Source organism: Equus przewalskii, chromosome 17 (assembly GCF_037783145.1).
Source record: "Equus przewalskii isolate Varuska chromosome 17, EquPr2, whole genome shotgun sequence".
In the NCBI taxonomy this organism is placed as follows: domain Eukaryota; kingdom Metazoa; phylum Chordata; class Mammalia; order Perissodactyla; family Equidae; genus Equus; species Equus przewalskii.
The window spans coordinates 67,435,892-67,580,070 of NC_091847.1; the positions used below are offsets into that span (position 1 = coordinate 67,435,892).

The 144,179-nt window shown below is 40.7% G+C and overlaps 1 protein-coding gene and 4 long non-coding RNA genes across 7 annotated transcripts; 3 read left to right on the forward strand and 2 right to left on the reverse strand.

Annotated features, from left to right (window-relative positions):
• Window positions 1-3,231: 3,231 nt before the first annotated feature.
• On the reverse strand, window positions 3,232-14,535 carry LOC103552822 (uncharacterized). The gene is made up of 4 exons (XR_545333.2): window positions 14,429-14,535; window positions 7,748-7,895; window positions 7,038-7,094; window positions 3,232-4,177 (listed from the first exon to the last, which is right to left on the reverse strand). It is a non-coding gene; the product is annotated as an uncharacterized lncRNA (long non-coding RNA).
• Window positions 14,536-14,602: 67 nt separating this feature from the next.
• Window positions 14,603-21,054, forward strand: LOC139076836 (uncharacterized). Of its 2 annotated transcripts, XR_011528831.1 has the most exons (4): window positions 14,644-14,690; window positions 15,335-15,450; window positions 17,062-17,200; window positions 19,683-21,054. It is a non-coding gene; the product is annotated as an uncharacterized lncRNA (long non-coding RNA). The 2 variants fall into 2 exon arrangements; XR_011528832.1 differs by lacking the exon at window positions 15,335-15,450 and having other exon boundaries at window positions 14,603-14,690.
• Window positions 21,055-38,774: 17,720 nt separating this feature from the next.
• LOC103552824 (uncharacterized) lies at window positions 38,775-83,360 on the reverse strand. 2 transcript variants are annotated; one of them, XR_011528830.1, is made up of 5 exons: window positions 83,129-83,360; window positions 80,377-80,470; window positions 44,569-44,860; window positions 40,983-41,216; window positions 38,775-40,937 (listed from the first exon to the last, which is right to left on the reverse strand). It is a non-coding gene; the product is annotated as an uncharacterized lncRNA (long non-coding RNA). The 2 variants fall into 2 exon arrangements; XR_011528829.1 differs by lacking the exon at window positions 83,129-83,360 and adding an exon at window positions 82,000-82,275.
• NABP1 (nucleic acid binding protein 1) lies at window positions 82,233-90,930 on the forward strand. The gene is made up of 6 exons (XM_070581694.1): window positions 82,233-82,978; window positions 83,266-83,404; window positions 86,098-86,169; window positions 87,892-87,967; window positions 88,419-88,485; window positions 89,570-90,930. Exons 1-6 carry the CDS (start codon window positions 82,888-82,890, stop codon window positions 89,737-89,739), a joined length of 615 nt encoding a protein of 204 aa, XP_070437795.1. The 5' UTR covers window positions 82,233-82,887; the 3' UTR covers window positions 89,740-90,930.
• Window positions 90,931-116,048: 25,118 nt separating this feature from the next.
• LOC103552825 (uncharacterized) lies at window positions 116,049-128,629 on the forward strand. The gene is made up of 2 exons (XR_011528833.1): window positions 116,049-116,365; window positions 128,344-128,629. It is a non-coding gene; the product is annotated as an uncharacterized lncRNA (long non-coding RNA).
• The last annotated feature ends 15,550 nt before the right edge of the window (window positions 128,630-144,179 follow it).

Consider the following 144,179-nt stretch of genomic DNA (forward strand, 5'->3'; position numbering starts at 1 on the left):
CATCATGTGAAGTACGCCCATTATGAATGCTTTTCCCGATTCTTCCTCTGAATTGAGGATTTTTAGACTTATCGGCCACCTGGGAGTAGACTCCAGGGAAAATGATGTCACTAGCTGTGCACAGGGGATGGCCTTCTGTATCTTCTGATAAGACTGAGTCTGAAAAGGAAATCATACTGCTGTCAAGCAACTGAGGTTTTTTTTAAGGTTCTGGCATCATTTGCTATGATCACTGTAGTTATAGGTCTAATTAAAGCCTCTAGTCAGAGAAGTTGTTTAATAAGTATAAATTCCAAGAGAACACTAAATATGCCATCTCCTACGTGGTAAAATCTCCAAAGGAGGTAAGTTTCTTTGGTAATAGCACTGTTTGTCTCTAAATTATTTTCCTTTCTGTATCCTTTCCATATTCTATGAGCTTCCTATTGCTGTTATAACAAATGACCACAAATCTGGGTTAGAGACTCGAGATGGGTTTAAGCTGGGCTGAAATCGAAGTGTCGGTTGGTGGGGCTGCATTCCTTCACTAGCCTCTGGAGGAGAATCTGTCTCCTTGCCTTTTTTTAGCTTCTAGAGACTGCCTGCATGCCTTGGCTCGTGGTCCCTTCCTTCATCTTCAAAGCCAGTAGTGTAGTATCTTTTAAAGCTCTCTCTGACTGATCCTGTCTTTTCATTGTCACATCTTTTTTTCTGGTCCATGAGCCTCCCTCTTCTAAGGATCTTCATGATTATACTGAGCTCACCCAGATAACCCAGGATAATCACTCATCTCAAGATCCTTGACTTAGGGGCTGGCCCTGAGGCTGAGTGGTTAAGTTTGCACACTCTGCTTTGGTGGCCCGGGGTTCACTGGTTGGGGTCCTGGTCAGGCACCTATACACCACTTATCGAGCCATGCTGTGGTGGCATCCCACAGAGAAGAGCTAGAATGACTTACAACTAGGATATACAACTATGTACTGGGGCTTTGGGGAGAAAAAATAAAAAATAAAAAAAGAGGCAGATTGGCAACAGATGTTAGCTCAGGGCCGATCTTCCTCACCAAAAAAAAAAAAAGAAAAAGAAAAAGAAAAGAAAAGAAAAAAAAGAGCATACCTTAAAAAAAAGAAAAAAGGATCCTTAACTTAATCGTATGTGTAAAGTCCTTTTTGCCAGGTAAGATTTGCAGATTCTGGGGATTAGGATGTGAACATCTTTGGGAGGCTGTTACTTATCCACCACACATATCAAGACAGGAAAGGAGACAGGGAACATTTTCTATGGGAGACCCTTGGAGACTAGACTATAGTAGAAAGCTGAAAAGTAGCTGCTTGAGGAAATCGATAAGGCAGTACATTTCAAATCATTGTGAGCTTAAATATTACCCAGGGTTTTGTAAAAAATGCCTATTGCTGAGCTCTGTCCCCAAAGATTCTGATTCAGTGGGACTGTAGTTCAGCCTGGGATCTGTATTTTACACGCCAGCACACATTCTCCCCTGACCAGCAGTGTTCCTGGAGATGATTCAGTGCAGGTCACCCACGGACCACACCTGGAGAAGCTGACGAGGGGGAGGTGGTGAACAGCACAGAACCTGAGAGCACCGTGCAGCAGCATCATTATTAACTGCAGGTAAACAGCGGAATTACTGGAGGAACTTTTAAAAATACGGTTTTCCTGAGCCCCACTCGAGGAGATTGGGATTCCAGAGGTCTGTGGAGGGCCAAGGCCTGTGGTTTTGAAAATCCTTCCAGGTGATTCTGACAGAGGACCATTGCTTCAACCTCCATAGAACTTCTCAGTGTCCTGGTGGTCCTACCTGACCTCGCTGTGGCCAGGGGAGTCTCCTATTTCCTGTCTTCAAAAAACGATTCTACCAGCTAATATTTTTTTCTTCGTGATTAAGCTATGGATCATGATAATTTTTTATTTTTGTGTCCCCAGTGCGTTTCTCAGAGCCTGGCACACAGCAAGCACCCAATAAATGTTTCTGGAATAAATCAGTGGTTCTCAGACTTTACTCTGCGACAGAATCACCTGGAGGACTTGTTCAAACAGATGACCAGGCCCCGCCCCCAGAGTTTCCAGCTCAGCAGGCCTGGCGGGGGCCCAAGGATGTGCATTTCGAACACGTTCCCAGGTGCTGCTGGTGCTGCTGATCTGGGGACCAGATTTTGAGATCACCAGAACAAACACAGTTTGAATTGTTAAAGCTCTAATTCTTTTATTACGAAATGAAAATTTTTATATGTGGTTGAAGGATTTAAACTTTTCCCAGTTTTTGAATTGTCCTTACTTTTTCATCATTTTTATTTTTTCCCTTTAAAAATCTTATCCTCTAGAAATTGAAAAAGAAAATCGTATTTCTCCAGTGATAGCTGTCCTAAAATGTTTTATTCTTTATTTCTTCTCTATTGGTGAATTCTGTAGAGACAAAACAATGGAAAATATTTGGAGAGCTCCTGTCGATAACGGATGCTTTCAAGTGCATATCTTCAACATTGTGGATGCATAATCTCACAGGAAATTATCTTTTAATCCGAAGATTTGATTTGCATTTTTGCTTGTTTGCTTAGTTGGGGTTTTTTGGTCATACTCCTCAAAGTGGGTGGAAATGTAAAGGAAGAGAGTCACACACATATCACGAGGCCAGTTACCGCTAGAAACAGAGCACAATTAAGAAAGATAAGTACTAAGGAGGGATTTGTCCCGTTTGCCTGGGATGCGGTAGTATATCCTTTTTATTATAGAAATAAATATAAAAATCATCCTGTATATATTTTCAGGAAACTATTTCTTTGAAAAAAATAGTTGACTTTTTTCCCTGTATTTATCCAGCTAGAGCTCATACAGAGGGGACTGATACTCCTGATTTGTGCTTTTTCAACCTGCAAAGTCCTTCTTAGGATTTAAGGATAGCCTTCCTTCTTCACACCAAATTATAACAGTGCACTTTCCTCATAAAATACTCCCTGAAGGAGGGATCAGCTTGCAGACAGCCTTACATCTTTGAATTTGGCTATAGTAACAGTTTCTGGTGGTGAAGTAATAAAAGGTATTGATTTTATTTATTGTACTCCCATGAAAAGGCTGAATAACTGGATTGATGGGATGGAGGATTGCTAAAAATATTTTTATAGGGTTTGGAAATTTTAATCTCCTATACAGTGCTGAATTTGACTATGTTGCTGGACTGCCAGGAGGCATCTTATAAACAGACTGTTGCAATGAACTACTCTTGCGTGACCGTCAGTCGTGAATACATTTTTATTGAGTGCGCACCATGTTTGCAATACTTTGTTAGATCACTTTCTATCTCAACAGGTTTTGTTTTGCCTTTTGCATGCTTTTAAAGGATACAAATTGATAAAAAAAAAATTGGTAAAAATAATTTTATCGTTACCCAAAACGGGTATAGTCAAGTTAAAACATTTAAGATAGTTTGTATACAATGAAAAGCACAGATCGTAAACGTACAGTTGGATAGATTTTGACAAAGGCATATACTCCTGTAATGCACACCCTTGTCAATCAAGACACAGACATTTGTATCACCAGAGTTGCCTCAAATCCCCTCCCAGTCAATCCCCCTCGCTCCCACAAATAACCGCTGATCCCGTTTCTATCGTCTGCACTCTTATGTGTGACTTCTTTCACTCGGTCGAGTTCTTCTGAGATTCATCCCTGTTCTGGGTATCAGCAGTCAGTCCCTTTTTATTGCTGAGTAGTATTCCATCCATTGTACAAGGCATGGGCAAACTTCCTACATTCCACTGAGGCTTCCCCAACAGAGCAAGAGAGCAGGCAGGACTGAGGGCTATCCTTCATTACCTCCACCCCTCATACATGTAAGCCATTTTTCCCCGAAGTGCAACCCTTGGACTTCCTTCATCAGTATCACTAGCACTCTACTATTCGATCTGATCTTATTAGATCAGAATCTAAAGACAGAGAAGAGGGCCTGGTATTTCTAGCAAGCTCACTGTGGAATACTTAGGAACATTAATGATTGACACTATTGCTTTAAGCAAATATTTTGCGAATAGAAAGTGTTAAGGAAAGGGCTGGAAAAATAAGAAACAAAGTGGCCAAATTGCTCCCAGAAATTCACATCAATGGACTGAACTAAGCGGGTTTCCAGGATCACAACAGGCAGCCGACTGTGTGACGCGACAGGAGCAGGAGTCCTGGGGGCCGCCTAAGTAGAGGAGAGAGAGAGAGACTGGGATGAGCAAGTCACCGCACCTGTCTGCGCTGGAAAAGAGGGGTCTGGGCAAAACAGCGGAGGAACAGGTGAGAAGGGAAGAAAGTCAGACTGTGAGTGTGTGGCGTCTCACAGGGAGAGAAACAGATTTCGGTTTACCTAAAGAACCAAAGCCGTTCCTCGTTTTGTTTCCCCCCTTTCCTCTCCGGCCCCTGCTGCCTCCCTGGGGGCTGCCAACCTCACCTGTTTTTCTTTGTCGTTGCCTCCCAGCAGAAATGTGAGTACAGCTCGAAATTAAAAGAGCAAAGCCTATCAGTGCTGCTGAATCACTGGTTGAAAAACGCAGCTCAAAGAAACGGGATCTTTTCTCACATGTATGGTGATAAGGTGCTTAAATGCCAACATGATAAGAACAAGATAAATAAGAGCCAAAAGCCCTGTGATGCACCCAAAAATGTCAGGCTGGCGCCACATGCTGTCCAATGCAATGTTTGGGATGATCTAGGGGCTGGAAGAAGAGTATGTGCTTTTCATTTACACAATTTATTCTTTTAAAGCATCAAACTGCTATGAAACACTTCCCCCACTGCAGCGGTGAAGTGTCTGGCCACGCCATCCCTGCAGTGGTGCACGGACCCCGTGCACAGATACACACATGGCTCGTATTTCATCTCTTTGTTTGGGGCTGCTGGAGGCATAGCTCCTCGAGGGGCTGCCACCTTCGCCCAACAGCCCTGGAAGCGGGGCTCGGAGCAGCTCAGGCCACTCTGTATCACCAGGCTGATGCATCTCCACCCTCCAGGCACCTGGGGCCCAGCCCTCCTCTCTTCTAAGGGCTCAGTGGGGACAAGGGAACTGAAGCCATTCTGACCATTATCCCAGCCAGCCCTTTCCCCTTTTCAAGGGAAAAGCTTTTACCCATACTTAGGTCCATTGGGTACTTTAGAACACAGGATGTATCACACATCGTTAGTGGAATATAGTCTAACAAAACTGCGAAGAAATCTTCACCTGCAGTGGTCTCATCGTTAGAAGTAATATTCATATATTCCATTATTCTATGTTATTTTGAAATTATTACATACATTATACTTTAAATAAGTAATTATGTTACTGTTATGTTAGTGATAACGTTGTTAAGAACCATAATTTTCATTGGAAGATAGAGGAGATGAAGCGTAACGTTAAAAATAAACTTAGATCACTTTTGATTAAACTTGAATTTGAACTATTTGGATATTTGAAATTTGAACTTGGTATCTCAAAGATTCAAATATATTTGAATTTGTGATGTGAATATAAATTCATGTTTTTAAACGTTTAAAAATTTTAAACGTTTAAAAAATTCAAAATGTTAAAATACCCTAGCTCTGCCCACTGAAAAGACCCCGTAGCAATGACAACCCAGTAACAATGAGCATGTTAGCTCCCAAACTGTGGTCTCTAAACATGATTCCCTGCTAAAAGGAACTGGCGATTCTCGGAGAGGTCACTGGTTCCAGATGCAGAGTGGCAAATGACACACTGAGACTAGATCATCTTGTTATGCTAGAAAGCAAGGAGGCTGTCCACAGGCCGAAGGTGGACAAGTTTACCATCAAAAAGAAAAATGGGGGCTGGCCCCCTGGCCGAGTGGTTAAGTTCGCGCGCTCCTTTTTGGTGGCCTGTGGTTTCTCCAGTTCGGATCCGGGGCGTGGACATGGCACGTCCAGAAGGACCTACAACTAGAATATACAACTACGTACCGGAGGTCTTTGGGAGAAGAAGGAAGAACAAAAAAAAGAAGACTGGCAACAGATGTTGCCAATCTTTAAAAAAAAGAAAAATGACAATTGATTGAAACACACTAATTAAATAAATATCCCTGAATTTATAATGATACTCAAAAAAGAAAGCCAAAGCAACTAACACAACTCATGTGCCGCTACTGGAGGTAGTCTAGCGACTCTGTACTCTGAAAATTAGCAACTACAGGTAAAGAATTAAGTCTTGATCTGCCTTTCCTGCCAAAACTCTATTTGCAAGTCACAGAATAGCTCTAGCTGATGAAGGAAGACTCTTCTTACAGAAGTATTCTAGATAGTAAATGTAGAAAGAATAATGGAATTAGAAAAATCACCTTTTTACAACACCTAATAAAATAATTCATTCAAGCAATAAACATCTACGAATGCTAAAACTAAGAAACAAAATATTATTGAGGAAACTGGATATTCCGAGGGAGCCAAAAGGTCACACTACAACTCCACAACTAGGAATCAACCAGTCATGGCCTAGACCTACTCATCAATCAGCGTTGTTAAAAGCAGGGCAAATTGATATTTTGCATTTCCTGGTGTGAGGTAATATGAGGTACATAGGGCCACCTGGGAAGCGTCTGTGCCAAAAGTGTTAGTCCTGAATCTAATCAACACTTTATATCTAATTCTGGGTTACAGAGACATAGGAGATGGAAACAGGTCAAAAAAATCAGCAAAATCTAGAATGTCGTGGGACAACTGATACAGGCTCTTTGAGAAGTTACTGTCTGAGAAACAGGTGACTGGGGAGATGAACATGCCAGACAAAAAAGAGACTTGAGACATCTCAACCTCAAAACGGCAGCAACAGAATCGTGTTCGTTAAATCTGTATCTTGAATTTGCATATGTATTTTAGCAAAGGATTGTGGTTGGCTTGTTGACTAATGTAGTTGCTTCTACCAACCTCTTGTGAAGGAAGGAGCTGGCTGTCGATTCCTGCACCCCTTCCCAAGTTCTCTGCCCTCCCCTTCCCGCCTCCACTGAGGTCCAGAGGGGACAAACTGATGAAACTGATAGCAAGCAGAGGGGCATAAACAGAGAAACAGTTCTTACTCAAAATGGAGCTTGTGTGAGGCAGTCACAGATTCTGGCGGGTCACAGAGTCAAGTGCTGTAATAAAAACCAGATAATTTTGTGACCAATAATAACAGTTATAGTCACATTTCCTGAGATGAAAGTAATCAAATCTCCTGCTCTGTCTGTGATGGCGATCATTGTGCACTGTGCAGGACTGTGCTGCAGGGGTCTAAAAAGAAATTTCCCCCTAACTGTGTGTAGAATATTAATAGTCGATTAGCGCTCTCTCTCGAAGTATCAGATAGAGGTGGCTCTAATGGGAACAGTGGTCCAAAACACAAACCCCATTTAGTCAAGCCTCTTGTTTAAAATTCAGAACATGTTTATATACATGTACATATGTGTGTGTATATGTGTGTATCCAGTTTCATTTGACTTATACTCACACTGTCAGAATTATTCTGATTTCTTTTTAAAAATTTTAACTGGATGAGTTTCTTATTGAATCATAGTTAGAAGCTGAAAAATTCCAAGTTAGTAGCAGAGATTAAGTATCCCTAAAAGGAATATCAGAGTATAAAATAAATTTAATTATGTAATAGGCCATAATCTACCTAGATCAATGATTGTTTCTACTTTTTTTTTTTTTTGGTCACAGATTCCTTTGAAGATCTTATGAATATTCAGGTTTCTCTTCAGAGAAAGATGTAAATATGTGAAAAATTAGTCACAGTTTCAGAGGGTACCTGCCAACTCCCCACTGTGGCAGATTGCATCCTCCAAAGACAGCCACAATAATAGCTTCCGTCCCACAGATTCTTCTGCAGTGTGACTTGCTGCTTTCCCATCAAGAGGTGGAGTCTAATTCTCCCCTTGCTTCTGGGAAATGATTTGCTGAAACAAAAGAAAATGCAGTAGAAGAAATATTCTGGGACTTCCAAGCTTAGATCACAAGAAGCATTGGCACTTTTGGAAGACTCACTCTCAGGACACGAGCTCTCATGACACTCTATCTCTGAGCATCGTCACATGTGGCCTCTCAGGTTGGCACGTTCAGCTGAGCTCATAGCCAACAACTAGCACCAATTGCCGGCCCTGTGAGGGAGCCATCAGATGATTCACCCCAGCCAAGAGCCAACTGAGGCAAGTGCACACCTGAGCCCAGCTGGCCCACAGAGCCATGAGTGATAACAACAAACTGTGGTTTTCAGCCCCTGAGTTTTGGGGTGATTTGTTACACAGCAGTAGATAACCGTAACACCCACTTACCCCTGTTGAGAACCACTGCTCTTAATGATTTATGGAGTAAAGGAAATAAAGTTACTGGATTGCAGTTAAAATTCTTAGCTCTAACAATTTACTAGCTGCATATTTGTGTATCTTATAAAAATTACTACCTAAGTTTTTACAACATTTAGATATGTTCTGATTTGAGTATTTTGGCTTTTTATTTCATTTGCAAATCAATGAGTACACCTGGCTATTTAGAAATCAAGACCACCTTGATTTCAATACCAGAAAACAGAAGAAAAACCTTTCGAAAAAAATTGTTTCTTAAGCTTTGACCCAGAACTTCCACTTTTAGATATTTTTCCCTTAAAAATAAATGGTTAATGTAGATAAAGATTTAGTTACAAACACGTTTATCACAGCATTGCATCTAATAGGGGGAAACTGGAAACAACCTAAATGCAGATCAAAAAGAGATTTAATCAATGATGGTATTCCCATGCTATAGAATACTATGCAACTGTTAAAAAGAGATAAAACTATTCTTATTGGCATGGAAAGATGTTCAAGGTATACAACTAAGTGGAAAAAAAGCAAGCTGCTAAACACTAGGTATAATGAAACACTTTAAGAAACAACAGTAAAACACATAAGTGTATGTATAGAAAAAAACTCTAGACTTACATACCATGCTGTTAACAGAGGACATCTCTGTGTGGTGGGACCATAGCCTAACTTTCAATTTCTGTTTTCAACATTTTTGTATTATATGAATTACAGAATTTTAAGAATAGTAAGTTTTATTTAAATGTTATATGAAAGGAAAAATTGATAAAATAAAATAGACTGCAGACTGGAAGCCCTTACTAAAAGTTTTCTTTTTCTCTCTGTATGAAGAACGGATGGACAGCGAATCCATGTTCTCATCTATAAAACTTACCTTTTCAAGGAATTCTGTCCTACTTATTATACCTGAATAACTTCTCCTTGGCACCATGCCTCCTATCATTCGTGGTTTTGGACTTGTGCTATGTATATATATTACGTATATTATTTTTCAGAGCTTCCTGAATAGTTTTACATGTATGTGTTCTAAATCTTGAGCTATCTTCTGAACTCCCTGGTTACTGCCTCTTCTTTGTACTGTATAGTCTTCTAAGATCAATGAATGAATAATACAGAGGTCATCAAACTGTAGCCTGGTGGTCAAATTTGACCAACTCCCTGTTTTTGTGCAGCCCTTGAGCTAAGAATAGATACTAAATTTTTAAATGATTGAAAAGAATCAAAAGAAGAATAAGATTTTGTGACACGTGAAAATTATGTGAAATTAGAATTTCAGTGTCCACAGACAAAGTTTTATTGGAATACAGATACACTCATTTGTTTTCCTACTGTCTGTAGCTGCTTTCATGCGACATCAGAGTTGTCACAAAGACTGTATGGCCCACAAAGCCCAAAACATTTACTAGCTTGTTCTTTACAGAAAAAGTTTGCCAGTTTCCTGAGTTAATATAATGTGTGTAAGTAGCATCAGAAAGTTTCTTCCAAAACATCTGATATTGTAGAGTGCGTTTAGTAGTATGGTAGATTGCATTATTGTTCTCAAATCTTCTCTGCTGCTTGTGTAATATGATTATACACCCAATAACCTTAGAATAATGTGCATGTGACATTGCAGTGTTTCCCAGGAAAGCAGACACAGTATGCACCCCTGCCCCGGTGTCTTCAGGCTCGGTCATATGTTTTGGCCAACGGAATATTAGCAGGTGTGACATGAGTGAGGCTTTAAATGTTCTTGCAGAGTTTGACCCGGGTTCTTGAGTGTCTGTGATGTGCCATGAGGTAGCAGCCATCTGTCTGAGTAACCACCGGATGCAGAGTGAGAGACATGCAGACCGGACCTGAACTTGAAGCGGAGTCAGCTCAGCCAGGGCACAGATCCATGACTGAGAAATGAGTGTTTGCAGCTGAGAGTCACGGAGGCATGCAAATTACTCGTTACGTGAAAAATCCAACTAACGCCATGGGATTCTTCACTCATTAGTCATGGTCATGTTTGTGTAGCTCTCCTATGCTAAAAATATAGAAACCGGAATTTAGATTTAAGAAGAAGTGCTATGGATGATCCCAGGTAACCAGTAAATGTAATATATTCATACTGCTCTATGAGTATAGTCATAAGTTTGAGAAAGTCTTTTCACCAAGCTGTCCTAATGCCTTGAAATCACATTTTCAGCAGACATATGGTCCAATATCATGAAAGCCACTTGGCTGATTTAAAATGAATGAGCTGAAGAACTTCCATGCATCTCCATCCCTCCACTATTCCTGTCTGATGTATGGAGTGACGTGATTGTATGCATTTCTGTATGTGATTTCCAAGTCTTTAAATGCAAATATATTTTTACCTGTAAAATGGGAATCTTTGATAATTTTCCTCTAGTGAGTATTCTAAACCTATCCAAATTTGGTGCTATTTCTCATAAGGATTTAGAATCTGGTTATGTTAGTTAAGGTGTATAACTCCCTTAAAGCAAGGTTTTCTTTTTTGAGGAAGGTCAGCCCTGAGCCCATCTGCTTCCAATCCTCCCCTTTTTGCTGAGGAAGACTGGCCCTGAGCTAACACCCGTGCCCATCTTCCTCTACTTTATATGTGGGATGCCTACCACAGCATGGCTTGCCAAGTGGTGCCATGCCCGCACCCGGGATCCGAATGGCGAACCCCAGGCCACCAAAGCAGAACGTGTGCACTTAACCGCTGCGCCACCGGAACACCCTCCAAAAAAGCAAGGTTTCTTAACAGTGGCACTATTGACATTTTGGGCTAGAAAATTACTTGTTGTGGGTGGCTTTGCCGTGCATATTACCGTTCTAGCAGCATCCCTGGCCTCTATACACATTAGATGCCAGTAGCACTTCTCCAGACGCCCCATCCCCCGCAGTCATTGACCATCAAAAATGTCTTCAGACATTTCTATATGTTTTCTTGGGGCAAAATCACCCAAGTGAGAATTGCTGCCTTATCAAGTGAGTTTTATTGCAGTGGTTTTCATCCTGGGTTACAAATTATAATAATCTAGTAAGCTTTTTTTTTAACATCTTACTTTGAAATAATTTCATGTACATTTGATAATACTTGCCAGATGTACTTTTTCCATCTTTTTCTCCATATATGCATAGATACTTTTTCTGGATCATTTGGGAATATGTTGCAGACAGGATATTCCCTCACCCCCTAATATTCAGTGTGCATTTCCTAGGAACACGGATATTCTCTTACATATTCACAGTATGAGTAACAAAAACAGGGACTTTCAGAGTAATACAATATTACTATTCAATCCAGGGTCCCTATTCAAGTTTTGCCAATTAAATATCCCCAGAAATGACAGTTTTTTCACAGTCCAGGCTCCAGTGAAGGACACACACTGTATTTTGTCCCATATTCCTTTCGTCTATAGAGCAGTTCCTCAGCCTTTCATTGGGTTTTATAACCTCAATATTTTTCAAGAGTACAGCCTCCTTTTTCGGTAGAATGGCTCTCAGTTTGGATGTGTGCGATATCTCCTCATGATTAGATTCAGCGTGTGCAATTTGGGCAGGAACATTGAGTAAAAACGCTGTGAGCTTCTCCTCAGGAACCACAGGACATAATCCCTTTATTGGTGATATCGACACTCATCATTTGGTTAAGGTGGTTATTAGTTGCCTAGGGCTGCCATAACAAATTACCAGAAACTAGGCGGCGTGAAACAACAGAAAAGCCTTCTCTCACAGTGTGGAGGCCAGAGTCCAAAATCAAGGCGCTGTCAGGGCCGTACACCCTCTGGAGGGTCTGGGGTACGATCCTTCCTTGCATCTTCCTGCTTCTGGGGACTGTCGGCGTTTCTCATGGCTGCCTCACACCAGTCTCTGCTTCTATCTTCGCATGCATGGCCTTCTCTTCCTGCTTTTTGTCCATGCCTTCTCCTCTTCTGTCTCTTATAAGGACACTTGTCATTGGATTTAGGGCCTCAGTAATCCAGGATGATTTCATCTTGAGATCTTTAAACTAATTATATCTTCAAAGACTCTTGTTCCAAATAAGGTCACATTCACAGATCCTGGGGTTAGGACGTGGATGTATCTTTTGGGGGCTACCATTCAAGCTAGTACAGTGGGGCCTGCCAGCCTTTTTCACTGTAAAGTTACTATTTTCCCTTTGTCATTAAGAAGTAATTTATGGGGAGATACTTGAGACGATGTAAATAATGTATTCCTCACAAACTCTCACCCATTGGTTTTAACATCTATTCATGATTCTTGCTCAACTGGTGATTTTTAAATTCCATTATTCCTTCTACATTTATTAGTTGGCATTCTATTGTAAGAGCTTTTCTCTCCTTCCTTCCTCCTTCTCTCCCTCCCTTCCTTCTTTCCTTCCTCCTTTCTTTATATCAATATAGACTTATTTTATTCAATGGGTTATAATTTACTATTGTTATTTTATTTTCACATTCAAGTTTTCCCAGATGTGGCCAGCAAGAGCCCCATCAATCAGGCTTCTGTGTTCTTTGACATGATTCAGATCATTCTTTGAGCAATTTTCTACTTTCTGGCACCAGAAAATGTTCTAAGTTCATCTTACAAGTTTTCCCCATCCCAACTCTAGAATGAGCCATTCGGCAAGGATCCTTTCTTTCTTTTAGTGGAGAATGATATTTAGAAACCAAGATATGGGTGTCTAAGAAGCTTTTTAAATAAAAAATTTTAAGCCTCACTTTCAGAAATTGTAATTCACAAGTCCTGGGGTGGGGCCCAGAAGTGTGTGTGTGTGTAACATTTCAGGTAGTTCTGTTGCACAGCAGTGTGTGGGAACTACTGCTCCATTGCATTTAAACCAGGATTTAGTTTACATTTTTCAGAGCACATTTTTTATCTAAAGGGACAAATAATTGCCTCATATCTTAATTACTAGATACCAGAAAACTAAGCAAGATAAAACCTACAATATCTGAAAAAACGTACTAGATATCAGATGTCAGTGATGAATATCTAAGGTAGAAAATGTCTTCCAGAATGTAAAATAATTATTGATTACAAAATCAACTTAGATTCAAGTCTAGATACAATTATAATCTCAATCGAAAAAGAAAGTAGAAATTTTACTTCTAAATTGCATTCCTCTGACTATAATCTCTCTCTCTCTCATACGCACACACAAAAGAATACATCACTTTTTAGGAAGGGGTGCAGGGAACACAAGAGTTTTCACAATGGAATAGAAAAGTCATCTATTTCAATATCCGTTGCTTGACTATCTTCAATAATAGATAACTCAGAGGAGGAACAAAATTACTTCAGTGAAGCCAACTGTGCTGTTGAATAGCTATATTACATTTTGGTATTGAATGTGAAAAAGCATTTTTTCCCCATATGAAATTTGGGTTAATCTTTTTTTATTTCTTAAAAAAATAAGAGCATTCCAGGGAACTAACATTTATATCTTGAGGACGAATTTCTCGTTCTGTCTACAGATGATCAGGATGTATACCGAAACTTTGGGTCTGTAACTTCCCCTTAGTAAAAAGGAATACAGTATAGCTCCTCTTTCAGATAGCAGCACTTTTTTTCCCCCCTGATAATCACTGAGATAAATTAGAAGAAAATGCCCCATGGGAGTAAGAATTGTAATTCTTATTATTAACAAATAATAGCAGTTGTCATTTTTAAGTACGTACCAGGAATTTTACGTATCATCTCTGTTTTACAAATAAAGAAAATAAGTGCAGAGCAATGAAATAATTTGTCCAAGGTCACATAGCTAGGAAGAGGCCAAGCCAGGACTCAAGCCTAGTCAGGATGGGCGAGCATATGCTCGGTAACAAACAACCATCAGATCTCAGCAGCTTATAATAACAAAGGCACAGCTCGTGCTAGAGGAGCACGGTTGGTTGGCTGTGGCTCTACTCAGTTTCATCTTCAACCTTGAACCCAGGCTGACAGTGACGCCTCTGTTTGGAACCCTGCTTGCAGTTGTATGGGAAAAGAGAGCATGGCGAACCACATACTGGCTTTGAACACTTCTACCTGACAGGAGGAACAAAATGGCTTCAGTGCAGCTAACCATAGTGTTAAACAACTATGTCCCATTTTGGTACTGAACATTGTTTGGTATTTTGCATTTCAAAAGCCAGAGCAAGTTATGGCCAAACCTGAAGTCAGTGAGGTGGGGAAGAAAAATCCTCGCCCAAGGAGGGGCAACAAACACTCGCGAACAGTAACCAGCCTACCACAGACTGGTGTTCGCACGGCGTGATTTAACCCGTAGCCAGGGCAGCAGTCTGCTGGGCTCAGTGATTGGTCCATGTTGGTCCAATCAGAGTGAAGCAAAGACGGTTGTTTGATGGTTGGGGGAGGAGTTGACCTTGCTCTTTCGCTCCGAGGGAGCTGCTGCAGCCATTTTTCTGCCACAAGGTAAGAAGTGTGACCAGAAGGTTGATACGTGCAGCAAGGCAAAGTCGAGAGAAATGGAGCCCCAGCACTCAGGACCCCATGAATCTCTGGAATAGCTCGCCCTGAAGGTGGTCCAGCCTCTGAACTTTCCAATGATAGATCTCAATCAATTCGCTTAGGTTAAACTAGTTTAAGTAAGAGCTTTTATTACTTCTAATTCGAACTGATAATCTTAAAATTCAAGGCCCAGCAAAGTCCTAAACTGCCTTAGAAGAGGCACGTATGTATGTATGTATGTATAATATGCTTAATTTTCTGTAAAAATAATGTAGCAACATTATGAAAATTTTGAAAAATAAGGAAATGATCCATAATCATACTATCCTGAAATAGCAACTCCTTAATCAGGTCTGCATATGTCCTTCTAGTCCCCCCGCCGTGTGCATTTATTTTTACATAGGTTGTATCAAAGCACACAAATAATTTTGTGTCCTGACCTTTTCACTTACATGTACATTTGAATTCTTTCCCCACATTGCTACATAATATTCTAAGGATCACTGGCATAGCAGCAAAATATTCTAGCAATCAGCTATAATACAGTGTAGGTGAAAATTTTCCCTAATTTTGGACAATTAGTTTGCTTCCAGTTTTTTACTTTATAGGTAACAGTGCCATCTATGTATAAATAGATGTGCATGAAGAAAACTGGAAGGGCATACACAAAACGTGATACCAGTGGATGCTTTTGTTCAGGCCTCTCTGCCCTGTGGACCATAAGGTGATGAAACTCACAGAATTAGGCAGGGGTTGGGCTCTGCCTACTGTAAGTCATTGTTCGAGATACCCATGTATGCAAATCTGGCAGTATTTATTGTGCTAGGTTAAAAAAATGGCACAAACCCCTTGAAATTTTTGTTGGAATAAAGAATTCTGATGTGGAATGATATTTGGAATAATTGGTTAAAATTCCAAAGACAATAACTTCTAGGTGGAAGCTAGTAGGCTAGGGAGACTTGCCAACACATTGGGAATAACAAGTCAGAAGGAAATGCTGCTGAGATGTATCAATAAAGATTATAGGGAAAAATAATCTTTTCGTACTGAGGTCCTCCACTGGCATGAACTGCTCATGCAACTCTGTTTGGCCACTGTCCTCTGGGGAGCTTATGCCGAAGGGAGGCAGCTCTTTACTGTCCCCTGAGAGTCTGTTTACTGCCCTGCATGAGTCAGATGGCTCTGCTGTCCTGACCTGCTCACTGGCCTCTGATGGCTGTCTATCGCTGGTCCAGCATCTCCCAGGAGCTCCACAGCTTGAGCACTTTCCAGTGAACTTGGGATAATATTTCCCTTGCTAGCTTGAGATTCACTTAGATTTATATATTTTTGTTATAAATAATTAAAAGGGCTGCTGTGGTTACTCAAGAGTAGTGTCCAGGCAGTTCTCCAAATCTATTTATCTTTCTCAGACTCATTTAGAACCTGGAAGACCTGCAGACCCTCGACTGGATGTTGAACTTTTTCGCCCTGCTAATCTTGGTCTGGAGGTACAGGGCTACAGCTATAGATCTTGACACCTGTTTCTCAGTCCAGGTCCCCAACACAATTTCTTGACAACTATATTAGCAAAAGCATTTAACCTGTGCCCATAGGGGCACTAAAAGCAGAGCCAGGTAATTTGTTGAGTGGATCTGATTTCCTAAATTAGGAAATCCTTCTTTGGCAGAGTGTGGGCTGGCTTGGGACAAAGCGGTTTTATGTAGTGGAGCCAAAGAAGTGCATATTATAACTTCTGAACAGAGAGCAAAAAATGGGCCTAGATCTTCAAAGGAAACCTAGTAAGAAAGTATCTGCTAATAGCAAAGTTGGTCAAGCAGGGGCTCACAGGGAGAGGCTGCGGCATCTTCTCAGAGCCGATGTGAGTGTGGTTGACCCAGAAGTGAGAGGATCTGTAGCTCCCAGGAACTGGGGGAAAGGATGAGGACTACCAACAACAATCAGGCTGGGAGACCGTCAGACAAATGCCATCCCTACTTGCAACCTGTACATAATCACTGCACAAATGAGCAACTGGTGCAGTTTCTTTGACTGAAATGACTAATAACATATATCTTTGGCTAAACTCCATTCAAAGAATACAGAGAAATAGCAACTATCTTTTATTATGAACTTTAAAATGTTTTAATTTTCAACTAGTGGTTTTTAGTATTACACAATGCCTTAGAGTCTCCTTTTATAGTACTTTTTCCGCCCAAAAACTCCAGTATAATGCCAAGATCATTTATCTCCCATAATTCAAATTCGGGTTATGCCAAAGCCTAATATGGGATTTTGTTTTGATACTTGACCCTGAATAACGAATGTAGACCAACATATCCTTATTCTTTTCCAGCAAATGCTAAACCTTCGAAGCAGCACCACACAGTTCCTGGGTTATAAAGGCTTTGTTCCTCAGATGCTCAGGTCCCCAGAAGGTCAGCTCTCTGGGGCAGGCCAAGCCTGTAGCGTTCACTGGCTTCTCCACAAGCTTAGTAAGTATCCTGCTGGCTCAATGGATAATAAGGGCTAATGGATTTCCTGTATCCTTAGAGCAATATTTACTGAAAAAAAAGAGAGAAAAAGGTTAAGTGGAAGCAGAATAATAAATAAACATTATAGGATGAAAGACCTCAAATGAAGTTCCCATTTAGTGAAATAGGTGCTTAGCACAGAAACAAGGTGTGTAGCTGTTTAAAAAGAAAGAGAAGAAGTAGAAAAGTCTGCAGCAAGTTTTCTCTTTTCAGAATTCCCCAACTACAGTATAATTATTTCAGATTTTCTTAAGGGTTTTTCTCTGGACTCTCCAATTCCCCTTTGAGGACCATCACTAAAGGGTGGATCTGGCACTTCTGCTTTATGAAGTAGCCCTGGTACCTCACCTCATGGAGATGAAATTCTCTGGCTTTAAGTTCCCATTTGGTCATAGCCCCACGCACATCAAGTCTGACAGGCCATTTATTGCTTTTGGCAGCAGAGTGAGGTCTGTGCACAAGAATGGCTGATGAGGGAAACTCTGCAGAAGGATTCAGGAGTAAGAGCAGCCTGGACTGGTTGGGAAAGGGCAGCTCAGGGAGCTGGTGCCCTGGATGCCTGCTAACAGGGATAGCAACTCAGAGAGCTACTGCTAACCCACGAGGGGCCCCAATGGCACGTCCTCCTCCCCCACTTTCTGAGGGAGCCATTACTCTCATGCATTCTTTAGGTCCTCAACCCCACCCATTGCTTACCCAAGAAATACTCTGTAAAGACGAAGGGCAGACCTTGAGAATCATCAAGAATAACTTGGTACACAGAGAAAAGCAGTCACATTACACTGCAATTACTCAGGGAGCACAGAGTCTGAGGTCTTTGGTTTCATTTCTGGATGAAAAATTTACTTTAAGGTAGAAATATACTTGACATCTTTAATCAGTCCCGTGTAAAATGGGCATACTTGCATTCATTTATGCCACACAGATGTTATAAGGATTAGTTAATGCTTTTAAAGTGTGGCCTTCAAATCAAAATTATTTCAACTTGAACCGAATGGAGGCTTTTTAAAATAACAGGCACATATTCCTGTATATGTTAAATACTAAGGAATTTCCTGTTTTTCTCTGCTAAAAGTTAAAAACACTAAGCAGTAAGTTTTCAACCCTACTGTGTAACTGCAGTTATTTATTGCTGAAACAGCATATCATGTAAATACTGTAAGACTTAGTAATTCCTTGCAGAATCTGATTCATCAGGGAAAAGTACTCTTGGGCTATTTTAAGCACCTAGGTACATGTTCTCTGCGCCAGTCGACTGTCATAGCAACTGATCTACCACAGAGAAGCAGGGAAGTGCCTTAAGTCAGAAGTGCTTTTCCTTCCCTTTCGTTTGGGAATCTTTCCTCGGCTCTTAGAATGGAATTTCATGACTCAGAGACCGATCATGGAAAATTTCACTTAATGAACGATAATTCTGTAGCAGCTTTAAATTTCTGAAGTGCTAGATTTAATGGATGCTCACATGCTACGGTTTAGCTCCTTAGTTTGGGAGAACGTGCAGAACACTAGAAAACCATGACAGATGAATGGGAACAATGAACCCTGTGAGTTTGCGTAAATGTACCCAGAAAATTCAGATTGAAAGAATCCAGTTCAATCAGAAATTTAAGGCTCATCTAGATCACCTTAATTTTCATCATTTAGTTAATCTGTTCCACATGGGATTATAACAGCTTTACATATTCCAAAACAGTTCAGCAGACAACCAACCAGTGGCCTGAGAGAGCAGTGTCCCACATTTAGACACCGTCGGAGGGGGAAACAAAAGTTAATTCTTTGGGGGAAAGTTAATTCTTTCAGTGGCTTACCATCAATGAACAATGAAATAATCTGCCAGGTGGAGACTGTGTAATGACTTTTGATTAAGAAAAGTTTAAAAAGGGCTCCACTTCAACACTTGAATTTTCTAAAGTCACAAAGTATTTGTATAACTTGGCCATAGATGTTCACCAAATCAAAGCACTAGACTTGGGAAAATATTCAACACTTCACTTTAACTCCTTAAAAAAATGTGGGGAGGGGGTAAAAGAAAGAAAATAACACATCTGATATCACTTATCTGAAACCCTTGAGGTCCAGATGTGATCTGTAAGTTGGGACTTTTTCCATCTTGGATGGATAACAAGGTAAATACACCATATCATACACAAAACTCTGAGTGAGGTCTGGGCAGCACCCCGTAATCAAACAAACTGATTTTTCAGCAGTGCAATGTGTGAACGTTCACACTGATTCTGACCAATGAAGATTAAAAATAGCCTCAAGTCAGTTCAGGGCAGGTGTTGTTGCCAGATGACTTCAGGTCTGGTCAGGCTTTGATGCCAAATGAGTTATGAAAAGTCTTTCATTTATCAGACCTCTTTGGATTTCAAACTTAGTGGATAAGGGATTGTGAGCCTATACTGCTTGATGCAATGACTAACATACTTCTCTCCCTCTGTAGTGAATAAAGCTGAAACTGTGAACTGTTCAAAAAAGAAAATAGGTGATTTGAGAAGTAGGGGAGCTACAACAAGTTAGTAAAGGAAAACAGTAAGATTCGGGAACATCTGCCTTCCAGCAGAATATTCTTTGTGTTTCTAATAAAACCAGGAAGCCAAGTGGATGGAAGAACTGATTTGAGATGTGTGATGCTGATCCTTGTGTTATGTTGGCACAAATATGGGCAATTAGGACACAACTTCACACAACAGTGGGGCAAGAAAGTGAAATAAGGAATAGAGGGATATCTAGCGATAATAGGGTTGATTATGTGACAGGCACATTTATGGTGAAGCAAAGAGGAAGGGATTTGGCATCAATTAACAGACTTCCTGAGTTCAAACCTGACTCCCTTACTTGCTTAACTTATCTAAGCGTCAGTTTCCCCATCTGTGAAATGAAGAGAGTAATATCATAGGGTCTTTTTGGAGGCACCAATAAAATAAAACCTGTAAGACAGCACAGTCCTTGGTGCATGGTTAGGAGTTAAAGTAAAATTAAAAATAAAAAAGTTAACAGTTGTAACTGATGGCAGAGACACAAATATCCCATTCATCTAGCGTGTTTAGTTTGCGTCAGTGGTGTCATGGGATTGTGTATAAACGCCCAATTTTCTCTACCTGCCATACATCTCTGACAGGGCCACTCTTATGAGGAAAAACACCTTTGAGAGATGTCTCTTGAATAGGAATTTGCTTTAGTTATATCTTAACATAAGCAAGAGGCTTTTTTGTTAAAATAACTTACTTCACTGCTCTGGCCCACTGCCCTGAACATTCCACTTTGTTTTGTGTGACAGTGGGTTTTAAGTCAGCCAGTGTACAAGGCCCCAGAATTCTGTTACATCTGGGTTCAGAAAACTATTTACTTTCTTCTATAGTTTTCTGAACTAATCTTATTTCTTGGTTGTCACATCTCATAACTCACAACTGCTATGTATTGAATTTTGGCCTTTCTCTTTCCCCTTCACCATAAAGCTACATCCTTGAAAGACAGGCAGCCCTTTCTTTCTTTTTTTTTCCCCTTAATTTTTCACTGCAAAACTAATTCGCATACTTTGTTGATTTTTTTTTCATCCAAAGGCAAATAACACAGGTGTGTGTGTGTGTGTGTGTGTATATGTGTGTGTATATAGTTCCCCAACTAAAAAGGGGAAATCCGCCATTAACTTCCATAATTTCCTCACCTCCATGCCACTTTACAGAGATAATTGATGTTAACCATAGGCCTGTGTTCTTCCAAACAGCTTTCCATGTATCTACAAACATTCCTATCCTATATGTTAGGGAGAAATTTGTTGTTGATTTGACAAAAATAAAATCATTGTATACACACTGTTCTGCAGCTTGCTTTTTTTCCTGTTTAACCACGTACCACGGACATCTTCTCATAGTGTTGTTGTTCCCATTTTTTTGTAACGAGTTGTGTTCTGTAAGCATAACTGTGTATAGTTATTAACTTATCCCTTCATTCACTGAGTTAATATTTATTGATCATCAAAATGAGGAAAATATGCTAGTTGCTGTGGAAAATGCAAGGATGTAAGAGAGAGTTTTTGCCCTCTGGATTCTTATTATAATCTGGAAAGAGAAATAATACAGGGACGCATATAAGTCCCATATTAAGTAGTACAGAATATGTCAACTTAGATTTTAGTACCACTGTAGGTCAGAGAAAAGTAAAATGACTTTTGGAAGGGCTGACCAGGAAGGTTTTTTTTAGGGGATTTTGGATATAAATTGGGTCTGGAAAGATTGGCTGTATTTCAACTGATGTAAAAAAGGAAGAAAAAAATACTTTTAGCCAAATCTCTGAAAGAAGAAATAATGAGGCATGTTTAAAGGAGCACCACAATCCAAATGCTTTGATGGTAAAACACTTCTTGATTTCAGAAATATTAAAAGCTGGGGGGAAATGTACAAATTAAATCAAGAAAATACAGTATTTGGTCAATTTGACTGGAATGGCAGATTTCCAGAACGTAGAACTGATAGAGAAATCTGGAAAAGTAAGTAGAAACCAAATCATGGAGAATCTCGAATGGCAGGGGAAATCTGAAATTTGTCTGTTTTGATTCTTGCATATAATTCTCTTCCAGATCTTTCTTTTCTTCTTATCACAAGCTGTTAGAATTTAGGAAGAGACCTGATAAGCTAGTCTTGAAATATAAAAGTTTATATTCTGGAGTCCTTATTAAAGTGATGTCTTTAAAGCTATTGGTCCATTTTGTCAGGCCCTCCCATTACAGACTGTTTTTTTCCATAAAGAGATAAACATTTCATATTAATTTACTCAGGTGCCCAGCACTGTGCCAGACACCAAGATGTCAGTGGTGAACAAGACAGTCTCAGCCTCCCATGCTCATGGCCTGATTGATAGAATTTCTAGTGCCTTCGCCCCACTTCCCAGACACCATCAGTGTCAAATTCTGCTGGCCTGTCACCCATTAAAAATACACATCACCTTGACGTCACCTTCTGCTGCTTTGCCCTTGTTTTTCGTCTGTGGTTATGATTTCCTGCTTGCCCTGCTGAATTCTGATTTCTTGAAAACCCCGTGCCCTTTCTTAACACCTAGGTGACTTTTCCCCACTGTGCTTTTATGTAAAGCAGAACTATTTACAAGGGAAATTTTAGTTGTTACAGCATCTCCGTAATTATTTGCTAAAATAAAAAAAAATTGGTTTTTGGATTTCCTTTATGTTGATGAGGACAACTACAATGAAGATGATGATGAAGCATGGGTGGACTTAGAAATATGCTAAATATCTCCTACAGAAAAGGTCCTATTATAAACACAAATGGAGAAAACTTCTATTTGGGTCTTAGCCTTAGGCATGAAGCTCAGTATACACATTTAGGATTTTTCGTTTTCTTGAGGAGTTAACCCCTTTACTGTTATGAAATGTCCTTCTTCATCCCTGATAATATTCCTTCTGGAAGCTACCTTGTCTGACATTAATATAGCTATTCTAGTAGCCTCCAAGATGGTCCCCAATGATCCCCATCTGGTGTACGCTCTTGTGTAGTCCTCTCTCACATTGTACCAAAATTGGTCCGTGTAACCAATGAAATACGGCAAAAGTGAAGTTATTTCACATCTCAGATTAGGTTATAAAAGACTGTGGCTTCTGTCATAGGCCTTCTTTCTCTCTCTCTCTTTCTCCGATCACTTCCTCTGGGGGACACCATGTCATGAGCAGCCTATAAAGAATTCATATGGTGAGCCATCCCTGATGGCCTAGTAGTTAAAGTTTGGTGTACTCACTTCGGCAGCCCAGGTTCAGGTCCCGGGTGCAGAACCACACCACTCATCTGTCAGTAGCCATGCTGTGGCGGCGGCTCACAGAGAAGAACAAGAAGAATTTACAACTAGAATATACAACTACATACTGGGGCTTTGGGGAGGGGAAAAAAAAAGAGGAAGATTGGCAACAGATATTAGCTCAGGGCAAATCCTAAAAACAAAATCCACATGTTGAGGATCTTCTGAAGCCCCTTGCCACCCACCACATAAGTGGGCCTGGATGCAGACCCTTCAGACCTATCCAAGCCGCATACTTAGACTATGAGAGACTCTGAACAAGAACTCCCAGCTAAGCCACCCCAGATTCCTGGCTCACAGAAACTATGCAACGATAAATGTTTGCTGTTTTTAACTGCTAAATTCAGAGTAATTTGTTATACAACAGTGAATAATTTATACATCTAGCTTTCTTTTGATTGGTATTTTCATGGTGTTTTGAGGGTCCCAAAACCACTCCAAGCTCAGTGATTGGCCAGAAGGACTCACAAGAGTCAAGAGAAGATTATATTCACAGCTAAAGTTTATTATCCTGAAAGATACAGAGTAAAGCAACAGGAAAGATATTTTCTTTGGGCAGAGTCCAGAGAGGTCCAGTACAGGCTTCAGAGTCCTCCTTCATCAGAGGCCACACAGGATGTGCTTTTTCTCTGATAGCAAACTACAGGAACGTGTCTGAAATGTCTCTACCCAGGGAAACCTGTTGGAGTCTCATGTTCAAGGCTTTTTTGGTGTGCTGGTCACATAAGCATATCTTGCTATGCAACCAGCTATGGCAATTAAAACTCAGGACTCCAACAATGGAACCAGGTGCACATCATTAATCTTGATTTTTGTGCAAATCAATGTGATAAGCTGGTATAGCACAACCCACTGCTCCACATCTCCACCTCAAAATCATCAGTCCCTGACATTGGAGGGCATATTCTCAGCGGTTAGCCAAAGGCCAGTCACGGTTCCAGGTTCTTTTAGAGATATTCAAGGAATAAGCAACCAGACCTGCTCTGTTAACTCTTTCCTCATAAAAGGTAGCCAACAGTTAGCATCAGTTGCCAAATATGTGGACGAGCCATCAGAAAATTTCAGCCTCCAAACTTCAAGTCTTCCAGCTTGGGCCCCAAACATTATGAGGCAGAAATAACCATTTCCCTGTCATTACTCTGCAAATAAGCATTACTCTTTCAGAACTCCTGACTCACAGAAACCATAAGAAATAAGAAATGATTATTTTTTTAAGTCACCAAGTTTTTGGGGTAGTTTGTTATACAGCAATAGAAGAATAATATAGGGTAATGTTTTCTTATTTCTTTCCAAGTCTGGCAGTTTTTTGTTGGATGCCTGACATGAGTTTTATGTTTAGGGGCACTAGATTTTGTTGTATTTCATTAAATAGTGTTAGATTTTGTTCGCTGCTAGCTAAATCACCAGGAATTAGGATCCTTTGTAGGATTCTTTTCAGGATTGCTTTTAAGTTTGTTAGGGTAAGTCCAGAGCAACCTTTAGCTTAGGGCTAATTTATCTCCACTATTAAGCTGATAACTATCTCAATGCTATTTCAGGGATTGGCAAACATTTTTGGTAAGAGTCCGTATAGTAAATAGTTTAGGCTTTGCAGGCCACATATAGTCTCTGTTGCATATTTTTCTTTAGTTTTACAATTCTTTAAAAATATAAAAATCATTCTCAGTTTGAAAACCCAAATTCAAACCCAAATCTGTGGGCTGAATTTGGCCTGTGGGCTGTAGTTGGCCAAGCCCTCCCCTATCCAGTGTCTTTATCATGAAGAGGTGTTTCCACTCTGGCTGACATGAACATGAACTATTCCCACCCCTGCATGAATTCCAAACACTTTTCTGCCTATTCATTCTCATGCTTCTGTTCCAGCCCTGGCTGGTTTCCTCTTAGGCGTGTCATATTAGCACTCAATCAAAGACATGAAATTCTCTTTAAATTTCCAGGACCCCATCTCTCTCTGTGTAGCTCCCTCCTCTCTGGCACTCGGTTCTACAAATCCTGGCCACTGTGCCCTCTCTGAACTCTGATCTCTCTCCTTTCCACTCAGCAAGACTGTAGGTTCTGTGTGGTTTCCCCATTCCTGTGTTGCAGCCTGGAAATGGCCTCTAGGAAATAAACTGGTTCAAGCCCATGAGTCATCTCCTCTCAGGGGTCACAGTCCTATGCTGCTTGTTTTTCAATTTTTGGAAAACCATTGTTTCATATGCCTTGTTTTGTTTTCTACCTGTTTCAGGCAGGAGGTTAAATTCAGTCCCTTTTACTCCATCTTGGAAAGAATCTCTATTCATTCTTTTCTTTTTTTTTTTTTCCTGCTTTATCTCCCCAAATCCCCCGCAGTACATAGTTGTATATGTTAGTTGCAGGTCCTTCTAGTTGTGGCATGTGGGACGCCACCTCAATGTGGCCTGACGAGCGGCGCCATGTCTGTGCCCAGGGTCCGAACCCGGCGAAACCCTGGGCCGCCTGAGCGGAGCACGCGATCTTAACCACTCGCCCACGGGGCCGGCCCCTCTATTCATTCCTGAATTTAGTTATTATCAGTGGTCATGCTTTTATTTGCTTATATATACTTACTCCTATGTGTTGGTTTCTATTTATATTGAACATACATTTCTAATAGAAACTATTTAGTTCTATTTAATGTTTTCCTTGTGAAACATCGCACCATTTCCACACTCATGCAGATCGTCATAAATTCCACTAATAAAAGCTGTACGTCAGTGACCATAGCCTTATAGGATTTCTAGTTGAGATAAACCTTACATGATCTAGTTGATCTCAGTCCAACTCTACCTTTACAGAATTCCCTTTATGGAATTTTCCTCTTCAACGTCCTTAGTAGTAAACATGTAATTTTGAGGAACATACTCTACTTTTTAAGATAGCCTGTTTCATTGTTGGACAGCAAATAATTGTCAGAAAATATACATTATAATGAGCTAAAATGTAATGCCTTATAACGTTGACTTTTTAGTTCTTATTGAATTTATGTTTAACCTAAATCCAGAGAACCTTTCTTACCCAAACCTTTTAACCTTGTCGTGCATTATTGATTCAGTCTACAAATACATATCGTGCTAGGCTCTGTGCTGAGCTTGGGGTTTTGGACATGATAAAAAGAAGGCAGTGTCCAGGCCTCATGCGTCTTCCAGTTGGGTGGGGGAGTTAGAGAGTAATCAAAGAAATTAACATGCAAATGTGAGTAAAATTATGTGTGACATGTGCCATGAAGAAGCATGGTATGATGCCACTATATAAGGCAGGATTTGACCTGATCAAGGAAATTAGGGAGGACATTCTTGGGGACGTATGAGTTGAGATCCGCAAAGCAGGAGATAATCAGACAAGAAAGACAAGAGCTTCCAGAAAGAGGGAACAGCCCAGGTAAAGTTACTGGGGCAAGAAAAGAGCAATTGATTTTAAATTGAAATGTAGGACTTTCAGAAAACCCTCTCTCTCTTTTTTTTTTTGGTGAGGAAGATTGGCCCTGAGCTAACATCTGTTGCCAGTCTGCCTCTTTTTTTTTTGCTCTCCAAAGCCCCAGTACATAGTTGTATATCTTAGTTGTAGGTCATTCTAAGAGTCTTCTATGTGGGATGCTGCCACAGCGTGGCTTGATGAGCAGTGTGTAGGTCTGTGCCCAGAATCTGAACAGGCGAACCCTGGGCTGTTGAAGCAGAACGCATGAACTTAACCACTCAGCCATGGGACCAACCCCTAGAAAATCCTCTCGTATACTCTACTCACTCATTAAATACACCCAATCTCAGAAATATCACTATATTACCAAAAATACATTTCTGACATTTTGGGCATACTTGTAGGGAGGCAGATTTTATTTCAGTGTAGGGTAGTACTGTGGATGGCCCTTGGAGTATTATTGTCCCCATGTGTGGCTTTTTGGGGCCTGAAGCTTATATATTTTGGAGGCCCTCTTTAAGACAAGAAATACAAATGATGGATACAAAGTTAAGCAGAGGGCTTGGGAGAGGCCCTTGCAAGTGAGAGGCCCTCACTCTGATGCTTTGTTAGTTTCAGGGTCAATCTCAGTCCTCCTTTGGGGTATTCAGACAAAGAGTGCATGACCATTTATTGGTAATGTTATCACAGGAGTTCAGATGTGGTGTAGAAATCTGGACTTGATAGACATCTAAGTTTCCTCCAAATGCAAAGATGTTCTGTTTACCAGGCTTAAGTTTGAGAATTGAATAGGTCAAAGTTTGACTCTTTAATCTTCACTCCCAAGCTGGTATAGAGAATGAGTTGTCTGATGGTTTAACAATGGTGTGGTGTTTGGGACTCAGTGGGCGGGGGTGGGTGTGGGTGTGTATCTTTTTCTTTTTTTTTGAGGAAGATTAGCCCTGAGCTAACATCTGTGCACATCTTCCTCCACTTTATATGTGGGACGCCTGCCATAGTATGGCTTGACAAGCAGTGAGTAGGTCTGTACCTGGGATCTGAACCGAGAGACCCTAGGCTGCCAAAGCGGAATGTGTGAACCCAACCTGCTGCGTGCGCCACCAGGCCGGCTCTGGGTGTGTATCTTTCAGGTTCTGAATTAAATGATTCTGAAAGTTAAATGTCTAGCTTCAACCCCTAGCCAGTTGTTTTCTTCTAGCCCTCCAATCTCAAGCCATAGAATCTGAGCTAAAAAGTCTTCTGAATCAAAGCCTGGGTTTGATTCATGTGCTAACCAGTGCTTGTCCATGGACAATATGTCAGGAACGGCTCCGAGGCAGATCTCCACCCTCCACCCCCACTGTTCACCTCATACCCGATTCTGCCGGCCAGAGGAGTCTTGAGGAGAGGGGAGGGATGCTTCGGTGCATGTCCGTCATCCCTGCTGCATGCACCTCCTGCACCATTGTCAGAAGGGAAGGAGGGCACATTACAAACAAAGACTGCCACCCGCTCTCGTACAAACAGAGGCAAGAACAGAACCCTCAGAGTCAATTATGCTCTGAATCATTATTGTAAAACAGGAATAAAACTAACAACAACAAAATAATAACAGCAGCGCTGTGACTGAGTGCTTTTGCATCCCCAGGTAGTTGTCTGGGCAGATCATAAAGCTCCTAGCAAACTTTAATTAGAGCTCAGAGGCGGGTGAGTTACATGGCTAAAGTTCCTGCCATTCTGGTCGCCAGAGAAATAAAATCATGTGGGGTTAAGTGGTCAATTTATGGACACCTGGTCATGCTCATCTACAATTGCTCATCCAGTCTGTCAGGTTTTCTGGAATCCGACTTGCTAGCAGCTCTGCCAGGCCCTGTGTCCTTGCTTGCACGTGCTCAGGTTTGGAGCTAATATGTTAATAATGTCAGCTTGTTGCCCCAGGGCTTGGCCAGCAAAGTCTGGACCTGTTGCTTTTTTTGGAGTAAGTCTGCAAAGGACATCTCTGAGCCCAGGAATAAGAGTCCTGGAGCCAGGTACAATCTGTCTGAGCACCTGCCAGGCATGAAGTGGAAAGAAGGACAGTGTTTTTCAATAGAAGATAATTGACTGGGAATGGATCTATGTTGGTTTAAGTTTTTCTACTTTAGTGACTAGGAACAGTTATAAAACATATTTTTGTTGTTTATGTATTCTTAGAAACTGCCACCACTTCTAAGAAGACAGGAACATTTTAGGGTTAGTAGGGAAATAAAAAATACAGTTCCCTTGAAGATATTCCAAGACTTGGAAGTTTCCGTTCTGTATGTCCGATACCCCACAAGACTTCTGGGGTGTCTTTGTTTTGTGCCCTATGAGGATAGAGCAGTTCTGTCTCAGCAGGGACTCCGGGACCAATGGTGGGGGAGTGGGTTTGCTCACCCTGGATTCAGTCTCGGCTGATAAGGAATTTCTCAAACATCCACAGTTTCCATTAATATTATCCAATCACCCCATGTTGATACAAATCTGCTTCAAATCTGTGTCCTTTTTCCTTGTGTATGTACCAACAACTGGGAGAAGGGAGAATATTGTCTTTTATTTATTAGGCTAAGAGTGATTGCCTTTTATTTATCCTAAAACCATACTTTTCAAACTTTAGCACCTTTCATTAGGTCTGGCTCTCTGGGGTTTGAAGAGGCAGCCCCTGTGCACCCAGACTTCATGGTCATAATTTCAAAATCCCTGATTCTATTCCTTCTTGCTCCCTTTTTCCTGGTCCCATCTGTCCTTATTTTTAAGACCCTGCTTTCCCTTTGAATTGTCAATGTCTTTCTCTGGGCCTTTTCTGTTTCTTTGATGTCTTCCTTAAGTCACTGAAATCAGAATTTCACACACTCATCATCTTTCACTGTGGTTTTTGTCCAAGGATACCCTAATGGTTTACTTTTATGTTTTTTTCTTAATGTTTTGTGTATAAAAATTGCCAGCTTATGACTTTTTTTGGTCTCAGTACTAATTGGACTAATGTATTTATTTAGGAAAGAGTTGACAATGACTCCTGGCAATTTTCTTAGATTTTAACTGATAGCTCAGAATCCATCTTCCTGCAGGTGAAACATTTTTCTCCCTTAAATTCTTCATTATTCTTGCACACATGGAAGGTCATTTCTCTTTCTGCCTGCAGGGTCCCGTCATCTCTTCCGTTCTCCTCAATGAGTTGACACTGCACTACCTGGAAAATCTTAATATTAGCAATAATTTACCAACAGCTTAAATAAAAGAGTCAGCCTGAGACGTGGGCTGGGTGAGGGAAGCCTTCAGGAGAGCGTGTGCTGTTCTCTGTTGCAGGTGTCATATTAGGACATGGCACCACAGGGGCAAAAGCTGCTGGGTTAGTGTGTTAGTCTGCTAAGGCTGCCAAACAAAGGACCACTGACTGGGTGGCTTACACAACAGAAATTTGTTTTCCAACAATTCTGGAGGCTAGAAGTCTGAGATCAAGGTGTCAGCAGGGTTGGTTTCCTTTGAGGCCTCTTTCCTTAGCTTGTAGATGGCCCATCTCTCCCTGTCTCTTCACAGTCTCCTCTCTGTGTGTCTGTGTCCTAATTTCTTTTTGTAAAGACATCAGTCACTGCATTAGGGCCCCCTCTAATGACTCATTTTAAATTAACTATCTCTTTAACGACCCTATCTCCAAATACAATCACGTTCTGAGGTACTTGGGGTTAGGATTTCAATATGTAAATTGGGGAGAGGGGAACACAATTCGGCCCATAACAGTAAATCAACAACTCCTCATAGGATGCCAGATTGCCAGCAACCACAGTTAGCTTCAGGACACAGCCCAAACCCTTGAAGTCTGTGCAAAAGCCGGATGATGGAGCCCCATTAGGGTCAGATGTCGCAGACCCCCTCTCACTGTACAACAAACGTAAACAAGCTGCTTATCCTATTGCCCAACTGCAGCAGCCCACGTGTGGAGTAAGTGCCAACCAGAAAACAGCCACACTGCCAGGACAGCTGTGCAGACCACAGCAGGAAGGAAGTCCAGCGCCGAGACGGCAGCAGCAGAACCTTAAAAGGGCAAAGCCGTATTGTCACTTGCCATGTGGTGTCAGCAGAGCAGACGATAACAATACTCCTGACTCGAGAGTAGGGGATGTTACTTTCAACAACCCGTAGTAGAAGGCTGTGGACATTTTCCCATTAAATATAGTGAAAGTTGCTTGGGCATTTGAAGGAGATAAACTTCAGTTATTAGAGTAATTCACCTCTGCAAAATTAAAATTTCCCAGTTCTGCTGGATAAATGCTTCATTCTGTAGATGACAGACAAGGTCCTGCTTGGAATTCATGAAGATTTGCCATAATCTTGAACATGAGCATATGAAAAAGGGCTCTGGGAGCCAGGCTTTTCTGTCCCCACAGTCCTCAGGTTTAGACTTAACGTCCCAGTGAGGCTTACCAAGCAGTCACTGAGATTTGACAACAGTTCGCAAAGATGTTTATCAGACAACTTTTAATTTAAGCCATACCCCCTGTAGTGTGCAGGGAATTACTATTTTAATAACTTCTATAATGCTTTTGTTAATAGTGCAATTGTATGGCCTTGTATTTTGTGTGTTCATGTGTTAAGCATAGTAATATGTTTAGTGGAAACATTTAAAATAGACCATAATTTTTATAACCTTGTTCTGGTGTTTCTTCATGTTTTAGTACACCAGGAACTTCAAAAAGGGAGCGACCCAGGCATTTCTCACTCGGAGAGGCCCTGCAGTGGAATGTGCTGTGTGCTCAGCCTCACCCTCCTCTGAATCATCGCCTCCAGTTGGCACTTTACGCCTCTGGCCACCTTCTGTCTCCTAGCATCGTTCTTTATGCAGCTGTCTTATCTGTCTCACAGGACTGTGAGCTTAATTCCCAATGGTCATCCCCGCCATCGTAAAGTACCTAGTCTGTTTTCTACGTGTGAAACCATTTGAGTCTTTCGTACTATTTGTTGCAGATGCCTTCCAAGGTAACCCTCAGAACCCTTCCTTACGCTCAAAGGAAGATCACCCTGAATGCTTTGCTACAGAGTTTGTATAGCTCGCTGCAGTAGGGTGCTGGTAAATGTTTAACGACCAGTCCTGGGGTGGGTGGTGAGAGGCAAGGCCTGATTCATCATGTTTGCTGGTTCTAGAGCTCACTGAATGTGGAGCTGGGATACACACAATGGCTCTTGCTGGCCAATCAGACTTCAGAAGTTTCCGGTTGATCTTGGCTCAGGGCTCCAGGAAGATCAGAAGTGCTATTCTGTAAGGAATGGGGAAGCCCATTGAATCCCTTCTCCACCTGCACAGGCAAGACTGTAGGACATATTCATAGGACTGTCTCACTTTCCTGGTGTGCTCCTCTCAGCCCTCCCCAACTAACTGCACAAGATCTTGACAAACCCTGAAATAGCTTTAAAGTCATGAGCAATGAGTCATAAGATGGATCAGAAGTTTCTTACGGGTCACTAATATGAAGGCAATTCGAAACTCTCAGAATTAGTAATGTATACATACAGGCTGACTTTGGGGCTATAGTTCTTAACACTCCAAATTATTTTTTTTCAAGCATTTGCTCAACTCCCTACCCCTTTGCATACACACATACTCACTTTCTTAGACACATGCTAAGGTGTCTGTGACTCTGCAATTTTTATCAGTGAGGGGCAATGGGACCACCCCCTCCCCACCCTACCTCCTCTCCCCCACCTCCATATATCAGAGTGAGCAGATTTTAAAATTCTTTCATCAGGGACTTTGGTTTACTCTTCTGTCTCCCAATGTGATGTGTTTTTCTCCACAGATAGTCAAAAATATTTAAGTTAAATTAACTCTCATTTCATGTAACATATGAGAATTACTTTTTTTCTCTCACTACAGGTGCTCGTAAATGTTCACTAATTCTTGCATGAATAAGTTGAGATCATTTTCAATCTAAAGGAAACTTTTTATCCTTAGAAGAACTAGTTTTCCTGCTTTAGACAATAAAGGTTGGACAACGGAGGTGTCTGGCTTGCTCTCCTCCTTCTTTGTTATAATAACAAGCATGTAGTTGTCTGTCTCCCATAAAAAAAACTCTCCCCTGAATTGCCACAGTCTCAAAAGTCTTAGCGAGTTATGACCCAGCTTATGCTTACCCCATGCTGGTTTCTGGGACTTGAGGGGTGAGAAAAATCTGAGTCTTAAAAACAAATAAACCCACTAAGAAGACTATAGTCAAAAAGACAGTAACAATTGTTACTGAGGAAGCTGGATGCCTGATAAATTGCTGCTGGGGATGTGAAATGGTACAGCCATTTTGGAAAATAGTTTGGCAGTTTCTAAAAAGTTAAACATACACATGCCATGTGACTCAGCAATCCTACTCCTAGATATCTACCCAAGAGAAATGGAAACTATATCCATACGAAGACATGTATGGGAATGCTCATAGCACGTTTATTCATAATAGCCCCAACAGAAAAAAATCCAAAGGTCTATCAACTGGTGAATGAAAAAACAAAATGTGGTACATCTGTATAACAAAATATTCTGCAGCAATAAAGAGTAAAGAAGTACTAATACATGCTGCAACATGAAGAAGCTCAATAACACTATGCTAAGTGAAGAAAGCCAGAAATAACAAACTACACGTTGCCTGATTCCATTTACGTGAAATTTCCAGGAAAGGCCAATCTGTAAGAGAGAGAAAGCAGAATAGTGGTTGGTTGGGGACAGGGAATAAGAACAAGGACTGACTACAAATGGACACAAGAGGTCTTTTTGGGGTGATAGAAAGTTTGCACATTTTGCACTACTGTAAATTTACTAAAAATCATTAAATTCTATGCTTAACAATGGGTGAATTTTGTGGTATGTAAGTTACACCTCATTAAAGATTTTTAAAAACAACACAACAAATTAAGGCCTTTGTTAATTCTATTTAGCTGTTGGTTTTCCTTGTCTGTTTACAAATCCAATGTGGCTACGTGTCACCCAGACCATCTTTTCTTTTATTAGTAGATGAGGAGAGTGGCTAAATATGTTGCTGGAGGAGGCAGGGGCTAGATCAGGCCCAGCAAATCCGTAGTTGCATTGACAGATTTTTCTTCAGCTCTGGGCATACTAGTCACATAGTGTGCGAAGGACATGGCCTATTCATTGGGTTAGCACCCTTCCTTTCACGTGGTTGGCCCTGGGAGGGAATAATCTTCCTATGGAGGAGTGTGTGCTCTGTGGTCACCTGCATGCTGCGGGAACTGTATTGGATACAAGGTATTGCACCATCTTGATCCCAGGGAACAAAGACTCTCCTTGTTAAACTGAGCTAGTCTTAACTTAGCCAGCCCTGGTGGTCTAGTGGTTAAGATTTTACGCTCTCCCTGCTGGGCCTGGGTTCGTTTCTGCTCAGGGAACCACACCGCCTGTGTGTGCAGGTTGTCACACTGTGGTGGCTGCGTGTTGCCGTGGTGCTGAAAGTTACGCCACTCGTATTTCAAATACCAGCAGAGTCACCCATGGTGGACAGGGTTCAGTGGAGCTTCCAGATTAGACAGACTAAGGAGGAGGACGTGGCCACCCACTTTCAAAAAAACTGGCCATGGAAACCCTAAGAAGAGCAGCGGAGCACTGTCTGAGACAGCGTCGGAAGGTGAGAGGATGGTGCAAAAAGACGGGGCAGGGTTCCACTCTGCTGAACGCAGTGTCAGTAGGACGTAGAATCAACTCCAAGGCACTAACAAGAAGTCATACCTTAATGCATGAGATCATCTCTTTCTTACCAAATGTCCTCTCTTCGGGCCACAGCAGAATAGGAAGCCCATAGGGAATCTTCTAGTATTAACTTGGTCTTTTGACGTTGCCTTCTTTTTGCTGTTGTTTCTCCACAACAGCCAAATATAAGATGGCACTTCCCATAAACGGACCAGCCAGGAGTTGGGAGAGCAGGAACTTTGCTAAGGAGTCTGTGATATTGTTCCAGCCCCAGGGGGAAAACAATACGCTATTTTTTGCCTATCAAACTGGCAAACCGGAAAATTAAAAAGTACGTACTGTTCTAATTTGGAGTACTTAGAAAATAGTGGGCCTAAGAGTATAGCCTGGGTGGCTTAATCTGCTTGCAGAAATATCTCTAAGGAATGCTTCACCCTGCTGGTCTGGTTCCTCTGCCCTGTGGTCTCATCTACCTTTTGGTTTTTGTGTCCTCTGATTCTCTAGCGTGCACCTGATTTTTTAAAGGTGTATTCACCTTTAAAAAAAAATTTTTTTTTTTATTATGGTAAGAACACTTAACATGAGATTAACCCTCTTGACAAGTTTTTAAGTACACAATACAGTATTGTGAACTATAGGCATGATGTTGTAGGGCAGATCTCTAGAACTTTTTCATCTTGCATAACTGAAATTCTACACCTGTTGAACAGCAACTTCCCGTTTCCCCCCTCCCCCAAGACCCTGGCAACCACCATTCTAGTCTCTGTTTCTACGAATTTGATTATTTTAGAGACCTCATACAAATGCAATCATGCAGTCTCTGTCCGTCTGTGTCTGGCTTATTTCACTTAGCATAATGTCCTCCAAGTTCATCCATGTTGTCACATGTAGCAGGATTTCCTTCTTTTTTAAGGCAGAATAATATTCCAGGGTATGTATATACCACATTTTCTTTATCCATTCATCTGTCATGGACACTTAATTTGTTTCCACTGTGAAACAATTAGCTTCCATTGTGAAGCTAATTCCACTTTGGTTATTGTGAATAATGCTGCAATGAACATGGGAGGATGGATATCTCTTTGAGATCCTGATTTGAATTAGTTTGGACAAATACCCAGAAGTGGGATTGCTGGATCATGTGGTAATTCTATTTTTAATTTTTTGAGAAACCTCCCTATTGTTTTCTATAGTAGCTGCATCATTTTACGTTACCACCAAAAGCGCACAAGGGTTCCCTTTTCTCCACATCCTCACCAACAGTTGTTATCTTTTGTTTTCTTGACCATCCTAACAGGTGTGAGGTGATCGCTCACTGTGGTTTTGATTTGCATTTCCCTATAATTTGCATTTACCCTTCTATTACTAGCGCCTGGCAATGCCTGGAACACAGCAGATGTTCAATAAATATTTGTCGAATGAGTGAATTAAGTTATAAGCAATGCCATCCTCAGTGCAAGCACAAATGAAGACTCAATATGAGCTATGGGAATGGGGAGGAGGGAGGAAGTAGCATCTATAACACAAAAGCAAAAGGTCCCCAGGCTGGTAGGACGCCTCTGGTCTCACACAAGAAGGCTGCCCAAAATGGCTGGGATCGGGGGACCTGGATAAGTTCACCACAGTGGAAAGAGGTAAGTGTTTTTAGAAGGAGCAAATTAAAATATTTCACACAATCTTTTAAAAATCATCTTAAATATTTGCATTTTCTGCATGTTTGTGCTCTGGAGCAAAGCCCAGGGATGTTTTTTTCAATCCCTCCCATCCTTCAAGGCACGTCTCAAGCATCTACCTCCACAGCTGCTTCTCCTGAATCTCTCATTTATTCCAGTACAAAGTTCTTTTCAACAAATATTTGTGTTCCCTCCTTCCTTTGAATCCCCATAGCTCTTTGCACCCTTCTTGCTCACTCACCCTACCTGAAGTTCACCTCATATGACAGCTGTCTGTCCTTATCTAATCCACCCCTCTGATGGCAAGCTCTGTGACAGCAGTATCTCTTTGTGTCCCATACCGAAAACCATCACTTAGGTACTAAATATCTGTTTAATTGGACTGAATACTCCAATCATTTGATTAGCATCAGATTACTTTCTTAGGCAAGGGAGGCAATGCTGAATAAACGGTTTATAGACCCTCGTGGCCATTTTAAAATAGCTCCTCTTCCAGAAACCGTCGTCTCTACATAGAAGTTGTGATTCAATTCTAAAATAGAAAAACAATATTTGTTTCCTAAAAAACTTTTACCAACTCGACAGATACAGAGAGATTATTTTTAGTTGACCAAGTTTATCAAAACCATTCCTAATTTCAGGAAGGAAGGCAGAACTAATTTTGAAATTCCATCTCTTTGATTATTGCTATGAAAATACATGTAATCGATATTTCACACTAGTGAATATTTATAAAAGATATTTTGCCCTGTGTGGATATGCCCCAAATTAATATTATTTTATATGGACAACGCAAGCTTTTTTAAAAAAAATCAATTTAGACTTTTCTTTGTTAGTTTCATAGTACCTGTTTCAATAGTTTCAGTGTAAAGCTTTCCAGTATTTTTCTCAATCTCCTATTAGTATGGGTATTTCAGGAAAGATCATGGTTTTCCTTCTGTTTCTACGTGGCATGGCAGAAGCAGCCATGTCAATTGTATGGTATCTGTGTGAGCTGGATTCTAATTTTGACTTTGGCAATAAATAAATGAGTGATCTGGAACAAGTCACATTCGGTCTCAACTTCCTTATCTGAATCTGCATTATGGGGGAATTAGGCATCAGGATTTGCCATCAGCAGTTCAGGATTTCCTGTCCCCTCCTCACTTGCAAAGGCCCATGGCTGAGGCTCCTTGGTTCATTTCCTTTCTCCCCCTGTGCAGCTGCACCCAACCACTCTCAAAAGAACCAGGCCCAGGTGTCTGGAGGCTGAGTGATGATCCATCCAGGACAGGAAGCCTGTGTTGCCATGCTTGGGGTGAGCATGTGGGGAGAGGGTGTGAGGTGAAGAGACTTAAGCATGGGCAGAGGCAAAGGCTGGAGAAGAAGTTGCAGGAAGAATGGATCCTGCCTGCCCAGCATCCTGGGGCAGAGGGGAAGAGAAGACAAGGGAGTAAGGACAGAAGGAACTCCCTGGCCTAGGAGACCAGTGCTCAGGTTGGCAGGGTTCCAAGTCCTGGGGTTGTCACTAGGAAGTTTGGGTCTGTAGACAATGCTCCCTCCCTCGCAATCCCCACAAACTCCAGGATAGACTTCTAGCAGCCTCATTAAGGGCCTCCTTCACACTATAGGGTTAGTCAATTTCATGAGAGGATTAGATCTCCGGCGATGAAAAAGCATGACACCTTGTGAGTCTAAAGTGGGAACAGGCCCCCTCTCCACCCTTTGCCCACCAGGGGAAGGTCCTGTGAATAAAGGAAACCCTTGGGATCTTCCTTCTCTTTCCCAGTTGGAATTCATGTAAGCCCACCTGTATTCCATTGGATTCTGTCCCTTGAGGGTTTACCTCTGCTTCTGGGCTCCACGCTTCCCAGTACCCTCTCTCTTCTTCAAGATTGCATCCTAAGAATCCTTCCTCTAATCAAGACTGGACCTCAGGAATGCAGAGCTAAATGCTTCCACTCCTTTCTTTCAGCCTTGTTGCAACATTCTTTTAAGTTGAAGGAGGAGAGAGTTATAGGGAGGAAGCCAATAGTAGATACAGCTTATGCTTCTTTCTGATTTTGCTTGGGACAGGCTGTGCCTCCCAACAGACAGACTTTTTTTTAACAGACTGAAATAAAGAAGCCAACAAATAAACAGTGCAGGTGGCACTTGGCGGCATGGAATTTGTCACGTATTTTAAGGGAACACTGTGCTGCTCCATTTCTTCTTAAAACTCAGCTGCCTCAAGTCTTGCTTTTCAGCTTTGGCCAATAGCTATGTGATCTGGACCTGTATATCACGTCTGCTTGTCTTGTCTAGTATTTATTTTTAAACCTTCCTGACAAGGCAGGTATGCTAATATTTCCTGAAATATTCTTACCCCACTGCTGCCCATAATTAGGCTTTTTTTTCTTTTAAAGAGAAAATTGTTTAAAGTATATTTCTAGTATCTCAAATGACTATTAAAGAAATCTAACTTCTTTGCCCTCTCTGCCTATCAATGCAGATCCTACTCCTGCTTCTACAGGACATTATTTTATTTAGAGCTGGGGTGTTGTTGAGGATGTTAACCCCTATATCACTTTATCCCCACTTTGCAAAAACCTGCAGAAAAATGTCTCAGACCTAAGTGCAGGAAATCTTTTGCTTCTCCTCTTTAAGCAGTGCGTTTTCACAGATGAGAATGTGATTCTTGTAATGACAATGCTTGGCCCAGCTCAACTACAGATATTGTGTAAACCCCCCACAGCATGCCTCCTGGGTACCAATTTTCATACTGGTCTCATCTGATCACTCTGTGTGTGTGTGCGTGTGTACGGGGGTGGGAGGTCGATTTCTCCTAATTTTCAGGAAAGATTTTTCTCCAATTTGTTTATATTTCAGGCTATTTTTTTAACTCTTTATTTTGAATGAATTTTAGGTTTGCAGAAAAGTTGCCAACATAGAACAGAGAGTTTCTGTGCACCCTTCATCCAATCTCCCTTTACTTTTACTTCTATTCTCTTGAATATATTTGTGAAGGTCACCCGAAATTCTTGTTGGCACAAGGCCCACAGGTGTGTCACTAATTTGGCCACCCAGAGGTTGTGTGCCGCAGAGCAGATGGGTTGGAAATGACTGATGCAGACATCTCTGGCAGCTTTGACATGGAAGGATGCCGAGCTTAAAAATGAACTGCACCTCCTAATAACTTGCTCAAAACTGATCTGGCCACAAGCAACTAGGAACTGAAAAAGATGATCCAAAGAAAACTGGCCGATAGAACAATCTGGTTAAAATTCTGAATTTGTAGAAACTGCTGTTAAAATATTAATAATTAGTATTAATCACAGGGTAGTTTCATAACCCTTTATGTGGCTTTAAGCATTTGTGTCCACATATCACTTTTTTCCCACTATCTGGATGTAAAATAATTCTTAATTTGTTTTTGGCCAATAGAATACTAGTTAAAACAGCGTCGAGGTCCAACAGTTTGTGGCCTTCTTATACAGAGGTTACATCAGAGGTTATAAAACATTGTTATAGCACGATCCTATTTTCAGGGGTTAGATGTGTGTGTGTGTATCCTGGAAGGAAATAACTCAAGGTTTCAAGGTGTCAACTGGATAGGTAAATTTATGAGTGTTCATAATATCCCATTTTTGCATGGCTATATTTTCTAATTTTTTTCTATTGAGTAACATTGCTTTTACACTAAGAGAAAATTAACAAAAGAAGTTAAATAATAAAATAAAGCATAAAAGAAAATATATGAAAATTCTGTTTTAATGAATCCCTTTATTAATGGATATTTATGCTGTTTTAACCAATCTACTTTTCTTGGTCTTTTAGGTTGTTCCATTTGAAGCAAAGAGTATAAGTAATCAGGAAAAAAAAAAAAAGGAACCAATTTTAACAAGCAGACAAAAATGCTTAAGATACATAGCTACAAAGCCACCTCATGGTATATATACCAAAATTACCAACACTAAAAGAAGCAGTGATTGTGGTTACTCATTTTCATGTAGGTATTATTTTACCAATTTTCCTATTGACCAAATTACTTTTAAACTAAATACCTATAAACACTTCATATTTGGTCAAATTATATTTGGCAAAATTTCATTTTGCCAAATTGTTTTCAGTCAAATTACCTGCTGTAGTTCGTGAAATTTGAAAGATCTTGCATTTCTAGTTAGGGCTTGATGTGCTGATAATTCACAAGAGTCCCGAAATGTGAAGCAAAAAGGATGCTTTCACCAGTTCTGGAGCCAGTTCAGTCCACCTTCTGGAATGGGTTCACCATTCAATATAACGGGTCACTCAAGTTTTTCAGGGATGAGCAAGAGTTACATTCCATAGTGAGGAATAAACGCTCACAGATAGGTGACTCTGGTAGGATTTTGGTCAAATGGCAACTGGAACAAGAATAAGCTGTTCCCCCTTTCATTACTTTAGGTGACCAGTTAGGCCATAATGAGCCTGGGGACTGTGCTGGCTGTAAGTGAGTGAGACTTTCTGCCTGGTTCTAGTGCAAGAAAAGAGTGTTCTATGATCTCACTAAAGTGACACTGAAACTTTGCAGTAAAAATATTTCATCCTAAGGGGCCGAGTGGTTAAGTTTGTACGCTCCTCTTCGGTGACCCAGGGTTTCGCCGGTTCGGATCCTGGGCGCGGACATGGCACTGCTCATCAGGCCACGTTGAGGTGATGTCCCACATGCCACAACTAGAAGGACCCACAACTAAAATATACAACTATATACTGAGGGGATTCGGGGAGAAAAAAGCAGGAAACAAAAAAGATTGGCAACAGTTGTTAGCTCAGGTGCCAATCTTTAAAAAAAAACAAACAAAAACCAACTTCACCCCTCAAGATGTTGAGTTTCCAGGGAAGTTGTCACAAAGCCAAAATGAATGATAGAGGCTTCTAGTGGATATTATCCTCATGTTCACAGCATCTTGTCTTTTGTACACAGTGGGGTCGGCGGGGTGGGGGGAAAGGCTTAGGGCTCAGTCTCCTAAATGGTTGGTAACCAAAGGTGCCTTGAAGAAGAGAATTGGGAGTCTTTTTGTTTCTCATAAGAAGTCTTTTTGAGCCACACTGCCATTCCTAAAACCCCGCACATCCTGATGCCAGGATTTCAGGATCCTTTCACTTCTGGTGTCATCACATTCTACTTGCCCTAGCATAGTCTTTTTTTTTTTTTTTTTTTTTTTAAATTTAACACCTAGCATAGTCTTAAGAGAATTTACTTAAAAACAAAATCCCCAACAAAAACTCACCTGCATAGACGTAGCAGATTTGTGAATTGGAAAACAGCCCTGGAAACTAGGTTTCTACCCTGACTGAGCAGCCCTCTTCCGGAGTGGGCTGGAACAAATCACTGATTGCTTTGCTCCTTAGTTTCTCCATCGATCTATTCATCCATCCTTCTGACAGATAATCATTAAGCACTAGGACCCTGTGGACACAAAAATAAGTAGAACCTGGTTTCTTTGTCAAGATACTTGGAATTTAGGGGAAAAGACAAACAAAAATCAAAGACTATAATCCAGTGTGGTAAATATTATGTTGGAAGTATGCAGAGATGCTAAGGGAGCAAAGAGAAGGAACATGAAATCACAATTTGAGATGGGGAGGAGAGTCAGGGACCACTTCAAAGAAGAGCTGATGTCTTCTTGGAAGCTTGAACTCTATGAAATAAGAGGGGTGCATTAATTGATCTAAAAGAACAGTCCTATATCTATATTCTTGTGTTAATTGAAGAAATGCTCACTTGAGCTCCCCATATAGGGAGATTTCCAGAGCTGCAAGAAAGAAGCAAAAGATATGGGCAAATCTGCCCAATTTATCCATGATTGCTTATACCCTAAAGAGTAGTCTAGGTCTTAAGACCTCCTACCTAATGTGCTCCAAGAACTGAATCTTGGTTGCTGGGATCTTCCTGTCACTTAATGCGTTTACCGCTAGTCATTTGAAGGGTATCTGGCCTTCATGAAAAGGCTCACCCCTCTACAGCTCTTCCCTCTCAACAGCTCCTTCCTCTGAACATTTCCTTGTAATAAACTGTGTAGTCTTTTTACTTTAGGTTGAATCATTCAAGTGTTATAATATTCACAGAGAAGCAACCACCAAAATTTGTCTCCATTTATGGTACATGTAACCCAAAGTTAGTTTTTCATTAAATATCTCTAGTTACCATTTGATTGTATTTTAAAACAATATCTCATTTTTCTAAAAGCGACTTGCTCCAAATCTGAAATAACTATAGACACAGTTGCAAATCTATAAAAATTGTTTAAAAAATCATAAGCAGACAATTTCAATTTCTAGCATATATTGTTGGTTCCCTTCCAAATGTCTACTTTTTACTCTTCTTATTCTTAAGAGGATTCCAGTTTGGTCCAGGATGCTAATTAGTCCAAGTCAATCATGAGAATTCTATCCCCAGTCAGTGGTTGGTTTAGGAAATGGCAATTCTGGGCCCTGAGGACAAGTCAGCTGGGGAACCCCTGGGAAAGGTTTCTTTCTCCTTATCTGATAAGGGGTTAATATCCAAAATATGTAAAGAACTCATACATCTCAACAACAACAAAACTAACAACCCAACTAAAAAATGGGCAAAAGATCTGAAAAGACTTTCTCTAAAGAAGATATACAGATGGCTAACAGGCACATGAAAAGATGTTCACCATCACTAATTATTAGGGAAATGCAATCAAACTACAATGAGATATCACCTCACTCCCGTCAGAATGGCTATAATTAACAAGACAGGAAACAATAAATGTTGGAGCAGATGTGGAGAAAAGGGAACCCTCATACACTGCTGGTGGGAGTGCAAACTGGTACAGCGCTATGGAAAACAGTATGGAGATTCTTCAAAAAATTAAGAATAGATCTACCATATGATCCAGCTATTCCACCGCTGGGTATTTATCCAAAGAACATGAAAACACAAATGCATAAAGATATATGCACCCCTATGTTCACTGCATTATTCACAATAGCCAAGACTTGGAAGCTACCTACGTGCCCATCAAGGGACAAATGGATAAAGAAGATGTGGTATATATACACAATGGAATACTACTCAGCTATAAAAAAGGATGAAATTTGGCCATTTGTGACAACATGGATGGACCTTGAGGGCATCATGCTAAGTGAAATAAGCCAAAGGGAGAAAGTCAAATACCAAATCATCTCACTCATAAATAGAAGATAAAAACAGCAACAAACACACACACGGAGACAGAAATTGGATTGGTGGTTACCAGAGGGAAAGGGAGAAGGGAGGACAGTAAAAGGGGTGATTAGGCACTTGTGTATGGTGATGGGTTGTAATTAGTCTTTGGGTGGTGAATGTGCTGTAATTTACACAGAAATCGGAATATAACAATGTACACCTGAAATTTGTATAATGTTACTACAATAAAAAAATAAAAGGTTTCCGTCTCCTAAAAGAGACACAGAAGGAGATGTTCTCCCTCCTTGCTGGGAACATTGCTTGTCAGCATGTGCTTCTGGAACCACTGCAGACATATTGTCACCAGTTGGAGGATGAAGCCAAGCATGAAAGGCAGAGGTGGTAGAATTACCAGGAGTAAAATGGGGCCTGAAGTATGGTACCTGGACTCCATCCTCCTTGGAGCCTCTTTGTTCCATGAGACAATAAATTGCCTTGTTGTTTAAGCCATGATGAGTCAGGATTTTCAATTATTTGCAGCCAAAAGCATCCTAACTAACAGCCAAGTACACACTGAAGTTTATGCACTCCATTCATAGAACATGACGTCAGGAATTTAGTTCTAGGAAATAGGGTTATCTGATTTCCCCAGTTCTAGGAACAGGCTCAGCTGATTTCCCAGTTCATGGCAGATTAGAAACAGCACATTAGAAGTGGAGAAAGGGACTGTTAGAGATAGACAGCCAGACAGGGAAGGAAGAGACCTCAAGGCAGAAACAAGAATTCGGACATATCAGTGTGGGATTATTTAACGTTGAGACAAACAAGTCCTCCCACTTCCGTCGCCCTTGTGGGTATCAGAGTACATCTCAATGACTAATCCACAGTGACAGCCACGTGGCATCAAGGGAAGTTTGCTTTCTGTTTAGCGTATTCTGTTTTAGAAGGGGAATGAGTCCGACTGATATTTAAAAATATTTCTTGGTAAATAAGGAAAAGGTTAAATGATTAAAGGGATAAGCTATTTCAAAAGGCACATAGAGAACAAACTCACTCCCTTGCAATGCTCAATAAATGAGAGCTGTACATATACGCAAATAGAATCTGGTAGAAGGTTGCTTCATCCAGAGAAAAGGAAGCCGGAAAAAATGAGGCAGTATTTTGATTGCTACATAGAGCAGCTTATTTCAGTTTTGGTTCCCCTGAGAAGCCCCAGCAGAGGAGAAGCAGAGCTGGCGGATAAGGACTTGGTGCAAGTTACTTTAGTTTGGTTCAATAGCTCAGCAAGCCTGGCTAAGCTGTTTCCTCAGAAGCCTGCCTGTAGGAAGTAAATAAGCTGCTTGCCTCGCTTCCTAAAGGGGGTTGAGCACTTGTAATTAAAATGTAAATAATTCTCAGGGCCAACAGCTTGTAGACAAAAATGACTGGAAAGATCGCAGACACTAAAATTGCACCACGGAAAACAGGTTCTAAGTCTTTGTCCAAACAAACGCTAAACCCACCAGTTGATTTAGTCACCTGGGTGAGAAATCACTCAAACGAAGTTATTTGCAACCATGCACAGGAAATCAGCTGGTTACAATACTCTGCTGACGACAGGGACTAACACTGAGGGTGGTTTGTTTACCAGGTTCCCAGGGCTTGGACAACTCAGAACACAGGTGTTGAGATGAAGACAGGTGTTGAGATGAACTCAGGGCTTTTCTGCAGTCAGCTGGTGAAATCTGTGGTCCCACAGACCTCCCACTCTTGGATTGGGAGAGCTGCTCCAGGCTGCACAGTTGCAGGCTCAGCTCAGTACTCCAGAAGCCCAGCTAAGTCCTGCTGAGGCTCAGAAGTGAAGATGAGCTGTCTGTACAGGCATCCATCCATCAGGCTGTTACTTTGGTTTTAAAATAACTCTTCATTTGAAGAGTACCCTGAAAAATAAATAAATAAATAGCTAAATAAAATGAGAGAAAACCAAATACCTTTACTGTCTAATTACCATCAAATGTGAATGTGCCTTATACATAGTAGGTACTTGTAATATTTTAAATAATAATAAGTAATTTATTAACCTGAATACTATATGAAGGAAATATATAAAGAATAAAAGAATTTTATTAAGAATGAAACTTAAGACTATTTAGATTACTGGTTTTCAACGGCACTTTTTCCCCTTCACACTAGTGTATTGTCATCCATACAGAGATTGTTACTGGTTAAGTTTATAATTATTATTAATAGCCAACATTTTGGCATTGTGCTAAATATTCTACATTCATTATTTCATTTTATTATCACAACAGCCTGTGTAGAATTATTAAGCCCATTTTACATATGGAGAAAATGAAACTTTGAGATGTAAAGTACTTTGCCTGAGAACGTAGATTGGGGAAATGGTCAGATTACCAGCCAAACGTGGGTTCATGCCAACGCCAAAGCCCTCACCACCTCATCGTTACTGACAAGAGTTGTCCTGAAGTTTTCCAAGGTTTCCTCTAGTTCTTTAAATAAAGGGGACTCAAGAATCTCTCACTTGCATTCTAACATGTTTCTAGGGAGAGAGGATCAGCTAACATGTGGGAAATGGTGAGCATTATGTACGCAGGAAGTCTCTCATGTGTGTGTTACAGTAGAGAAGAGATTGAGACCTGATTTTAGACTTACTTCTTCAGCTGACTCTATTTATTGAAACTGAGTTTAGCCCAACACTGCAGTATTCTCCAATTCAAAGTTCTAAATAATCTTTACTCTAGTTTTTTCATTCTCCTGAAATGCTTACTTGATTTTTAAGGTTCATTAAAAAAAAAAACAAAACTGATTTAAAGTTTTCTCATACTCTACATTCATTCATATTTTAGACTTATGCATTCGGCTAGTTACCATTCATTGCCCTCATAATGTCTAAACAATAGCAAGTCTACAGCAGAAGGCGGTGGCACCAGTGGCTTGTTAGCACAGTCTGTCTTGGAAGGCCCCACTTTCCTTCTTGATTACTCGGTTTGGATTAATTTAGCTGATCTCAGGGTGGGTCCTATCTTTGTGGGTACTGCCTTTCGGATATATCAGCTAGTTCAGGCACCTATATTTTAGAGTACTATCTTTCAATATTAATTTAAATATGTATTATAATTTAAATATATATGGCTTTTGTAAAATATGCATGTTACAAAATACATGCTCACTATTTCAGCTATACAAGCTCACTGGAAAAAAAGTATTAAATGACAAGAAATATACGAAAATTTTAAGAAATTTTACTGCCTAAGATAATTATTTTTTAAAATTTAGTGTGTTACCTTTCACATTTTGGAGTTGACTCTCTTTTGTGAAAGTTCCCGACTCTGTTCCACTCCCTGACTTTGGAGGGGTCCCCTCTTTCCTTCACTTTTTATTGGCCCTGTTGTGCTCAATTTGATTCCACTTCTAGCAGTTTCTCCTCTGGGTGGGGCCTTGTCTTGGAAGGCAGCTGCTGTCCCCTGTTCTGTGGATCTCCTGGTCTCGCACCCTTCAGACACCCAGCTGCCTCTCCTCTGCATCCATTAACAGAAACTGTGGTTTGCCATCACCTGCTGTCACTTCACGGTCTGTGGGCATATCCTGTACCCAGTTTGGCTGCATACGTCGTTCACGGGTTTTGGTTTTTGTATTTAGTTTTTCTGTCTGTTTTTACATAGAAATATAGAAAGATTCAAAAGCCATGTGACTATTACTTCTGTCTTCCCAGAATCTCCCTCTACGCTCAGGCTTCCTATTTTGAATGAGTTAAAGCTAGCTAGAGAACAAGATCAATGTCAACCTTAATTGGCCCCAGATAAGAAATAATGTTTTTGGGGGGTTGGCCCAGTGGCACAGCGGTTAAGTTCGCACGTTCCACTTTGGCAGCCCTGGGGGTTTGGTGGCCCTGGGGGTTAGCTGGTCCAGATCCCTGGTGCGGACATGGCACCGCTTGGCAAGCCCTGCTGTGGTAGGCGTCCCACATATAAAGTAGAGGAAGATGGGCACAGCTGTTAGCTCAGGGCCAGTCTTCCTCAGCAAAAAGAAGAGGAGGCTTGGCAGCAGATGTTAGCTCAGGGCTAATCTTCCTCAAAAAAAAAAGAAAAGAAAAGAAATAATGTTCTACATACACTGTTTTTCAATCCTGGCTTCACATCAGCAGCACCTCAGGAGCTGTAAAAATGCTGATGCCAGGGTCCCATCCCCAGGAGACTCTGAGTTAATTAGTCTGGGCTGGTGTGCTCCCTAGGTGGTTCCAATGTATAGCCAAGGTGACAACTAGTAACAAGAAGAAAAAAAATGATAAAGCATTCTGAAGTCCTTAGCAATCTGCTGAGACTAAACTAGTTACTCTCTGCTCAGTTTCCTCATGAGTGTAGTCCCCTCCTCATTCATTATCTTGTACGGCTCAGGTGAGGCTGACCCAGTCCCAGAGACTGGAGTGGTCAAGTGACACAGGTGTGGCCAATCAAGGTGCTCCATTCCTGTCCAGGGATAAAGACAAGACCCAGGCCAAACCAATGACAAATTTCCCCATGATATTTGCTAGAGTTATCATGAAAGTCACTCTCTTCTCACAGAAATTGTAAGCTGCAAGATCAAGGTAAACTTTGAACTTTCTTTTGCCGTCTTTACTCCAAAATGAGAAAAATCTGCCTGAGAATGAAGCACAGAAAGAAAAGCATTGTTGAGAGATGGAAAGAGTAGAAAGTATCCTGATAACACTATTGATGGAGTTTTTCGGGGTCTGAAATATAATACCCTCTTTGTCTAAATTCAGAATAAATTGAGAGGTAGATGCAGAGGTTGGGTAAATGGAGATGAAATAGTTTTATTACTGATAAGCTGACTGAGCTCATGGCTTTGGATTGCTGCCCGAAAGAACTTTCTAACCTTCTACTCCTTAGTTAATTTGATTTACAACCAGCCACTGGCATGGCTGGAATCTTTAGACTTTGCCTTCCTTTGCAGAGTGCTTAGCACAAGGTAGGAGGGCGGACTGGAAGACAGATGATCTGATCAGACAAAACGAAGGGCCCTGGAGGAGCTGAACCATGCCCACATGCCCAATCGTTTTCCCAGTTCACCAGCTGGATAACTCTCTCCCAGGCCATGGCTCATGGTTTGGTGACCTGAGTTTCTGCTAGAGTTTAGCCCCCACTGTCCTCCTCTGCACCCATGTACCTACAGACCCAGATCACGCCTCCTACCCTTGGGAGGAATGAATGAGGACAGGGACGGTGCTAGAGTTCTTCTCATGCTTGTTCACCCCGAGAGATTTACAATTAGCTGAGCCCCTGGGTCTAGCTACATATGAAGCCACTTGCACTCCTGAATTTCCCAATTGTGACCAAATAAATTCTCTTTCTTTGTTTTGGCCAGTTGACTTAGGTTTTTGTCATTTACAAACCCAAAGTTTTGATTATCACATTAGCTGATTTTCTTATGCTTAATAAAATTAATTTCAAGAAACACGTGTTGAGTGGCTTTAGGGAAATACCACCTTTTCTAGTGCTGTAACTGGGCCTCCTTTGAGTGCACATTATGCTTATTATTGGATCTGGATATGATCGTCCTTTTGGGATCTTCAGAATGTGGCCTTACCTTCAGGCTCTCCGAGTTCCCGTCACCGCTCCTTCACTCTCTCCCTTTTGGTCCGAGGTGGTAACAGTTTCACTATTACTGGCCCTCGCATACTGAACCATTCCTTGTTGTTCCTCTGTCCGCCCACACCTTTTGTAAACAGTCCTTTCATTAATCCTCCTTGAGTTATTCTCCTTGTTCTTTGACTAGCATCTTTTCCCATTGGCCTCTTGACTGGCAGCAGATCTGTCATTGTTACATTGACACAGGCATAGCTTCACAGGCGCTAAAATGTTCTCAGGACAGCTGACACAGTCACTTTTAAATGTATCTACTATACAAAGGTCAAAACCTCTTAATCTTTTGCCCAAGAGGAACGTTCTTCTCCCCCTGTCCCCAACAAGTATGTTTGGCTATCTATTTAAGAGAAATCAATTTTTCCAAAAAAACGTTACCCCTCCTTTTTTTCCCCCCGATCAGATGAACAAGAACAATAAAATATACAAACATGCAGTAGGAAGAAGTGTTTGCTCATCTCAGAATCCTCCAAGCGGTGGGAAGACATTAGAAAATTTACTTAGTCAATTGAAACTGTAAACATTGCTTTAAAGTATAACATTAAAAAGGAGCTTGAGAATAAAGTGTTATTTTGGGGGAGAGGTAACATGCTCTGGTTTTTCATGCACTAGTCTCAGATGAGTGTACTGTTTCTTCCTACTCTTTCCCCTCTTTTTTCCCTTTAACCAAGGGAGAAAGAATCTAAAATGCTATTTCTTATTTCCATTTTTTCCTCATTACTATCTACTAACTTCATCTGATATTAAAAGAGCACTAGACATAATTAAAGTTGCTTTTTGGAGGGGTGTTTTAAATGGTACTGATGTGCTGCTGAGGGTCTTTTAGCTCCATGGTATAAACAATGAGTCAATAGCTTTCACTATGCTCCAAAATAAACAATGAGAAAACAGTGGGAAAAAAAGACATCTTGTGCACAATATTTATGAGGAGCCTTAACAAGAAATGTACATGACCTATATAAGGACAATTATGTAACTTTATTCAGTATATAAAGAAGACAAATGATAAAGATGAAAGTTAGTTTTTCTGGGGCCGGTACAGTGGCGTAGTGGTTAAGTTTGTGCACTCTGCTTTGGCAGCGTGGGGTTCACAGCTTTGGATGCTGGGCACGGACCTATACAACACTCGTCAGGCCATGCTGTGGCAGTGTCTTTCATATAAAATGGAGGAAGACTGGCACACATGTTAGCTCAGGGCCAATCTTCCTCAGTGACAAAAAAAAAAAAAAATTAGCATTTCTGTGTCCTTCGTGCTAGGCACTGTACTCCAGGCTTTCCCTTTGTCATCTCCTTATCTATGAAGTGGAGAAGTGCTGCAGTGGCCAGCACACAGCTCTTGAGCCTGACTCAGTTGACTTAAATTCTCTGTGCTTCAGTTTATCCATCTATAAAACTGGGAGAGGGACAATACGTACCTCACAGGACTGTTGTAATGTTTAAATAAGTTACTACTGGGGGCCAGCCCGGTGACGCAGCAGTTAAGTGCATGAGTTCTGCTTTGGCAGCCCAGGATTCGCCGGTTTGGATCCCAGGTGCGGACATGGCACCACTTGGCACGCCATGCTGTGGTAGACATCCCACATATAAAGTAGAGGAAGATGGGCATGGATGTTAGCTCAGGGCCAGTCTTCCTCAGCAAAAAGAGGAGGATTGGTGGCAGATGTTAGCTCAGGGCTAATCTTCCTCAAAAAAAAAAATTAAATAAGTTACTACCTATAAAGTGCTTAGAACAGTGCCTGGTAAATAGCATGCTCTTGCTATATGTTCATTATTTTCACCACTTCTTACAACAAACTCATGGCAAAGGCACTGTTACTATAATCACATTACAGAAGAAGAAACTGATATCAGAGAGGCTAGGAGCTTGCCTAATGTCATCCAGCAAGTAAGTGACTGGGATTCCTATGCTGACCTGTCCAGCTCAAGAGCCAGGACTCTGTATTTATTACATGTTTGTGTTTCCAGATAAGAAGGCAATGAAATTTGTTTTGACACTTTGTAGAGTAATTCTAGACTTCAACTGGAGGAATTAACAGGTAAAGAATTTTTAAAATAGAGAAATAATAGGCAATACATCATACAAGATGGCATCAAAAATTTAAATATTTCTATGTTCAAATAGAAGATAATTAGGGTGATGGAAATGTTCTCTGTCTTGATTGTGGTAGTGGTTATCCTACTGTAATCCTAGCCAAATTCTTAAAACTTTACACTTAAAAAAGGTGAGTTTTATGTGTGAAAATTATACTGCAATAAAACTTGGGAAAAAAGAAGACAAGTAAAATTTAAAAGGCAAGCAATCAACTAGGGGGAAATTTACCCAAACAGGACAAAGAGTTAAAATTTTTGCTATAGCACCAACTAAAGCTAGTCAGTCACATAACATATGACCCAGCAATTCCAGTCCTGGGTATACACCCAGAAATGATTGCTCATATCTGCCAAAAGACATGTGAAGAATGTTCATAGCAGCCTTATTCACAATAGCTCCAAACTGCAAACAACCCAAATTTCCATCAACAATAGAATAAATAAATAAATTGTGGTATAGCTACACAATGGAAAACAACACAGCAATGAAAAAGAATGAATGACACATGCAACATGGATAAATTTCCCAAGTGTAATGTTGAATGAAAGAAGCCTGACACAAAAGAGTACATAAAGGATGTTTCCATTTATAAGAAGTACAAAACCAATTAAACTTATCCATGATGATAGAAATTAGAAGAGTGGTGATTTGGGAGTGGTAACTGCAGATGGGAAGAGATATGGGGGAGCCGCTGGATGCTGGAAATGTTCTATATCTTGACTCGGGTGGTGGTTACACGGGTGTGTACATGTGCAAAAATTTGTTGAGCTGTACACTTAAGATTTGTTTACTTTCCTGTATGTAAATTATGCCTCAAACAAAAAAAGACCTAATCTGAATTAATAAGACGGGCAAAGACGAGATCACAAAAGAAGAAACCAACTGACTTAACTATTATGGACACATGGATGCACACTCCATCTTTGTAATCAGACAAATGCAAATGGAAAGCTACTTTTAGGTTATAATATCTAAGCTGAGCAACATGAGGAAGTTATGAGGAAGATCTTGAGATGAAGCCTTGTGCGCAAATGACTATTAAGGACTCTTAAATAAAAAACCAGTAAGGGAGTGGGTGAAATGGAGTAGTGGAGAGGAAGAAGCCATGCAAACGTGTCATTTCTGGTGAGGTCTCATTCTCAGCCTAGACCCACGGGAGCTCTGGAGTGTAAATGACACTGCATAGTTTATTCTGCCCCAAGGCAAGTCACTTGGGCTTTCCTACACCTCTGCTGGTCAGGAGCTGGCTACTGAGGGAGGGAGTCTGACATTCCCACCTCCAACCCCCCCCCCCCCCCCCCACTTTCTGCCTGTCAGTGCACCCTGCCTAAAGGGCTCCTGTAGCCCAAGGGTAGTTCTGAAGAAGGCTGCCAGTGAGTTATGTTAGAACTAAGTGTGCAGAAGCTGGGGGATGTGCACACAGAAACAATAACTGGGATCTGGGGACTCTGGGGGAGCACTGATGGCGTCTGCAACAGTGGTGTTGACACTAGGGTGGGGGATTAGTAGCCTGAAGACATCACCTTGCATGAGATTCAAATGACGAATTATGACCAGTTGAACAAGTGGAGAATTAAAGCCAGGAATGAATGAATGAATGAATGGTCTTCCCCTAATCTACTCTGTCTAATAACCTTCATTATTTTTTATATAAAACAGGTGCTTTGTCTCTAAGTTTAGCAGAAGGGAAATGTAGGAGATCTATAGACAAAGAGGTGAGGAGTTGATTTGTTTAGAAAACATGCAGATCCTGTTCAAATCTTAGAATTTGATGAGTCACGTATGTGCCACAGAGAAGCACCTGGGTTGTGAAATTGTGTGTTTGTTCTCCCTGGCAGGTCTATTGGGTTGCCCTCCATTCTTGTCCTACCGTACACAGGCATGCACAGTCCCTTCTGTGCTAGAGTACTTTGCAGTTTATCGCTTTTGATTTTAATGACATTCTGTGACGCAGCAGGACCAGTTGTTTTCCAGATGAGGAAAGTGAGGCCAGATAGATTAAATCCTAGCTTCTCAAACCCAGATGAGGAAAGTGAGGCCAGATAGATTAAATCCTAGCTTCTCAAACCTATGAGCTCATCATAGCCACTTGTGGGAGTTTTGCAAACTACTATTTGGAGCCTAGAGATGAGGAACAATCCCTGCTTTTAAAAAGCTCCCAGGGTAATCCTGAAGTACAGCCAGGTTTGGGAACACGGGATTAAGTGATCTTCCCAGGGTCCTGAGGACAGTAAGAAAATACACCCAAGCCATTAATTTACTTTTTCATTCATCCACCCACTTACTTATTGAGCATTTACTTTGTGACAAGGATTCTGCTAAATACTAGAAATGCAACAGAGAAAAGACAGTCATAAAAGATGACGGTGTGGGAAGGGATTAGGATATAAAGTAGGAGCAGCAAGGTATTGCATCACACAGTTTCTTAGGGCACCATCCAGCACTACTGGGCAGACAAAGCCTGCAGTGAACTTGAAGATGAGACAGACATTGAACTAATAGTTCCAAATGTGACAAACCTTATAAAACTAGAGCTTTAGAGCATTTGGGGAATGATAATGTCAATCATCTTCACATACATAAGAGTTGCTGGTCATTGTGGGCCACTGGCACTGTCCTAGGAAGACAATCAAAACTGCTAAGAGGTTTTAGTGCTCTTTCATTAAAACATTACAGCATTACAGAAGCCCACGGGTAGGTTGATGCACAGACGTGCCCCTGACTTTTTGATCTCTAATTCCACAAACCAGATTAAACTCCCTATGTGGGATTTTTTTTAAAAAAATAGTTATCTAAGTCAAATAGAACAGTGCAGAGAACTTGCCTAGAGTCCAAACAGATATACAATTCATCCTTTATTTCCCATTTTCTTCTAATGATTCAACAGAGCAGTGGGGGAAGTGTTTTTTTAGATATGACAGGCAGACATATGGCATTTGGTGAAGTTGAGCATATAGATTTTAAGGTTTTAAGGCCTTTAGACAAGTATTCCCCAAAAGCAGGTGTGAACCATTTGTCTGAGTCTTGCAGCCCAATACACAGTGAGGGCAATGGGACTTCCCTTGCATGGGGATTGGACAGTAGCAGCTTCCCTGGAACAGGGCAGATCCATGGAGAGTTCCAGGAAGAGATGTGGAGACCGCAATTCCACTGTGCTTTCCTCTACACAGCAGCTGCCACCACGTACAACATTTGCCCCAGAAAGCTGGGTTCTCTGTGTGTTTAAAAATATATCTCTTTTTCCAAAGTATCCTTAGCATATTTTTAGCAAGCCTCAAGATAATTCTAAAGAAGGATTTAGTCTTCCTAACACTACTTTTCTGTTTTTTGAGGAAGATTAGCCCTGAGCTAACATCTGCTGCCAATCCTCCTCTTTTTGCTGAGGAAGACTGGCCCGGAGCTAACGCCCATGTGCATCTTCCTCTACTTTATATGTGGGATGCCTGCCACAGCATGGCTTGACAAGTGGTGCATAGGTCCACGCCCGGGATCCAAACTGGTGAACTCCAGGCCACCGAACTGGAACGTGTGGACCTAACCACTGTGCCACCAGGTTGGCCTCCTAACACTATTCTTATAAACCCTGCCATTCTGATTTATTGTCACACTGTCTTCTTTCATCTTTTTTTCATGTTCTTTGAGTTCATCAAAATCGTCCTGTCAATCATGTCAATTTCTTTAAATTCTTCTCCTTTTTCTTCCTCTTTAGTATAATTTATGATCCCATACTTTTTTGGGGGGGGGTGGGGGAGACCGTGGTACTACAGGAGTTGGTTAAGTTTTGGGTTTCAAAGTGTTTCCCTGAAGACAGTATAATATCAACAAAGCAAGTAATTAAACTGAGTTGGTGCTGACTGTGGATGAAGTGTATGCCAAGCTGTTAACACAGCAAGTCATTAAGCAGAGTGACTACTAAACTCAGTAAAGCAAGATTTGTCCTGGGTAAGCTACCCTGGGATAATACAAAGTTGACTACATTAGGCAAACTTTCAACCAAGGAGAAGGCTGAGGACACAAGATAACTCAGCACTAAGCGATCTTTCAGAGTTGGAGAACCGGAGGGGACCTCAAAAGATCATCGGGTCTAAGCCCTGACCTCAAACACATGATTAATTGACCCTTCTGGGCTACATGCCAGTCCATTCTGGTTTTCAGAGTCAATCAGAATAGACATGCAACTTACTTTTTAAAAGCAGCTAATTCCAACGTTGAGTACTTCTAGATGGTTCTTCCTTGTGTCCAAATGAAGGTTCTCCCAAATTTAAGATCAGTTTTCCTTGGTCAAATTCCTGGCCTCTTGAAAAGAATTGCTCATCACCTTTCTCATTAAAGGAATTAAACTCACAGGCTCTAGAGCCAGATTGCCTGGGGTGAACACTGACTCAACCGCTTGGACCCATAGCTTCTTAACCTCTTCCTTAACTTGCCTGGGTTTTCTCATTGATAAAATGGAAATACTGCCAGTTAGCTACCTCAGAGGGTTGCTGTGAGAATTAAACGGGATAATGTATTTAAAGGTCTTGCCTACTACTGGTACATGATAAGTATTCAATAATGATAATAATAATTGTCATTATTTAATGCTTCCTATATTTGAATGTGGTAATTGAACCAATCTCTTAGTCTTCTGTTGAGCATTACAAAATTCAAATTCCCCCTTTTTCTTTTGAGGAAGATTAGAGCCCTGAGCTAACATCTGCCGCCAACCCTTCTCTTTTTGCTGAGGAAGATTGGTCCTGAGCTAACATCCGTGCCCATTTTCCTCTACTTTATATGTGGGATGCCTGCCACAGCATGGCTTGACAAGTGGTGTGTAGGTCCACACCTGGGATCTGAACTGGCAAACCCAGGGCTGATGACCCGGAATGTGCAAACTTAACTGCTGCGCCAGCAGGCTGGCCCCTCAAATTCCCTTTTAAACACGCCAAAATTGTCTCACCTTTTTTCTGAAAAATCAGTCCGAGCCTATTTAATATCATGGTTAATATCCTTATACACTCAAAAGACTAAGAAATCTACTATAGCACATCATGTCTTTTATTATAATGACTTTGAATCTTTAAAGGAATGATTGCATGATACTCAGTATACTGAAATTCTTCTGAATTTGAGGAAGATGTCAGCCAAGATACATATTACCTTTTCTTTTTAAATCAACCCTTAAAGGGACAATCAGCAATTAGCCAGGTCCTGAGAATATAGTGTTGAAAAGTAATAGACATGCTGTTTGCTTTCATGGTGCTTACAATCTGGTGGGGGAGGCAGATGTTAATAAAATAGTCATAAAAACCGAGGGCCTAATTAACAAGTGAGATAAGAGTTATAAAGAAATGAAGCGCGCTTCAGTGTGAGTATATTAAAAAGGAGGCTGACGTCACCAGATTTCCCTGAAGAAGTGACTCTAGAACCTAGACTTAAGCAATGAGTGAGTGATAACCCTGGCCAAGTGAAGAGGGAAGTTGGGCTGTTGAGAGCAGCTGTGGGAGGCAGCTGTTCTGCCTGAAGGGGTCTGTGCTGGGGGAAGGAGCCTCAGAACAAAGAGGATCAGAAAGAAAGGCAGCATGGGTGGGGAGCTGACAGCAAGGGGAGGAGTACCACTAGATAAGGCCAGAGAAGGAAACAGGCCAGGCTCTGCAGATGCTTACAGGTCTTGCTAAGGATCGTCTTCTTTATCTAAAGAGTAATGGGAAGTCATTGAAGATTTTAAGCAGATTGTGTAGGACCAGATCTGACTTGCATTTTGCAAAGGGAAATGGACAAGCAAGGGGCTGGAACGGTTGCAGGCAGACCAGTTACGAGACAACTGCAGAAGGCTAAGCGAGATGCGTTGCTAACTTGAACTGAGGTCTTCACAGCAGAGATGGAAAGAAAGACTCACGTCACAAATATTTATAGGCAGGACTTGGTGACGGGGAGATGTGGAGGCTGAGGAGGAAGAACGCGTTAGAATTACTCCTAAGTTTCTGACATGAGGAAATGAAAGGATGAGGTACCACTTACTAAGACGGTGAACACTGTAAAAGAACCTAGTTTAGGGATTAGATTACGAATTTTCCCTGGGACATGTTGAGTTTCACATAATTAGAAGATTTCTGGTGAGCATGGAATCACAACAAAAAAAGATGGAGTCACGATGGACATTTTGTCCAACTATGGTTATCACGTTTCTTGAGTGACTGTGTTTGTGTTTGCTAGATTTAGTGTCCATCTTTCTAGAATAGTTAGAATAAACTTTGTGGGGGCGGGGGGTGGGCAGCCCCGTGGTGGAGTGGTTAAGTTCGTGCACTCCACTTTGACGGCCCAGGGTTCAGATCCTGGGGGCGGACATGGCACTGCACATTAGCCCATGCTGAGGCAGCGTCACACATGCCACAACTAGAATGACCCACAACTAAAAACAATATACAACTATGTACTGGGAGGATTTGGGGAGAAAAAATCAACGGAAAAAAAAAGAAGATTGGCAACAGTCGTTAGCTCAGGTGCCAATCTTTAAAAAAAAAAAGAAGAAGAAACCTTGCAGACTTCTCTATAACATATTGATACTAGTTTAAGATCTGGCAATCCAGTTAAAGATGCCAGATTGAACATAAGCGTTCAAATCCCTTCCTTCCTTCACCCAGGTAAGAGAAAATGAAATGATTTTGTGGGGTTTTTTTTTTTGAGGAAGATTAGCCCTGAGCTAACATCTGCTGCCAATCCTCCTCTTTTTGCTGAGGAAGACTGGCCCTGAGCTAATGTCCATGCCCATCTTCCTCTACTTTATATGTGGGATGGCTGCCACAGCATGGCTTGACAAGGGGTGCGTAGGTCCGCACCCAGGATCTGAACTGGCAAACTCCAGGCCACTGAAGTGGAAAGTGCGAACTGAACCACTATACCACCAGGCCGGCCCCTAAAATGATTTTTAACAAAACATAAATGCACAAGGACAAAGGGAGTGGGATGGGAGACAAAAGAGTAATCTTTTAGAAACTAGAAAGCAGACAGACAAGTAGTAACTGAATTAGGTCACTCAAGAAAGCTGAATGGTAAACTTGATGATAGCCAAGACAATTTACAATATAGAGCCCTAAAAAACTGGAGTAACAGGTACTTTAGGAAGAGGGAATGAGGGTGGCGATTGCACAGGAGATTTGGTGGAAGAAGGGGTGTTTGTAAGAAGCTGGTAGTTCCCTAATCCCCCGCTCCTATCCCTTGCAGGTGGGAGATGGCCTCTCCCTCATTCAGTATGAAACTGATGGTTTATTCTCATGCCAAAAACAGAGATAATCTGGATTGAGATTATGGGGAAAGGATGAGGGCTACAATACTGAAGGCTGAGGATTAAGTTCATAAATTGTGTGCCGAGACTTCCTCAATCTTCTTCCTCCACTTGGCTCCTAGAACAGTGTTAGCCAGGCTTATGTTTTCTTGGCAGAAGGCTGGAAGAATTCTCTGGGTAATCTAATCAGCGAAGACAAAAGATACTGACACGGGTCCAGAACGTTGGCCTATGTCACACCATCCTGTAGCAAGCTCAATGAAGATCCCCTTATGCACACAGAGCATCCTCTTTTCAGTGCCCCTTTCTTAAAATAAAACTGAACAGCCAGCAATTACCAGATGTTTGAGGAATGCCTATTAATGAAAGCTAGAGACCAAAACTAACAGAAGAAAGCAACTCGAAGAAAACAAACTCTGCCAATAGAAAACTTCAAAAACAAACTGTCTTGTCCTCAGAGAGAGAAGACATGAAAAAATAACAGGGTTATCTATAAAAGGAATATTCAGCAAGCTCAAAAGAAACTTGGATATTGAAAATATGACATTAGAAATAAGAAATTCAATATAAGGGCTAAATGATAAAGCTAAGGCAATCTTCCATGAAGTACAGTAAAAAGATCAGCAAACAGACAGTAGGAGAGAAAAGATATAAAAATTAGAGGAGCAGTCCAGGAGGCCCCACATTTAATAATAGGGTTACTGAAAGCAGAGAACAGAGGATAGGAAATTATCACAGAAACAATTAATGAGAAAATCCTCCACTTTCCAGAGTGAAGGGCCCACCAACTGCCCAGAAAAATGGGTAAAACCAGATACCCACCTGAGTATATCATCATAAAACTTTCACTGACATAATCCCAGCACCTATAATAGTGCCTGGCACATAGTAGGCACTCAATAAATTTATACTGAAGAATAAACAAAAAATGCAGAACAAGAGGGACAAAGAGGTAAAACTACCAACTTCCAAGAAAAAAAAAAGTTTAATATAAGAAATCAACCACCAGAATGTCATCTGTCTTCTCAATAGCAGCACCTGAATCTAGAAGACAAGGAAAAAAGGCTTTCAAAATTCAGAGGAAAAACAGATTTCTATGCTGTGAAAACCATTAAGTGTAGAATGAAGATATTTTCAGATGTGCAAGGTCTCAAAAAATTTACCTCCTTTGTACTCTTTCTCAGGAAACTCCTGAGTTGTGTCTTTCATTAAAATGAGGGAACAAACCAAGAAAGAGGCAGACATAGGAATCAGGAAAAAGGATCCAAGACCGGAGAGAGGTGAAGAGAATCCCCAGAATAAGGATAAAGGGGTCTCAATCTCCCAAGTGGAGCTAATGCTAGAGGGCATCTGACCTGGGCTAGAGCTAGTGTGATTTCCTCCAGAAGATGAAATGGTTAGAGTCCCCAGTGCATTCAAATACACTGAAAGGAGATTTATACAACTGAGGGAGAGTGAGTTTGTAATAAGTACAAAGAAAACTGAGTAAACAACAGTAAAATAATCATGACAATAATTCCAGGGAAAATAGGAGATTGTGTAGGAAAGGAGAAGTGGTCACGGTGGTCTACAGGTATCGGCTGTGAATAGCATTTGCCTGCTTATAATACTGTCAGCACTGAATATTAGATATAATGAAAATCACAGTATGACTATCGTAGTCCATTCAGACTGCTATAACAAAATACCACAGAATGGATAGCTTATAAACAAGAGAAATTTATTTCTCACAGTTCTGGAGGCTGGGAAGTCCAAGATGAAGCAAGGCGCTGGCAGATTAGAGTCTGATGAGAGTCCGCTGCCCGGTTCATAGACGATGCCTTCTGGTTGTAATCTCACACCGTGGAAGGGGCAATGGATCTCTCTGGAGTCTCTTTTATAAGGGCACTAATCCGATTCATGAGGGCTCCACTCTCATGACCTAATCACCTCCTAAAGGCCCCACCTCCAAATACCACCACATTGGGGATTAGGTTTCAACATAGGAATTTCAGGGGACAAAATCATTCAGACCACAGCAGACTATACTGAGAGAATGGGCAGAGGGGACACAAGCTCATGAAGACGTTGAGGAATGAGGGAGACAGAGGGCTAAATCCTCCCCTTCTAGAATGAGATGACAATAGAGAATGCTTAAAACAGAAAACCCGCAAAGTAATAATTCAAACACATTATTTAACAACACAGAGGTAAACACCTTACCAATCAGCCGTTGGTGGGTGGAGGGAAGGAAAATAGTTGCCTCTAGGTTGTGAGAATGGGGTAGGCAGGTAGAGACTAGGGACTGCTGTTTTCAAATAAACCTTGAATAACTATTTGATCCTTTAAATTATGTATATGTGTAATTTTAGTAAAAATAAAATATAAATTAAAAAAATCAGCCTCTGGAAATGTACTGCTTGGGTGTAGATCCAATTCCTAACACTTACTAATTGCATGATGTTGAGTAACTTATTTAATTTCTTTGACCATCAGTTTCTTCATGTGAAAAATGAGAACAGTAGTGGAACCTATGGTGTAGGGGAGTTGAGAGGAGTAAATTACGCAAAGACTGCAACACCTTAGCACCGTACCTGGTCTCCATTCTGGGGTTTGGGGGCTTCCTTTTGCTTTGCTTCTTGCCAATCATTCTCACTTTATTCACTCAGTCTCTTCCTGTATTATCAAATTACCATCATGTTTCACATCGGATTGGCTTCCCAGATTTTGTACCCAATTCATTTTGCTTGGAATTCTGAGTGCTCTCAAATACAGTGAAAAAGTACACCAATATCTTAAGTGTCAAAAGCAGATGTGGCAAGATCCTATATACATGGATATGAGGAATTCTTCCAGAATACATTTGGAAATACTTTCACCAGGAATTAAGAATAATCCTCATTTTCTTCTTTATTGTGTGGATTTTTTTTTCTTGCTGAGGAAGACTGTCCCTGAGCTAACATCTGTGCCAATCTTCCTCTGTTTTGCCTGTGGGTCACAACCACAGCATGGTTGATGAGTGGTGTAGGTCCATGCCCAGGACCCAAACCTGCAAACCCAGGCCACTGAAGCAGAGCACACTGAACTTAACCACTATGCTATGGGGCCAGCCCCTGGATTTTTTTTTAATACAATGGACATGTAGTACTCTACAAAATCAGGGAAAAAATAGACTTTTCTGTCATCAATTTACAATTTCATGTGACTTTCTTATCTATTATGTGTGAATTTTACTAGTATGACTCTGTAAGAGCCAAAGTATTTCTAAGCTCCTAATGGCATCTCATTGTTCCCACACAACAGAGCAACATTCATAGCCTGTTTGGGGTATAAATTACTCCAATTTGCCAATATAGAAATTGATGCTCACTGGCTCATCTGAAAACCACTATCAGAAAGGGGCAGGGTTAAGACTCAGGTTCAAGTTTTCTCATTTTAACCCTAGTGTTCTTTCTACCATATGAACTGACTGCACATCAACAAGTAACTTCATCTCTCTGGTCTCAAATTCACGATATGAAGGTATGAAGTACATGATTTTTAAATTTCTACCAGCCCTAACATTCCATAAATTATTGAGGTATATGACAAGAGTAAGCTTGTATCGTTAACAATATTTATTTCTTCCATACAGGGACCGTGAATTTCACTAAGTTCCCAAAAGTCCTTATGATTGTGAAGTCCAGGTTACTTGCATGCAATTTTCACTTCCTGTCTTATTCATAAATACCAAAGTACAAATGGCTTTGGGTTTTATTTTCACTTTTGCAATCACTTGGAAATCCTCTTAAGGCTAAGCAAGAGATCTGGAAACTCATAATGCATTTCCCAAGAAGCTGCAAAGGTTGTGAAATTCACACGGCTCTAACCTTCCTGAGAGAATGGGAGCTGACTGGACAAGACAGCTCATTTCCAGTAATGTTCCCGGGTAATTCTCTGGGAATGAAGGAGAGAGCATGGTAGTTGCAGCCTAATTGTATGCTTCCAGTTAGGGTTTATATCCAGTGGGATAGCCACAGGGCTTTCTTCTCCCACTGCCCCAGACATTCACTGAGCAAGCTGCTCCCAGCCAGCCAGGAGAGGTCATAAATGATACAGCCCAGCCCAGGCCCTTCCAGAGCTCAGAAGATAACAAAAACCAAGTTGCTGCCAGCGACAGTTTCAAATTGGATACAGATCAAAGAGATAGAGTGAGATTGCCTTTTGCTTAACTCTTGGCTAAACTGTGTGTAATTAACTGTGTGACCCACTTTTTTAGGCATTTCACTCCACTTGCCCACCGCCCCCCCACCCCCCAGCAGTTAGGCAGAGGTCTTCTTCAGCCTGAGTGATTTTAGACCTTGATAAACTATGTCTCTGTGAGAGATAACCTTTAGTTTATGCTTAAAGACCCAGGATCACCTCTTGAGAAAATTCTTTTGAAAAACAAACTGCTATGAAACTGTTCTTAGAGCTGACTGTATTAAAAAAATGGTATAATCCCAAACACCCTTCATAGGTACCCATAAGTAATTTTGGAAGACTATCTAATGCATTGATTAGAGTTATTGATCCTAGAGCATGCCGATACTTAAAGAGTCATTAAGTAAAGTTAATTATTATAACACTGCAGAGTCAAAAACTCCATCCTGACCTTTGTTCTTCCACATGTTCAGAAGCGGATTTAAAATGGGAGGGGCGATGGTGGGGATGATATTCCAGGGACGACTCTGAGGCAAACTAACCTTTTCTGTGTATCAATCATCTTTTAGAGCCCCCCTCTCAGTGGCACTCTGTTCCAACCCTATGACACATCTACAGAGTTCTTTCTCCTCCTCCCCATTAAAGTGTTATCCTGTACAGAATATGATAAAATCAGCCAAAACGGTGTGTAAAGACTGGTTCAGTCTACAGTGTTCCCTCTTGGAGGGCTATTTTCATTTGAGTAGCTCTTAGGACAAAGGGGAGAGTCTGGGATCAGGGTTTACTTTGGAGGAGGCAGTAGCATGGAAGCTCAGTGGTATGGATCCCATCACTGGGCTCCTGAGGGCAGTGACTGAACAGTCATTGATAAGGCCCACGGGGTGGTCTAACCCACATTAAATTAACTGTTTGGAACTAGCTCAGAGCATACTGGCTTCTGCTCTGGACTGGTAAGTGGAAAACAATGCATGTAACTTTCCTGACCCTTGCTAATGGGAGCCTGTGAAATATCCTAGGGATTACAATTTTAAGAACTCTGACAGGAAATGTTTAGAGAGTTTTGGACATAGACAAGCTTCTCCAGAAGGGCCACAGACCTAGAGACTTTGCTGAGATGTCAACTTGAATTGAAAGGCTTCTGAGGCCAGTGAGTAGTTGCTATGCTCATGAGCCAGGCCAAAACACTGCCTGGTATTGCTCTCAACTTGTTTCGCAGGCAGTCAATGGTATTATTACTTTTTTTGTGGGTCTCCCAATTGTTAGTTCTGGCAATACAGGTGAAGGTCTAAGAAATGATTGTTCTTAGTGAGGCAACCGTCTTGGTGTAAATTAGTGTGTGGAACACATAATTTGGATGTAGTCTCAGTCTATGACATGAATGAGTCTTTTGTATCGAACAAAGAAAAGACTAAAGTGTTTTAGCAAGTATTCCTACCCAGTGCAAAAATTGTTCATCGAGTGAAAATGAAATTTTGGTGAAAGGTGAAAAGGCAGTAATTTATTTTATGGATACCCTCCCACATGTGTGAAATGACATATGTCTTGGCTTATATACAGTATTGTTTGTAATATCAAACAATTGGAAATAACTCAAATGTCCATCAATAGGGGATTAACCAAATAAATTACAGTACATCCATCAATGGAATACTGCGAAGATCTATAAAAGAATGAGCAGGCTATGTATCACTATGGAAAGATCACTAGGACGTATTAAAAAGGAAAAAAGCAAGGTGCAGGATATTGTAAAAAGAGGCAGGGGAAAGAATATATATACATATTTGCTTATAAAGGCACAGACTATCTACGGAATGATGCACAATTGGTAACTTTGGTGGTCGAAGGGAATGGGGAACTGGGGGATTGGGGAACAGACATGGGAAAGAGACGTCAAACTAGAAACACTTTGTTACCTTTTGAATTATTAATCATGCAAATGTGTTATCTTCCCAAAAATAGATTAGATTAATTTTTTATTTAAAACAGGGAAATAAAGAAAGGCAGTAATTTGTAGGGTATGTTTATGCACAGGGGTGTTGTAAGATTAAGTGAAAGTGTATGTTAAGTGCCTAACACAAAGACAATGCTCAAAAAATATTAGTTTCCTTCTGCAACCCCTCAACCATATCCTCCTCTCCTGCACACACAAGAATTGGGCAACACCCCAATCTCATCCACACATGATTAGATGATTAGATGGCTAATCTTGGAAATTCAAAATTAATTCTAATTAGCTTCCATTTCAGATGATGCTATTTTTTAAAAATCTGTCCTCAGTTTCTGGGAATCTATTGTGTTTAGTTCTTGCAACCTCTTGTATGTTAACAACAGCCAACTACAGCATGTCATCAAAGCATTTAACCAAAGGCCTTGATTCTAATAACTTTCAAGGAAATAAAGGAAAGCTATAAAATATACTATCAGATTTTAAAGGGCCACTACTTAAAAGAGATCTTGTGGAAAGGGAACATATTTAGATTCTATTTGATGTTTGCTATGACCATGACTAGGCTTTTTAGAATTGGTTTTATTGTGAAATTTCTTAGGGAATTCACTTTCAGTGCCATAAGTGGTAGATTATGAAAACAATACTACTTGAAAGTATTCCCTTTTGAAAAGTTTAATTACAAATATGCATACATATATGAGGCACTAGTGACAGGAAGGACTTTCATGGCAGGAGAGCGATTCTGCGTTTACTCACTTGTATACATACTTGGATACTACAAAATGGAGTGTACTTAGCACATATTTTTTTGGTTGGGGAATATTTAAGTCCTCTCATAAGTCAAAAATAAAAAAGAATCTGATTCCTCACTAGGGAAATTATTAGAATCAACTAACATGGCTATCTAACATCTGCTAAAAAAATTTTCTTTGAAGATTCAAAGAAATAATATAATGCATAAGCAATATAATTCGTAAAATAATAAGTACCCCAATAGGTGAGAGATACTATTGTTTCAGGCATGAGAATTGAGAATTGGGTGTCTTGGTCGAAGAGCTTTGGCCTTGACTCCTGGGATCAGAACTCTTCAATAGGTGACTCATTTCCTTTGTTTCTTGGTTCATTCATTCACTCATTCATTCACTTATCAAGTACACATTTATTAAAGAATTACCATTTGTGAAGCACTATGCTAAGTACTAGGAACATAATTTATTTCATATTTGTTTATGCAAACAACATTTGAGGTATCTTCTGAGGATGAAAAGATGAGGAATTCGAGGTGGAGTGAACTACATGGTCAAAATTTAAAAAGCATAAAAGTGCACTTTGCATCTGAGTACAGTTGTGAGTAGTTTGATGTGGCTCGATCATGCTTCCTGGTGGTGGGTGGAGGCAGGTTTCAGGCCAAACTAGGAATCTTGGTCCTTGATCCAGCTGGTCAGCGATCCCTTGGAGACCACACTAATTTTCTCTATAAAGTCTATGTTTTGAATGGCTGAAAACCTGGGTGTATTGGTGAGGTGCTTTCAGCTTTCATGGAGCACAGACATGCCTCTGATCTTGCGTGATCAGAATTGTTTTTTCTTTTTTGAGAAGATTGGCCCTGAGCTAACATCTGTGCCAATCTTCCTCTTTTTTGCTTGGGGAAGATTGTCACTGAGCTAACATCCATGCCAGTCTTCTTCTATTTTATGTGAGACGCCCCCACAGCATAGCTTGAATAGCAGTGCTAGGTCCGTGCCCAGGATCCGAACCTACAAACCCTGGGCCACTGAAGTGGAGCCGACCACTGGGCCAGCCCCTTGGAATTTAGTATAAGGCTACAAGAGGAAATTAGGAGGCAAGTATGGGAAACCATTTTAATGGAAAAATCAGGCCTCAGGAAGAACCAGATCATTGTTCATTGGTCTCCAGGATCATACAGCAATTCTAATGTCCCAAAAGGGATACTGGGCTTGTTGTCACATAGAAGGGTATTCGTTCTTCCTGCACAAGATGCCCTTCCATTCACTTGATTTGGCTTCTCTCTTCTCTGTTTCTTCCTCCTGCCGTTATTACTGCCCTCTGGCTCCTCCTCAATTTATTTATTTCACGGATTCTATTTACTCATTGCTTCTACTAACTCATGGAGTTGCTTAGTTTCTGTTCAGTTTCCTGGCTCATATTCCACTTTACTTCATGCATCTCTCTCTGTGTTTTTGTGCAGAAAAGAGTTAACAACAGGCCCAAGACTGCTATTCTTAGAAACTCCTGCTTGGAAGGTTGGCCCTTAACTGGTATCTGAGAACTTAGGTTTCAGAAGGGTTCTGACCATTTGCTAAACAAGCATGCCTCATGCTGCCTAACGATATGATTTGGACAAACAATACGGCTTATGGTAAACACTAGCTTTCCTTTGGGGGGTTAGGAATTTGGTGCGCGCCAGGAAGAGGGTACCCATGTGATCAGTACTCAATAAAAACCTTGGGCACTGAGTCTGTAATGAGCTTTCCTGGTAGACAGCATTTCATAGTGGTTGGTTGTCACATCCTGTGGCTAAAGGAATTAAGCACCTCCTGAGTGACTCCACTGGGAGGGCACTCTTGGAAGCTTGTACCTGGGTTCCTCTAGACTTTGCCCTATGCACCTTTTCCCTTTGCTGATTTTGCTCTGTATCCCGTCACTGTCATAGCCCTAAGTATGACTAAATGCTGAGTTCTGTGAGTCCCCCAGCAAATCACGGAACCTGGGGATGATCTTAAGCACCCCTGACACAACTTTGCTTTCAGATTCCTGAAGAAAGAACATCTTACTCACAGTCCACTTTCTGGTCCTTATCAGGACCTGAACTCTGGCTATCTTTTCATCCTCATCTCCTATCTCTCCCCAGCCCCTGCTCTAGTTATGCCAGATTCCTTGCTGTTCCTCAAACATTCTAAGTATGCTCCTGCTTCAAGGCTTTTGTACTTACTGTTCCCTCTGCCTGTGCCTTTTCTCCCAGATATCTGGGTGGCTGTTCCTCACCTCATTCCTGTCCCTGCTCATATGACACTTATCTGAAATAACTATCCCCTCCCACCCACATGCCTTAGCTGTCTATCCCTTTATCTAGATGAATTATTCATGAAACTTATCACTATTCTGCATTATATTGTTTATTTGTTTATTGCCTATCTTTCCCAATTAGAGTATAACTGAATGAAGGCAGGAAATTTGTCTGTTTTGTTTACTGCTCTATTTTTAGTAGCTGGAACAGTGCTCAGCACATAGAAAGGACTCAGTAAATACTGTGTTTGCAGAAGGAGGAAATTAATAATAATACGCCTCTGTTGGACATACTTCCCATACCAGGCCACATTATATGTCCATGGACAGCGCACTCATGTCTACCTTTAGGTCAAGCCCTGTGGCAGAATGCTGATTGTCCATCAATATCGGCTCTCTCCTTCTTCTGTAGTAATAGAACTCCTGATTTTTGGCTGGGCATGTGGCAACCAGAAACATTTTCCAATCCCTTGTGCTGATAGGCGTGGCTATGTGACTAAATGCAGGCCAATGGGATATAAGTGGAAGTTGAGCATGCAACATCTAGGAAGTATTTTTAATTAAAGTGGGTTCTATTTTCCGCTCCTTTTTTTTCCTTCCTGCTGTGTGAAATTGGCTGTAATACTTGGAGCTTTGGCAGCCATCTTGGATCATGAGGCAACCTTGGGAATGGCAGGTACAGTCAATGGAGCAGTAAGACAGAAGAGGCCAGATAATGTGGAGGCCAATACCAATCCTGAAGAACCTACCTCTGGACTTTCACAAGAGCCAGAAATAAACTTCCATCTTTTTATTTTGTTGTTGTTGTTACTGGAAAGTGAATTACATTTGAAATGCACTAGAGAACTTGGATATTAAAAGAAACCTACAGTGAATCCTTTTATAAACTTCCATCTTGTTTAAGCCCAGCCAAGTGGGGTTTTCTCTTATCTGAAGGTGGCCTTAATCCTAACTAATACACACATTAATCTCCAGTCCGACTTCTCGAAGCCAGGTGGCAGAGTTACAAAGTACAAAGCATGATACCATATGAACTATTCACTTTGTTGAAAGGAAGCTGTGGGCATGGCTGGAAGGTTGGCAAGCAGAATGTTATCCTGTAGGAAATTTCAGCTGTGGAAATGCACTATACTAATGCCCTCAATGAATCACATCTTCTTGTATTCACATGCTTCTTTGTATGTGATGTTGCCACACCTCCCATCAAGAGGCAGAGGCTCTCTCTCCACTCCTTGAGTCTGGTTTGGCCTTGTGACTGGCTTTGCCCAGTAGAATGTGACAAAAGTAACGTTGTGCTAGTCCCAGAGTCTAAGCCACAAGAGACCTTGCAGCTTCCACTCTTGCTCTCTTGGAACCCTGAGATCACCAAGCTCTGAAACCCAGCATCGCTTACCAGAAGATGGGAACACATGTGGAGGGCAACAGAAGCACCCCAGTGCAGAGCCAGCACCAACTGTCAGACATATGATCTTAGATTTCTAGACTCTACAACTGCGAGAAAATAAATTTCTGTTGTATAAGCCACCCAGTGTGCAGTACTTTGTTGGAGCAGTCCTAGCAACGTGATACAGATGTTTTCATATTGAAAAGAACAATATCTTCAGTGAGCACATGGTCCTTATTCTTGAGGTGCTCATGTTCAAGTAGGAGGAGGGAGACATTAACTTTTTTTTTTAAACTTTTTATTAAGATTATGATAGTTTACAACCTTGTGAAATTTCAGTTGTACATTATTGTCAGTCATGTTGTAGGTGCACCACTTCACCCTTTGTGCCCTCCTCCCATCCCCCTTTCCCCTGGTAACCACCAATCAGTTCTCTTTGTCTATATGTTAACTTCCACCTACGAGTGGAGTCATACAGAGTTTGTCTTTCTCTATCTGGATATTTCACTTAAGATAATACCCTCAAGGTCCATCCATGTTGTTGTGAATGGGAGACATTAACTTTTAATACAATGCAATATGTTAAATGCTATGGTGGAACCATGTGAAGAATACTATGGGAATCCAGAGGAGAGGGACCTAACTGGCTACGGAGAGAGAGAAGATGGTGGGTCCATCGGGAGAGTTTAGGAAACCCATCCTGGGGGTGAGATGCCACCTTCAGTGTGGAGGGAGGAGTAGGGATAATAACAAAACTAATTACTGTCCTCTCTGCTGACCTTCTGTGCTTGACTGTCATATGGAGCATTGGTCCCAGATAAGGATTTCAAGAATGAGTAAAATCTCAAAAAACATACACACAAACTGGGGAGTGGGTATACTGATGCAGTGTTGCCAATATCCTATTTTAATTTAAAAAAGAAAAAAAGGACATTTAAAATGCTATCTATCATCATCACAACATCAAAGATATCTTAACGTAAAAAGTAGGAAGCACATTATCTCATAATAAAGGATGATTCCTTAAATTGAATACATTGAGCTTTAAATTCCCCCCATTGTCCTTGGTTTTTGCACTGTACAAGCATTAGTGGTCTTTTTTTTTTTAAGATTTTTTTTTTCCTTTTTCTCCCCAAAGCCCCCCAGTACATAGTTGTACATTCTTCGTTGTGGGTCTTTCTAGTTGTGGCATGTGGGACGCTGCCCCAGCATGGCCCGATGAGCGATGCCATGTCCGCACCCAGGATTCGAGCCAACGAAACACTGGGCCGCCTGCAGCGGAGCGCGTGAACCCAACCACTCGGCCACGGGGCCAGCCTCAAGCATTAGCAGTCTTAGACCAGCAGTGACAGCCTAAGAGTTTCAAGGCAACTTTTATCAGTCAGGTTATGAACCAATATTTGATTTCTTTATATGGCAAAACCCTCTAGTTTTTCTCCATACTTTCCTTCTTCCACAGAAACAGAGATTATACTAAGCAGATGGCTACTCAGCCAGAGACTAGATCTTCAACCTCTTTTCACAGCTAGATGCGATTATGTGGCTAAGTTTTAGCTGATGGGAGGTAAACTGAAGTAATGTGTAAGTTGAAGTTATATGTAATTTCTGGGTCACCTCTACCTTAAAAGATAAGCCACTTGCCTTGGAGTTCCTCCCTTTTCGCTTTCCACAGATTGCAACACTGTGCCCACAACCTAACTTTGACCACGAGCATGAAGATATCATTTTGGGGAATAATGAAGCAACAACTGGAAGGACTCTGGATCCTTGAGCAACTTTGTGAGGTAGAGACTCCTTGCCAAGCTGGACCACTCACCTTGGGATGGTAACATGAGAAAGAAATGAACTTCCACGTTATTTAAGCCTCTGCACATAGATGTATACTTTTTGGTGTTTCTTTTTTGGGGCAGCTTAGTCTTTACCCTGGTAAGCAAGTCCCACTTTCTCTTGCTTTTACAGTCACATCTGCCTTCCAGCCTCCCCTTCAGAAGTTCCATGCTACTCCTGTTATCCCACCCACGTGGGATATGTGAATTACTAGGTCACCAGAGGAAGACATTTACATCATAGGCTCCTACCTAAAGTGGAATTCCCCCATAGAGACGGCCAGTTACCTTCTTACTGCTCTTGTATAGTTTCTCCCACAAGTCTCTGCCTTGTTCCCTTGGGCCTTACTTACACCGCAGGTAAGAGAACCATTCCCATGGTGGTTTGGCTGCTCAACCAGTGGACACAGCTCATCCTCAGGACTTTCCACTCCACCTGTATGACTTCTCTTTTCTACCTGCTGAACATTATCTCTTTTACTTTCCAGACAACTAGATAACACACATTCCCTTTCAAATGAAACAGACACTTTCAACTAATAGCTATTGAACTGATACTTTGTAAGGCATAACATAAAATGATGAAATACAGGAAGGACCTGACTTTTCAGTCTACTTGGAAAAAAAAAGACAAATGGGCAATTATATATTAAAGTAAAAAGTTCTATAAGTGGAATAAGTACAGTGCGTCATGGGAATACTTAGAAGAGGCACCTAACCCAGTATTTGTACATGAAGAAGTATGAAAAGTGAAATAAAGGCGCCGATAAAGGGGAAGTAAATGTGTACCTTAGCTGCATAAAATTGTACACCTGTTAATTAGTAATATGGCATAATTTTAAAACTGTGAAAGTTCTTCCATACACATTAATCTTAATACCTATAGTGATTTGTTAATATTTGATACATGTTCTTCCTGATATATAGATACAAAAATAGATAGACCAATATATATCCATGTAGGTTTTATTTTTCAAAAATCTAATCATAGTATACATACTGTTATGCAGCCTCCTGTTTTCACATAGATTTGTTTCCTTATCATGCATGTATATTTACCTTATTAAAAAAATAGTTTATAGACTTCCCTACTAATGGTATGCTAACTTATTTAATAAATCTCTTCTTTTTTGACATTTAGGTTGTTTTCCATTTATTTCTTCTAACAGTAGTGTTTCCAGGAAAATTCTATCCATTGGACTTAGCAATAAATATTAAGAGAAAAAGATTACAATCTTAAGATCCTATACCTGCTCAAAATATCATGTGTACATGAGAAAAAAGATTAGACATTTTTGGATATGTAAAGTATCAGAAATTTACCTTCTGATTTTCTTTCTGGGGAATTCACTTGAGGAATAACTCTAGCAAAACCAAAATAAAAGCAAAACTCTATGTCTAAGGGGAATTTAAAGGGTATAAAAACATGAATGAGTAATCAATCCCATAAAATTTAAAAGACCAGAATAGAAGATCATAGCATGGTTACTGAATGGGGAACTTGAATGTTACAAAGAAATTGATTTTTCCCAAATTAATGTTTAAGCTTCTTTCAATTCCAAACAAACTTTGAGAGGGGTCTTTTTTTGAATCATGACAAAATTTTCTAGAAAAATAAGTAAGCAAGAATGATTAAAGAAAGTTTATAAAAAGGGGGCTGGAAGTTGGTATGTGCCTCAGAAGCTGAAGAATTATAAATATATAGTAGTTAAAGCATGTTAAGTACTGAGAATAGACAGATAAATCAGTGACCCAGGAATAATAACTTGGAGTTAGAGCTTATAAAATATGAAAAGATAATAATATATTTTAAAGAAATTGTAAATCTAAGGGTAAGGAATTGTTTCTTTAACAATTAACGTGGGAGAAAAAGAATTTTTTGATGAATATTTTATTAGAACTTTGCATAACAGCATACATGCAAATAGATTAAAGAGTTAAAAATTCAACCACAAAAAATTGGAGAAGGTATAGAAGAAAGTTTTATCATCCCTTATTGAGGAAGGACTCCCTCAAGCAAAAAAGCAATGCAAGAAACCATGGGAAAAGATAATAGATTTGACCGAGTAAAAATACAAAGTTTGTATAGTTAAAAAAAAATACAGATAAAAGGAAAAGGCAAACTATAAACTGGGAAAGATTTGTACAACATACGTTGCAAAAATAGGGTTACTATCACTTGTCAAAACTCCAATACTGGTTAAATCCGATTCTCAGCCTTGTCTGTGCCGAAACCTTCACAGATGAGTGTGTCTGAAGATAAACACAAAACCACGTGTGCTGGTCTAACCTTATTTACTGTAAAGGGCCTTCAAGTGAGACTTTAGTCTTATTCTAAAATTGTAATACATTTCCCTAGTTCATTCACTCTCCCACGTTCCCTGGTTCCCTGACAACTATTTTGTACCCTCTTCACACTTCTTTTTTTTTTTGAGGAAGATTAGCCCTGAGCTAACTACTGCCAACCCTCCTCTTTTGGCTGAGGAAGACTGGCCCTGAGCTGACATCCGTGCCCATCTTCCTGTACTTTATACATGGGACGCCTACCACAGCATGGCTTTTGCCAAGTGGTGCCATGTCCACACCCGGGATCCGAACCGGTATATCCCGGGTGGCTGAGAAGCAGAATGTGTGACCTTAACCACTGTGCCACCAGGCTCCTCTTCACACTTCAAACTTCCATCTCCTCCCCATCCTCACTGTAAATGGATAATCTTGCTTATTTCATTCAGGAAATAGTAGCGATCAGAAGAGAATTTCCATATACTTACACCGCCATATCATCCCACTCACTAGCATCTCCCCTCCTGTTCCAGAAGAACCTTCTAGGCTCCTAAGAACCCCTTCACAGGGGACTAACTCCCACTCCCTCTCACCTGTTCAAGGACAAGGATATCTCTAGAAATTGCCATTCCCCCCTCTCTCTACTGAACCGTTCCCTTCAGCCTACAGTCATGATATTAATTTTCACATCTTAAAAAGAAATCTTCTTGGGGCCGGCCCAGTGGCGCAGTGGTTAAGTGTGCATGTTCTGCTTCAGCAGCCCAGAGTTTGCTGGTTCAGATCCTGGATGCAGACATGGCACCACTTGGCAAGCCATATTGTGGTAGGCATCCCACATATACAATAGAGGAAGATGGGCACAGATGTTAGCTCAGGGCCAGTCTTCCTCAGCAAAAAAAAGAAAGAAATCTTTTTGTCCCACTTTCCCCTCAAGTTATTGCCACATTTCTCTGCTCCCCTTTGCAGCAATCCCCCTAGAAGGAGCTATATATATTTTCTTTGTCATTTCCAATAGTTTGATGTCCATTCTCTCTTGAACTCAGTCCATTCAGGCTTTTACCCTCCCCAACTGCACTGCAGCTACACTTGTCAAGGTCACCAGTGACCTTCATTTATGCTAAACCCAACCATCAACCCTCCATTTCATCTCACCTGATCTATCAGCACGTGATCTACCAGCAGCATTTGACACAACAATCACCCCTTCTTCCCAGAAACATTCGATTCACCTGACATCCAGCCCACCACTCTCCTTACTGTGTTCTTCCTGCCTCACTGTTTTTCATGTCTAAAATCTCCCTCCGGATCTTTCCACATCCCCAAAACTGTTCCACTTGCGGTCATCCCCATTTCAGTGAATGACAACTCCATCTTTCCAGTTGCTCAAACCAAAAGTCTGAAAGTCCTGTTTGACTCATCTCATTTTCTCATACTCCACTTCCAACCAGACGGTGAACCTGTTGGCTCTATCTTCAAAACAGATCCAGATGCCGATCACATCTTACCCTCACCACGGCTACCACCCTGGTGCAAGCCACCACAATCTCAAACGGCTTAACGCAGTAACCTCCTCACTGATTGTCCTGCTTCCTCCCTGGCTCCTTTTGTTCCCCACTCAGCAGTCAGTGATCCTGTTAAGGCAGATTAGCATGTGGCGTCTTGGCTGAAAACATTCCAACAGATTCCTGTCTCAAAGTAAAAGCCAAAGTCCTCATAGATGATATGCTTCCTCCCCATCCTCATCTTTGTTCTCTCCTTGCTCACTCTGCTTGAGTCACAGCAGCCTTCTTACTGTGCCTGGAAAGAGCCAGTCAGCTTGGGCCTTTTCAATGGCTCCCTCCTCTCCTGTGTCTCTTCACTCAGATATCACCTTCCCTGACTTTCTGCCACCATTCCTGCTAAATCCCTATCCCCTCCCTTGATTCATTTTTCACCTTAGAACTCATCACCCTCTAATATACTATATACTTTTACTTATTTATTTTGTCCGTTGTCTGTCTACTCACATTAGAATGTAAGCTCTATGAACTCAGAGATTTTTGTCTGTATTACTTTTCACTGATGCATCCTGGTGCTGGTACATAGCAGTTGTTCCATAAAGATTTGTTGACTAAATTAATGGATTATGTTTAAGAACTATACAAAGGGCAAGTGGGAATGTAAATCTCTTCAAAATTCCTAAAATGTAATTTGACAATACATATCAGAAGTCTTAACTATATACTCAGTAATTTCACATCCAGAAATTTATCTCAATGCAGGATTTCCCAAGTTATTACAAAGGAAATACTGTTCCAGAGTATTAATAGGCATGCGGAAAACAAAGAAAATACTCTGAAAAAAAAAAACCTCTCCTAACCTGCTGTGGTTCTCAGACTTGACTGCATGTTGTAATTACTGGAGGGGTTTTTTAATATATTGATGCCTGAGTCCCACCTTAAAAGATTCTGATTTAATTGGTTTGGACTGGTTGTTCTTCTTGTCATGCTATTAGTAGCCTATGATGATTATTACTGAGATCCATTAATTCGTTAGGGGCTGTAGGTGGTAATCTTATTCACATCTGTGGGCCTGTTTTTTTCCATATACAAGATGAAGGGGTGAGGGCACTTTTTTTTTTTTTTTTGGAGGAAGATTACCCTGAGCTAACTGCTGCCAATCCCGCTCTTTTTGCTGAGGAAGACTGGCCCTGAGGTAACATCCATGCCCATCTTCCTCTACTTTATATGTGGGATGCCTACCACAGCATAGCGTGCCAGGTGGTGCCATGTCTGCACCCGGGATCCGAACCGGGGAACCCTGGGCCGCCAAAGCAGAACATGCACACTTAACTGCTGCGCCACAGGGCCGGCCCCTAGGGGTGAGAGCACTTTAAGTGGAAGCATGCTTCCAACTGGGACCCTCTATGTTCACATGGGAAATGCTCTCATTTAGGGGTTTGTAGGAAGAATTTGCTGTTTCTTCCTGGTGATTTATTAGTGTATGTATGTGTGTGAAAGTGATGCGGGGTTGGTGAGCCGAGAAGTCGAAAGAAAGATTTCTTAGACTCTTAAGATCTGGCAGTAGTGCTCTTTTATTTAGAGAATAGAATAGCATGGGGACAGGACCCATGGGCAGTCAGAGCTTCTGCTGCCGCTGCTTCTGCTGCCCTCGCTGGCATGGGGACAGGGCCCATGGGCAGGCAGAGCCGCTGCTGCTGCCCCCGCTGGCATGGGGACAGGACCCATGGGCAGGCAGAGCTGGTACGTGGGGACAGGACCCACGGGCAGTCAGAGCTCCTGCTGCTGCCCCGAGTTGAGGGTTAGGGCTAATTTTATAAGGCATGGGTATGTGAGTCATTTCTTTACAAGACAAAGGAAAGAACATGAAAAAAAGTTAAAATGGTATCAGTGCAGGTGGGGTCTGGTCGTTGGGTGATCCCATGACTTTTGGACAAGAATCAAATCGGATTAAGTAAAGGTCAGAAGCCACCACCCTAAATCAGTTACATGAGATTGCCAGACAGCAACCAACTTAAGTTCTTGCCTTCCCCATTAAGAGTTTCTAGGGATAAGGTCATCTCTCTTCTTCTTCCTGGTACAGAGAGGGAGGCACCTCTTACAGATAGAGATTTACGTTACAAATGTAAATGTGTCCCAACAAGGGCAAGTTCCATTCCCCAGAGCTTCCCTCCCTGTCCCAGTTTATCAAAAGCAATCAGCCCAAAACAATCCCGATGCCAAAGAGACATATCTTGGGATGGCCAATTTCAGGTCCCTACAAGCTCATACCCCCTTCCTTCACAAACGCAAATGTCTCTCAAAAGGGCAAGCAAAATTCCAGTCCTTGGAGCCTGCTTCTCATCTGCAGTTTTAAAAGTAACCAGCCTAAAAATCCTCATCATAAATCGTTTTAAGATTAAGCAGCCTAAAAATCCTCATCAAAAGGAGAACACATTTGTGAGCTTTATAATGCTCTAAAATAAGAAAAGATATTTACTTTTATTATAGAGAAACTAAGATAAATCAAAATTCCATAAAGAGTCATCGAGCCCTCCACTCCAACATGTGTCAGATGTGATGTTAGGGGGAACTGTCACATACTTCTTGTAGGGCCAATTAGAGCAAGTTAAGGAACAGGACAGCTGATTTTTAAACTATTTGTTTGTTTACTTTTACATATGTATTAGTCAATTTGGGCTGCTATAACAGAACACCATAAACTGGGTGGCTCATAAACAGCAAAAATTGAGAAATATATATCCTTCACAGTTCTGGAGGCTGAGAAGTCCAAGATTAAGGCACTGGCAGATTCAGTGTCTGGTGAGAGCCCACTTCCTGGTTCACAGATGTCCATCTTTGTGCTGTCCTCCACGGTGGAAGGGGTGAGGGAACTCCCTGGGGTCTCTTTCACAAGGGCATTAATCCCATTCAGGACGGCTCTGCCTTCACAGCTAATCACCTCTCAGAGGTCCCACCTCCAAATACCAACACATTGGGGATTAGATTTTAACGTATGAATTTTGGGCGGTCAGAAACATTTGTCTATAGCAACATCGGACACTGGGAAACATCAGCAAACAGTAGCAAGTAACTCTTGTTGAAGCATCCAGACCTACAGTATGAAAAAGACTTCTGATCCTACAGAAGCCTTCTCATGCTCTCTGTACACGTGATTTGTAGCATTCTCTACAATATCCCTTTAAGTATGAGGACTATGACATATACTCCTATTAGATAAATCTTCTACTAATAAAGAAACAATTTTATTAGTTTTGAGTTAGTTCAGTTGCCAATAATATTTTGTTTTTTCAGTTGAATAAACAAATTCAGGCAGCTATTTACACATATGGTGCATTTGAAAAAAAACTTAAGAACACAGGAGCCGAGGATCTTAACAAGATAATGTAGCTGAGTTGAATCAACTCATTTAGGGGTACCTATCTTCCCAAGGGAAACCACACAGTTGTTCCTCACAAGCAGACTGAGCTGTCCCCACACAATTAGACACGGGACATCAGATCAGATGTTACTGCACTTACCAGCGTGAACTACAAACCTTCAAAAAGTCCAGTTACTCACTTAGATAACCAAAGAAATGCACTTTTTAGGACAAATAACCTGTTTTGGAGAAAGAGTTACTGCACGAAACAGACAGTTGGTTTTAAACCCCAGCTTCATAACTTACTATAAAATGAGAAAATTCACTTTGCACATATTAATTATTGAGTAATATATTAATAAGTACAAACTGTTTATAAGTGTAAAATGCCTGGCACAGAGCAAATGTTCAATGTGCGTTAGCATTCATCATTATAGGGATGATTTGTGGGCTATTGATGAGGATCACGGCTGCCCCAGGGAGAGAAGCCCAAGGTATCCTGCCCTACATGCTGATCTGTATCACCCTCTGGAAGCATAGGATGTCCTGACTTAATCCAGTCTTACTGTTATCTAAAGTTATAGGACCACCCAATAACCAGACCCCAACTGCACTGATACCATTTTAACGATTTTTTTCCTGATCTTTCCTTTGTCTCGTAAAAAAATAACTCAGATACCTATGCCTTATAAATTTAGCTCTAACCCTCAACACATTGCAGCTCTTACTGCCCATGGGTCCTGTCCCTATGCCCATGCCAGAAGCTCTTCACTGCCTATGGGTCCTGTCCCCATGCTACTCCAGGCTATTCTTGGAATAAAAAAGCACTACTGCCAGATCTTGAGAGTCCAAGAAATCTTTCTTTCAACTCTCAACTCACCGAGCCTGCATCAGCTATTGTTGCAAATATTACTAAATATTACTTATGAGTCTTTTGGTTAAATCTTTTTAAGAAGATTAAGAAAAGTTTTTTTTTCTGACCTTGCCAATTATGCTACAAAGTAGATTACCTCTGTAATGTGAGAACACTGTAGTTCTTGTTAATTTTTTTTATTGTGTCACCACACAAAACATCTAGTATCAAACAGTACTTGACCAGCAGTTTTATTGATGTTGCAAAAATTTTAAATAGATGGATAGTGCAAAGAAAGTGAAAATGACCTTTGTGATGCCAGAAACCAGGACCTGGAGTGAGCATGGATGGGTAGAGGGAGGCAGGCAACATTGACAGGAAAACCTTTATCAGTGAGGACCCAGATAACTGGAACCTTATGAATGCCCTCTGTATTGTACTGGATCTTACTAAGCAAGATCTTCTCTTTGGTTTTTAAATTTTTTTTCCTGCTTTTTCTCCCCAAATCCCTCCAGTACATAGTTGTATATTTTAGTTGTGGGTCCTTCTAGTTGTGGCATGTGAGATGCCTCCGCAGTGTGGCCTAACGAGTGGCGCCATGTCTGCACCCAGGATCCAAACCGGCGAAACCCTGGGCCACCGAAGCAGAGCAGCGAACCCAATCACTTGGCCAAGGGGCCAGCCCCAGCAAGATCTTCTTTACATGGAAGTAGTGGTGTTGAGGTTCTGAGCATAAACCTCTCATCATCTCAAAAAAGGTTTATGTTTGGGCTATGAAAATGAGGAAGGCCTGAAGAGCAACAGTCTTAGAAGGAAGAAAACCATGAAGCAATCTTGTGAATATAGTAAAAAATCAGATATATAATCATTAGGACCTAACTGGCTGGGCAGAGTGATGGAGCTCTGCTTATTTCACTGAATGGTCATATCAGAAAAGATTATCTGGGTGGCAACAGTCATCCTAGGCATCCCTTTTCTCTTTGCATTAACCACCACCCTTGAGGAGTGATTTGCGGGTAGTGGAAATCGACTGGCCTGGTTTGAAGATTTCTGCATTGCCCATGCCATCTTGTTTCTCAAGGCTGTCTTTACTTTTGGTGAATGAGAAAGCACTTGGTTGCCATTTCCTTTCTGAGAACTGTTGAGTTGGTAGGGGAGGAAGTAAATGTTTGCCTGAGTTCTATCCTCTGGGGGAAGGGCAGGGCTGGGCTGCTCCTCTGAGCACCAGCTTCTGCTTTCGTGGGGCTTGGTTCCTATGTGTCTGGTTCCTCTTTATAAATGTCAATGAAATTGGTCTGAGCAGCCCTACCTAATCCCCTTTCTGGGAACAAATGACTGAGGGGGCAGGGAGTGGCTAACTTTCTTTACCCAAACTCTTGGCCACAACTTTCCTAAATATTCTTAACTGGTTTCCTGTCTATTGCTAATCTTTTAAAGATCTGGTTAAACCTTCTAAAAAAAAAAAAAAGGTCTGATTTAATACTGCTTCTGTGAGAATGTCGTTTGCCTATGTTGAAGAATATAGCTCTGAGGAAAATCCAACTGAAGCATCAAGGTCTGTTAGATAGTGAATCAGAGCTTCTGATCTGCATTTGGGAGTCTTTGGGAGCCCTGAGGTTGGATGTGGTTCTGCCCTTAACTGACATGTTTCATCATTTGTTTTATTTGATGTTGAAATAATGCTTATAATATTATTTTACACCATTTTCCAGCATTACATCACTGTCTTTGGCATTCTGGGCCTTATTTATCCATGAAATGGAAGCTTCTGCCTTCTTAAGAATGTCTTGACTCTCCTGCTAATGGTATGATTGCCTTTGAAACTCTTTTCTCTGGCTGTAATATATCTATGCTGCTTGTTTGCAGATGTTTGGGAAGCGGTGGTTGATCTCAAAATATTCATAAAGAATCCAGGAAAAATGAAGGCTTCTGCCATGCAAATTCTCTGACACTGTTCTCAACATTTCTGTTACCATCACTAATAGTTAATTGGATGATTCTTTAAAGCCCTACAGATATATCTTGCTGATAATACTTCTTTAGTCTGTTTTTGACCCTTATAATTCTACCACTGCAATTTAAGTCTAAAAATTACCTTTAGGCTGGACGGCTCTGGGGTCCAGATTGCCTAGATTCAAAACACAGGCTGGCCATTCTTTAGCTATGAGGTCTCTGGTGAGTTTCGTCATCTGCAAAATGGAGATAAAAATACTAGTCACCACATAGGACTGATGAAAGGACTAAGCCATCATAGCTTAAGCTATTGTTTTTCTTTTCTTTAATAGTAGAAAATAGGAGAGAATATTTATTGAGCATCTACTATTCGCTAGGTACTGGTTGGACAACTTATTTATGACCCCCTGTAATCCTCTGTGACGCAGGCCTCCTTTTATTTCCCAGATGATTAAATTATGAGTAGGAAGCTTAATCAATTGTCCTAAAGGTCACCCAACTAGTAAATAGTTTGAGCTCAGCTATGCTTCTAACCACATGCCCTTTTCACTACACGACATAAAGAAAACTTTATTCATCTTTTTTTTCCCCCAGGTTATGTTACAGGGTTTCTCACTGCTGTGATATGATTTCTTTGGATGTATAAAAATAAGCGCATGATCTGACAGCTCTTGAAGAGACATAGAGGAAACAAATGCATGATACTAAGTGAAAGAAGTCAATCTGAAAAGGTTACATACTGAGTAACTCCAACTAAATGACATTCTGGAAAAGTCAAAACTATGGTGACAGTAAAAAGATGAGTGGTTGCCAGGGGTTAGAGGAGAAGGATGAATAGGTGGAACACAGCAGATTTTTAGGGCAGTGAAACTATTCTGTATACTATAATGGTGGATACATATCATTATATATTTGTCTAAATCCATAAAACGTATAACACCAAGAGTGAACCCTAAGGTAAACTATGGACTTTGGGTCATAATGATGTGTTAATGAAGGTTCACCAACTGTAACAATGTACCACTCTGGTGGGGGATATTGGTAATGGGGGAGGCTATGCTTGCATGGGGGTAGAGAGTATACGGGAAATCTCTGGACCCTCCTCTAAATCTTGCTGTCAACCTAAAACTACTCTAAAATATAGTCTATAGTTCACGGGCTTCACATTGGCTGCTCAAAGTTTCCCCGGTTTGGACCCTGGGCGCCCACAAGGCACCACTCATCAGGCCATGCTGAGGCAGCATCCCACACAGCACAACCAGAGGCACTCACAACTAGAATATACAACTAGGTACTGGGGGGCTTTCGTGAGAAGCAGCAAAAAAAAAAAAGAGAGCCAACAGTTGTTAGCTCAGGTGCCAATCTTTAAAGTCTATATAAAAAAAACAAGTGTAGAGAAGCAAAGCAAAATGGGTAAGGGGTAAGGAAAAATAAGAAGTCTGCCAAGGACCTTCACTACTTGTGTATCTGCGTAGTAGTATAGGATGAAAAGTGCAAGACCAGGTCGGACGACCAGTGTTGAAGGCCTGCTTGCTCACAAGTTGCTGGGTGACCTTCGACAAACTACCTCACCTTTCTGGACCTCAATAAATATGATTAAAATCAGGCGGTTGAACCGATCTCTAAGTTCCCTGCGGGGCCTAAAATTCCAGCCTTGCACCACGGACCAACCCCTGCCTGGTTTTCGCCTCCGCCCCCCTCCCCCCGCCCCCAGCCACCCTTGCCTGAGCCTTGTTCTTAGCCGGCTGCACATTTTTTAACATACCCACTGGGTCCTAAACACAGCACCTGTTCCCTGTGACCGTGGGACAAAGGACAAGGGTGGAAGACTGAACCCTGAGGGAAAGAACGCAAGGAAACCCCGAAGCTAGATATCGGGGAGGAAATGCCGGCAAAGGAAACTGCACGGCAAAGAGGACGCTGCGCCGCGGCGGCGGAAGCGGGAGGCGGCGGGGCGGGGCCGAGCGCCCATTGGAAGGCTGAGGGGGCGGGGTCCGCGCTGACAGCCCTGGGGAGGAGCGAGGGAGGCTGCGCGCGCGTCGCCCGCCCATTCCCGCCCATTCCCGCCCCTTCGCTTCCCCTCCCCCGGGCCTGGAGGGCGGGGCGGCGGGCGTGCCGACGCCGCGTGACGTCACAAGGGGCGGGGCGTCTCGGGGGTCCAGCCGACGCGCGGGCGCGTTCGGCAGTCGCTGTTTGGGACTCTGAGCGCGCGAGTGCTCAGTCCGCGCTCTCCATTTGCTGTCACAGCCCGTCCCTTCCCAGAGCCCCGGTCACAGTGGGCGCGCGCCCGTGTGTGTGAACGGGACTCAGGGCAGAGGCGTCCCCTCGCTGCCTTTTTTTTTCTTCCTTTCTGCAAAGAAGGGGGCAGCTCGCACGCTTGTCTTCCTGTCGCCCTGTGGCGAGTGGGGTTGGTGTGCGGAGCGGTTCGTCTTTTTTCTTTTAAACTTGCGAGCGCTTTTTTCTTTTTCTTTTTTTTTTTCAGGCTCAGTGCCGTCTGAGCTAGTTTCCTCCGTCCCTGACTACTGCTTTCTGTCCCTTCTCCTGCTCCCCCCGCCCAAGGTCGCCCCTCCGCCCTCGCCCCTGGCCCGGGAGGGTGGGAAGCTTTGTCCCGCTCCCTGCCCATCCGCGTCTCCGCAGCCGCACCTGCCTCAATATGAATGGGGTCAACGACCCACTTCTTTTTATAAAAGATATTAAGCCCGGACTGAAAAACTTAAATGTCGTCTTTATTGTCCTGGAGATAGGTAAGTGGGGTCCCCAGCCCAGCCCGCAAGCCCCGTGCGTCCCGGGGCGGGAGGGAGGGGCGCCGCCGCCGCGAGCCGGGGGCTCCCCTCCCCCGCCCTCCCTTCCCCCATCCACGTGGCCCGGGGTCCCCGCTGGGGCTCGGATCGTACCTGCGGCGAGAAGCCGGGGCTCGACCTCTTCCTAGCTTAAAGATGCAGTGGTCCCGGAGGAGCAGTTAGAGAGCCTTTCTGGAAGTCCTCGTTATCTAATACACCCCTCCCCCCTTTTGATTTTTAAATCCTCACAGGACGCGTGACCAAAACCAAAGACGGCCATGAAGTGAGATCATGCAAAGTAGCAGATAAAACGGGCAGCATCACTATTTCCGTGTGGGATGAAATCGGAGGTCTTATACAGCCAGGGGATATTATTCGGTTGACCAGAGGGTAGGTGTGCCTAAAAGGTGGGGGGCGGAGGGAGGAGAGTGCTGCCTGCATCGGTAGCAGGGCTGCGGAATCGGAGTTGGTTGATGCCGTGATCTTGGCAAGCTCGGAAATTTCGTATTTTTTCTGTGGACCACTCCGAGGAGTTTTGAACCCCTTAGATGTTAGCTGTGGATGGTCCACAGGGTTCGGATGTAACACCGTCGCCTTCAAAGCAATCAGTTTCAGCCCGAAATCTAACCATCCCCCCGCCCACCAGTTCACAGGTTAAGGATTTTTTAAAATACTGTCCTGAGATTATTGAGTCTTTTTGGTAGATTGATACGATTAACAAAGTCAATACTTTATCTTTCTCATAAGTTATTTAATGTAGTTGTCACTTAGTTTTTTTCCAACCTTCTCCCCTTTTTAATGGCTTTTGAAATCTTGCCAATATTTTACCTGTACTTTTTAAATTTAGATGGTGTGGACATAAATTAAGATCGTAGTTGGAGAATTTAGCAGACTTTGTGGCATGTCGAATTTGTACGTGGAGGTAAAAGTTAAGAGGAAAGTTTACAATATCTGGAAGGCACATTCTCAAAAATTATTTCTTGTGCCTACTGCTGTAAGGTCATTGTTGTACAAAAATCAGAATGATGTGCAGAAAATGTTTGGCAGAAAGACATCTATGATACCTCCATCCAAGAGAGTCACTTGGCACATTGGCTTTAAAAAATTATTTAGCACAATCTCTTTTTGGGTTGGTAATCAGATTGCCTTTAAAAATTTACCAAATCTTTTATCTTAGGAAGATAAAAAGCCAGAAAAAGGGTCTTGAAAATAGATTTGGGGAACTTTGGTGATCAATAGAATTGTAATAATTTGGTCATAAATATAGGAAGAGCAGGTGGAGATTGATGTTGGCATAGTAAATAGAATCTCAGAGAAGTGTTGGATCACTCTGTAGGAGTTTGGAGCCCTTCGATATCATCTGACAGATCTTACAACATCTTCAGGAAGTGAGGCAGAGTTTCATCAAAGAAGGAAGTGAGAGTCAGGACTTAGACATTTTATTCTCGAACACTGACTCATTAGGACACTAATTGCATCTTAAACTTCCACAAAAGAGAATTCTTACCTGAGAGGGTGTGGTGAGGATTAGCATGATTAAAGTTTTTTGGTCTCTCATCCAATAATTAAAAGTATTCTAACAACTAGAAGGACCCACAACTAAAAAACTATACAAGTATATACTGGGGGGGTTGGGGGAGAAAAAGCAGAAAAAAAAAATACTCTATACACTGTAAAAGTCATCTCCTTTCAAATGTTTTATATTCCGTAGTCACAGAAAATACCTAGATATGTCCATCAAAAAAACTGGAAAAACTGAGTTTATTTGCTCTATAGTATCTGTAGAACTTTAAGGAGTACAAATACCAAGAAGTACAATTTAAAGGAAAATTCAAAACTAGAGAAACTCTACTATTTCCTAACTTAAGTGTGACCTTGAAGTTATTATACTTCTTCAACTTCTGTAAAATGGGAATGATTATACCTTACTTACTAAAATAACACATCCAGCTTGGAGTCTGGCGCATTTAAGGCCCTTAAATTCTAGTTGAATCTAAGAAAAGTCGCTTTTGAAGAAAGGCATACATCTAAATAATGGTAATTTGAATATTGGTATATTTATCAGAAAACCCTGCTAATATTGATCTCATTCCTGAAACAAGTGAAAGTTAAATTTTTTAATTGTAACTTCAAATTTTTTCTCAATAGGCATTAATTCTTACTTTAATAAAGTGAAACATTAATGCACTGTCTCCTGAGTCACTTTCTATATAACATAACAGAGTGGTGAATGGAGTCTTTAGTAAATAAACGTTAGTAAGTGAAGAGAAATATATAATGTGGAACTAGCACGTTTTTATTAATCTATATTAAAAAGATGAGCTATCAACATAAACAATATTTAGTTATAATTTATCATTCTAAGTTACCACAGTAGTTGTATAAAGAACAAATGAAAACCAAACCTTGGACTGATTTTATCATATTGATTAATTTACATTTTTCTTAGATTTGTGTGTAGGATTATTTTATGATGCTGTCTGCATTCAGAATTTTTTAGGGTAAACAATTGTTCAGCTGGGGTGGTGCTAAAAATTGGAAATTGGAAAGGCAGATAGGTGATAGATTTTCGACCTTAGTTTTTTTTAGCACCTTGATTAACTTTTAACACATTTTCAGTAGCTTGGGAACCCTATGTCTTTTATGGAGGCAAAGGAAACACTATTATATCAATATCTGACTAGACTGAGTAAATGAGTATAAAAGTAAACACTAGGTTGTTGATTTCGTATATTCTGTGATTGAAAAATAATTTCTGCTTGAATCTGCAATTGAAAGTTCCCTTGTTAATTGACTAAAGATGTGATCTTTGGGGTATAACAATGCTTGCTTTGCAAAAAGACTTCTAGGTTAGTTATAGTTTAGATAATTATGTCAAAATTTGTCAGTAGAATTTTGTGTTATTCCTTACTAAGTAACAAGTTAATCAAAATTAGATTCATTGTATTTGATTTGCTCTGGTGGACAGAGGGTCTGATGTCCTCTCGCACTCCAGTACAAAAAATATAGTAGAAAGATTTACTTGATTTAAGTAGAAGGAAATGTGCAGATTTCTACAAAACTGATATTTCTTTGCTTTCTAGGTATGCATCCATGTGGAAAGGATGTCTGACACTTTATACTGGGAGGGGTGGTGAGCTTCAAAAAATTGGGGAGTAAGTATTAAAATGCATTTCATGTAGTTGAGTAAATTGCAATATAATATCTATAGAATGACTGGTAGGTATAAAATGTCAGCCTATTCCCTGGCTTTGTTTGACTGGTAAGCTGAATGACCTCAGCAGCTTAACTGTAAAAATAACTTTGCATGTATGTACTAGTTTAATAGCTATCACTACTGTTTCCTGTGGTTGAGAATGTCAGTTTTTCCTGGCAAAGGGCATTAAGAAGATGCACTTGAGACAAACTCCAGTGGGATCATTTCTGTCAGCTTTGAAAACATGCATCTTTCAGGTGTGACGAGTGCCATTTGAAGTAGTTTCTGTCTTCTAGTGAATGGCCAAATTTAGAAGCTAAGTATGGGTTTCAGGCCATAAGTTTAAATTTTCTTTTTCTCTGTTTATGGATGAATATGTACTACTCGTGGTAAAAGGACTTGCAGCAGTGAAAATTGAAGTCCTGTATTTATCCACAGTCTAGGTACCGTACAGGCAGCCGCAATGCGAGCTTCCATATACTACTATCCTGGTAATCTCCACCCTGACTTGGAGGAGCCATCCTCTCTAGGGGTGTAAAGGTAATTCAGCCTCCATGCCGGCCTAGACGTGTGGGATGTACTCATAAAGTGTGGGATAGTGGTGCGCCAAATCATTAGACTGTTCTATTTGGTTAATGCTCAGACATCTGCTTAATACCCGTGAAATTGGAGGATATTTAAAGAGAGAAGCTACAAACAGCACCAAAAAAAAAAAAAAGAAAGACAAGAAAACTTTCTTCTCTTTTCCACACTGCAGAGATAAGATACTTTGTTTGGAAAAAATAAGCAATCTTGCTAGCTTTTAAAGATAAAGATCAGAAACTGGTAACACTTTGCCTTTGCTGGGAGGAAAATTAGGATTCACTTATGTTTGTATTTAGAATGGCATTAGAGCAATGTGTCATGAAAGGTTTTAGCGTCAATATTACAGAAAGATGTAGGATGTTGTTTCGACCTTCATCAGAGAAGTATTTATAATAATGGAGATCAGTTATGTGAAGAACCACTGGAGGTCACTCAATTCTTGGTGACTTGACTTTGTCAGAATTAGTCTGGTATTTACCTGAACTTGTTCTAATTTCTTATTTGTGGGGTGAGGAGCTAAGAAAATGCTTGCATGTAGTGTTAGTATACTCCATAGTTAACGTAAAGAAGCACTGGGATAAACTGTTGTCTTGATAGCCAGTTGTTTTTATTCAGTCCTGCAGAACCTGCTCTTAACCTTGAATGATTATCTTTGCAGATTCACAGTGATTGGTCAAAAGAGAGGGACTGGATGAGAGTGTGTGAATGGATCAGTGCAAATCCATCACCACTGCGGGGGAAAAACCCTCTGGAATCCTAAACATGGTTCAGTGGCGTCAGCCTGTGTGGAAAAACAGGACAAAGATGTGTTTCTGTGTCCTCAGTCTTTGACATGGTTTAGTTTTTTGCAGTACAGAAGAATTAAAATACAAAATAGAATGCTCATACATTGTGGGCAATCAAATATTTGTTGTTTTTATGGAACATAAGCATTTAGGAAGTTTTTGTTGTAAATGAAGAGTGATTTAGTGTGTTCCTTTTTAGTTAATTCATTTGACACCTAAATTCTTCATTCCTATATGTTATGCATGTTCTATAAAGAGAGCTGATTACTTTATTTCAGAAGTCATTTAAGTTGTCCTTTATTTTCCTTTAGATTTTGTATGGTTTATTCAGAAGTGCCAAATTTCAGTGAACCCAACCCAGATTATCGAGGACAACAGAGCAAAGGGGTAATTAATCCAAATGTATAGTCTGTTTCTATGATGAGGCTTATTTTGGTTGTGTATTGTAAGTCTATGGCTAGCTTACTGACCCTCTTATACCCAGAGTATAATGAAGACAATCTTAAAAAAAACTTTTAAAGTCATTTCTATTCTATAGTTTTGTGAGTCTGTATATGTGTCTGTATTATCATAAATATATGTGCCGTTTAACACTTTGAGGAGTGGGGAGTGATAATCAGGAAATGCAACAAGAAGTAACAGAAGCTGCGAAAGCTTTGGAAAATATTCCTGAATATTTTAACATTGAATGGAGCTGGATAAATCTTTAAAAAGTTTGTTGGAAAAAAACCCTTAAAAATTTAGAAAAAATGAATGAGTACAACAACATTATTATAATAATATAAATGTGTGGTATTTTTGAATCTTCATTTGGTTACATTAAAAAAATTTTTTTTAGGCACACAGTGAACAGAAGAATAATTCCATGAATAGTAATGTGGGTACAGGTACCTTTGGACCAGTAGGTAAGATATGTATTTTTTTTTTTGCGTGTTTGTGATCAGGTGTAAGAATTAAGAGAAAATATAAAAGATTTAGAGGAAGAAATTGTCTTTAGGCGTAAATTAGTACTAAAAGGGAACTAACTAGTAAACAGGGAATTCCCAAGTAACTGATTCTCTAGAAAGCAGATACCCTCTTAAGCTAATTTATTGAGCACATTCTATATTTAAACATTTGGGCCAGGATACAGTGGTGAACATTGGCTAATAATTAAGAAGTTTACATTTTAGTGGTACATCGTGGTATTTTTCCACTGATTTTTTATAAAATTTCTGTCATCTATTGATTATTTATAGTAGAAGCAGAATTATTGGTTATTTTCCATACACCGAAAGCCCTTTATCTTCAGATTAATAGCTCACCTTAATTTTTCATGTGCTGATAGCTGCCTCTTTAATAGATTAGCCTTTACTCCTCCAATACCCAAGTGTCATGTTAATGGTTCTCGCAGCCATGCTAAAGGTCTTTTGAAGTCTTTATTTAAGAATAAATAAGACTGAGGAAATAAAAAAGTCTCAGGAAAAGTCCTTCGTGATTGGAGTTCATTAGGGTGGCCGAAGTTTTATTTGACCTAATGGCTACATGTTTTGGTACAGCTGGTGATCATCATGTTGTGGGAAACTTTGCTGTCTTTTTTTTTTTAAAGAGTTGGAATTACATTGTCTCTTTTGAGACATTATTAACCGTATTTGGACCAAATGCCAGTACTCATCCACCATTCTGCCCCTTCTCTTTTTCCCTCATAACATAGGCAGTGAGTTACCTATGCTTTTTTCCCCTATTCTACTGATTTCTCATTTTGCTGCCCAAATTGCTCTTTTTTCTCCTCTCTGTTAATATAACATCAAGTTAATATATTTACGGTAATTATATGTTTGGAAAAACCTAGAACTCACGTTGAGTTTTTTCCAGTTGTTTGAAAATAAAGGTGTTTGTTTTCCCTACTATTAGTTGTAAGCATTAAGAGCATGTGTTAGAACTTCCAATATATGTACCTCTATAGATCAGTATCTGAACATGATATTGAATTTTTGTGTTCTTTTTTAGGAAATGGGGTTCACACTGGCCCAGAATCAAGGGGATGCCAGTTTTCATATGCTGGTAGAAGCAATGGCCGAGGACCTGTAAATCCACAGCTACCAGGAACAGCTAATAATCAAACAGTCATGACCACAATAAGTAATGGCAGGGACCCTCGGAGAGCCTTTAAAAGATGACCTATGCCAAATAGTCACATGTAGTTTTTAAACTACGTGCCCTACTTGAACACATATTGCACTTTTATTTATTGTTAACTGTGAAAACTATGTCCTTATCGGTTTTCCTTTACGTTTTTGGTTTGTTAATCAGAGTGGGTTTTTTTAATAGCAGAACTGTTAGGCTGCTCAAGTCTCCTATTGAAGACTGGGAACACACTGAAAAGTAGGGGCATTTATTTTTAGAGCAAAAAGATCTTTGGATATCCTCTAAAATATCTGCACCCATTTCATGGGTGAGTTACTCTAAGACATCAGCATTATAGCCTCTATGAGTCTATCTTCTGTATACATTTTGTAATATTTAAAATAAGGCTTAGTGGGAGTTGTTCTGTTGTGTTAAATTCAGATATTGCCAACTAAAGCAATAACCACCAAAAAAATGAAAACTCAGTCAACGTTAATAGCAATTTTTGAGTGTTTGTGACTCCAGGAAAGATTGACTTTTTCATTGAGTGACTGCCATTAATATTTTCCAAGGACTGAATCATCCTCAATTCTTGTTTTATTACCAAAAAACGTGTTCTTTATCAGAATTATGAAAAGAAAGTGCTCTGTATTATAATGAGTAATTTTTTAAAAACTATATTTATTTTAGGGTAGTCCTATTAATATTTGTTGTCACTTTGTGCATTACCCTGAGGGAAAGTTTAAAAAGGAGGCCTTGAATATTTATTTTTGGAAGTACCATGTCAAATATTTAATTAGAGGGAATTTTAAAGTCATAATAAACATTGGTTTAATTATTTTTAAAAATCGTAGATAAACATTATAGTGAAGGCAATTCAAATTGAATTCATGTAGAAATACGCAGTCTTAAGTTATAGGGTCCTAGATACTTGCAGAAACTCAGCCTGGAGTGAAAATCCTAGGCACTTAAACTTTATTTGAGGTGCGTGTGTGTGCATGTAGATTGTCAAATTTCTGAACACAATTCACAAAGCCTTATCAGCAAAAGTTAAGAAATGGCTCTCTCAAAGAAGCGAATACAGCTTTATTCAGAAATGTAAACGTAGAATTTATTTATGTGTTGTAAATGGTCCCCAGTTCCACTTTTTACTGTAGGGTGGATAACTGGTGAAGTTTTCCTCTGTTAGAATTCAACTCTTCTTCATATTATCTCTTGAATAAAATTGCATTCGTGTTAACCGACCTACCTTATTTTTGCTCTTTCAGTGATTCACAGTGGAGAGCCAGGACATTTGCCTGTAGTTGTCATGACGACTTCAGCCTGGCGACTACTTAGCTGTATTTGTCGCTTTGTCTTTTTTCCTCACCTTAAATCACAAAATAATTTAAGTAGACTCTGTTTTCTGAAAACTGCATAGCATTTGAATATAAAAATTTGTGCCAGATTATTTATCTGCTTTTAATTCAGTGTATCTAACAAGATTTCAGTATATGCTGCGTATTAGGCACCGTGTGGAGAGTGTTAAGGGGCAGATGAGATAATGAATAATCTTAAGGAGCGATAATGAATAATCTTTAGGAGCTTGTTTATGCCTTATAGTACTTTGGTAATGGAGTTTATGTATTCTAGAAAGAAGTTTTCTCTTTATTCATACACTGATGATTATGATTAATATGACCTTGTGACTAATAGTTTCTTAAGATGTTCACAAAATTACAGATATTTGGAGTAAAAAGAAATGCTACAAATTAGTTTATAATTTTTTATTTTAAATTTAAGTAGAGATTGGAGCAGTAACACTAAGTTATTTGTGAGAATATAACGTTAAAAGTGATTTTGAAAGAAAGAATTTTGGAGTTTTTGAAAACCAAAATGTGGGGCATGGGTTGCTGAACTTCCAATCCTGGCCTCATTATCTCACCTGTGGTGCTGGGCAAGTTATTACATTGAAACCTCCGTAAGCCTTAGGTCCCAGAACTATAAAAAACAAGTAAGTAGCAGTACCCGTTTGTGGAATTATTGAAGATTTTCCATGTAAGTGATTTCTGGCACATAAGCAGTCAGATGTTTGTTGTCTAATCATAGCTCAGTAATAGAAGAAAATGCAGATCAGGTGTGGAGGTATTGTTACCTTTAACATCTTGCGATAAATAAGGAAAGACCTAAGCGTTTACTTTTGTAATGGACACTTGCCTCAGTAATTTAACTTCGTTGTTCTGTGTTCTTTATCATTTGTTAACAGATGTCTTTTTTCTTAAGGGAAGCCTCCAAAACCAAAGCAAAGTGGGTTACAGTCCATAATGAGTATTTGCCTTTGCAGTCTCCTGGAACCGTTCTCATCAAGAAGCTGAGAGGAAGAAAGCTTCCTACCTTCCTCCTTCCTGGTGCTTTCAGCTGTCAACTTGTAAATAAGTTTAACCACCTCCCGAAAACCAAAACCATTTAGTGTAGAAACACACACTACTAAGATTGGGTCCCATTTCATTTCTGCACAACAGTCCTGAAGTGGATTGAAGTCTCCTCAGCCGGCTGGCCCCTCCTGTCTGGGCAGGGTCTTGGGGACCTGCCATGGTACAGAAAGGGGGTGATGAAACCTGTAAGGCCGGGCGACGACGTGTCCCAGTGAAGGCTGCAGTGTGCGGCCCCAGGGGCGTTGAGATGGCTTTTCCTGTAGTAGTCCGACTTTTTTGCTTTGTTACTGTAGTTTTAGTAATTCTCCTTTAAATTTGAGGACAAGTTAACGTGAGGAGACCCTGAATATTTGTAGTTCTGAGTATTTGTCACTTGTATTTTTATCACTCAACATTTTAAAAGAATGTTTAACTTGCTGGGTTGAGTAATAATGCCAAGGGAGTGATGCCAGAAACAAATAGACATGAGGCTACTAAAAAGTTATAATTTATGATAGGAGAACATTTAAAGTATAGGAGGCTGGTTAACTGGCCCTAAAACAGTTTTCTCAGAAGGTACAAATTGAAAAAGTTTTACGTCAGTTTGAAGACACTGGGGCAGTTGTTACTTTATGTAGATCTGACATTCCAGTTTGCTCACTGAAATGACTTCCCTTCTCTGTTACTCTTAAGGTAATGACTGCTGCCTTAAGATCCTTTTCTCTGATGTATTTGGAAAGATTCTAGAGACAGCAAGCTGGAAAACCATGAGAAAGCAGAGTCAACATGGAACACTTTCCCAAACTTAAGTCTCTTCTTATCTCTAGTCTTGGAATTATTTACCCTATGGTGGCTTTTATTTTTATTAATCTCTGTTTCCTTCACTTATTTGTTTCTTCCCCTATCTGATGAAACCCTGAATGTTTCTAGTAAAAAAAGAGGGTCACAGTCAATTGTTTAGTATGGGTTATATGACAAGGGTAAAGGCAGATATACTTGGCCATGGGGAAAACCTGTGTATTGAGGTTCCAGCCAATGATTAAATATTGGGGTAATTAAACAGTCTCACATTTCACAAAGTAGCTGTAATGATTAACAGCTAAGGTATGCTTCTGAGGAAATCTAATTGTGACCTTTGGAAAATAGCACTATTGTGAATGGTATGTTGTTAGGCCCTGAGGGAGAGGCTAGAAAAACATTTTACTTCCTAGGTATATTCAACTTTTCTCCAAATTTCTTGAAGTTTGCTTTGTTAGGGATGCACCAGAGTTTGTGTTCAAATACTGTAACCAAATTGCTCCAGGTTTCCAAGCTAAAAGGGTCTAATGAGGTTTCTCAAAGCACAGATCACAGACGAAGGAACAGACTAGAGACAAGTCTGGACTATATGATAAGCCATTTGTTTAGCATTTTTCCTCATTAAAAACATGAGACCCAAAGATGTTACTTAGGACTGTTTACCACTACAAGATAACCAGTGTGATGTAAAGAAAGTGAACGTTTTAACGCGTTTGACATGGACTTTTTATTTAAGCCTTTTGAAAAGCCTTGATAGGTAACCCACAATTTTATCATGGCTCCTCAAGTTTTAGGAACTTGTCGACCCAAGGTGTGGTGACTCAGCTGTTGAACGACAGTAGAGCCCAGATCTCTGAAGACTCTGTTGACACCCCACAGTCCTCACTGTCACATCGTGCTTACGTCTAACTTAACCTCAACTCAAGAACTATTGACGTGTCTTTAAAAACCAGTTCTGTATGTAACCATTTCCAACCAGAAACTCAAGTAAATTTTTCTATTTTACTCAAAATTTATGCTTCTGGATATAGAATAGACAGTCCAGTTTCCTAGTCCATGTATTGAATAAAACTCTCAAAGAATACTTTATAAACCACCTATATGAGATTCTCCACAGGAACTTGTTAGAACAAGTACAGGTTGCATCTGCTCTACCAAATGGAGAATTTATAAGTGTAGGTCTGGGAGAGCTGCTCTTGAAACAAAGACTGAAGATTTTTTGTCTCCTGTGCTTGATATCTCCCCCTGACACAGGAATAACTTTCCTTTGAAACCAAGTTTCAAGATATATATATCTTCATGTATCTTCAGTTCCTTTTATCTTTGTGAGGCTCCAATAGACCAAAGTTCTGGACTGTAACACATGGAGAAATTGTACTTAGAAGCATATGCCTCCAAACGGCAGAACTGATGGGTAAAGCAGGGTAGTTCAAGCAGAAGAGGTTGCTTATGGCCTCTGGATGTGAGCACTGAGTTCTGAATTAGTTTTAAATAGAATTACTCAAATTATATCGATGTTAAGATCAGATTGTGTATAGTGGAGTCACCGAGCTCCATCTGGGCCTAGGTAGATCAAAGAAAAGATAAGCTTTTTCACCCTAGGTTTCTGTTAAAACTTTTTAGAATAGATTTTATTGTTTATCTGAGCAAATGTATGTTTGCAGCATCTTCTGTCTTCCTCCTATTCCCCAGGTGTTCCTCCATTCTCTATCATGTGGAGATAAGCTGGCCAAATTGAAAAGTAGTGCGGTTGGAGGCCTGGTAAACGTTCCTAAGAATGCCTGAGGAACCTGCCACTTACAGATCTCAGTCTCATTCTGCACAGAGGGGCAGGTACAATATTTTCCAGCGACAAGTAATATGCAAGGCATGATCTGACGGCCATGTGGGGCTAGTCTTTTGTTGCAAATAATTATAACCCTAGTGACTGAGTAAGACCTCTGACCTAACGTTGCTGGACTAAAGATAGAAAAGATAAAAACAGATTGGTCAGCACTGCTAGTGCCACCTACTGGGTGATGACTATAGTCTCTGTCATTTAGGAATCTGGGTTAACAAGTGAGAAGGTTCCATTTTTTCCAGTGGATAAGAATTTTTGTCTGGTGGTTTAAGCATGATAGGGAAGATGATTAAGGGGTAGTTGGGCCATCTGTTTAATTTATGAACAAGCAACATTGTGACATGAAAACCCCTCAGTTAAGCAAGTGTATAAAGCCCTGAACTGCCCTACGGTTACAGATAATATAGGAAAGATTGCCATATTTTGTATTGTTGCTACATTTGTCAATAATACTGGTGGGACGTGTAAACTGTTAAAAATACCTTTGGTTGGGTGGTGGTTTGGCAAAAACAGTTGGAGTAGAACATGAAACTGCCCTTCCAAATTTTACTCCTTAACCAGTGGTATTTTGTAAAATCCTGGCCAAATGACTTGTAGTTGTGTTAGCTTTGCAGACCATAACCTACTTTAAATGTCAGTGACAGTGTGCTTTGGTGAAAACTTGGTTTTAAGCTGAGAAGATCTTGTTCTGAGTCCTGGATGTACTGTTTACTGGCTCCATGACCATGAGCCTCCTGATAAAGTGATAATGGGGCTGCAGACTCCCAGGGCTCTGAGAACTATATGAGCCAGTGTAGGCAAAACGGCTGTTCCAGATCGAGGGCTCAACAGATGTTAAGCTCTTCCCCCTTGAGTATTGGAAATAGGCAAATACTGGTCATTTCTCCATGCCATTATTAGGAGACAATCTTTTCTGTAATTTTAAATCGGAAATATTCAGCAGTTTATATAAATTATTGCAATTAAGTTTTTTTTTTTTTTAAAACAGGCAGGCTTTTACAGTCTTCTCTGGGCACAGAAGAGTAAGTATGCTGATGACTGACCATGACAGCTTGTAGGGTTGAGTCCTCATCAAGACCTGTCAGCAGCTGTGCTGTTTTTCCGTTCACCTTTGCCCAGAGGGCCAGGGCGTGGTTCTGAAAGTGCAGAGGAGGGAGGACTCGTGGGCCAGGATTTGTGCCAGGAGGAGGTCCACGGCCGAGGGGAAGGCATCCTGTAGTCCTGGGGACAGCCGTCATGATCGCTGTGCACCCAGAGTGCAGAGGAGTTTGTTTGCTTCTGATAAAGCATTGGGCAACTTCCCAACATTTTATTATGAAAAATTTCGAACGTACGGCCATGTTGACCAAATTTTAGTGTAGGCACCTGTGTGCTAGATTTTACCATTAACGTCTGACTCTCTTGTCACATCCATCTATCTGTTCCATTCAGTCATCTTTTTAATACATGTAATGTAAACTGGAAACAGTGCAGGAAATATTTCTCTATTTCAGCATGCTTATTCCATATTCTACAGTTTTTAGTGTAAAATTTACAAAGAAATGCCCAAATCTTAGGTGTACATTTGCGAGTTTTAATGAATGCCCATGCCTATGTAACTCAAAAAAAAAAAACCTCTGTCAAGGTTGCCATCAGTCCAGAAACTTCCTCATATGCCTTCCCAAGTCAGTCCCTGTCCCCTGGACTCAGTGGCAGTGACTCTTCAGATATGTTAAAAGCATTCTTAGCTTAACTAAAGGGAAAAGTTTCATATGTGCCAAGGGCAGCTCTAGATTGCCTCACGGAGTTACGTGACTCCAACTCCAACCGTGCCCGAGTACCGCCAAACCCAGTCCCCCCACACGTCTCAGAAACACAACCCCAAGACCATGGTATTTTTTTTCTGTCTCCTTGTTTCAGTTTAGCCTCAGCTCTGTCCTTAAAATCTATTTTTTCCCCTCAAGATTTACACCTGACCTGCAAGACTCTTGGGGCAGAAACTGCTGGGATGAAGACCAGGTGAGCAGGACGTGCAGTCCAAGGACTGGCTGGAAGGAGTTGGCTGCTTGGGGCCTTCTGCTCCACCCGAGGAGCAGTTCTGGTTGAGGGGGAGCCTCGGCAGGATGTGTTGTGAAGTCCTCTGGGATGGAGTGCCAGGAGTAGAAGGGGTGCACTGGCTACCCTGAGTGCCCAGAGTAGAAGGAGTGCACTGGCTACCCTGAGCGCCCGGAGTAGAAGGTACACTGGCTACGCTGAGTGCCAGGAGTACAAGGGGTTCACCGGAACTTCAGTGTTCTCAGGTCAAGTGCTCAGCTATTCAGATTTTGATTCTAAAACTGATTTTCTTAAGGTGTGAGCTGAGCAGAAGGGCCTTCTACTCTTTGGGGGTTTTGCCTTTTCTTCTCATATGTAGGGGATTCAGAGTTGGCGTACTTAAGAGTGTGTAAGTTCCTTGTCAAGGAAAGACCCTCCCACTCTCGGTTTACAGGGAAGCATCCCTGAAAGACACATTACAGAAAACACAATTGTGTTTTTGTTCCCAGTTTGTGCACACACGTACAAGCACACGACACACAGTTGCTGCCAGTGAAGTTGTCTCTGCATTAAGCTCTGCCTTCCCACTCTTAGATACTTCCTTTTTTCCATCACTGGGTGCTTAAGGCTCCTCTCTCTGTCTTCAGTGGGCTCCTCATAATTTATCCAGCACTTACTGTGTGCCAGTTCTATGCTAGTGAGTTACTGGCATCATCTCACTTATTCTATCGAATGACCTTGTGAGAGAGGTTTTGTTACCCTTACGTTACAGATAAAGAGACAGAGATTTAGAAGGACTGAGTACTTGGCCTGAGATCACGCATCCAGGAATTGACAGAGTCCCGTACTCCTGACTCACTGTCCTCTGCTGACTCACCGGACAGTGCTGGACAGGAGCCGGGGTTTGAGTTGGCTTTAGAAGGGAGTGTAGATTCAGTTATAGACAGAGGGGAAGATGGAGGACAGAAGTACACAATTTGACTCATATTTTTGCTTAGGATTAGTTACACTCTGTGTATCAACTGAGTACAGACTCAAAGTCTACAATAAAGGTAGTGTCTCAATAGGGGAAGAAATGAGATAATTGGATACCCCTCCCATATAAACACTAGAAAAACATGGGTGAATTCCGCCATTATTTGTGAATGGAGAAAACTTTTCTAACAATACCTCAAACTCCAGAAACATTAAGGAAAGATTGAAAAATTTGACTACATTTGCATGTTTAAAAGAAAAAGATGATAAACTGGGAACAAGATTTGTAATTTATATCACCGACACAGGGCTCAGTACCTAACACATAGAAAGCTTGTAAAAGTAGAGAAGACCAATCACTGTGGGAAAACAGTGGAGAAATAGAGGCAGATCACAGAAAAAAACTTCACATGGCTCCTGAACCTATGAAAAGAATGCTCAACCTCATAATGAGAGATGCAAATTAAAATGCCGTTGAGATACACTTGCTTTTAGATTGGCAAAAATTTTAAAGTTTGAAAACGCACTCGAGTGACATTATGAGAAATAGGCATTTTCGTTTATAGTTGGAGGGAATGGGAACTTCCTAATCCTAGGGCTGAGGGGGCATTGGCCACTTTTACTTCTGAATATGCCCTGTGACCCAACAATCCTGCCTCTGGGGCTCTGTCCTTGGGGCAGATTGTTCTCAAATGGCTGCTGGAATACCCCTTCCTATAGGCATGTCTTTGGGTAAGCCCCTCTTCCCAGTGACAGTGGTCTTGTGAGTGCCCTAGGACAGTAGCAAATTTAACTCAAGCAGGAGATTGAAAAGTACTTGTACTTGGGCCTCGTTCTCTCTGTCCATGTGCTTGGAGCCCTGAGAGGCCATGAGAGCATATAAAAGAGTGCTAGCTAGTCTACTGGAGGATGAGAGGCCACTTGAGGCCCCTTGGCTGATAGCCTGCCAACCCCTTGACGTGTGACTGAGTCTGTCTTGGACTGTCCAGCTCCTACTGAGCTGACAGCTGACTTGGGTCACATGAATGAGAACAGCAGAAGGAAGGACAGGGCTGAGCCCTGCCAAAATTGCCGACCTACAGAATCTTTATGTTGCTTTATGCCACTAAGTTTTGAAGTAGCATGCTATATATAGCAAAAGCTAACTGATACAGTACTAAAGGTACACTGGCAAAAATATGAAAAGACATGTTCAGTGAAGCATTGCTGATAATAGCAAAAGATTGGAAAAACTCCGATGTCCACCAATTCAAGAATGATTAAATACACTGTAGGGCATTCGCTCAGTGGAAACTAAGCAACTGCTATGGAAATCTCTCCACATACTTTTATGAAGATATTTTAAGGATATATTGTTATATAGTGGAAAACAGCAAGGTATAGAATGTACATATAATGTGCTAGCTTTTACTTAAGGAGGGGGGACTATTTTTGCTTTTATTTTTAAATATAGAAGAAATGACATCAATAAAAAATGATTTCCTATAGGAAAAGGGAGGGGATACAGATGGAAGCTAGACTTCGGTAAATATTCCTTGTTTTGTAGATATAACTTTAGAGTCATGGAAATATTTCACATATGGATGTACACACACATGCACATATACATAGATAAAATCAAGATAAAAATACATATCTAAAGCTAAAGCAAAATGAAATAAATGAAAATTCTCTTGGTGGCTTAACCACACAGAGAAGAATTATTTCAACTATTTTAAAAATATAGTCATTTGTCTATGCATTCTTAGTGATATTTCCCAAGATAAAAGTGAATTAGGAAGAAATGTTAATATCATTAATGATAATATTATTAATCTGAATCTATTATATATATTCTAGGATAAATAAAATAATTTTTAATAGTATTAAGAATCAAGAGAAGATATACAAATATAAAATTAAAAATGCTAAATAAAATTATAAATTCTAAGTATAATTACAAATTTGAGTTGGAAATATCACTAAGTCATAATGTATTTCCTTAAAAAAGGCAAAGTCTTCTAAAATCTTTTGGAAGAATCGATGAGAAACTTTTTTTTGAAGAAGAAGATTTGCCCTCCGCTGACATCTGCTGCCAGTCCTCCTCTTTTTGCTGAGGAAGACTGGCCCTGAGCTAACATCCGTGCCCATCTTCCTCTACTTTATATGTGGGATGTCTACCACAGCATGGCTTGACAGTAGTGCCACATCCGTACCTCAGATCTGAACCGGCAAACCCCAGGTCACCGAAGTGGAACATGCGAACTTAACCGCTGCACCACAAGGCTGGCCTCTATGAGAAACTTCTTGATAGAGCTAACTGACAATTCAGGACCCCCTCCCCCCCGATCAATCACAAAAAAAATAGACAACCAGATGTTATGTACCTCCTGATATGAAGCAATAGGAAGTACTAATACCAGCATTCTTTCAAAAAGTTGAACCTGAATCTGTTCAAGCTTCTAGATCTAACGACTAGTTTACAGGATGGACAGTACAGAGGAGCAAGTTTAGCAATACCATGGAAAATTACAAGACCAACAGCTCTGATTCTTCAACAAATCAATTATAAGGAAAACAAGGGGGGAAGGCAAGAGGCTGTGGAAAAGATAAGAGAAACATCAATCAAATGCAGTGTGTGGACTATTTGAATTTTGGTTGGGAAAGTTTCAACTGGATAAATGTGTTTATTAAACATTTGGGGAAATCTGAACAGTGACTAGATATTGATATTAAGGAATTAGAATTTTTGTAGTTGTGATATGGTTTTGTGGCTATGTTAAAGGAGTGTTTATTTTTTGGAGTTACATTCTGTATCAATTGGTGCAGTGAGGACAGAAACCACACAGTGCTCCGAACAGAGGAAGTTTAAAGAATTATTAGTATTAGGAAATTAACTACAAAGGGGTAAAGCAAACATTAAAGAATAGAGCAAGAGGAGGTATAAGGAGCGGCCACTACTACCAGGGCTGAGACTGAACACCCAAGGAAGGAGCAAACTCCCCTCTCACATCCCCACTCCAGTGGTAAGATCCACATCTGCTTGGAGAGGTTGAGTTCTTGGCCCACTGGATGGCAGAGAAGTTCACTGGGATGGCGCAGACCAGGAGTGGGCACCCAGCTCTATGGGAAGGCACCAGCGGGGCATCTATGAGGCTCACTGGGAAGCTGGCTGAGATGCCAGCAGCACTCGCCGGGAAGCCCCCCATTTGGGTGCTGCTGAAACTCCCTGGGAGGTGAGCACCGCTGTGTGGCTCATGAGCTGCAGCTGCTCTCAACTACAAGTACAAGCAGGGGAGAGCGCAATGAAACCTGCAAGAGTTACCCCTTCCTCTTCCAGTGTCCCTCTGGTGTTCTCTACTGACAAAGTTTAACATCTTGCGAGCTCACAAAAGAGAAAGTTTATAGGGTCCAGCTCCAGTTCCACACATTGGAACAAAAAAGGGTGGGTTTGGAGCTGAGGAGTATTAAATTGATAACTGCTACACGTAGTAAAGTATTTAAAAAAATTTTTTTTTAAAAAGCTGATTATTTTTATTTTTATTTATTTTTTTGAGGAAGATTAGCCCTGAGCTAACATCTGCTGCCAGTCTTCCCCTTTTTGCTGAGGAAGACTGGCCCTGAGCTCACATCTGTGCCCATCTTCCTGTACTTTATATGTAGGATGCCTATCACAGAATGGCTTGCCAAACGGTGCCATCTCCGCACCTGGGATCCGAACTGGTGAACCCCGGGCCGCCGAAGTGGAATGTGCAAACTCAACCCCTGCACCAGTGGACCAGCCCCCATAGTAAAGTATTGATAGATGAAGTGTTAGGATGTCTGTGATTTGCTTCAAAATAATCCTGTGGGTGGGGATATGGGTGAAACAAGATTATTCACATGTTGATAATTGTTGAAGATGGGACTGGTACATACCCATTCATTATACTCTTCTACTTTTTATATATGTTTATATGGATGAGATATACATGAGAGAGGTATGTTTATCTCAAATATATGAGACATATGTTTTCTCATATATATCTGTCATGTATCATATATATATGAGATAAACACATAAAGGCATACGTGTGTATGTATATATAAACGTTCCTTACTCATTTTCATTATAAAAAAAATTTGTAAAGGTGAGTTGACGCATTATCTGTCCCTAAGAAGCCTAAGCTTTATATTATAATCTAGCATTCTAAGATTGCTCAGAATTTGGGAGAAGCCAGGTATCAACCTTACACACTGACTGAGAAGACAGGACTGTCAGCCTGGCTGATTATGATTAAGTGATTTTCCTCCTATTGGAAATTTTGGGGCTAGGGCTACGAGGCCAGTATAGGTACAAATGGCCAAATTAAAAGCGGCCAAAATAATTTTGTCAAGCGCTTAGAACAGTGCCTAGAATATTCTAAGTGCTGTGTAAGTGTTTGTTGTTGTTTTATTGTGTGTTAATGATTTCCTATCATCAGTCAACCTGAAGCATGCCCTACTGCTGATGAGGCCCCCTGCTGCTCTCCCAAGGTAGCATTATCAAGAGTTCAGGAATTCAGACCTTGGACTCCTGAGGGAGTACTAGCTGACTAGTACCTAAGAGTGGCCTGTTTTGCTGTTTCTTGTCTTCCTAGGGGAGAGGCAGCAGTAGCAGTTGCTGCGTCAGCAAATGCAGCAATAGTAGAGGTTCTGCCGGCAGTGCCGGGGCAGAAAGGTGGCAACTGGGAAAGTGCTGGTGACAGCCTGGGTGGCAGAGTGTGTAGTGCACAGCAGGGCCCTGAACAGGGGCAGCGCGCTGACGGGCCCTGGAGCAGCTCAGTGCCAACAGGGGCATTGTGGTCACCATGCAGGGATCTACAGGGGCACAGGGAAGTAGGTGAGATGTCTTGGCACATGGTGAGGGTGAAGTGGGGGTTGTAGGTGCCAAGGACTTTAACAACTAGTGGGAGGAAGTGGACTGAATCTCGACTGGAGATTTCAGAGGAAAGTGTTTCATTTACTGCCCCTTCGGTGGTGGCGGTGTGTTTGTGTGTGTGCACATGTATTTGACACAAGCATACATATGTGCATGTGTGTGGACATCTATTTGCATGCAGCAGTGGCAACAGGAGGATTCACTCTCCCAGACAAGAGGAGTCAAACTTCATATTTAGATTAAAAAGATGAATAAGTGAACATTGCTGGGTAATCAACCTGCTATATTTTTTTCCCTCTACAGTGGAGTTGCATTTCAGACACATTTAATTTATGGGAATTCAGCTAAAAGTGCTTGGCTTAGCAAAGAAACAGCCTACAAAACAATAAAAACAAGATAGAAGTGAGAGAAAGACGAGAATATTCCTTTTAACAGTGCATCCACCATGACACCAACAACTGGCGCTCCTCTGGGTTGTCTCAGTTCTCATGTGATGCTCATAGTGGAGCATCTTGCTGCTCTGTGGGATTCTAGCCCTTAAAGACATGCTTTTGTTTATTATTTTTTGTTTTTTTAAATAGAACATGCACTCTAAATGCAAACCAGTTACCTCATCCAGAATTCAATGAGGAATACCAACTTCTCACACTCTTTTCTTATGGAATTAACAAATTTCAAAAATTATATTTTCATGTCTCTTTTATATGAAGTGGAATAATTTGAAAATGGTATACTGTGTAGGGCTGTATACACAAAATTATGCATTCCAAATTAGTTTAAGAGAATTTTCAATAAATTTAGGTGCTACATGGTTTTATTTTATATGCTGAATTTAGACCCTCTGCCTGCATAAAGCATGACTCCTCTATATGGTTTCTATTACATATTGAATCAACATAAGTGTCTCATTTGAATGTGTTGAATCAGTGTTGCACAGACAGTGTGTCAAAATCCAAAGTTTATCATTTTGTTTCAGGCAAAACAATAATAGCTCCTTAAGAGCACGGAGGATTGAGCATTGAAAAGTGAAGATGATGTTTAAATGTAGCATCTGGAGAAGGAAGGGTCAAGGGATGCTGGAAAACAACTTTTCTTATCTCAAAGGGACTGGACACTTCACGGGTGGAAATGTGATAAAGCTGCCACAAGAACGTGAACTTGGCTATGTAAATTGTTAAGTGTAAGTCTGGTCTTGCCTGGTCTTTTGTGACAATGTGAGTATTACAAATTGCTTATCGCGTTAGGTGCCCACCCCCACGCCCACGTTTTAGCCGTGCTATGGGATAGCTTGGAGCACCCATTGGTCCAAAGCAATCTGTGGCCACTGCTCAGTGGGACTGAAAGTGCTCTCGATTCTGCCCATTACCTTCTCTGTTCTTTTTCTGGACTCTTTGTTGGCATTATCAGTACTTCTGGAGTTTCAGCTTGCCTAGATTTCTTGTCGATTGGAGGCAGCAGAGCCTCCTGGGAAGTGAACTCGAGCTGGCCCATTGCTGGGGTTCGGCCTTGTGGGCACGCTGGTCAGACTGCCTGATGCTTGTGTTTGAGGAAGAGAGGAAGATGGTGGGAAAGAGGGGAAGCATCCTGGGAGGAAGGATCTGAGCATGTGGAACTTAACCCAGAACAAAGCCTTAGTCATCAGCGTGGGAGGAAGCTCTGAATACAATGCAGTGACTATTCTCAGAACACAGCCTTGGTCCTGCAGTGCTGGCTGGATCCTGTCGAAAGAGGGAGCTGCAGAGATAAAGGGAAAGCCCTGATGCACTAGACTGCATACCATGCTAGAACACCAGCATGTTGCTCTGAGATTCCTCTAGGTAGGGTCAAACGGTGCTGGGCCAAAGGACAGGGAGCTGCACTTTACCCATCTGCATCTCAGGACTCCCCTGAGGAGTCACGGGCTGCCAACTGGCAGAGAGTTAACTGCCAGGCTCAGGGGTTAGTGGGGGAGCAGGTGCAGATGCAGAGAAGTGGAGGCCCCTGGGTTGTGGGGGCTCCAGAACTCCGATGGAGGAACACTTTCCAGGGGGCCACAGTGCCCGCATCAGCCCTCCAGTGTGGGTTACACTCAATATTAACTCTTTTGGTTTTAAGTTTTTCCAGGATTTCAAATTATCTCCTTTCAAATTACATTTAGCATGGAATTTGCAACTTTATAAAAAGTAGTTTCAAATGTATTAATGTGAAGTAAATTGATTATGCTCTAAAACTCTAAGTTGTCCTATCTATGGTTGATTAAGCTGCTTGTTTGGTGTAAGCCTGAGTTTCTTAGCTTTCCTGCAATATTTTCTTTAGACTTAAGAATGTTAATAATGCAACTGATTTTTTAAAATAATAAAATACATTGGAAGATTCTCCAACACTATTCAAGAACAGTTTAGGAAGAAAATTAGTCTTCTCAGTTTGTTTTATGTGATTTCCACATGAACTTCCTAAAGCAAAATCAAAGTGCAATAAAATTCTGGGTGCTGGAGTTCTTGCTGTCAGTTTCTCACTAATAAGTATACTAGATCGAATTCCCTGTCCTACTCATGTACTTTCCTTACATTTTGTGTCCAGGTACACTTTGAGAAAACTAAATCCAAAAATGTTTTGTTGCGTGATAATCTCCATATTGCACCCATCTTACCTCCTGCACTTTTTTCCCTCTGTTTCCAGTAGAAGTTTTGCAAAGCTGCATGGTATTTTTTTAACTTTACAGGAAAGAAGGAGAGAAAGTCAATTTCCAGGAATAATTGGCTGCTTTTACCGATTATAGAGAAGGACAAGAAAAAGAAGTCAGCAAGCGGGGCTCTCTTGCCCTTTGTTTAATTCTTAGCTCCCTCCTCCCTCTTTCAGACTGGGGGCAGGGCTCATGTCAGTTCCAGAGGAGGTTGAGCTGACCATCAGGTGGGCTGCTTAGAGGTCTGGCCCTTCTTGGCACTGAGTGGGCCGGGGCCCAGTTCTGAATCCTGCTATGCAAACACTGCTTGTTAATCACTGACTTCTCTGTTTCTTTCTTCCACAATAACACACAGAACCTTGCTTCAAGCTTCCAGGAATTAATAAGGGAAGAGACAAACATTAGACTACCAAAATTCTAATTAACTTTGATTTGGATTTATGTGTAAATTTGGATGAGTCACTGATTTTTAATAAATGGGAGAGAAAAATCTTAAAGATTAATGTAATAGCTGAGAACTCAGGAGCTAGAACTTTGATGCTTGCTTAATTCTTTCTCCCAACCCGTGTCATTTGGAGAAAAAAATATCAAAGACCTTCACAAAGGGGGGAATGGAAGGGAGATTATGCAAATTAAAAGTTCACAGGACTAAATCATTACTCTTGTGCAAATGAGCTTCTCCTGCTTGGGCTTTTCAGGAGTGTTTTCGGGTGATATTTGCTGAGGATAATGAGAAATGGAGGCATGATTAAAAAGAGACTGATTATAAAGTAATTGATCTTTATGTGTATCACAAGAGGTTAAAAAAAAAAGAAAAAAAGAAAAGCTGAGGTCCAGTAAAAACTTGACTTTGTTTACATTAATATTCATCTTTTAAAAAAAAGTAACAATAATGAGTTAGTGACATACACAGCTTCAGCTTTCTCCCTCCTCCCCCCAAGTCCAGGCAGATGTCAGAAGCCTGGACCAGTGTGGCTGCTTGTCCAGCTGTCCTTACTGGTGGTCTAAGCTCTTTATTAGCATCAGGGCTTTTGCTGTCCTACCCCTCTTTCATCCTGATTTAGGAACTGGGGCCGAGCGAAGTTTGCTGACTGCTAACGGAAGCTTCTCCGTCTTGAGAGCAGCGGTTAAAACCAGCAGCTCTGTGGGCTCCCAGGCCACTCACTTTCCCATCTGGTGGAATGTTCCAGTGTTGAGCATCATCACAGTTAAATAATTTAGCCTGACGCTCCCTTTGGCCTGATAGTTGATGGCTCTAACATATAAAGATATATTTTGAGTGATTGTACAGATTAAGCATTTGTTTTTTTCTGAGATGATAAACTGACATGGTGATAGATAGGAAACAATGCACTGGGCCTTATTGTGTTTGATTAACCTTGACTGTGGCTGCTTTTGCAGCTTAGGCAGCTGGTTTGAACAAACTTGTAATTTCACAGCCTCACAAAAAACGTCATTAATCTTTTATCATTTTATAAAGTAGGAACTTAGTGTATATTTACTGATAATGAGAGGACATATGTAGGTTGACATAATTTATTGATACTTTATTTCACACTTGAGTTCTGTGGACAAATACTTATAAATAACCTCCTGGATGTACATCCTTTCTCACCTGTCATATTTTTTCTTAGAAAAATTCGTAAGACTGTATGCCACAGAGACTTCTGAGGGAAGTAACTAATAGTGGTGAAGACTTTGACGGCTGAATTCTGGCTTTGCCTCCTATTAGCTGTGCAGCCTTAAATCACTTAACCTCTCTGAGCTCAATTTCTTGAGCTCAAAACTGGAGAGAGTGGCACTTCATACTAGAGTTCTGTATTAAATGAAAAGCATATGCAATGTGCTTAGGCCAATGTTGGGCACATAGGAAAGCACTTACTAGCAGAGCTATTTATTCTTGGAAATGGTATTGCTGGGTTAAGGGTATGTATATAAAAATATTGATATATATTGCCAAAGTTCATCCGCACTGTTGATTATAAAGTCATGGACTCATTGATGAGCATATTATGTAAGAGGTACTAGGCTTGTCCAGGAATGTGAGAATCTGCCCTAGGAGTCTCCTGTCTGTTTCATGTCTGTTCTCCTTTCTGGTAAGAGCACCTTGATTCTCCTTTGGAGAACCACATTTCCTCTATTTTCAGTTCATGTTATTCCCTGGGACTGACCCATCCTCTGGCCTCAGCAGGGAGCAGGAGTATAGGAGAGAGTCCTGGGTGATCAAGTCATGTATGCCCTGGCCACAGTGATTGGTCAGTAATGGGTGTATGACTTGAGCTCGGCCAATGAGAACCCACCCCAGGATGTTTATCGATGTTACTAGAAAAGAGACATTATCCTTTTGCTGAAATTATAACTCTGGATCTCCTGGTGCCGTCTTTGCTCCTGTATGGAAAGAATCTACTAGGGCATGAAGCACAGGGAAATACAGAGTTGAGAGGTGGGGACATGTCCCGATGACACTTGGATGCAGCCATGTCTGAACTTTTGAGTCAATATATTCCCTTTGTTGCTCAAATCACTTTGTGTTGGGTTCTTATTGAAAGGTGACCAAACTTGAGAGATCATATTACATTCCTCAGGGTCATGTCCTGCATGAGGAATAAGCAGAGTTTCTATCACATTAAATGTCAGAGACATTTATGTTCCAGGATATTTCTGAATGATGGTAGGTCACAAGTCAGTACAAGTTATGTGATGCCTCTTTCATGTTGTCCTTGGATTAAGACCTACATTGAACAGGTTTAGGTTTCCTTCGAAAGCATGACTGCAACCACGGATAACTGCTGATTCCCTGGTAGCCAGCCATGGTTCTATGAATGTATGTATGAGACTGTGAAGGTAAATACAGGGACTTTTTTTTAAAAAGGTGAATGAGCTGTTAAAATGAAAATCTGCATTTGTTGGTGTTAATTTCTAAGACTTCTTCCCTATAGTTTGCGTTACAAAACATAAAGCATCGTTTGTATTTGACTTTTCATCTGTCCACAGTGAGTATACAAAGGCTGAAATGGAGGGTTCTTGTTGAGGGGTCACAGGAAGTGAAGACAGAACATAAAGGTCAGATTTGGGAGAACTTTGAGCACAGGTCCAAGGCATTTGCATTTAATTCTTTGTAAAGAGCCCTTAAATATTTTGAATGAGAAAGTTCTTAGAAGATTAACAGGGCGATAATATGCAGACAAGGGAAGAAGTTCTTGGACTATTGCGGTATTCAGGTTGAGATAAGAAAGAATAGGGCAGTGGGAGTGGCAAGAAACAATGGAAGGAGGAGGGATGGATAAGGAGTAAACAAGACTTGGCCTCCCTAAGAATAAGGGGCAACAGAAGAGATGGGTCAAAGATGAGCATACCATTAATTTTTTAAAAAGGTAAGTTGGTTTGGAGAACTGATTTGGCTTGGTGGAGGAGCTGTGTGGAAGGTAGTGAGTTTGTTTATATACTTATTTGCACCCTTTTCTTTTTGGATTTCAGCTCTCCTAGAAATCAGATGCAGTATGTAGAGTGGGAGGTAACTGTGAGTGGGCCCTGAAACTTGAAACTTCTCCCCTAGAGAGCTATACTTACAAAGAGAAGTAAGATACGTACCTTTGAGAGCAATGATGGTTATCCACAAGCTGTGGTTGTGTGAACTTATCTAAAGAAAGAATGGCTTATTAGAAAGAGGGGTTTTTGGTAATGAAGTAAATAAAATGGTGAGTCATGGAGATAAAGTTTGGCAGTGTCCCAGAAGCACTGTTTGGAGGGACCTGAGGCCTTAGGCAGTCTGGTGTGATTGGCAGATATGACCCAGTGTGTTGATGGGTGGATGTACCAGGCTATTTTAACCTTATGCCACTTCATAGTTTGTTCTAATTTTAGGTTCACCAAACCAACCTTCTAATTATAATTTGGCTCCCCAAATGGTTTCCATGCTGGAAGAAAAATTCCTTGTGAGTAACAGGTCCCTTTTCATTGTCTGTCATTAAACTGGTATTCTGGGTAAGGAGCACATGTGTGAGTTCTGAGTTTCCATGGTGCTGAGTCATCATCCTCATGAGCTGACCAACTTGGGGGCACAGGCAAAACTGGCTTTCCCCATCTGTAAGGCTGAGGGCCAGTCTCCACTGGGAGGTGACCTACCGGGTCAAGTCTCGTGGTAGGTAGGCAGCTGACCTTCCCCCTGGTACATTCTGACTTTTCCATGATCTCTTCTCAAGTGTGTACACTGCCTGACTCAGAACATACCAGGCAGCAGTAAATCAACAACAAGGCCTCCGATCTGCTGGAAGAGCTGTCACAGACTGCAAGAATTAATAGCTGGGACATTTTTCCACTTGTGAAACTCTAAGGCACCGCTCAAATCCTATTGACTTTGTTTAATTTTGTGTTTATGTGTATGATGTGTGTGTGTGTTGCGTGATCATAAAAGTTACTCTTAATCATTATAGAAAAAAATAGTGAGGAAACAAAAACAAGTTAATGTCCCTACCCAAAGGCAACCACAGTTTACATTTTGGCATATTTCCTCCTAGGCAATTTTGTTTTTACAAAATTTAAATTATACACAATTTAAAAACCTTCATTATCTAGTTCCATATTCCACTGTAGATTCAAAGTAGCAATTTAGAGAAAAAGAAGAGGGAGAAAAGTCATAAAAAGTAGATAGAATTTGTTAAAGTGCAAAGCACTCTGAAAGTCATTTAATGGGCCACAGCCATGCACAGTTCGGTAACTCCTGGGGTCAGTCATTTGTACTGTAATTGATACAATAATGAATTTACATCACGATGACCTCAAATCATCATTAAAAGGTTAAATCATGTTCGGTATCCTTCTGTTAAAATTTGGAGATATGAAGAATATAGTTTTTCTTTCTTTTCTTCTTCTTCTTCTTTCTCCCCAGTACATAGTTGTATATTCTAGTTGCAGGTGCTTCTGGTTGTGCTGTGTGGGACGCCACCTCAGCATAGCCTGATGAGCAGTGCCATGTCTGCACCCAGAATCAGAGCTGGTGAAACGCTGGGCTGCTGAAGTGGAGCGTGCGAACTTAACCACTTGGCCACGAGACCGATCCCTGAAGACTATACTTTTGAACTATATCATTCAAACTGGTTAATATACATAAGGAGTGAAGTGAATGCTTAGCTGTCTGGAAACTTGGCTATATAGAATTCATCCTTTTCTCCAAGTCCCAAGTAGACAAGATGTAGCTAAAATTATTGGTTGCGTCCCTGGCATCCATTCCATCCTTCTCTCACAATGTAGCAGCCATGCTTTTGGTGGGACTGACCACACCTCTTGCTCCAGAGAAATTCTCTGCTTGGCCTAAGCTCATCACGATAATCACATCCCCTTGCCCCAGTAACTGATTCAAGAATGAGCCTGGAGCTATGGCCTAAACCAATAGCTCAAAGCATTGCTTTGGCCACAGTGACCATTCGGAGGTAGATGCTGATCCCAATTCATCAGTCAGAATAAAGCCCTTAATTTCTGTGCAATGGCTGTGAAAGAAAGGCTCTCTTCTGTAATCTGAGATGTACATTTGAGTCCTGGAACTGCAGCAACCATTTTGTTACCATGAGAAAGCCCACCTGAAGATTTTTTTAAGGCAGCAGAAGACAAGATTTATAGTATGTGTTTCATGCTCAGAAGCAGCTGAGAACACAACTAGTTCAGAATGTCACAGGTCCAGGGTAAAGGACCAAAAGGGACTGTTTTGGTATGAGCAAGGTGATCTCTCAGAGGTGGTTGTGGCGGTCAGAGGGTGATGGGTATTTTAGATCCATTGGAACAAGTTCTAGACAGTAGCAAGCAGTCCACCAACTTGTACCAGCATCCCTGTCCTCTGGCCTTCCATGTTTTTGCCCCCATGGCCTCTCTGGGTGCACAAGCTAGCGATTTACTTGGACCTCTGCCTCATCTTTCTTCTTTTGCACCTCAGCCTGCGCATTTTCTTCTTCCTCCACTTGGCTCTCACGGCATGGAGGTTTCTAAGAAGACAGTGCTAAGGCCAAGAGCCGACCTGACTATTAATGCAACCCTAGGAAAAGGGCAGAGGTGAGAGAAGGAGAAAAGAAGCCAGAATCCTGAAGTTTACTCCATACCTGGGCTTGAGCCAATAATTTTCACTTATGGTTAGGCTATTTTGATTTGCTTATCCTATTACTTGCGATAGAAAGTACAATTGTTTTACTGTGCTTTGTTGGAGGTGAAGGTAGGCCATTAACACGTAAATGTCCAGAAGTTTTGTTATGAGCATGGGTCTAAAGTTCCAGATACTTGAGTCACGAGTAGGGAGGAGGTAGCATATCACACAGGAGCTGCTCCATAAATGAATATTGGTCAAGTGTGATTGGAGTAGTGAGAATGTGTCAGAGCTTGCCAGGAGAGAAGACACAGAGTAGGGTCTGAAGCCTGAACTCCAGGTAGCATGAGGAGGAGTCAGAATTAGTGAAGGAGCCGCTGGAGAGACACAGCATGTCTTTGCACCATTGTCCCTAATGACAAAAGAGTTTCCGTGAAGAGCTGGTGATCTATGATGTCAAATGTTTCAGAGGCACCAAGATAATCAATGAACAAGATGAACTTGGTAATTTGGAGGTAATTGGTGACTTGGTGAGATGCACAGGAACAAATGGTAAGTGACTTTGAATTTTATTAGATTTGGGGTAAATATGGTGTAAACAAAGTTTCCCAGAGACATTGGGCCAACAAAGCATAGAGTTGTAGTGACAGACACAAAATGGATTTTCTTGGGTTCTGTTTCTATTTTCTCTTAGAAAAATCCAGAGATTTTAAAAGTCTTTACACATTTCTGGGGGATTCCAGGGTGTTTCTTGTATTTATTACAAGCCACTGGCTGCCAAGTGGTGTCCGCCATTTTCCTCCTCTCCCCCTCTGGCTCTTTGAGGAGACAGATGATGTTGGCGAAGTCACAGGGCAAGGCAGAGAAGTCACTTCTGGAAGACTAGCCAGCCACCAACCACTTTCCACAGCTTGTGACATTCACCCTGGGAGTTCTACTACCATCAGGGCATAACTAGTCCTCAGCCCTGGGGCTCTGAAATCTCATTTTGCCAGGACACTGATGCAGTGCCAGCCCTTCAGGTGGCCTGGCATTTCCCAGGCTCTCAGAGGCTTGTCTCCTATGGATGGATTTGTCAAATTTTAGAGAGCATTGTAACAGTCAAGATTGGCAGAAGATTGGTGAGCAAGGAATCTAAATATTAGGAGTGATTTGATTCAAAAAGTGTCCCCCAGCTGGGACAGACTGAGTTACTGTAAGAATGATGCTGCCAAGAAATTCAAAATGGTCATATTCAGTCACAATTCCTTTTCCTCTAGATAACACTTGCATAATTATTTGTAAACATTTTCTTGCTCTGGGATCCTGTTTTTTCCCCTGCTTATGTGGCTGATCATCTTCTATTCATGTGGTTTTTCTTCCAAACATGAGTCTGATATACTTGATTAGGATTCTACTTACAATCAAATGCCAGCTCTGCCTTCTTGAGACGGCTCTCAGTCAGCTTGATTGGGGTTGTAAGTGTTCACAAACATACCCTTCATACATTTTTAAAGACAACCTTTGGAGTTTATTCCCACAGTTGAAAATGTATATCCTGGGATGTAGATATTTTCTAGTTCATTCATTTATTCATCCACCCATCCATCCATCCATTTGTTCACCAATTCATTCCATAAATATTCACCGTGTGCCTACTCTGTGTCAAGTATTGTGTTAAGTGCTGGGATAATAATCACTAGTAATACAGGCACAGTTGGGCCCTTCTTAGCTTCTGATGATGAGTGCTGGGAGATAACTGCCTCCAGACCCTGAGTATGGTGATAGTTTCTGTTGCTACTGGAGCCCAAAATGTCAATGCCTCCAGGAGTCCAGTGATGTCCATCAAGGACGGTCAGATTTCCTTGTTGATGGCCCCACTACCTTAGTACCTAGCACTGCCTAAAACTAGAGACTGCCAGAGGTGGTAGTGAGACAGCTGGGTCTGTCCCTAAGTCTGGGCTCAGGGCAGCCAGGGCTTTAAGAGCCTGCATAATATGTCCTGAGGTGCCATATTCTGATGCTGTGGAGGCTGGTGGCTTCAGTGCCAAGCACTCTGCTCATCATCCCATTCTCTCCTGACCTGTAAGTTTTCTGCTGAGAAATAGCTTGATGGGGGTTCCCTTGTAAGTGGCAAGCTTCTTTTCTCTTGTCGCTTTAAAGGTTCTCTCTTTGTCTTTGATTTTGGTTTAATTCAATGCATCTTGGAGAAGATCATTTGGGTTTAAATTTGGGGAGAACCTATGAGTTTCATGAACTTGATTGTCCAAATCTCTCCCCAGTTTTGGGAAGTTCTCAGCCATTATTTCTTTTAATAAATAAGCTTTCTGCCCCTTTCCCCCTTTCTTCTCCTTTAGCGATTCCAATAATGTACAGATTTTTCTCTTTATTGTGACCTATAGGTCTCAGAGACGTTCCTCATTCCTTTTTATTCTTTTTGCTTCTCTGATTGGATAATTTCAAATGATCTGTCTTTGAGTTCAATGATTCTTCTGCTTGGTCTGGTTAGTTGTTTAATGTGTATATTGAATTCTTCAGTTCGGTCATTGTATTCTTCAGCTCCAAAATTTCTGTTTGGTTCTTTTTTGTGTTCTGTCTTATCGTTGAACTTCTCATTTTGTTCTTGTATTATTTTCCTGATAGTGTTAAATTGTTTATCTCTGTTCTCTTGTAGCTCTCTGAGTATCTTTAGAACAATTACTTTGAATTCTTTGTCAGACAATTCATATATCTCTGTTTCTTGAGATCAGTTGCTGGAAGTTTGCTGTGTTCCTTTCGTTCCTTTTGTGTTTCCTTAACTATTCATGATTCTTGTAGCCTTGTGTAGATGTCTGAACATTTGAAGAAGCAGTCACCTCTTCCAGAGTTTATGGACTGACTTCCAGAGTTTATGGTGATTGCACGCTGTAATGTACTGCAACCCAGGGTCTAGTGGTACAGGATGCCAAGTGTAGGGGTTTGTGGTGGCTGCTGGGGTCTATGACATCAACAACTGTGTGGTCCTTGGCAAACACTTCAGAGGTTTCACAGTGGCTGAAAGAATGAGGGGTGCTTAGCAGTGCCTCCAGGTACCAGAGCAGAGCATCAGTGGTGGCCAGCATTGGTGGTGTGCATACATTGGCTGTGGGGGCTGGCTACAGGTGCCTGCATAGTGGCAGGGGCTGGATGCAGACACACATGTTATGGGGAGCGGGGAGCCCAGTGGCAAGTGCTGGGGCCAACTGTGGGCATTCTAGCAGCTGTGGGGGCCCTAGCAGACAGTGTGTACTCCTATGGCTGCAGGGTCTCTCCTTGGGCATGTGTATGGCACTGAAGGCTTGTGGTGGGAGTTGGGCAAGGGTCTTGCACATGCACAGCTGGAGGAGCTAACCCTGAAAGCACATACAGTGGTGAGGGTCAGCCGCTGGGGTCTGGGCTGGTTTCTTGCACTCAGCAGCACAGGCCAGGGCTGGCTGCCAGATTCCAGCTCTGCTGGGTGTTGGGGGAAGGCAGGGTTGGGTAGGCAGCAAGGGGAGAGCTGGTGTCTGAAGATGGGAAACTTGTCGGGGGAAAACCTCGCTGGTGAGATTTGCAGGGGGCCCATGGCATCTGTGCTGGCCATTGGTTTCTTCAGCAGTGAACACCGCTGGGGCCCTCTGCAGAGTAGGTCACTGGGAACCACTGTCGCTCCCACTGCATGGCTGCTGCTGGTAGCCTCTGCCCTGCTTCCTTGTTCCTAGCCATCTTTAGATGTCTTAGTTTTGATGGTCTCTGGATAGGGTGAGATCAAAGTGGGTCCTTGGTGAACTGCCCTGAAAGGCTGAGGAAGCCGGTCACTCACTCTCTCTTTCCTGGTGAGAGGGACTTTTCTGAGCCAAGGAGCTCCCTCTTGGTACTGTGCAATGTCAGCCTGGAGGACGGGATATGCAGGGAAAATGAAGCTCTTCTTCCCTTTTTTGTGTGGTTAGTTTCAGAAGACTTTTTGTTCCACTGTGTAGCTAAAGTTTCTTAAGTGGACTCCTAAGCTCTCCCAGAGTGTTTTTTGTGGATAGATAATTGTTGATCTTTGTTCGAGGACGCAGGCTGGGGTCTTCTACTCAACTGTGATGGTGAAATCACCTGGCTTTCTCACTCTTTTATTGTAGCCCTTTTGTCTAGGACTTACCACCCTCATCCCTACAACTAAAATGGACATCTTGACTCTCTCTTCCCTTAGAATGAGTTCTTTCTCATGATTTTTTTCCCCCTGCTGTAAATAGAGTCCTGGCTTTCCTGCTCCATCATTCCTCCAGCTATATGGAGACATTCTAAATCTCTCAGTAAGCAAAACTTAAGGTCAAGTTGATGTACCTGTAACAGTTTAATTTAACTCTATCACCAACATACGTATATACACACATACAGAACATTAATCCAGGGCCTAGCAAAGGACCTTCCACAATAAGAAGGAAGGACAAGAGGGAGAGAATGAAAAAAGGAGGAAAATGAAGGGTGAAATGGAATAAAGAATGATTCTAGTGCAGAATTCAAGAAATTGAGCACATAATAAATCCTTAATAGTTTAAGATAGGAGGAATGGATGGAAGCAAGTAGTGATTTACAGTTTTCTAGAGATTCTGAAACATTTTTTGGAGGGTATATGTTATCTCACCTAGACTGGATAAAGAGAAACAAGGTGGTGATTGCCAATAGATACAATGTAACTAGAATATGTAACGCAATGTTTAAAACAAAAATCCTCAAATACATTTACAAATTTACTTTATATTTCCAGGGATAGAAATGTCATTTCTTTGAAAATTTCAGATGACCACGTTGTGCCAAACTCATACGAACCATTTCTGAAATCCATGTGAAAAGATAACAGTAGCGAAATTGCTTATCCAGAATGTAAGAAGATTGCAGCATCAGCTGAAAAGTCCGTCTGTGACAGGCTTTTCACATCACCGAGAGGCAGAGCCCCATGCTGGGAGAGGCGGAGGCCCCCGCTGGGAAATGCTGTCTGCACATTTGCTGGGTATCTTGTATTGCTGGGCTCTTTGTGTTTTGTGGTACAAGCCTGAAGCAGCAGAATATGTGAAATGAGGACAGGTATAGTAAAGATATCTTGTAGCTTTTGGTTGCGCATATTTAAACTGCTTAGAAACAGTAGCTCCAGGTTCATGCCTTCTGTCCTTTTATGTGTTTAATCAGTTACAAAGCATATCTCCGCTTTGTAAAGCTATAACTATGAGGCTGATCTTTACGTTGAGAAAAAGGGACATATCAGACTCACTGTTATCTCGAGTCTTATGCATATGAAACAGTGTCTAGTGGCTGGAAAAGATCAGTTCCAGAAAGACTGTTTCTCCCTAAGCTGAAATCCTCACTGTAAGTTTAATTACATGGCGCTAAGCAAAGACCCTCCTGTCCAGCTATAGAGGCAAAAGAATTTTCAGAGAAAGTGACGTGTGAGGACTGCTCATCTGAGCTCTCTCTAGGGAGAAAGGGGCTTGGACATCTCCCGCTATGTCCTTCCCCCATCTCAAGACTTTGATCCAGAGGAAATGAGATGACCAAGGTAGAAGACAGAAATAATTTTATAACAGTGGAATCATGCTCTACATGTAATTCCAAAAAAAGAAAAGAGTATTATATTAGTTATGTTTCCTCTTTTAGTTGCAAGTAATAAAAATTCAACTTGAACTGGCTTAAGACAATAAATGTATTGATGCCAGGGTACATGATCAAGCAAGGCCAGGTCCTAGTATGCAAGGACTGTCATCAAGCACCTGGCATACTCCATCACTGGACTTGTCTTTTTCTTGGTGTTGGCTTTGTTCTTAGGCTCTTCCCAAACAGCCAAAGGCTTATGTTCTACCACCTTAGCAACACTGGCAGCCTGTCTCTTTTTCCCGATAGATTCAGGAACAATTCTCAAGTCGATGCTCATTGGTCCAGATAGGGTCATATACCCACCCATTCCTGAACCCAACATTTACTCTGATTGGCAGAACCTGGGTCATGTGCCCACTCTTTTCCTTCAATCAAATTAGGCTCAACCCCAACTACACCAATGATCTAAGAGTATGAGAGGGATGGCACTGTTAGTTATATAAAGAGCAAAAAACCCGGAAAACTTAAACAAGTGGAAAGACATTTTTTTTCTTGGATAGAATAGCTTAACCTCATAGAAATGTCAATTCTCTCAAGTTACTATATGAATTTAAGGCAAGCCCAATAAAAATACTAATAAACTTTTTCCCTAGAGTTAGACAAATTGAACCTAAAGATAATTTGAAAAATAAATGAGCAAGACCAACTAGACAAACCCTAAAATGAAAAGAAATGAAAGAAACCATACTTTATTCTCCCATTAGAGATTTCAATATTACCTATTATAAACAATACAGCAAAGGGGATTCTCTATGTGTATTCTTGTGTATATATGCAAGACTTTTCTTTAAGGTATCTCTTTAGGAGGGAAATTAGAGGGTTTAGGGTATGTTAAATAATTAAAATTTCTTAGTTCTAAAAGTTTAAAAACTTAAGCGCAGTGTGACAAAGATATTTTTGTATAAATGGTTTCCAAGTACAATTTATATGGTTATCAAAAATACTGAGAATAATAGAACCCACCCCACAGAACGAGAGTTGAGAGTTGTGTTTACTCAACAATTAACATAGTAATTATATTAGAGAAAATCTGACGCAAATGGGCATTGTGATGGTGTTAACTGATCTTCCAATTTCTCTTTAGCAGGGAAGTCATACAACTCTTGGCTGACCCTTGTCTCCTTCAATCACCTTAGTTCTTTGTGGCCCATGATTTTCATTCTGGTCTTTCTCCCATTCTTTTTGAATTGATTAGTCCCTGAATCAATGCCTTTAATACTTAAAAGAGTTCTCAGACTCTTTGAGTTCTATAAAATTCACACTTGACTGAGTTTTCTGTTTCTAGCATCTAACACAGTGCTTGGCAAATAGGAGCCCTTCTGTTCAACTGAAGTCTTCGTCAATTATAGTCTATAGCTCTAACTATCCCTGACCTTATTTGCATATCTCCCTGCAAAGTTCTGTACTAGAACTTTCAATTCGTGTTTGGAAATAGTATTGCCAGATGGTTCCAACAGAAACACTAAGATCACTTGAGAAAAAAATAATTGACCACAAACCAAAATTACACACGCCAGGAGGAGCAGTTTGTTGCTGATAATCTGTATTACATCTTATGCTTTATATTAGGTAGTTTTAGTCAAATATTTGTTTTTCAAAAACATACTCTGCTTTCAAACAAGTGGATAATATATTCTAAGAAAGCAAAATTTATTTTTTTGAGCCAACACTTAATCTGCTGTGTTAATTGGTCCACGTATTAACCATGACCAGCACTGGTTTTGTAGAGAAACCTCTCTGAAGTTCATTCCAGGACATTTTTCTGAGAATTATGTAAACCAGAATGGCATTTTACAGCTGAACTTATATTTACCAGGGAATTTTAATGTTTGCATGTCTTTATATGTCTATTAGTTATCCTTTACTGTGTAACAAATTACTCCAAACTTTAGGGGCTTTAAGTAACATTTATTATCACTCAAGACATTTATTATTTTTATGGGTCAGGAATTAAGGAGTATATTGGCTGGATGGTTCTAGCTCAGGGTTTCTAAGGAGGTTGACTCAATTGTCATCTAGAGTAGCAGCCATGTGAAGACCTAACTGGGATAATTTCAAGGTGGCTCACTTATGTAATGGGCCAGTTGGTGCTGGCTGTTTACTTCTTGCCATGCTTCTTGGCATCTCTGAGAAACTCCTAGAGTAATGGTCTGTAGGAGCATAATCCCCTGTGGCAGCATACCACAGGCCCCATGTGGAATTTTCAAAACATCACCTCTTGCGCTGGGATTCTGAGAATCTACTTACTTGTTCTGAAAAAGATAGTATGGGAAAAATTTAGAACTAATACTGTATGTAATAGGAAACATTACATCTATGTCATGATTTTCTGAAATGAAAATCAATGGCCTTCTGTCTAACAATTTTTGGGTGTTATCTCAATATCATCTGGAGATAACCATCCAGGAGGTGGGTATGATTATTGTCTCCAATTTACAGATCAGAAAACTGAGAGCATGCCTGCTCAGGGAATTGCTCCATGAAGCTAAAATTTGAATGTAGGTGGTTGACTCTGAAGACCGTGGTCTTAAAAATCAAGCTATACTGTTTCCTCTTTGGGTAGTATTTATTTACAAAATTAAAAACTCCATTTTATTATGAGAATTTTGAATGTATAATAAACAGAATAATTCTATGAGCCTACATGTACTCAACACCCAACTCCACCGTCAACTAATGGTCTTTTCTATCTCATCTACACCTCTCTCTCCCTTGTTTATTTTGAAGGAAATCTCAGACATCATATAATTTCATCCATAAGTATTTCAGTATGGCTTTCTAAAAGATAAGGACTTTTAAAAACTTAAACATTACTAGACAAAAATTAATGATCACTAAGTCCTTATTATCATCAAATTCGGTCAGTGTTCAAATTTCCAAGTATCATTCCTTTTTTTAAAAAGTTTTCATTTTGAATCATGATTCAAACAATGTCCACACATTGTGATTGGTTGATATCTCTTCTAATTTTATTTTAACCTACATAGTCCTCTCTTTTTATTTTTTATTTTTGTGATCAATGACCATGTATTTCCAAGACTTGACTATTATAAGCAAAGCTGAAATAGTTTCCTTGTGTTTATTTTTCTGGGACCTGATGCTTCATGTCTTCATCTATTTTTTATTGAAGTTTATTTTTTTCAAACTGATTTTAACAGTGCTGTACATGTTAAAGAAATTACATTGTTTTCTGATATATATGTTATAAATATTTTTTTTCCCAGTTTGTTGGTTATAGTTTGACATCTTTTGTGGTGTTCTTCTCTAGAAAGTTTAAAATTTATGTGTGGTCAAATTTATCAATGTTTTCCATTGTATATTTTGTTTGGCATCTTGCCTAGAAAAGCCCTTTCTATGCCAATATCATGAAAAACAAATCACATATGTATATTTCTAGTACATTCATTTTAAAAATATTTAAATCTTTCATTTTCTTGAGTTTATTTCAGTATAAGTGATCTAGCTTTACTTTTTTCAAATGCCTGCCAGTAATTCTAATGCCATATGTTAAATGATCCATCTTTTCCCTAAAGACTTGATATGCCGCCTTTGACACACTCTAGATCAGCATGATATTTCTTTTTCCCCTCTTTTTTACTTGCAATTTATTTGTTAAAGAAGCTAGGTTTTAGAGTTGCCAAAAATATAGATTTGTTGATTGCATATCTAGAGTGTCCTTTAGCATGTTCTGCTGTCCTCTGTCTTTCCTGCAAATTGATGATTGGGTCTTGAAAGTTGATTGGATTTATTATTTGGTTTTGATTTTTTTCAGCAAGACTACTTCATAGGTGGTGGTGTAGTCTTCTGGCAGCAGGAAGATAGCATCTGGATCTTTCTCTTGTGATGCAGCTGTCATTGATAATTGATGTTTAGATTTTATAATTCATTACATGTTGCAAAATGATAATATTCTAGTACTGTGTCATTCCTTCTTTATTTACTAGCTAGCTGAGATACGTGCAGAAAGAGAAACATCCTTTGTCTACTATTTTGTTACCCAGTGGTCCAGTTCATATAAGAAAGGGAAGACACATGCTAGATAATTTTTTAGTTATCAGTTTTCAAAATAATGACTTAGCGTATCTACAGGATGACTCATTAGATTTTTTAAGCATCATTTTTAACACACGGATTGAAACATATTGATGTTTCAATCCGTTAAAGCTATTAATCTTATCGTGCTCAAATTAGCCCATCTTCAGCCAATGAAAACCTCTTTAAATTGGTTCCAGAATCCTTATGATATGACTCTAGTTGTTTTTAAGAATTTTGGGGGGACCGGCCCAGTGGTGCAGTGGTTAAGTTTGCATGTTCCACTTTGGTGGTCTGGGGTTCGCCGGTTCAGATCCCGGGTGCCGACCTACATACACCGCTTGTCAAGCCATGCTGTGGCAGGCCTCTCACATATAATGTAGAGGAAGATGGGCATGGGTGTTAGCTCAGGGCCAGTCTTCCTCAGCAAAAAAGACGGTAGATGTTAGCTCAGGGCTGATATTCCTACAAAAAAATATTTTTTTTCCCTCCATAAATATGAGAAAATGTTCTAAGCTTGTCTTGTGTATCTTGTGCCCCAGACTTGGACTCGGGCATTTCCCCAAGAGTGTTGCACAGAGATGCAGCAGGATGTTTCAAATTTTTGAGTGAAACACAGCAAAACTCAGCATCTACTGGTCAGGACATGAACTACCAGTACCAGGTAGTTTCTATTTTCAACATTGGAAAATGCTATAATGTTTTCAATAATGGCATATATTTGCAGTGCTAGGTTTTTGGTGGTTGCTGGGATAAGAAGTAAGTGCCTCTGGAAACCAATGTGGAACAGGAAATGAAGGTGGTGTGTCCAATCTGATTCCAAGGTTGAGAGGCTGTACAGACCCCGACAGGGGCAGATACCCTATTAGTAAGTAGTTGTCACTGCTAGGGACTGGAATTTTTTTCCATTTATGTGTACTATTTTTTTTTCAAATGGCTGCTAAGTTGTTAGGAACTAAATACTTAAATTCTTTGGACCTAACTACTTAATAAACAAAAGATTGCATATTTAACAATTTTTTATCTAAGGTACCGAGAAAAAGCTACTGAGACATCAAGGCACTGTGAACTAAGGAAGTTTGGGAGCTTCTGGAGTAAACTCTTTTGGTGTTTATCTGTATGTGGCTAAGAGTTCTCTTACAAGAAGTGCCAGCACTACCATTTTAAAATTTATTTCTACTTGTCTTATAAGTAGCATCTTTCGTCTGTGTTTGCTTTGTAGCAACTCTTCTAAGTCACCTGCCCAACATTTGAGGGTTAATTTAGCTAAAATGAGATAATATGATACAGTTGAAAACAGTCCCAGTGCGAGCCCAATGAAACATTAGAGTTTATTCATTTGTTGGGACTTTAAGTTGCTTTCTCTAACAATTAGTATGTGGTGCTGCATTACTCCAGGGGCTGATTTCCTTCTTGAAGAGCCACATCAGCAAATTTAATTTCAGATGCATCTGGCTGCTCTACCAGGCACAAATTAACAACAGTATATTACAATATACTGAAGACAGATGAACAAGTGCGGGCGCCACTGTTGATTTCATGAAACTCCCACTCTTTCCTCAAGACATTGTAGGAATTTGATGTGCACATGACCACTCAACGTACAGAACAAGGCAGGTGCCAGGGTCAACTGGTATATGACATAATAGCAAGGCTTAACTACTTTACTATTTTTCTTTAGATAAAATAGAAATAATATTTCTAATTTGTTTTTGGTGAGGAAGATTGGCCCTGAGCTAACATCGGTGCCAATCTTCCTCTATTTTGTATGTGGGACACTACCACAGTGTGGCTTGATGAGCCATGTGTAGGTCCACGCCTGGGATCCAAACTTGTGAACCATGGGCTGCTGAAGTGGAGCACAGGAACCTAACCGTTACTACGCTGTGGGGCCGGCCCCAGTAGTTCTAACTTTTCTAGAACTTCTGGACTGTATTTCCTCTCTTTTGAGACCACTATTCTAGAGCACTTAGTTACTGCAGGGTGACATTTTTGTTGCTACATTTCTCCCTGAGCTAAACCGATGAAGCCATTTATTTGCTGGCAGCTGTGGCCAGGTTTGACCATTTCCTGACACTCACCTGACAAGAAACCTTGTCTGGCTGTTTTGTTCAGAAGCAAGTTAGATGGCCTGCATTTTTGAGTTTTCATAAAAATTGCAGCAAAATATGGCCCCGTGACTGAGTGGTTAAATTTGCATGCTCCGCTTCTGCTGCCCAGGGTTTTCCTGGTTTGGATCCTGGGTGCGGACATGGCACCACTCGTCAGGCCACACTGAGGCAGCGTCCCACATGCCACAACTAGAAGGACCCACAACTAAAATATACAACCATGTATTGGGGGGATTTGGGGAAAAACAGAAAAAAAAAGAAGATTGCCAACAGTTGTTAGCTCAGGTGCCAATCTTTAAAAAGAATAAATAGTGTTGAGTAGGAAGGTGGTGGACAGTGATGGGGAGGGGAGATTGAAATCTTAAATAGGGTTTTTGGGGAAGTTCTCACTCACAGTATAACATCTGGGTAAAGACCTGAAGAAGGTGAAGGAATGAGGCAAGTGGGTGAGTGGGGAAAAGGCATTTCGGGCAGAAGGAACAGTAAGCGCAAATGCCCTAAGGCAGGGGCATGGCTGGTGGGCTGAGAAATAGCATGGAAGCCAGTGCAGCTGGTATAGAGTGACTGAGGGGGAGACTGTTAGAAGAAAGACTCAGAGAGTAACACTGGGAGTGTGTGTGTGTGTGTTTGTGTATGTGTACATGGGCGATGTAGATGGCAGGGAGGGGGGAGTGCAGTAGATATATAGAGAACTGTTGGCCACTATAAGAACTTAGGCTAAGAAATTTACCCATTACTGCACATGAGATGGGACACCAAGAAAGAGTTTGGAGGGGAAGAGCAGCATGATCCAACTTATGTTTAACAAGATCACTCTGGCTGCAGTGTGAGAAAGGGCTGCAGAATGGCTTGAGTGGAAGAAGTGAGACCAGTGCAGAGGCTTTTGCAATAACCCAGGAGAGAGATGATGGTGAATTGGACCAGGATGATAGCAGGGGAGGTGACAAGAGGTGGTGAGATTCTAGGTAGATGGATGGATAGATGGGTGAATGTAAGGTATGACCTGAGCAACAAAAATGTATGGAATTATTGCAGGTTGAGATGAGAAGACTGAGTGGGGCAGGAGAGGAAGATCAGAAATTCTAATCTGGACTTGTTGAGATGGGATGCCTATTAGACACCCAGTGGAGATGAGGAGAAGGCAGAAGTGCATGAAAGTCTAGAGTTCAGTGGAGAAATCTGAGCTATAAATTTAGGCATCATCAACATACTGATGTTATTTAAAGTCAAGGGACTAGATAAGGTACCCAAGGGAATAAATTATATAGTGTAAAGAAAAGAGCTCCAAAGATGTGGGAGAGAAAAACAAGACATTAGCATCATACCAAAGTAACACAGGAGACAACTTGAAAGAGCTGGAATATTTGAACAACAAAATAAATAACATAGTATTAGATTATAACCCAAAGCATAAAATAAGCATACATGAGTCCATACTGATAGAAATAAATGATTGAATGAATGAATAAATAAGTACATAAATGGAGAAGAGATGAATTTTCTTTACAAGAGAATTCCATTATATATGATAGATAGATAGATAGATAGATAGATAGATAGATAGATAGATAGATACTCTCCCCTTCAGGAGGTGGAAGCCTCCCTGTTTTGAGCATGGGCCAGACTTAGTGACTAAATTTTAAATCATATTCTATAGGAAGAGAGAAATAATAACTTTACAGTAGAGAAACCTGGCAAATGCTGTAAAATTGTCCCGGGAAACACTGGGAAACTGACATAGATCAGAGGAGACAAGGGAGACATGACAAACAAATAAAATATGGTACCCTGAATTGGATCCTGGAACAGAAAGAGGATATTATTAGAAAGACTTGTGAAATCCAAATAAATCTGGAGATTAGTTAATAGTAATGTACCAAGATTTTTTTTTTTTAGCTTTGACTAATGTGCTATGGTAGTGTAAGACATTAATGATGGAAGAGGGGCATGCTGAAACTCTCCGTATATTCTTTTCGACTTTACTATAAATTTACAATTATTCCAAAATAAAAAGTTTATTTAATTTTTTTAAAAACTGGGAGAAAGCGAGTATCTCTTCTCATTTAGAAAAAGCTCTCCCAAGCTTGTCTATATTGGCTGGAGCTCTGAAGTTTCCAAAGATGTTTGTTATGGCTCTGAAAATAACCTTGGACAGCACACCAATATGGACTAGATAACCAGAGCCAATGTGAGTTGCCTTGGTTTACAGGAGACTTGTTGCTTACGAAGAGAATAAGTTAGGTAGACTTGAGCTTGACCTTGCTACATGTGAACTATAAAAAGGAAAACACCAGCCCATCCCAGGGAATAATACGCATAGACCTACTGAGCCTGAGGAGCTGGGAAGAGAAAAAGGAGCTCCATATGGCTGGCTAACGCTACTTACCACATTCCTCATGCTCCCACTCGATTGTGTGTTTCCCTTGATGTGGGCCCACTTTTTCAAAGCTAGAATTTGAGTAATTTAAACATGTTTTAAGTGATTTATTTTATATCTTGAGCATATGTCACCAATATTGTTCTAGTAAGTTATACTGATTAATTTATCCTTTCTTTTACACATAAAATATTTCCTTTCATTAAAACAACAATTAAAAACAACAACAAAAAGATTGAACATGGTATGAAAACCTAGGGACTTCTGAAACTTAGTACTAATAGGGCATAGAATATGTTAGTAAATTCAATTTCTAGTTTCACCACTGACCCTCCACATGATTGTGAATTTGTTTTTCCTATTTCTTCAAAGTCTTTATTCTCAGATTATTTTTGTTCTTGTTATAAATGATAACTTCAGGGCATGTCATGTTCCCATGTGTTTGCTCAATTTTATCATTAAGCACAACATTTTTTACCATGCTTAGCTGTATAAGACACGTATCATGTTCTAATTTAAAATCCCTAAGGGCATGTCCACCCTGGAAATTGTATTATCTCTTGAGAGAGTGCCATTTCATTCTTTTAGGATTACAAAAACATATTTTTGTAAACTTCTATTTTAAATTATACAGTGTCTGTTGACAGTAGGGTGAAAGGCAGTGATGTCACCACTGGCTTTAGGATGACTCCCTTGGCTTAGATTATCCTTGACATTTCTAGTTTGTGGCTTTTTTTCTTTAACAAAAACTTTTTTTTTTGCCCTTTCTAGCCCATCACCTGTGAAGCTGGTGGATAAACTGAACCTTCTAAGGTAGCATTTAGCTAGCATTTTTCATATCCTGGGCAGAAAAATCATTGCTAATTTCTACCCCTTTCACATCTCAATCTGTGCGAATACCCACCTGATACAGGAGATTCATGAGTTCAAGAGAGGAGCAGCACACTGGAGTCATCCCCATCGATCAATTCACGGGAGTAGATCAAAGCGTGACCTCAGGGACTTTGTATCTGAGTTCCAGTAAGGGATATTATTTTAAAAATGATACATATCTCTCAAAATATAAATTTCTAGTGACTTTAAGGAGGTCTAAAGGAAAAAGAAAAAGGTCAGCTGGAATACAGACTTGATTCAATGGCCAAAGGACATTTTTGAACCTGTGACTTTCACTTAACAAAAAGTTTCTGGATTTTAGGATCCTGCAGAATTTCAGCTCCCTCTTTCCCTCTAGGCATACTCCTATACATCCATTTAATTCAGATGCTGAAAAAAAAATGGACAGAATCATTGTCCTTTCGTCATATTTTTAAGAACAATTAGAAACTGTGTTTTTTCTCAGGGAATGAAGAAGCTGGAGTTTCCCCGGCCTTCAGGGCCGGTTTCTGATTCATAAAGGATCTCTGCCCTTTGAAGGTTCCCATTTATCATGTCCTAGCAGGGGGTTGGCGCCACGAAGACTCCCACTCTGGTCACTCACTTGTGTAGAACCAGTAATACTTCTCCTTTTTGGTTTACTTTTAGCCAGAGTAGGAGAATATGACATCATTTGAATGTGCCAAGAAAACTGTTAGGAAATGCTGTTTTGGGTAGCTTAAGTCGTCCAAATTTTATCGAAACATCTGTTCTGTGTTTGGATATACTCATTTATTTTAAAAGGTGAATGTTTATTAACAACCTTGAGAGAACTGAATAAGAATCATTGGCTTCCATTTAAAAAGATTTCCATTCAGTCACTTTGAGTCCTGTATTTAGAGGATTTTAATAAAAAACATATTTTGAGGGGACAACCCTTTGCCCTCGTGGTTAAGTTTGGTGCACTCTGCTTTCGAGGCCTGGGTTTGGTTCCCTGGTGTGGACCTATACCACTCATTGGTGGCCATGCTGTGGCAGCAACCCACAAACAAAATAGAGGAAGATTGTCACGGATGTTAGCTCAGGGCCAATCTTCCTTAAGCAAAAAGAGGAGGATTGGCAACAGATGTTAGCTTAGGGTGAATCTTCCTAAGGAAAAAAGAAAAAAATATATATATATATATACAGAGTTCAGGTTGACTAGTAAGTATTAAAACTCCCCTTAAGATTTCAGATAATTTTGGGGTAATAGTTAAAACTCGAAATGTAACTGAAAAGGTACATTTTTGATATTACAGCTATCCCTAAACTTTTCAGAACTTTGACATTCCAGTTTGGCTATCCTGTTTTTCTGACAGATTTCTTTGTCTCCACCAAGGTGAAAGTGCCATGTGGCATGCACATTTATTTTAAATTAATGTAGATTTGAGTTAATTTAAAATTGTGTGAAGCCTATTGTTCAGAGAAACTTCAGGGATTGCAGAATCAAGGTGGCAATTAGCAACCAATTTTGAACCCTCATCGAGCTTCATCTTCTCATGCCAAATCCCTGGGTTTAAATGAGTAATTTTGACAGAGGAAGAATCAGTATTCCACAAATACATGAGGAAAGACTACTATTGCTCAAGTGTAATTATCAGGACTGACATAAATACTTTAAGTAACAAAACTCTCTCTCAACACTATCAGCCCATCTTGTATTTGAAATTCAATTTGTAGGTAAGGAAAATTAAAACGAAGATGAGAAATGGCATGCATTCTAATCTGCCATCAAGGTTATGCAGTAGTCAAATCCCCTTGTTTTTTGGTTTCATAATATACTCTATCTTTTCTAAAACTGGATTATTCCAGCAATACAACTTTATTTTCTAAAATGAAAGTGTTTATCAAGGAGGCGGATTTCTCTTTGGAAAAAAAACTTGGAAGAAAATATTCGAAAAGAAGAAAATCAAGTTATAAAAGATGAAATAATTTGATTATCCAATTTAAATGTTTTGGAGTCTGAGCTTAATCTTTTTCTTTTTCTTTTTTTTTTTTTGCAGTTAAATTAACCTATTTCTTTTGCTGCACATCTTATTGGAGAAAATTACTGGGGCCGGCCCCGTGGCCCAGTGGTTAAGTTTGTGCGCTCCACTGCAGGCGGCCCAGTGTTTCGTTGGTTCGAATCCTGGGCGCGGACATGGCACTGCTCACCAAACCACGCTGAGGCAGCGTCCCACGTGCCACAACTAGAAGGACCCACAACCAAGAATATACAACTATGTACTGGGGGACTTTGGGGAGAAAAAGAAAAAAAATAAAATCTTAAAGAAAAAAAAAAAAAGAAAATTACTAACAGTCAGAAAGTCCTGGGGTGGGCCCGGTGGCACAGCGGTTAAGTGCCCACGTTCCACTTCACCGGCCTGGGGTTTGTGGGTTCGGATCCTGGGTGTGGTCATGGCACAGCTTGGCAAGCCATGTTGTGGTAGGCGTCCTACCTATAAAGTAGAGGAAGATGGGCACGGATCATAGCTCAGGGCCAGTCTTCCTCAGCAAGAAAAGGAGGATGGGCAGCAGATGTTAGCTCAGGGCTTATCTTCCTAAAAAAAACAAAAAGTCCTCATGGTCCTTAACCATGAGCTCCTTGCTGTAAAGCCTGTTTTCAGGTACAGCAGCGTGACTTGAGGGTTAGAGATCATTGTTATCAATAGACCAACCACAGGAAGTTAGAATTTCTTTCTTTCTTTTTGTTTTTTAAGGAAGATTAGCCCTGAGCTAACATCTGCTGCCAAACCTCCTCTTTTTGCTGAGGAAGACTGGCCCTGAGCTAACATCCATGCCCATCTTCCTCCACTTTATACGTGGGACGCCTACCACAGCATGGCATGCCAAGCAGTGCCATGTCCTCACCCAGGATCTGAACCGACAAACTCTGGGCTGCCAAAGTGGAATGTACGAACTTACCTGCTGCGCCACTGGGCTGGCACCGGAAGTTGGAATTTCTACAGCTGTTAGAGCTCCATATGTTTTTTTGCTTTAAGTCCCTGTGAGCTCAGAATCACAGTGTGACCTTGGGCAAATAGCTTAATCTTTCTGGACATCATTTTACTCCAAGACTCCTCACTAAGGTGCTTTCCATTTCTAAAATGGAGTTGATGAATTCTTTGAATACAGAAAATTGACAGGTCCAACTGAATTATGGGATTCATTCAATCATTAATTAATTAATTAGGTTTTTGTTTATTAAAGAAATGCATTATTCAAACAAAATACTCTATTACCCAAAATAGACTATGGTCTGAAGGGATCCTTTTAGAGTTTGGAACAGGGAGGGGTTTCTCTCTCGAAACAGTCCAGACATGTTTCTAATGTAGTGGAATAGAGCGCTCGTCCAAAGGCAGCCCTCTAAGATAAGGTCCTCCTACTTCAGTTCTTTAAGAAAAATTATCAAAAAATTGTAAATAAGGCAAAGGGATGGCTATGCGTCTTTCAGTGTCATATTGCAACATTGTCTAACAGGTCCACCCAAGAATTGCTTAATTCTTTTGGGGGAATATCCTTTTGTTTCATATATTGTTTGCTATTTATCAGGGCCCATGTTCAGTGAAGTTTCATGTTAATGCGCAGAGTTTTGCCTGGTAGAGATGCAAGTGGCTTCTGTCTAGTAGAAAATATGACCCCTAAGGGTAGGGCTTTATTGCTTTGTAGAATATCAACCAGTACTCCAACATTCTTCCTTCAGTTTCTATATCTACTTAGTTCTCTAAATGCTCTTTGAACCAGCTTCATCATCCTGCTGGTTCCCTCATTAATGAGTTATGTAAATTTTGACACACTTTATAAGGGTCATAGTTGTAACATTAAGAAATTTTTACTTTCACAGTTTCCTTCCTACTGCCACACCTGGAAGAGTAGAGGATTTCCTAAAGCAGAAACATTTCTAACTCTAAATACTGAGCTCCTAGCTTTTTGGATTTCCATTCTTTTTTCTTCTTCATCTGTGTCCTACCTCCCTACTTCAGGCTGTCTGTTGTAATGATTGAGTCCAATTACAGTACATTATTGGGTTTTGAGGCTTAAACATTTGTGCTTTTGACTATTTTCAAGTAACTTAACATGGAACAATTTGCAGTTTTGCTGAGGAGTGAATTTGGGTTGCAGGCTTTGCAATACTGATGTGCTGGAATGACTCACAGAAGGAGAGAGGTGTCCAGCACAGCCTCTGAATTTCAACTTGGCTCTGTTGTTCTATACTCCTTAGCATGCACCCGGACTCTCCTAAAATGATAAAAACTTAGTTTCTTAGTGTAAAATGAGCTATAAAAGAAAATCATCTGCTAGTGTTGGTAATGGTAGTAAAGAGAGAGTAAAGAGATCTAAGAAAGCAATCATTCTTAGCCATAAGCAGAAGTTTTGGAGGTGCAAAATATACTGTCAATTCAGTTAATTCAGCAAAGAAGCATGAAAATGTTTATCTGTCTTAATAATCAACCACTGAATTAAAATAATATATTTTATTCTTATTAAGTTGTCAAAATTTAACCAGTAATGTTGGTATTTCAACAGTATGAGAAAGGGTTGTTCTCACTGGAAAGAATAGCAACACAGTGGAGGGTTGCTGAGCTTGTATTCATAATGTCTGAGTTCAAGTTTCCGCTCCTCTACCAATTAGCTATAGAACCTATACCTAACATCTCTGTGTTGTGAATCCCGGAGGACATTGTTTATTGAATAGGTCACATGAAGTTCTAGGTTTTGGTTAGATCAGTGAACATTACAAAGATCTCTGCTCTCAAAGAGCTTTCGTTTTGAATGGTAGGAGGGAAAGGTAGGGAGAAGGGAAAGAGAGTGAATAGACAATAAAGGAATAAATAAATGGTCAAAACTTTAAGATGACAAATGACATAGAAAATAGAAAGAACTAGAATAGGGTAAATAGGGATTGGCAGGACGTGTGTGTGTGTTTGTGTGTGTGCATGCAGTTGTGTTGTAGTGTGTCGTTGCAGTAATAAATAAGGTGGTGAAGGTAGGCCTCCGTGATATGGTGGCATTTGAGTAAAGACATGAAAAAGGTGAAGGAGTTAACCAAGCTGGAAATAACATCCACATAGAAGGAACAGCAAAAGTGTAGGTGCGCAGGTGGGAGCTTGTCTGGCCCATGTTCTAAAAAGAAGAAGGGACCAGTGTGCCTGGAGTGGAGTGATCAAGGAGGAGAGTAGTTGGAGATGAGGTCGGAGAGGTGAGCAGATGGTGTTGTCAGTCCTCTAAGGTCTTGTGAGCCATTATCTTTTGCTCTCGGCCAATGGGGAGACAACCAGGGACTTTGAGTAGAAGAGTGATATAAGAGTGTTTTAAAAGAGTCACTGGGGCTGCCATGTTGCGAGTAACTTGTAAAGGGACAAGGTTGGAAGTGGAGAATTACTAAGAGGCTATTGCAGTAGCTAGGTGGGAGATGATGGCTTCAATCAGGTGGCAGCAGAGAATGTGGTGCAAAGCATTCAGATTCTGAATGTATTTTGAAAGCACAGCCAGCAGGATTTGTGGTTGGATTGGATGTGGGCTGTGAAAGAAAGAGATGAGTCAATTAGGACTTCAGGGTTTTCAACTGCTGAATGGGAAGGTGGAGTTGCCATCAACTGAGATAAGAAGACTGAGGGTGAAGCAAGTTTTGGCAGTAAGATCAGGATTTCAGATTTGGGCATGTTTTATTTAAGATGTTTACTTTATATCCAAGGACGGACAAATCTGGAGCTTGTGAGTGTGGTCTGAGTTGGAGATACATATTTGGAGGTCAGCAGGATATTGCTGCTGCGATCACCAAAGGAATCAGTGTAGTTAGAGAAGAGAACAAGACCAAGGACTGAGCCCTGGGACACTGCAACATTAAAGAATCTAGGAGAAGAGGAAGGACCATAAAGGAGGTTAAGAAGGAGCAGCCAGTGCATTAGGAGGGAAACAGGAGAACGTGGTGTCCTGGAAGCCCAGTGAAGAAAGTGTATCAAGAAGGAGGGAGTGATCACCTATGCCAAATGCTGTTGGTAGGGCAAGCAAAGGAAGGCCTGGGCTGCTGGTTTGGGCAACATGGTGGATGTTGTTCACATTGTTAAGGGTGGTCTACATGGAACAGTGAGGCAAAAATCTGACTAAATTGGTTTTAATGGAGAATGGCAGGAAAGGAAATACAGATAGCAGCTGTGGATAACTTTCTGGAGGGGTTTTTGTTCAAAAGGGAGGGAAAAAATGAGATAATAGCCCATGATGTAAGTGGAATCCAGAGAAATTATTCTTTTTTCTAAATGTTTTTTAAAGATGGGAGTAACAGCAGTGTGTTATTTATATTTGAATGGAAGTGGTCCGGTAGAGCTTGCTGGAATGGTGTCTTTGACTAGGCTATAGGGGATGGGATTTAGTGCCTAAGAGGAAGGTTTGGCTTTGGGTAGGATCATAGATAGTAACAGGTGTGGAGACAGAGTCTGTGGACACAGACCTGGTAGGTGGTAAATATGGTGGTAGGAGTTCTCTTCTTATTGCTTTAATTTTCTCAATGATGTAGGATAGTGAAGATAGGAAGGAAGTTTTAGACATGTGAGAAGAGTGAAAGTGTGAATGGTTGTCCAGGAGGACAGAAAACTAATGGTCTTTGGAAATTAAGTTGTGACATCCTGGTAGCATTAAGAGCATGTTTGAGGATCTGTTTGTACATTTAAAGTGAGACCGTTCAGCATGACTATGTTTTCCTTCAGTCACATTCAGTTATGCGGTGGAGGTTTGGCATAGGCTGAGAGTTGGATTTTAACCAAGATTTAGTCTTCCAAGTAAGTATCGTAAATCTGAACAGAGGCAAAAGGGTCAAAGGCATATGTTAAGGAACAATTATAAAGATTGGTCATGGGATTGAAGCTCCATAAGGAGGGGGATGATAACAGTAAGGGGAGATGGACAGTGGAATGGATTGGAGGTCCTAGTGAGTTTGAAAAATGATTGGGGATAGGATAGTAGATGAAGAGAGCTGGAAAGATTGGAGATGATGGTCAGAGGGTGGAATGCACGAAACTAACATTAAGAAGGGATGCATTTATTGCAAATGGCACAGTCTAGGGCCGTGACTATGGAATTAGAGGCTGTGATCGCATGGTTGGCATGATCAATGGAGAAGCAAAAAGAAGTTCAAGGATTTGTGAGGCTAGAGTATGGGCATGATGATCTACTTGTGTGTCCATAGCTCCAGGAATTAAGACAGTAGTAGCATTTGGAGAGTACAATTATGAGCCAGGAACTAGAATCTAGAGACATGAGGGTGGGGTGGGGTGGATGGCAGAGGCATCACTACTGTGTGATATACAATGATGTGAGATTCAAGCTGGCATTTCTAGGGAAGAGGGAAGGAGAAGTGTCTGAAAGCATTGAGGAGCAAGGATGACATCTACCCATCTCCGCACTCAAAGATCTGAGGGCTATAGCAATTTCCTGTTGGGAGGCTGATGGAGTGTTCTGAGGGGAAAGTCAGGGTTTTTTTTTTTTTTCCCCCAAGGAAGATTAGCCATGAGCTAACATCTGCCAATCCTCCTCTTTTTTCTGAGGAAGAATTGCCCTGAGCTAACATCCATGCCCATCTTCCTCTGCTTTATATGTGGCATGCCTACCACAGCATGGCTTGCCACGTGGTGCCATGTCTGCACCTGGGATCTGAACTGGTGAACCCCAGGCCGCCGTGGGATGGCAGTTAGTTATCTCAGACATAGATTTGTGGAGTATAATTATAAATATTCCTTTAAAAAATCTCACAGGATACATGTGCATAATGGCGGAAAAAAGAATGCAATATGAGAGCTGTTGACATCTGATCAGAGTAGTACTAAGACCTGGAAGATGCCAGCAAAGAAGAAAAGAGATGAGAACCAGAGGTACGGAATGGATGCTAAATTAATTGTTTTACTGTCATTTCCCCCAGTTAGAATGTAAATTCTATGAGAACAGAACTTTGCCTAGTGCCTGGTATTCAGTAAGTGCTCAGTAAACATTAGGGTGTGTTGACACAATGAGGAAATGGGGCTCAGCCAAAGGAAAAGTGTGTGGGATGAAATCGTCCTAAGCACCATGTTTGGTATAAGGGAAGGGTCGGGACAAGTTGAGGGCAGTTGCAAGGATGAAGATATTTGCCTTCAGGATTTCTTCCTGGTCCACCCTGCTCTACTGCTCCAGAGTCCAGTGCGTGTTCACATTGGGAGGCATTTCCTTACGTAATTCTTGTTGCTCTTCTTCTCCTTTAGCTCCTTTAGAAACACTGATAAGTCAGTAGTTCTTACCTAGCAACACATTAGATGATCTGGAGACTTAAAAACAAAATAAAAAAAAAATAAAACAAAAAACAGTGTCTGGGGTCCCCTCCCCCACACAGTCTAATTTAATTGGCTTGGAGTGGGACCCAGACATTGGTGGTTTTTAAAAAGTCCCCTAGGAGACTTTATTGTGTAACTAGGATTGAGAAGCAATGAACACCGTTAAAGTGTTGTCTTTCTCGGGGAAGCTTGAACGTTCAGATCTGAGCTTTCTAGGAAGGCAGGTGGTTCTGACTGGCGCAGTCTCAGACATCAGCGGGTGGGGAAGTCCCCAGAAATCACAGCAACCTGCACCTAGCATGGCTCTCGGAGAGGAGGTGCTCAAGAGGTGTTTGTTGAAGGGATGGATGAATCCGTACCCTGAAGATGCCGCTTGCTCTGGGTGCATAGAGGCCAACCAATCACTATACCTGGAGAAACTGAGCTATGGAGGCTGCTCAGTCAGTGGAACAGTCTGAGAAGCAAAAGTTCCAGGTCAGTTGTGGGAGGATGTGTGGGCGGGAGGACACTTGTGAACCTGTGGGTAGACAAAACATAAACATGCCTTGCATACATATGCTACTTTTTTCCAAAAGCGTCTTCATAATATCATGGTGAATAAAACACAAAGTTATCTTTTTAAACATATTGAATTCACCGAAGCCTTTTTTATTCTGTATTTTCTTTTTCAATAGATACCAAAAATACAATTATTGTCATGTCGGAGTCGGGACTTTTTTTTTTAATATTGAAAAGAAGTCTTTATATTTAAAAAGAATGCCACCCTCTCATCTAGCCTGGAGGAAAGATGTTTTGGAGGCATGAAAGACACACATGAAAGTGAGAGGGATTAGTGGGGGACTGTTCAGTGTATACCTGAAATAGTCCATTTTATTTTGCACTGGAAGAAGCTGGGGTTAATACGAGCTCTGAGTGTACAAGTTTAATGTAAAATAAAGCGTCCTCATCCTGCCCTTCTCAAGAGTGGCCCAACATCATTCTTAACTTAAGTAAACTCAAAGGGAGACGGTCCCAGGGACCTGTTTGGAGCTTCCGGGATAGGTAGTTTATCCACTGTCCCTCCAACATAACGGTAGCTCTGATTCCTGTAAAAGCGACAATATCGCCCTCTGTCATGATAATTAGCAGTCAAAAGAGTCATCCATTTCTTTATCAGCTCCAAAGAAGAAAGGGTAAATGATAAAGTAACATCCTTGCCTAAAATGGATGAAAATAATGGCCAACTGCTTATCTTTGTAGTGACTCATTGCATCAAGCTGACCTCTGAATAGAGTATGCATAGGCCGTTTGTACATTCTCCATCAAATGATTAAGAAGTGAAATGACAATGACCAACCACTGTCCCTGACATTTATTATATATGAACAGCATTTAGGAGATGAAAGACCAGGTAGCAGTGAAACAACTGTGAAGACGCAAGACTGAAAGCACCAACAGTGACATTCAGCTGCTCAGTTATGCCAGAATATGATTAGTGCCCTCTCGTTTGAGACTTTAATTTTAATGTAGGCTCAAGACGGGAAAAGGCCACCATCATATCATGGTGAGATGGATATTCAACTTGGAGTCATATGTCCTGGTTCTGAGTTGTTGCTCTGACAGTTAAAACTCGTTGATCTTGAGCAAGTCATGTAATCTCCCAGAGTCTCAATTTTCCCATCTGTAAATAGGAAATAACAAGAATTTCTCCTTCACTACTTTAGTTAGTTGTGTGGTTCAATTGACATAATGAGTATTGTAAAAGTATTTCATAAAATGTAAAACATCATGCAGATGTTTGCTACTATCATTGCATTAATCATCAATGACCTTACTTAGTCCAAAATAGTGCTGCCCGGATCATGTCTTCACAACCTCTAAGTTCTGGCTTTGGAACATCCCAAGTCCCCATCACCAGTATATATTTACTGTAGAGCCCAATAGTAGTCATATGACTTTAGCTTAAAGGTAATTGCACATACATCTCTGCAGATATCTATAAACAAAGAGTGGAGAGGAAAATTGCCAAAAAGCTGGGGAGAGTCAAGTCTGCTATTAATGCAAAAATCATGACTTTTTGGTAAGGTCGATAATAAAGGGTTTTTAAAAGTTTTGGAAAAATGGAGATATTGGAACCCTCAGGAAGCTTGTCACTAGGAGGGAAAAGTGCCCAAACAGTAGGTGAAAAAGGACGGCAGGGCACAATGTGAGAGCCATGAGAAGCTGCCAAGTGCTGCAAGTTGCCAACAGTGTGCATGGAAGTTGTCAACAGTGTGCGTGGAAGTTCCCCTTGCTTTCTGGTAGAGCGTGGCGTAGATGATCAAAAATCCCATGTAAGGTAGGGGAATGTTACTAAGTGTCTCAGAACTGAGGCCTTACCACCTTAGCATCTTTAATGGCTCCCAGAATGCTCACTCTAGAGGTTACCAGCACCATGTATAATTCTCGAGAACTCCCATCTCTTCCACCTGCTTTGTCCTGCTCCATACATGAGGTCTTTTTGGTTCTATATTTGTTAATATTTGCATTTTGGTTTCTGATGCTCAGACTGCAACCCAGACAATGCTGCCTTTGTGCTATGGCTTCCTGGATTGCAACCATGAGCATAAAGTTTCATATCCCAGTGCTCAGTTCAGGCCTGCCAGACCCACAGCAGTTTCCACAAATGGCCACCACCACACACCCTCCACACCTGGGAAGAGAGATCCTGCAGAGATGTTTACGGTGAGTCAACAATAAATATATAGTTCTCAGCTTCTGGACAATCAAAACAAGAAGGAGACAATGGTTTATATTCTACTCATCTGGCTTTGGAGAATTGTAGGGTCTCTGTGTACCTAAAACCTGTTTAGGTTTGACCTTTTCATCTCTAACCACCTTCTCTAGCCCCCTAATATACCTTGTCTGTGACTGTCACTCGGCTAGGCTCTAGTTTTGCCTTTTCTTATTTCCAGCACTAGCTCCAATCTTTTACCCAATAAAGTTGTTTTCTCAATGGAGAATCCTGGAAAGTAAGTGGCTGAATAGGTAAAACTTGGAGGAAGCTCAATTTTGTCTTTGTTTTTCAAGGCTAACCAGGGCACACAAAAAGAAAAGAAATAATACGATTATGATTCTTTTCCGTCTGTGCTAAGTAGAATGAAAATAGACAGGCCTACCTCATCAATTTTTTTTTCCAGTAAAGAAACATATGGCCTGAACATATTTCTCATCCCATTTCCTAGGATTAGTAGAGGATTCTAAATTATAGCAAAAGATTGAAGGAGATGATTGTTGAAAGAATTAAATCCAGTTGGATAGAAAGAATTTAGGGAGGTGGGGCAATTATGACTGTAATAATATGGAAACCTCAGGAAACTCAGTGTGTTTGTATGTACTCCCTTGGCTCATCTGTTTGGAAATGGGCCATTAGGAAGCTTTTTTAGAAGTTCTTAAAGGAGAGGTCGTTCAGCAGACATCTTCATAATAATTCAGAAGACCTTCAACTTCCAGAGGAATAAAGCTTTACAGAGAACAGAGGGTATTATGCACACTGTCCAGGAACTGCTGGACAGATTGGGGTCCATATGAATTCCTTTGGCAAGAGATACTGAAAGTTCTGGATTTGTGAAGTTAAAATCTGGTAACAAATGAGCTTAATGAATCAGAGAAAGGCAAAGTTCAGCTACATGTGTATGGGACATGTCCTATTAACGTTGATGATTTCTGTTGGCTTATGATGCGGCAAAAGTTCATCTGAGTCAGACCACCCCCCTAGTGCCTCTGAGCAGGGCAAAATTAGGGTTAAGTAGAACAAAATTCTGTGGCAACTAAGATGAACCAAAAGATTCATGGTACCCATTTTTAAAATTATTTCTCTCTTAGTCTGTCTCTTGGGTTTATTTGCATTTCCATAATTCCTTAATCCCAGAATGAATTTATTTTTTTACAGCACTGCTATAACATTTTTCATATACAACATTAATTTTTAGAATTTAGACTTGTGGCCTACTAACAGATTTTTTTTTTTCTCAAACAGATGATACAGGGTGGTATCATAAACTTGATTATGTAGGAGTTTACTCAGGACGGAATGAATCATTTCCATCAGTGAAACAGAGTTCCTGCTGTCCGGTTAGTCTCTAACTCCACTGAAATAAAAAAAGGAATCTGTGTTAATATATATTCAATCACTTAATATTTTATAATGAACATTGACAGCTTTTAAAGGACGTAGATACAGCAGCACATATATTTCTATTTGTTTCGTCATGGGTTTGGGATTTTTATGCAGTGTTTTCATGGTTATCTTGTTCTCTGATTTTTAAATAGATGCATGTTACACTGTAGAACATCTTTTGTTAGTAGGGGAAAATTGGCAGCAACAACTGTCTAGCAAAAATAGTGGTGTATCTCAAAGAAAGAGTATTCTTAAAGCTTTGGAAACAATGGTGCCATATTCTGTTTGGCCTTCCTGACACCAGGTAACTTTCCCTTTTGCCTACTCTCACTCCTTGCACCCCTCCCTAACCCTGAGAGCCCACGTGTACCGAAACCTGAACAGATCTAGGTCTTTCTGCTTCTGTCAAATTTAAAAGAAACCCAAATAAATTATAAGATGCCTTTAAAATTCCTGTGTGCTTTTACTGAAGTGTTTTGAAGGACAGTAAACAGGAATCCCGTTGCATGGCACATGGCAAACAGTCCCATTATCCCCAAGGCTACAATACTCCACCTCCCCCACTCTCCCAACTCTCTTTTCTCTCTCCTAGGTAAGCAACCAGAACCCTACCCCCTCCTAGGTTTGCCAGCTTCTCTTCCCATCCCCTGTTCCCTTCTTCAGTCTTTCAGATCTATTCCATTCCTCGGTCTGCAGCTGTCTGCCCTCTCTCTTCTTCCTCTTCACCAAATTCCCCGTGGCAGCATAAAGAAGGCCCTGGAAGTGAGCAGCAAGCAGGGCATCTCCTGAAATTGTCAGAGAAAGAGAGGTGGCAAATATATTAATGTTTTTACCTCTGGCAAATAGACTCAGACACATTCAGATTTAGAACTCAGATCCTGCATAAGAAATATTGGTTGCTACCAACCTCTGCTCCAATCTTAATGCTTTTTCTTCAACATCTCCTGTTTTGTGTGCTTTCCTATTTGTAATTTCCTTGAAGAAAATACTGAGACGTGCCCAAGGCTGTTCAGGAGCTGGGGTCTGGATAGACTCTTTGGAGGGAGAAGGCTTAGCCTGACTCTGGGAGGGCACATGGGCGCAGGGAAACTGTTGACTGCGGCTCTGTGTAGACGTCTACACTTGGGAGGGAAGTTCCAAGTGATGTTGGAAAGGAATAAGGCAATGTGGCAGTGAATATGCATACTTGTTTCAAGAGAGGAAAGTCAGAAATTTGTTGATGTGAAGGAGAGGAAAAAACGGAACAAAATTAGAGAGGGCGTCACAGTTGAGGTAAGGAGCCACCAGAGACTGAAGGTGCAAAAGAAGAGACAATGATGGTATCCAAGGGGGAAAGCGTGGGAGATGGAATCAAGCACAAAGGAACAAGGTGTTAAAATTTCCTAGCACCATGATTTTATTCCCTTTAAGGAACTTATTCTGTATTGTTTTTATGGTTGTTTGTGAACATGGCTTCTCTTTTCCTCTAAACTCCATGAGGATGGGATCCAGGTTTGGTTTGCCCATGTTGTGGGAAACATAGTAAACTTTGGGCACTCCTAGACATCCAGCATGCCCAGGAGGGCACTGGGAAGTCTCAAATGTTTGTGAGGTGATGAGGAGCCCAGGTGTTGAGTGAGTGGAGGGTGAAAGAATTAATCAAGGTCTTGGAAATTCTGTTTTTGTTTTGTTTTGTTTTTTTGAGGAAGATTAGCCCTGAGCTAACTGCTGCCTATCCTCCTCTTTTTGCTGAGGAAGACTGGCCCTGAGCTAACATCTGTGCCCATCTTCCTCCACTTTCTATGTGGGCTGCCTACCACAGCATGGCTTGGCAAGTGGTGCCATGTCCGCACACGGGATCCAAACTGGCGAACCCCAGGCCGCTGAGAAGCGGAGCGTGTAAACTTAACCGCTGCGCCACCGGGCCGGCCCCAGGTCTTAGAAATTCTGATGACAAGTCTGACTCCAGTTTTGTGATGTTGATACTTTCTGTTTACTCAAGAATTTATTAAGGGGCTGGCCCCGTGGCCGAGTGGTTAAGTTTGCGCGCTCCACTACAGGTGGTCCAGTGTTTCGTTGGTTCGAATCCTGGGCGTGGACATGGCACTGCTCATCAAACCACGCTGAGGCAGCGTCCCACATGCCACAACCAGAAGGATCCGCAACAAAGAATATACAACTATGTACTGGGGGGCTTTGGGGAGAAAAAGGAAAAAAAATAAATCTTTAAAAAAAAAAGAATTTATTAAAATACAAGTACTGTGATAATCTTGACTATTACCTTCTTTATCTCTTATTATACTGAGGCTATTCCTACCCATATTCCATAAATCAAATCAAATCAAATCAAATCAATACATTTAAATTATAGTAGGAAGCCATGTTCATTGTGGAAAAGAGTGTGAATCAACTATAATTCCTTCCTGGCATATCGATAGCTATAGCTATAGATATGTATTTATACATTTTAGTACCAGGTAGTTATTTGGTAAATTGTTATTTTATAAAATGACATAACATGAATATCTTTCCACTTCATTAGATTTCATTGAGATGTCAGCAAATGTGGTTTGAGAGCAAGTTATGTTGGAATACATCCATACTGTGAATCATTTATTCTGTAACTTGGAAATCAGATGTTTGGAACAAACGGCATCATTAGTCAGGAAAAGACCAGATTCTTCCTAGGAACTTGAATAATCATGAAATATCCAGCTCTTCACCATAGAACCCAGTACAGGAAAAGCCATTTGGAAGGCAGGGCAAGGGTACGGTTTCTTTTAATAGCACTTTTTTCTGTATTCTACAAAGGGTTTTAGGAATGAGTAATGAAGTCATATTTGTAAAGCATTTCACAAAATATCCAATTTTAAAACTATGTACCACATTATCCATAAATATCATTTTAGGGCATGGTTTTACCTTTTTTTCTTTTCTACGACAAAGAAAAAATGTCCTTCAGGATAAGAAAAATTCCTAATGTATTCTCAAGTTCTCAGTTTTGAACTCACGTTCTACTGAAAAACTGAGATATTCTAGAAAATGATTTAATGTCAGAATTACAATACCTGATTTATTATTCACAGCATAATTTTCTATTAAATGCATTTTCAATCCCATTATCATTTTTTAAACTACTTAGCTCCAATCAAAATGAAAATGCCCATTTCTTCATCTTTATTCATGCCTTTCACATTCCAGTGCCCTAGAAAGAGGTTTTCTCCACTCGTAAATGAAAAATACTGGGTTGCTCATTATATCTGAAAGATAGAAAGATGTAGTGGATATGAATGATGAAAAAGCTCTATATCAGCAACCGTTGACGTCAATGTGTTCGCTTCCCTAGAAGGGTATCTGTAATTTTTGTTTCCACCAAAACCGTTTGGTTCCTTTGCCAGCATCGTTTACTCTCCCTACCTTTTCCTGGAGGTCTAGATGGGTTACTCACCTGAAACTTGAGAACGTACTTTTTCCCCTTATGCATCAGAAGTGGGGAAAGTTTTTCTCCAAAAGTAGCACTAGGCTGAAAATAAAGTTCTTTAAAAGGTTATAGTAAGAAAGCAAAAAGATGTTTTCTTTCTAGTGAATGGAAATGGAAATGTAGTGTATGTACTGGGCCCCGAGAAGACCTAACTGACTTGTGACTATGTGTTTCCTCTGAAAGCCATGCTTCCCAGAGCTTTATTTTCAAATAACAGAAGTCTTGGAAGAAAACATGAAAGGTTTGCTACTACTTAAAAAGTCTGGACTATTAAAAAATATATATGTATTCCCAGATAAGACATATACATTTCAGAAGGGCTAGCTTCTAACACAGATTTTGTTTTATTTTTTCACTTGGCATAACAGAGAATCCAACACCCTGTTTCACAGATGCCATCTGTTTTTGGTTGACCTTAATTTTCTGGATGACTGCTTTTCTTCAAATATTTTAAGTCATGACTAAATTTCACTTAACAAGAAATGTTTAGGTTAGTTTGTGAACAAGAAATCAGATGTTCTGAATCCAAACATATTTTAACAAACTGATTTGTAATTGTGCTACTGCCAGGACAAAGGGCCGTTTTTTATTTGGCTCTTTGAAGGTCGACAACAGAAAGGGCCATGTTTATTTTAATTCCACTTCATTCTGACATTTCATAAAACAATGGCATGATATTTATTATACAGGCAATTTTGGTTCATTAATAATGAAAAACTGATTACAAATTTTTAAAATTTAACTAGAAATCAGAATTTATGATAGATTGATTCACAGTTCAATTTTTATTTTTGACAAAAATCAGTGTTTCCCAAATTGGTCTGATCATAAACATTACTGGAATGCTTGTTAATAATGTAGATTCCAAGCCCTCTTATTCTGATATAATGGGTCTGGGGCCCAGGTTTAATGATATCTCCCCATGATTCTTAGGGCCAAGCAGGGGTAGGAAACACTGAAACAGAGCTGGTTCTCAGCTGTTGTGACATATTCAGTTATCTGGGGGAGTTTTCACATAATGTCAATGCTCAGGCCTCCTTCGATACCAATTAATACAGACTCTCTGGGACCTGGGCATTGGAATATTAAAGTAAATTCCACTTCACTAGACATAGGATTCCACTCTACCCACTGATGGGAAATTAAATAATTATGTGAAAGATTCCCCATAAATGATAGCTAGAATTCTGAAATAGCTAGAATGTCAGCTCCATGAGGGCAGGAAATGTCTGCATCTTGTCATCTCTGTTTCTTTGGGGCTGAGCATGGTGACTTCCGCATATATTATGAATGCACAATCAGGATTTATTGAGTAAATAAGTAGTTTCTCTAGGCTAAAATTGTAATCATCTTCAGATGTTGTCTTGCTACAAATGAACTTGAACAACAGAACGTGAAATACAGTCCTATAACGGTTAAAATTAATGCATGTGATGGGAAAGATGAGAGACAGCTAGTGAAGCCAGGAGACCACTGATTCCAAGGTATCCCCAGTGAGCCAGAGAGAGCTTTCCCCAGGAAGCCCAGAGTGCGAGCCCATCTCAGCAGCCATTACTGTCTTGTTGATTGGCAGCACACATAGCAATCACATTTATGAGCCTCCATCTCCACTCTTAGGGATGGTCCAGGGTGGCAGCCAGGCTTTGGGGACTAGGATTGCAGAATCCCTTACGTCCACCTCCCACCCATCCATTCTGCACCTGCTCCTTGTCAAAGCACACACTTATTTGAGTTAATTTTGGCCCAACTCCTCCTGCCCACAATCTACTTCCCCTCCTGTTTATCAGCCATTGCCAGTGTGAGTTTGGCACTCTGAGGCTGTCATTTTGTTGTGTGACCACAATAGCACCTTGTATAGTGCCAACCACACAGTTTTGGCCAATTCTGATACTTAGAGATGATGCATATTATAGACAAAAGAAGGTGACCAGGAAAATACCACCCGCTGATAGATAGGAAAGG

Coding starts and splice junctions, on each gene's coding strand:
- NABP1 (XM_070581694.1), top strand. CDS start 82,888: ATGAATGGGGTCAACGACCCACTTCTTTTTATAAAAGATATTAAGCCC. Junction 83,405..86,097: donor ATTATTCGGTTGACCAGAGG/GTAGGTGTGCCT, acceptor TTTGCTTTCTAG/GTATGCATCCATGTGGAAAG. Junction 86,170..87,891: donor GAGCTTCAAAAAATTGGGGA/GTAAGTATTAAA, acceptor ATTTTCCTTTAG/ATTTTGTATGGTTTATTCAG.